At 40.8% G+C, this 142677-nt stretch overlaps 11 protein-coding genes across 20 annotated transcripts in view; 3 read left to right on the top strand and 8 right to left on the bottom strand.

Annotated features, from left to right (window-relative positions):
* The window catches only part of LOC117474091 (pentraxin fusion protein-like), a 3832-nt gene extending 191 nt beyond the window's left edge, over positions 1-3641 (bottom strand). Inside the window, exons 1-3 of one of the 2 annotated variants that reach the window (XM_034120107.1) lie at positions 3534-3641; positions 3342-3420; positions 1-2343 (exon numbers count right to left, since the gene is read on the bottom strand). The exon at positions 1-2343 is cut by the window's left edge and continues 191 nt beyond it. In XM_034120107.1, coding sequence (XP_033975998.1) covers positions 1733-2343; positions 3342-3420; positions 3534-3536 — 693 coding nt within the window. In that variant the 5' untranslated portion in view covers positions 3537-3641 and the 3' untranslated portion in view covers positions 1-1732. The remainder of the gene's footprint in view (positions 2344-3341; positions 3421-3533) is intronic. The other variant, XM_034120108.1, reaches the window with a different exon arrangement.
* A 1046-nt stretch (positions 3642-4687) lies between these two features.
* On the bottom strand, positions 4688-10892 carry stub1 (STIP1 homology and U-Box containing protein 1). 2 transcript variants are annotated; one of them, XM_034119718.1, is made up of 8 exons: positions 10753-10892; positions 9713-9942; positions 9067-9265; positions 8534-8699; positions 8374-8449; positions 8214-8270; positions 7291-7407; positions 4688-6596 (listed from the first exon to the last, which is right to left on the bottom strand). In XM_034119718.1, the coding sequence occupies exons 2-8, from the start codon at positions 9824-9826 to the stop codon at positions 6471-6473; spliced, it is 855 nt and encodes a 284-aa protein (XP_033975609.1). In that variant the 5' UTR covers positions 9827-9942; positions 10753-10892; the 3' UTR covers positions 4688-6470. The 2 variants fall into 2 exon arrangements, with proteins under 2 accessions (XP_033975609.1, XP_033975610.1); XM_034119719.1 differs by lacking the exon at positions 4688-6596 and adding an exon at positions 6929-7195 and having other exon boundaries at positions 7278-7407.
* A 17742-nt stretch (positions 10893-28634) lies between these two features.
* Positions 28635-34027, top strand: metrn (meteorin, glial cell differentiation regulator). Its single transcript, XM_034120040.1, is given in 5 exon segments — positions 28635-28957; positions 29621-29884; positions 29886-30055; positions 31569-31628; positions 32242-34027. Coding segments are annotated over 5 exon segments (915 nt in total). The 5' UTR covers positions 28635-28850; the 3' UTR covers positions 32556-34027.
* Positions 34028-43225: 9198 nt separating this feature from the next.
* ccdc78 (coiled-coil domain containing 78) lies at positions 43226-48692 on the bottom strand. Its single transcript, XM_034119968.1, has 15 exons — positions 48293-48692; positions 47918-48046; positions 47744-47830; positions 47197-47553; positions 46605-46643; positions 46258-46346; positions 45945-46023; positions 45715-45840; positions 45427-45623; positions 44626-44815; positions 44128-44171; positions 43971-44037; positions 43762-43862; positions 43615-43679; positions 43226-43337 (listed from the first exon to the last, which is right to left on the bottom strand). Exons 1-15 carry the CDS (start codon positions 48353-48355, stop codon positions 43249-43251), a joined length of 1722 nt encoding a protein of 573 aa, XP_033975859.1. The 5' UTR covers positions 48356-48692; the 3' UTR covers positions 43226-43248.
* A 1280-nt stretch (positions 48693-49972) lies between these two features.
* ift140 (intraflagellar transport 140 homolog (Chlamydomonas)) lies at positions 49973-75589 on the bottom strand. 2 transcript variants are annotated; one of them, XM_034119843.1, is made up of 30 exons: positions 75472-75589; positions 74857-75020; positions 74510-74731; positions 74232-74353; positions 73964-74094; positions 73332-73507; positions 73159-73250; positions 72972-73078; positions 72712-72851; positions 72409-72612; positions 72242-72314; positions 72010-72101; positions 71755-71882; positions 71490-71607; positions 71238-71359; positions 71015-71150; positions 69597-69728; positions 68094-68314; positions 56648-56825; positions 55966-56156; positions 55406-55501; positions 55168-55300; positions 54485-54628; positions 54188-54316; positions 53488-53670; positions 53191-53394; positions 52497-52709; positions 51845-52011; positions 51619-51760; positions 50774-50953 (listed from the first exon to the last, which is right to left on the bottom strand). In XM_034119843.1, the coding sequence occupies exons 2-30, from the start codon at positions 75001-75003 to the stop codon at positions 50774-50776; spliced, it is 4323 nt and encodes a 1440-aa protein (XP_033975734.1). In that variant the 5' UTR covers positions 75004-75020; positions 75472-75589. The 2 variants fall into 2 exon arrangements, with proteins under 2 accessions (XP_033975735.1, XP_033975734.1); XM_034119844.1 differs by lacking the exon at positions 75472-75589 and having other exon boundaries at positions 49973-50953; positions 74857-75003.
* Positions 57750-65072, top strand: tmem204 (transmembrane protein 204). The gene is made up of 3 exons (XM_034119845.1): positions 57750-58864; positions 59552-59707; positions 63978-65072. Exons 1-3 carry the CDS (start codon positions 58588-58590, stop codon positions 64220-64222), a joined length of 678 nt encoding a protein of 225 aa, XP_033975736.1. The 5' UTR covers positions 57750-58587; the 3' UTR covers positions 64223-65072.
* Positions 75590-76401: 812 nt separating the features above from the next.
* On the bottom strand, positions 76402-86027 carry telo2 (TEL2, telomere maintenance 2, homolog (S. cerevisiae)). Its single transcript, XM_034120178.1, is given in 22 exon segments — positions 76402-77030; positions 78013-78128; positions 78263-78327; positions 78918-79017; positions 79106-79197; positions 79292-79462; positions 79783-79854; positions 79949-80065; positions 80254-80345; positions 80440-80525; positions 80610-80702; positions 81243-81328; positions 81411-81547; positions 82204-82345; positions 82642-82710; positions 82790-82892; positions 82976-83100; positions 83102-83124; positions 83668-83736; positions 83845-84122; positions 84970-85342; positions 85921-86027. Coding segments are annotated over 21 exon segments (2499 nt in total). The 5' UTR covers positions 85311-85342; positions 85921-86027; the 3' UTR covers positions 76402-76908.
* A 960-nt stretch (positions 86028-86987) lies between these two features.
* Positions 86988-119026, bottom strand: rab11fip3 (RAB11 family interacting protein 3 (class II)). Of its 5 annotated transcripts, none has more exons than XM_034119357.1 (14): positions 116157-119026; positions 109571-109664; positions 105487-105557; positions 103072-103244; positions 99326-99523; positions 96349-96486; positions 95405-95440; positions 95158-95251; positions 94369-94613; positions 93682-93763; positions 93429-93566; positions 91331-91486; positions 91053-91193; positions 86988-90436 (listed from the first exon to the last, which is right to left on the bottom strand). In XM_034119357.1, exons 1-14 carry the CDS (start codon positions 117774-117776, stop codon positions 90323-90325), a joined length of 3300 nt encoding a protein of 1099 aa, XP_033975248.1. In that variant the 5' UTR covers positions 117777-119026; the 3' UTR covers positions 86988-90322. The 5 variants fall into 5 exon arrangements, with proteins under 5 accessions (XP_033975248.1, XP_033975245.1, XP_033975244.1 ...); XM_034119354.1 differs by lacking the exon at positions 96349-96486 and having other exon boundaries at positions 116157-117178; positions 118151-118222; XM_034119353.1 differs by lacking the exon at positions 96349-96486.
* A 1245-nt stretch (positions 119027-120271) lies between these two features.
* On the bottom strand, positions 120272-124374 carry decr2 (2,4-dienoyl CoA reductase 2, peroxisomal). 3 transcript variants are annotated; one of them, XM_034119351.1, is made up of 10 exons: positions 124302-124374; positions 123608-123709; positions 123430-123498; positions 122773-122824; positions 122545-122680; positions 122171-122295; positions 121832-121925; positions 121657-121761; positions 120809-120997; positions 120272-120583 (listed from the first exon to the last, which is right to left on the bottom strand). In XM_034119351.1, exons 2-10 carry the CDS (start codon positions 123706-123708, stop codon positions 120549-120551), a joined length of 906 nt encoding a protein of 301 aa, XP_033975242.1. In that variant the 5' UTR covers position 123709; positions 124302-124374; the 3' UTR covers positions 120272-120548. The 3 variants fall into 3 exon arrangements, with proteins under 3 accessions (XP_033975242.1, XP_033975243.1, XP_033975240.1); XM_034119352.1 differs by having other exon boundaries at positions 120748-120997; positions 124180-124357; XM_034119349.1 differs by having other exon boundaries at positions 124180-124357.
* Positions 124375-127318: 2944 nt separating this feature from the next.
* Positions 127319-131782, bottom strand: LOC117473327 (retinol dehydrogenase 13-like). The gene is given in 8 exon segments (XM_034118871.1): positions 127319-127805; positions 128425-128526; positions 128648-128860; positions 128960-129064; positions 129321-129476; positions 129568-129613; positions 129615-129687; positions 131614-131782. Coding segments are annotated over 8 exon segments (1068 nt in total). The 5' UTR covers positions 131679-131782; the 3' UTR covers positions 127319-127497.
* A 3680-nt stretch (positions 131783-135462) lies between these two features.
* The window catches only part of si:ch211-183d21.3 (serine/threonine-protein kinase SBK1), a 13257-nt gene continuing 6042 nt past the window's right edge, over positions 135463-142677 (top strand). Inside the window, exon 1 of the mRNA XM_034119064.1 lies at positions 135463-135963. Coding sequence (XP_033974955.1) covers positions 135926-135963 — 38 coding nt within the window. The 5' untranslated portion in view covers positions 135463-135925. The remainder of the gene's footprint in view (positions 135964-142677) is intronic.

The raw sequence follows: 142677 nt of genomic DNA, 5'->3' as shown, positions 1-142677 counted from the left end.
GTAAATCATTAAGAAATAACGCATCTCAGTGTTTTAATACCCACTTCCTATTTTCATCAATATCATTGGACAAACACAATTGTACTATCTGAATGCATGACGACAGGTTTTATTTGGGGTTTTAGTTGTATTAATTACTGTATGATTTGAATTGAACCTGTATTTTTGGCCTTATAGTTTTCTATTAAAAACGCATTAAAGGTTTTTGGAAAAATAGTTTTAAATACTTTATAGCAGCAGATCGTAATCCGTTATTGGTGGACTTCGGTTCATAACTATATCACATTAGCAGATGCATGATAACGTTTCACTTGACACACGTTTGTGTTTGATGTGAACTAGTGCAGAGTGCCACCCTATGGATGCAACTGGCACGTCAACATTTAAAGCTCCATATTTAGAGGTTGGTCTTTCAAAGGATGAAGCTTGGAGACACAAAGAAGACTAAAAAAAATAAAATGCTAATTTTTGAAACAAGGATCTTAAACTGAGGTACCGTTTGGAAAAAGCCCTCTGATGTACATTTTAATAAAAATACTTTAATTCACCACAAATATTTTTTATTTTTTGCTAGTGCATTTTGTTGTCTAAAATAATGACAGATTACTGCATAGGAGGTTTCTCAGTCAATGTACTGAAACACTACTCCTTTCTACGTTCTTAACTAGTCATCAAGCGCATGGGAGGGGGATGAACGACTTGGCCCCTGGGCACAGACATGAAAAAGGCCCCAACACCTCTCCGACATAGGAGCCAGACACACAGGAGTTATAGTTGTTTAGCCTTTTTGTTATTTTGTGTCTGTTTTGTGATCGTTTTAATTTATTTTTGTTTGTGGCTGTGCACTTTGCAGTCATCTTGTGTCCCTTTGTACTGTTTTTTGCATCTGTGTTTGGTTCTATGTAGTTTTTTTGTCACTGTGTTTAGTCATTTTACATCTGTTTGTAGTTGTTTTGCAATTTTTGTTGTTGTTTGTGTCTCTTTTTTACAGGGTTGTCTCTCCGTGGTTTGTTTTGCCCTTTTGGGGCGTCCCTTCGCCTGGTCCCTTGTGTCTCTTTGCAGCGGTTTAAACAGTCTCTCTGTGGTTGTTATATGTATCTTCACGGTTATTTTGAGGACACTTCGGGCTCCTGGTCTTTTGCACGGTATGCCTTTCAAATAATCCATTAATGATCAACAATTCCTTAAAGGTGGGGTAGGTAATTTTGGAGAAACCAGCTGGAGTGCGCTAGAATTTGAAAATACACAGCCGGAAAAAATCTGCCACTTCCTTACAGAGCCCCTCCTCCAACACACACGAACGCGCACATGACCAATGAGGGCACGAGATAAGTTTGTGCACAGATGGAAGGCTGACAGGCAGGTAGGCCATCCAGTTATTTTAGTCGGGCCGGCTAAAATGATTGGTCATGCTTTTTACAGTACTATGGCTTCCACAGATGATATTTTTTTATGGATTTTTTGTCAAAGCACTTAAGATATCTATTGCTATCGGGATGTTAAGAGCATTCCATGGAATATAACAAAAAGTGTATCTCGAGCCGGTTTCTCAAACTTACCTACCCCACCTTTAATGTCAAATTAAACTGAGAATTGTTGTGTTTTTGGAAGCTCAGTTAAAGGGCTCTAACATGAAACAGTACTGAATCTAAGAAAGAAAACCACACATCAGTATCAGTCCAACACAGATCTCTAAAGCCTCCTTCCTCTCTGCCCCCGACTCCACGTCCAGTCAGTCATCATCCACCACCATCACGTTCCCGTTCAGCTCGTACTCCATGGTGCCCCAGTCGAAGACGTTTCCCTTGGGGACCCTGTGTCCGTAATGCCAGGCCTGGATCATGCTCCTGGAGAGCACAAAGTCCCACATGTTCAGATCCGTCATCTCGCCAACGAAGCTCTGCCCGGCCTCCAGACCCCCCAGGTGTTTGTCTGGATCCTGCCCCAGGAGGATGGAGCCTTTGGGACGGATGCTGTGCCCGGGTTTGTAGACCTGGTAAGTGCTGCGTTTCCCATCCACCCAGCAGGCAGAGAGGCCGGTGCGAGAGTCCCAGGTGAGGCAGAGGCTTGTGCGGAAGGTGGTGATGGGCGGCAGGTGGAAGAAGATGCCGTCGCCGCTCATATAGAAGGAGACGCGCCCGTCGCTCTCACGCCACACGTTCAGCTCGTCGTAGTCGGCGGTGCGGTAGGCGAACAGGATGATCTGGCGGTCCTCAGGCAGCTCCGTGGCCACCCGCATGCAGAGGGTGAAGGCCCTCAGCCCCATCTCCTTCTGAGGGATCAGGGACACGAAGCTGAAGTCGGTCTCGTAAGGGAACACCAGGACTTTGTCGCTCAGACCCACTGGCAACACAAACAGGGAAGATACAGTCAGTGAGACACAGAGAGAGATATAGTCAGGGTGGGAGGGTTACTATAAAAATGTATTCCAGTACAATTAGGCTTATAAATATCACATGTTTATCTCACTGCTCGGCTCTTCATATAGTCATTTTTTACTATGTTATGAAGCAAGGGCCCCCTTTATAAATCACAGTTTTGCAATCAACTATTATCAAAATGTAAATATGTTCATTTTTTAATGTAGTCCCTCATATAATTACCAATATGTATACTGTATATGTTGTAATTTTATTTAAACACATACTTTTAATCATTATTTGGTTGTCTTTTATAATTATTATTCATTTAAGTAGGCTAGTTTTCCTTACTCAATTTTTTATTTTCTTTCTTTCTTTTTATTCACTTAAAACAAATGGTTTCAGTTTTAAAGCTTCAACATGGCATGTTTCTTTATTTTATATCTCCGGTAATGGAATGAATGTTGTTTATTGAGCAAAGTACATTTATGGACAAACCTTGATAACAAATAAAGATAAATTAGAAAAATTACTAGTTACTTGTAAAAAATGTTTATCACTGACTTTATCTAAGTATAACAAGTTAAAAGTAATGTAACCTGATTCATTTCTGTTACTTTTGATAAACTCAATATCAAATGGAATTCTAAAAAATCTGAGAAAATAAATGTCAATAAGACGGCTTTAACTTAAGTGCATTATGTAAAGAAAGAACAACTAAGTGTCTAGTGTTTCAATGTCTATGCTTCTTAATACATGGCTCTTTATTTTACATGTTTTGTAACATTTTGATTCTGCTAGTAATCCACATGTGTGTACCAGTAATCTGATTAGTGTTAGGGAATACAGTTAAAAAAATGTTTGTATTCTAATTACAAAATCGTGTTACAAGTATGACGTTACTCCCCAGAGCCTGGCTGTGGCATACATCTAGAGGTTAAATTACTTTTTTTTTTAAATGACATCCTGTTAATTTCATACCTTGTGTGGCAGAGGGGAGCATCATAGACCATCCAAAGACACCAACAACAACCAGAGCAAACCTCACAGTGTTGACCTTCTTAAAAAAGAACAAAAACAAAACACATTATCCAGAATTAAGACCTATTCATCCCTGAACACACACATCACACCAGAGACCAAATTATATGAAAAGGAAACAGCTTTTCTCACCATCTTGATGTTGTTGTGTTGTCTCGATGTTGCTAACTCTGTCTGCTCTGAAAAGCTCTGTCCTCTTCCCTCCTGACACGGGCCGTGACATCAGCATCAGACGGATACTCTTGACAATAGGCCTGGTGTGTGTGAGGGCTGTGTGTCCGTCTACATGTGACTGAAACACACACCCTCACATATGTGTTTGTGTCCACATCACATGGTAGACGTACACAGTGTTCTCACACACTGAGAACAATGTTTTATAGAGGATCTGTGGCAGACATTTCTGCAGGTGTTGTAGTCGTTCTTAAGGGGTCATTATGACATATTTGTCCCTTTTTTGTTAGTCGTTTCAACTATGCAGATACTTTTTTACTTTGAAATGACAGTGTTTTGAGATCTGTCTGGGATGATTGCCAATTGAAATGAACAGGATTGACATTTGGTTTGTGATTATCAAAAAACTGAAAAATAACAATTAACTTCCAGCTAAATCTGAATAATTCACTGCCTTTCTACTGAAGAAATAGTCAGTTAAAAACATAATTCCCATCTATTTGACAGCCAGGACATGAGAGGCTTATTCTTGAGCATGCTTGGCTTTAAATATAACCATTCGTCAAACTCAATGTCATATCAAATTAACAAAATTAGATCCAATAAACATACATACCTTTAAAGTTTTGAGTGATAAGAAATAAAAATGTTTTGACCATGAAAATAAATACTTTCTTTTACTTATTCAATGACATTTAGCATCAGACTGATACTGAAATATCTGCAAATCAGCCTGGATGATTAATCAGTTCAGCTCTGATATAAATGTCAAGTGTGCTTTCATTAAGATCTATCATAAAGTTTGTTTCAGAGAAAAAAAAAGGTAACATAAATAGGTATGAGGGGGCTAGACAGTTGCGGGCAGGAAGAGAAAAATGCTTGCGTCAACACAAAAGTCGACTCAAAGACAAAGGGACATTTTGTCTACAAGAAATGACATAGGCCTACTCAAAATAGAGATCAAGTCAAAAAACTAATATTAACTTCACCAAATGTGTATTTATTGCAGGGCTTGTGTCGCTGATCATGTTTTGCTTTGTAGTACAGCTGCAATAATACTCTTTGTAGCAGCAAAATTGTGGAATCTGTACGGAGTCAGAAAAACAACAAACTCAAAGTTCACGGTTTAATGGGGGCAAATGAAAACTGAACCAGGCATTTATGTTATCAACATATCTACATTTAATACAGTTTCTCAAGCTCTAGGATTTCTCAAGAAAAAGAAAAAAAAATAACCCTATTTTGTCAAGAAATAAAATCTGAGATACACAAGCAAATTATTTACACTACCTGCACCCCGACATGAACCACAGACCGGATTCACCACGGACGCACATTCGGCGGGAAAATAACCTGTGAACTGATGAAATGAAAATTTTACAGAAAGAAAACCAGCACCGACAAACTTGGACTGAGGTAAGGATGAGAAAAGATGGTCGAAACTCTTCCAGCATTTTAAACACGGACGTTGTTACATCGATACTAGCAAACCTCAAATCCCTGCAACAACACACAACTTTGTCCCACACTGGTGATTGGTTTACAGAAGATGTTGCAACCATGAGAAATAACCATACAGTCTATGGAAATAACACGAACAGCAAAACGGTGAGACCAATGAAAACCATCCTCTTGCCTTTGCAAAGGAAAATAAAAAATCACGTCATGCTTGATGTGAGCGTCCACGGTCATTCCAGGCAAACAGCACGAGCCAAACACAACGTCCAAGCACAATTTTTTGTTTCTATGAACAACACACACAGCACAGACCGTCCTCCGAAGCAGGTTTTTCAACAGCTAATGTCATCTATCAATATTCAAACATTTTCAATTAATATCCAGCAATGTGAAAACTTTTTTTTTTGTATACAGCGGTCATCTCCGTTGGTTTTCAGCATCCAGTTCAAGGCCGCTTTTCATGAAATCCTTGTATTGTCCCGATAAAAAACACTTTGAATTACTGTAGGTCAAGCCTAAACCTAAAGAGTACATTATGCATACATTCAACGTATTTAAATTGTCTGTAATGGGGTGTGATTGATATGCTAAGAACAAAAACTAACCATCCTCTTAAGAGTCTTACAGTATGGAGACATGAGTAGGCATGTTTGGAGCACCACCTGCAGGTGGAGAAGAGACTTGATTCCCTACATGACTAGTTTTCAATTCTCATCATGTGAAACTTGCATACACCTTCATGGAGAAAAGGATTTTGGCATTTCAGGTCCCACTTTAGCAAATGTACATTAAGAAGTGGGCAAATGCTCCAATGTATATGAAAAACTAAAGTAAACGCCAAATACAAGGCCTATGTCTTAATGTCCACCATGTGTAATATATTAATATTGGTGGTGTGTGTGAAACACTGGAGTGCAAATGCTGATGCTTTCCAAGGATTGTGGCACTCAGAGAAAGAGAGAGGGAGGGAGCGAGAGAGACCTGAGAGTGTGGCCCCTTTTTTGAGAGAAAAGAAGGGAGTCAGGCTGGAGAAATACAGCATGACAGAAGGGAAGAGGAAGGAGGAGAGAAGGAAGAGGAAGGAGGAGAGGAGGAAAAGGAAGGAAGGTAGAAGGTAAAGAAAGAGCAGAATGAGATGAGGGGGGGGTCTTAAAGGGAGCAGCAGAGCCTCAGAAAGTATGAGCGGGGAGTTTTACAGCAAAGATCAAATGTGGGGGGGGGGGGGGGTAAGAGGCAGACCGAGATACATGGCTCCCATCTGGTAGTCCATAATGTGGTGTTTCCCCGCTTGTGTAAAAGTACATAATCCAGACAGGGGGGGGGGGGGGGGGGGTTGGGGTGTCTGTCTTCTGTAGTCTGGTGTTGTCCAGGCTTTGTGTTGAGTATGGGGAGTATGGATTGAGAGATGGGAGGGGATGGTGGTGGGGGGGGGTCCCTTTAGTAGTCCTCCACCCAGCCGTTCTCCTGGATAAAGGCATCGATCACCTCCTTCATGGCCAGGTTTGGGATCAGCTGGTCCTGGGTCAGGGGGCTCCTGGTGACCGGGTCGAAGTGACCCACCCGCTGCACAGAGAGCAGGTTATACGCTAGTGTTAGCTACTGCTAGGTTATATAGCTAATTCATGCAAATAAGACCGTTTTTGGGCACATCTACAACAAAAAGTGTCATTTCATTTTAGCATTACCAAGTCACACATCTACATTTATAGAGCTCTTTTCAGACAAGAGGTGTAGCTCAAAGTGCTTTTTAAAAAATGTCAAATGTAACACATACAAGTACTTGATCAAATAAATAAATGGAAGAATAAGTCAAAAAGGGTTTTCAGCTGTTGTTTACAAATGTGTACAGAGGCCACTTCTGAACATATGTGGTCTGAATTCCCCTGTTGAAATTGAATGTGTTCCTTTTAGAACTTATTACTAAATCAGTGGTCATAAAAGAAACTTGAACTACCGCCTTGTGGTTGTCTGCCTCCAGCAACCCGTGAAGTTGCAGTTTACAGCCATTTCAGTGTGAAAGGGTGTCATCACTTCATCGTTTTATTCTCAGCGACATTTGTGTGAAATTGTCATAAGCACATGGATGTGTGAGGTCACAGTGACCTTGAGCTTTGACTACCAAAAGGAAATCAGTTAATTCTGGAGCCTAAGTGGACATTTCTGCCAAATTTAAAGAACATCTCTTCAAAATGTTTTCTGAGGTAACGTCAGACGGACAGAAAACCCTAAAACATAATGCAGCTGACGAAGGTTTTACCTGTAGGTGCTCTTCAATGTCCTTGCGATCATAAGTGATCCCACTGGGTGTGATGCAGGGTTCCCTCATCAGCTCAAAGCTGATCTTCCCACACAGGTAATCTGGGATCTCCCGCTTCTGAAGGGACGACAAAACGCAGCAAGAGTCACACTGATGTAACGCTAAGAGATATATGGATATAATATCAGAAGAGCTGCCAACACTTCCCCAGTCCAAGGAAATATGATATGAAAGCATCAATGAGCTGACTAATGATATCATGAAATTGTGAAATGAAGGTAGTAAATAACACACTTCTTTCGTCAGGGTTTAATAAACCTTCACAACTTCTAACACAAAGAAGCTAATCGCCCTGTTGGCAGTCCACGCGGTGTCATTTCTCCTGACAATTACATGACAACTCCCTCAGTTCAGGCAACAACTATCCATAGCCAGGATAATTAAACACCACAAGCCCTTGCAAACAAATAGTGATGGTAACCATAGAAACAGCTCAGGCTGGGGAAAGTACATAACTGTCTGTCTGGAGTAAAGGTGAATTATTTTCACAGATGCAATCGCAACCACTAATGGTAGCAGATCATTTGAATACACAACACAGGAGCAATGCAAAAAGAATGTCCCAAAAAAACAACAAATCTGAAATGCGGCATCATAATGTGCTCATGTCTATTTCTCTTGTTGCTATGTCAACGATCAAAGGTGGTGGGATGTAGGTGTTTACCGTTAGCAGAGATGCATTTGTGTGGGTGAATGTGATCAGCGTCTATTTGTTAGACCTGTAATGGATGATGGTGACCTATTCAAGATGTTTTTTTTTGCTTCTTGCCCAATGCATGCTGTGGACATGGTAAGCGACCGAATGAATGAACACCATTATTACATGCTCATAGTTGTAATGATTCATTTATTTCCATACTCACTTTTCTTTTCTCGTCCACTTGAGAGAAGAGCTCCTCCATGTCCATTAGATACTTGTCCTAAGTAGGCCACAGCAAATATATTCATGAATATTCAATTGGGATTGTTTATATGTTCATTTAAAAGCATGAAAACTGATAAAGTCTAAGACATAGAACGTACATTTTTTGTTGAAATCTTGGCAATATCGCCTCCATTTTGATTGTCGTCCTGTTTCTCTTTGTATTCTTCAAGTTCTCTGAAGAAGAAAAAAGTTTATTCGATATCATTATCTTCATCAAAAGATTACTATGACGCACGGCACGCTGGATAATTGTCTCACCTTTCTTTATCAGCGATTATGAGTTTGGTCAGATAGGCATGTAGCTCGTTCTCCTGGTTGATGCGCTTCTCCTCGATGTTATTCCAACGTTTCTTCTTCGCAATGCGCAAGGCGCTGGGAATGTCATCTCCGAAATTCAGCCTCTGTTCTTTTGCCAGGTTATAAGCTGTAGAAACATTAGAACATTAACATCTGTTTACCATTCAAGTTTCTCTTTCACTTTTATTTCCTACATTTCTTCTTCCTTTGACAACACATCAAAGAGTTAGGTATAATAAAAAATGTTTTATCTTTTATTCTGTATTATTATACAATGACAAAGCATACTGTAAGACATCCCTGCAAGATTTGCTGTGCCCATAACATTCCTCAGAGTACAACTGATATACTAAACCAGTTTTAAAAGAGAGAAACACGTTGACTTATGGATATACAAGGAAATACATGAGGAACATTGTGCAATACATGATCTTCACACTACCGCAAAACATGATGAAACAAAGGTTTCACCATCTTATTGTAGTTTCTCTGACCTTTCTGCAGGTTGCCGATGGCCTCGTCGTAGTTCTCCAGCTCCAGGTGACACTGGCCCAGGAAGAAGTGAGCCTTCACTGACTGGCTGTCCAGCTCCAGCGCATGCTTACAGTCAGCCAGAGCCTTGTCATGCTGCTGCAGCTTCACATGGCACAGAGCCCTGTTGGTGTAGTACACTGCCACCGATGGATTACGGTTCTGGGAGAAACCAGACAAATACACATGCACTTTAACATCATAGCAATGTCAGATTCAAGATTCAAAGGTTTTATTGTCATAGGCACAGCAGCTAAAGTGTAGTTATCGCAATGACAACCTTAAGTCCCATGCTTCTCCAACAATGCAACAAAATATATATAGGTCATGAAACAAAAAATAGTGCAAGAAGAAACAGAGTAGAAATAAAAATAGTGCAAGATTATGTTGAAAGACCAATGTGCAAGTAATGCACGAGAAGTGAACTATGTACAAATAAAATACAATAAGTTTAATGTTGCAAGTGACCAAGTAAAGGTCTATATACATGTAAAATATAATCACATAAACAAGAACATAATGTAAAATTAGATACTGTAGACAAGGGCAATATAATTTTAATATGTTTGAGTTATTTAGACATAATTCCAGCATTAGCATGACACTCACAATAGCCTTGCTGTAACACGTAGCAGCCTCCTGGTACTTGCGGCAGAGGAATAGCCGGTTCCCCTGCTCCTTCAGCTCCTGCGCGGTTGAACTCTTCTCCGGGCTGCCGGCCATCTTCTCCACCGGCTCCGCGGGGCCCGCCTCGCCCTGCTTCCCTATCCTGTTCCCCGTGTCTCCGGCTGGCTAGCTGACGGGTTCAAGAAAGCCCTGTATCTCCTGGGTCTCACAAACTGAGAGGAGAGACACACAATGCACGTGAAGCTAAGTCAACATTCACGTTGTGTGTTAGGCTAACACTCACTGCAACGCACCTGCAATGCGCGTCTTGGGGAGAATTAGGTGCAGTCAGTCTTTGATGCCACCCAGAAAAAGGCATTTGTTTAATTCGCTGACTGTGCACATAAAAATGACAGCGAGGTGGCTGGACTGCCAGCGAATTAACTATTCATGTGAAGAACGTCCGTGGTGACTACATGAGAAGCAGAGCTAGCTAAATATTAAAGACTCACTGCCTTTAATGCAAGGCTGCTGCACTGTAACGTTACACCACTGCTACACAATGGTAGTAAGATGTTGTAAACAAATACATAGTTAACGTTTGGCCCACTAACAGAGGGATGCATGTGTTGCAGAAGCAAATCATATAAACAGTGACAATGTCGTTAAGTTTAGTTAACAGCGAACAAGAGTTCGGTGCTTAGCTAGATATTAGCTGGTTAGCTTTGTTAGCATAGTGAGGTATGTTGTCGATTATACGACAATCGTTTTTCTAGCGAAAGGATCGTTCTTCCTACGCAGCTGTATTACCTTCAGTGACACAATTAATCACAAGCTGATTGGAATATATGTATGACGGGCCTAAAAAAGGCATATTAGCATTTATCTTACGTTCACATCATAGCCCCAAAGCAACCTGAGAAAAGAGAAATATGCTAACCTAATGCTAGGTTAGCTTGTTTGCTACACAGCCTTTTTCCCTTCTATCTGTGCTACTTCAGAGTTAGAGGTTGTCTCTGAGAATCGCGGTTAACACTCCTTACCTTGTAGAAGCAATCTCACATCCAGGTAAAACCGATTTTATATGATTTGATAGCTTTATCGATATATTTTTTCCCATACGAGCTGTCATGACAGGTTGTTGTTATGCTGACGTCAAGCGCTTACGCGAAGTCGACGGAAGCCGAAAGGGTTGTTTTTCTCTCAAAGCAAACCACTGCCTACCAGAATATTTATGTTCATAAAAAACTGAGTCATAATACAATTAATTAAATGTCATTGATTGAGCCTTAAATGCGGAGATAGTGCTTTGTATGAAAATATTTGTATTTAACGATGTGATCAACTAGAAAAAGAGAGAATACGGCTTTAACAGAAAGCAACGCAACACACAGTAATCACCAGCAGATGGCGGTCTATAATCAGAGTTTCATCTAAACAGAGATAGATAGATAGATAGATAGATAGATAGATAGATAGATAGATAAATAAATAAATAAATAAATAGACAGACAGATAGACAGATAGTTCGTTAGGAAGATAGATAGATACATACATAGACGCACATACACAATGTGTAGTCAACTTAGAGCTAACTCTGACTAAAGTTGTGATTCTCAGTAAGTATAGATAATTTGCAAACATATTGAATATTCTATCTCTCAGATATGATTTTATTTCTGCCTAAACTCTGACACTTCCTGACAATGGTCTATTCATTTGTATGAGGCAGATTATGATCAATCATTCTGTATAAATTATCAGGGAGATCCCACCCACAGAGAAATTCACCCACACACAGATCCATATATGACCTTTATGAACCTTTATAAAGTGAAGAACATTCAAGTTTAGCCATGGAGGAATTAGCAGGGCTGTGGCTGTGGACGGGGTCACTTTCATCCGGGCCGGTTGGGTCTCTGGAAGGCTCAGCGCAGAGATCAGTGTGTGAAGATTAAGGCACATCCCCTGAGCAAACACACTGATAAATGTGTGAAGGGGGCCGTTGAGCCGCAGACCCACCAGCGCAGTGTGTCCCCAGCTGTGTTTACCCATCTCCACCAGTCGGTCCCCTGATCCCCCAGAACACCCAGCTACCCAGCCCCAATATCTGTAAAAGTGGGGCTTTAGACCAGAGACTGACTGCTGCAAGATTAGATTCAGAGATGTGAAACTGTTATCAGTGACACAAATAATTACTCAGCGCTCAATAAATGACATACAATCACTTTCCCCTTTATACTCAAATTGTGCTGCCTTTATCTAATTATGATAAGATAAGATAAGATAAATCTGTGGGCAAAATCAGCAATTACAAACGAATATCTGGGTCAAATAAAAAGTGTTCCCTCATTGAGATACATGTGGTGGATAAAATATTAGTAACACCTCAACACCCTCATAAGTTAGTATTTATTTTAGTATGGCAAGGTGTACCTTATGATCTAGAAACTAAATGAAGTGTGTGATATGTCTTAATTCTGAGTGACAATTCTACTAAAGTCATTTTTAGCAGATACAATCATGCAAGACTCATTTGAGCAATACATGTGTTGGTATCTTTGCTTTACTCACAACAATCATCAAAGAGCATAATAATAACCTTTGTCACTTAATTGTATTTAAATTACTGCTCTGTGTGCTCCCAATACGTTTATACAAGTAATGTTAAAATGTGCTTAGTAAATACCAAAATGTCTTTACAGTACCCGTCTTCTCTTGCTCTGAGTTCATGTGGTTATTACTGTATTCAGTCCTCTTATAAAAGGAAGGAAGAAGGAAAAAAAACACTTGAAAGTCTGACTTCCATCAGAGCATTTGTTCATTATATGAAAAAGTTACACAAAGATATACAGTTTTACTAAATTATCCAACAAAATAATGTGCCATACACACGCCATAGCAGAAGCTGGGAGTTATTGGAGAGACTAGGTGATTGTTTGCAAAGATTTCAAACAAAACAGGAACTCCACATTGTGATGGGGCATGTGAATGCAGTTTGAAGTGCTCATTGCTTACATTTAAACTCACAAGCTCTCTGCACACGCCTCCTGTCCAACATCCCAACCGCCATCCTCTGCCCCCCTCAAAACTGATGCCCACTGCACCAGCTGGCGTAGCCTCCAGTCACCTTGGCAACAACACCAGGAAGTTGCCCGGCTCCTCTGGCACAGCTGAAAAGCAGCCACTTCCTGATTGATTCTGGTCTTTCTTTCTGCCTGTGTAGTCGTTTTCCCATTTGGCAGTGGTCTCCGCCATTCAGCGCCAACGCGTCTGAAAAGAGAAAAAGGGTGAACACACTCTCCGTGGCGTTAAGGGAAACCTCAGGTTCAAATGGGTAAAACAAAAGCTGTGTTTATCCACAATGGTGGCCCTTTGTTTGGTGGGTTTGCTCATTTTGGGAAGGGGAAAGGCTCATAGACTTGTTCAAGTGGGTCTGAATGCAACCTGTACACAAAAGTAAAAGAATAGTTTCACAGTCTCAACTGAAAGAAAATGGAAATGTAGGAAATTATTGTTTCTATTTGCGCCTCATTTGATAAACCAGCTTAATGAAGGGAAGGTCGCCGTTGCATTTTGATTATTGGATTCAGAAGTGTGCTTATATTGTCATACTGTCAGAATACATCTTTTATGTTGCTTTTTTTTCAGTTAGTAATATAAAATACAAACAAAACGCCTGCCAAGAAACTCTGTAATTAGCCGTCACACTGCAACCTCAAAGAAAGGACACATGCCCACCTGTCAATCACCACAACGTCCATCTTTACATTCACTTATCCCTTTAATTAACTCTTGTGCCAAAGCACAGACACAAACACAAACTCAAATCAAGTAATCGAAGCTGCTTTGTACTCATACAGTGGGCACACTTATTACATTACATGTCATTTGTTAGACGCTTTTATCCAAAGCGACTTACTTACATTGAGTACTGTGGACAATCCCCACAGGAGCAATTTGGGGTGAAGTGTCTTGCCCAGGGACACAACGACATGCTGACTGCAGTGGGACCCGAACTTGCTATCCCCTAATTCGAAGTCCATCACACTATCCACTGAGCCACAGCCTCCCTACTTATATGTATTAAAAGTAAAAAGTTATTACATTTTCTATGTGCCTTAAGTTACAGTTCACTTTTTGAAAAGGAACATTGATGGGAGTGAACGAAGATTTAAGGATGTGTTTTTTGGTGGAATATTTTTCATTTACAAATCAAAGTTTACTTGAAATGTCAGTCCAACAGGGTAAATCTACTTTAATCTGTAAATTAAAACTTAAAAAAACTAACTAACTATTTTTTTTTCTCAAACGTTTTTTTTCAATATGAATTGCTTTAGATCTCCATATTTCAATGTTCATTACACAAGTTTACTCCTTAATATCTCACAATGGTCTCTAATATACTCCAAAAAGTGCACAGAAAGGCAACCTGTGTGTATTTAATGTGTAACTTGTAATCACTTTAGTCCGTCATTGGTTAAAAGTGTTTGGTAATCATTTATAATGAACAACTGACATTATGTGTGCATGCTTTAACTCAAAACCACTGGTCGCTAAAGCTAACACCTTAGGTTAGGAGTTAAATGAGGGATATCCTGATGCTAGCCCAAAGGCAAGTAAAGAGAAAGCCCAGAGATACCCAGGGGTCAAAGGTCACCCACACACCTCTGCAGCCCTGATTAAGCTTCCTGACAAAGGGAGGGGGTGGAATAACTCATCTAATTCAGAATGTGCACACAAACAGGGAGCTAACAAAATGTGGGTTGTTAAGGAGAGTTGAATCTCTGCTGCAAAGAGGGAACTAGGATTTGAAGATGCCAAAAATCATGCAAAGAATAAAACGATTTTAGAAGATGTTGTACCCTGCAATAAAACAAATTGCAGATGTGCATTAAGCAACGTTGTGCATTAGATACATTTACTTTTAATCACACATTTCCAAATAACCTTCGTGTATTTTTTTTTTAGCATCAGTTGGCTTTAGACCTCAAAATGGAGGCTTAAGTAAACTGAAACCAAAGAGTTTGTTTTTCAAACTTGCAATGTTAGTCCAAAAATCTTTTACACCCTGGGGGGTTGACAGCACACTGCATCTCAAAACACACACCCACACACCCCATGGATTGATGTGTGGCGGCTGGGGGTGGAGGCGGCTGCTGAGTAGCTTGTATAAGTGGCGGGGGAGAAGTTTTACAAAATAGTTTTTGGAGGGAAATCTAAACTCTTGAGCCTCAGCAATTGAGGGGATGAAGAGGGAACACCATCTTCTCCTCCTCCAATTCAGTGCATTTATATTCAAGTTAACGATTAATACAACTAACAACTTCCTCCAGATGGAAACAATATTTGTTTACCGATTGTTATTAATTGCAGGGTGCAAAACACAAGATTGAGTTGTTTACATTATAATGAGCTTTGTTTTTAGCTGTGTCCCATCACATTATCAATACAAAAGCAATTGTTCTGAGCTCATGCAAGTCAGTAGTGATGACTAATCAGTGGGTCTTTCACTTAGAAAATCAATGGGACTCTTCACAGGGGTGAGCCCAGCCAGCAGGGGCACCAAGGAGTGAGTAACTTCCCTGCATGTCCCCCTCCCATCCCCCTGTCCTCGCTGCCACTCCCCACCGTAACTCTCTGAATGTCCCCTTAGGTCATGCTCTCCAGGGTCACCAAACCCCACCCTGCACCAACCCCCACCCCACAACACAATCCAAAGGAGCTAAGGCAGACATAATGAGCTATGGGCTAATTGTGAGTATGTGTGTGTGTGTGATGGCCAGACAGAGGTTTGTTTTGGGGGGTGGTGCGTTTCTGTGTGTGAGTGTGTGTGTGTGTGGGGGGGGGGGGGGGAATCTTGCACAGTCCTTCAGGGCAGCTCAGGAAAAGGCGAGTGTTGACTGACAGGTCTTTGGAAAAGACTTTCAGAGGAGTCAGACATGCAAGGACACATCTATAGTGACACACACAGTCACACACTCTACTATGAAACCAATGCTCTCCATAGCCTACAGTTATAAACATTACATGTTGCATACAGAGTCAGGGTATATGTTTCAATATTATTGACCTGCACCAAGAAGGTTATGTTTCCTGTTCTTTTTTTTTAAAACGTTTGTTTGTTTGTCAGCACGATTACGAAACAACTACAGGCCCGATTTTCATGAAACTTAGTGGCATGGTGTAGCATTAGCCAGGGAAAGGCCGATTACATTTTGGAGCTGATCTGAATCACAAAGTGCACACATGCAATAGTTTTACTTCCATAGAAAAGGTCTTGGCGGAGGTCTGCAACTGCTTCTCTATTTTTCTGTTATTTGGGATTTCTTTTAAACCAAAATATTTGTTTTACTCGTCCAGTTTAGATGGTTTTTCACTTGAAATCATGAAAGCAATCAGTGGACTTATACGTATTCATGTCGATTTCAAATGAACTCTGACAAACTTTGTCACTCAAATTCGATCTCTTGAATCATTGCCAACCATCTTGATTGTGATGACATAAGTCAAACAGTGAAAGAGAACTGAGAGCTAACATTAGCTGATAGTTAGCAACTGTAGTAGAGAAGTTTATCTACTGGGTGTTTATCTTCTGTCCGGCTTGGATGGGACCTTTCACTGATGCGCATCAGATCGAAACGTTACAACTTCTACCGGTCACAACACATCGGGGGGAGGGATGTTGACACATTCTAACGAGGAAATGACTGGAAAAAACTTGAATATTCTTAGCTTGTGTGCTATTCGTTACCTTGCCAGCTACAATAGTTCACCAGCTAATAGCCTGCATACACGTGCAGATAGGGTTCAAAATCCTCAGGTTGAAGCTCTGTATGAATGTGTGTTCTCATGTGTGTGTCTACGTGCATGTGTATAGAGAGTGAAAGTATGTGTGAGTGCAGGCAGTCATGCATATGTGTGCATGCATGAATGTGTCAGGCAGTTCAGCTCTGTCTGCAATGCTCTAGTTATTCAGCAAGTGACCTTTCCTCCTTTCTACCCCCCTCGTCTGCAAATACTCTGCAGGACAACATAGTTAACATTAGCTACAAATAATAGAAGTTATGCCGTCCCACACGGTGGATCGAAACTTTTACTTTTATTCTACTTGTACTGTGTATTCTTATGAGGAAATGACTGGAACTAGAATATTCTTGGCTAGCTTGCCATTCGTCCATCCAATAGTGCTCCAGATAGCCTCGCCTTGGATGTATTACAGAGAAACATATTCCCTCAGTCCAACGAAAGTTGCTCATTGAACGTGCACAACAAAAAAGTTTACAAAGGAAACCTTTTTCCTCTGTCAAGGTTCTTTATTGTCAATCTGACATAGTTAGAGTAATTATGTAGTTGAAAATCTTATGTCACAGGCTTCTCCAACAATGCAACATAATAACATTGGACCTTTTGGATTATGAGCTTTCTTTGTGTTTACCTATGAAACAGCACTATGACTATATATGTGTTTTATTGAACATCTATGGAGTAAACACTATTCCTCTCTGTTTCTCATTAGACTGTTTCAACATCAGTAGATACCAAGGTTGGCAGCCAGCTTAAGTTTTGTCCGTCTCTATCGCCTGAATAGAACAAAAACTAGTCTCTTTACTCTCGCCGCAACAATCCAGCTATTTGTTGTCATGTAAAGTTGCTGAAAGCAGCTTTTCTTGATCCTAGAAGTGTGTAGTCGGCAGATCCCAAATTGGACGGTAATCAGATCAGTGCGAGGAGTTTGACAAATGACCAATGACAAGCACTGGACCCTGGAGGATGGGAGGGGTTGCAAGGGGTCGAGGCTGGGGGTCAGAGGTTGGCTTTTCAAAATCGCTCAATCGAAGGGCCATTAAATCCCATCTTTGTGTGATTTCTCAGTGAAGCGCGGTGGTTCCATCAAATGCCCCCGATCTATGCACTAATGCGCCCAGTAAACGCTATGTCCTGAGCTCCGGCGGTGCATATTTAGTTGGAGGCCGACGCAATACCGTCACCCCGAAATGATGTGCAATCAGTGGAGGAATGTGTATCTCCCTGGTTGATGCAAAAAGCTGGAAAAGAGTAGTGTGAATTGTTTGAGGCAACTTTCAGGAAAGAAAACCATATATAAATAATTGTCATCTGTTTGCATCTTTTATTTATCTAATATATCATATTCCATTGACTTGTATATAGACTCTTCTGGCACTATTTCAATTTTTTTTGTATTTACATTTTTGCACATCTCAACAAATTCTCTTGCACTATTTGACCCGTTCTATGTCCTATATATTCATGTTGCACTGTTGGAGGAGCCTGTGACTTGAGTTGCCATATCTACACTGTAGCTAATGTGCACATGACAATAAAGCCTTGAATCTTGAATTTAGAAGTCTTCAGAAATCCTGCATACTCTAACGTAAAGACAGTTTAAGTTCTGAACCGTGTGTATTTGTCCCCTTAAAGCTTTTTCTAATGTTATAATTTGTTGAAATGTGTTTCTTTTCCTCCCACTCAGAATTAAATCTACAAACTAAATCTTCTCTAAATCCAACTATTCTCTGATCATTTCGTGAAAGTGCCTGCAATGGAGCTCTTTATCGTTAACATGAATGAGAAGGGCTTTGTGATCCAATTTCTTTCTGTAATTCCTCAATGTGTCTTATCTCATGTGTAAAGTATGTCGTCTCTGGGGCGTCCTGTCTCTGGCTTTGTTTTCTTACGCCTGCCGTCCAAATTTCCATCACAAACATCTCGCCCTGTATGACCCTTTGCTTTCTGTCTGTGGAGAGGCCCCGATTAGCCTGCATACATGAGCAGATAGGGCCCGAAATCCTTACGTTGGAGCTATGTATAAATGTGTGTTCTCATGTGTGTGCGTCTACGTGTATATAAAGGAAATGTGTGTGTGCAGGCAGTTGTGCATGTGTGTGGCAACTCAGCACCGTCTGCAATGCTCTAGTTATTCAGCCATTCCTTTTCCTCTCTACCTCGTCTGCAGCTCTCCGCAGGGCGACACAGTTCACTTCAGAAACCTCTATTGAAAAGTCAGAGGACAGACTCCTTTTTGTCTCTCCTCTTTTCCCCCATTATTTCAGCTTCCTCCGTTCATCAGTCGTAGGTCAGATGAGGAAAATGAAGCCAAACAACCACTGTGAGATAAATATTTACCGCCTCTGGTATGCTTTGCAGATTTTCTAATATCCTCAAAACAGATAAACAAGAGGCACTTAATCCAAACATGTTTACAATGTGGATTAAACACAATTATTGCTATTTTTTTCCCCTTAAATTCAATTTGTGAGATTAAAGCACATTGCTTCATTAAAATAAAACCTGTAGAAAACAATGTTAAAGTGAAGAAAACCGCCCAAAACCCACCTGTTGTGTACATTCAAATCCACCTGTTATAATGACAACATGCAGCCTTACACACCCCGAGGGAGAAAGATGATACCCCTGAAGAAAGAGGTGTGTGTGTGTTTGTGTTGGAGAAGTTGGGGGTTGGGGGTTTACTTAATTTTGGCGGTCCCCTCAAGGGTTTCCCCCCAACAATAGCTACCTCATTTGCAACAGATGCATACGTTTTTTAACAGACAGGTTCCATTGATGAGCCGGAGGACACTGAAGTGCAGGTGCTCAGAGAGAAAATTGGAGGGCAGCTCGTGTGCGACGGTATTAACAAAAAGAGAGGAAAATGACTTCAAAAAGGGGTTCAGGGACGAGCTGCAGGTCACCAGGAGTCTGAATGGAGTCGGTGAAAGATGGTGGGAGATACAAGACGCTCTGGATTCAGATTTGGTGTGCAATTATGGCCCCTATTCAGAGATTTTAATTGTCATCTGGGGGCTGAAATGTAAAGGTTGTTGGATTACTGCTAAGTCTTGAGGAATGATCTCTTAATCGTTTCTTATCCTTACACTCATTTAAACCCTTAATCCTGTTACTTTTCACATTGTCACACTTTTTTTTTCCGATCATGCTATATAATTTTATTTGTAACACACAAATTATTAACCGCAGCCTAAAAAGGCCCTTGGGAAAGCTTTATTTTTTATGGTTTTTTTTAAAGGTAAAGCTCAGCTCAATCTTTGGTTACTAACTTCCCAGTCTGCAGCTTTGAAACCAAGTCACATTATTCATTTTATCACTTGTAACTTAATACCTCGAGGCGACGTCAAGTGTAATTCTGACCAACGGCCGGATTTCAACCCTCCTCAGGAACAGCTGCACCTGTTAAGCTCGGTATTATTTCTATGATATGATGTGAAATGTGATAGGTAAAAATGTAATCTTATCAGCCTCATTATTCTGCTGACTGAGCAGGGGGGGCAGCGGAGGTTTTTTTTAGGAGGAACAGGGAGGTTTTTGTGCACGGGGAAATAGCCGAGGGGGTCAGAGTATTGGCATGTGTCTATTGTCTGAGCAGGCCATTGTATAGAGGGGGAGGGGAGGGGGGGGGGGGGGGGGGGGGGGGGGGGGGGTTTAAAGTTTAAAGTCTCTATGTGTGTCTGTGTAGGCAGGCTAATTATATTCTGCACAGCCAAGGATGACCTAGCCTGGCCAAACTTAATTCACTGAGCAGGATGCAGTGCAGAGGAGGAGGAGGTCAGTTAGTCAGGCAGCAAAAACAAAACTGACCATCCATTCTTTTCAGTTTGTTGCATTGAGTTTCTGATTGAACTCTTACTTATTGTGATGTGTCTGAGTGTTTTAAAGTGAAACAAGAAAGATATGATGATGTATTATTAATAAGTTAAAGCTTTTTTTAATACATTTTATCATAGAATGTTATAAGAAAGTGAGTAAATGAGATGTTTTGCGGTGTAAAGGCAACATTTGTGAACACAGAAATATGAGGATTTATCAGATTGCTGTAGTAGTAGTCACACACTTCTATTTTGAGGGGCAATATTAAAGGAATGGTTCAACATTTCAGTAGAAAGACAGGCATACTTGCTTAATAAGAATATCAATACCACTCTTATAGTGCGTGGGAGTGCGGTTGTGTTTCAATGGGAAGGTTGTGGGTTTGATTGTGTGGGAATGTTAGCTTCTTTGAGTAAGTGGCATCCTCTGTATGAATGGGGGGTGAATGAGTGAATGATGACTTCTAAAAGTGCTTTGAGGAGTGGTAAAGACTGGATAAAGCGCTATATAAATACAGCCCATTTACTTTTGATCATATCTGTCCTCATATTTATTTGTATTATTGATATGAATCTGCAGCCAATAGGTGGTTAGCTTAATTTAGAATCAAAACTAAACTGGTTAAGATATCTGGGCTGCTAGTTTAAGCTTAATATTTACCACCCAAATATAAGAGTGGCCTCTAACTACTTATCTTATTCTTAAAAAAAACAATATATATAACATTTTATTTACCAAAATGTCAAATTATTCCAGAAATATTTTCCTCTCAAATAGTTATTTCTTTAAACGTATAATTTTAAGTCTGTTTACAACAAATATTTTAAACAATTTCCCAGAAATGTATATTTGAACTCTAAGTAACTTAATGACAGGAGAAGATGATACTTATGAAATGACTTAGTAAAGCAATGATCTAATATGAAACAAATATTCATCATAGGCGAAAGAGAGTTCTAGTACCCATCTTAAGGATCAGATGACTTTAGGTCACAGTATTTGACAGGAGACCACCCTGTTTTCTGCATAACTGATGTTGACAACTGTCAGAAGTGGACTATGAGCAAGCAATCAATCACATCAGAAGTATAATGGTCATTTGAATGAAACGCTCCACAGCATCAAGTATGAAAAGTCAACAGCAATGCGTCTTGACCGCCAAAAATTATGCAACTGACTTGACCGCCAAAATATATCCCCTTTGTATTCTTGACCATTGTATCCAGATATGGGTATTCAAATGTGGATGTGGTGGAGAGGGACAACATCTGTCTTCCCTGTGGACATATGTAAAACACTTTACCTATTGTCAATTTTGGAGGGATCCAGCTTCTTGTTAAGTTTCCCTCCAAATTGATTCAGCCAATTAGGAGTAGTGTTGGGGGTTGGGGCGCAGGCAGCAATACAGGCAGCGGTGAACCTCTGTCTGACCCCCAGCTGGGCTCCAACAACACTGCTTATCAAACTCACCAGGCCTAAAGCATCACTATAGCACCACTGGGATGCTGATTATATTACTCTAATCTGGATTCCAAATAATGAGATTGGGAGACGCTCTCTTAATTGCAGCTAATGAGCGCCATAAATGTGGAGTGAAAGGGGTCGGACATCCTCTAAAGACTGACGACTAAAGGGGGTTTCCCTCCAAAAAAAGAAGGCAGGCGAACCCATTCACAGACCTGATTTTGCAAATAAATACGGAAAGCTACCACACACACTGCCCTGCTCTAATGAGGGAAATACAGCATCTAAAAAGGGATATGACATGCTTGCTTCAATCTGGCTACAATCAAGAGCTGCGGTACTGAATGCAAATGCTTTGTAGTCTAAATTTACCCTCAAACCTCACGTACCGCAGGAAACTTCCTGTGCATTCAGCGGCCGCTCTGAATGTGTTTTCATTTGCCGTTTTTCCTCCCTGGCTGCTGCTCGCAATAAAGCACTGACTGCCAAATGTAGAGTCCTCTTGAGTTAGCACTGGAGACATTGTGTGAAGAACCACTTAAAAGGAGTCTGGCCTGTTTACCCTTCAGCTAAACTATTCCCTTGTGTGCTTTTGAACAGTGAGGAATGTGAGAATCAACGCAGAGGACATGAAGGTTGTCTGCAGTGTTGACGCCGTGTGAAGTCAGTTCAATGACACTAACATTATCTGCTTACACTACAGATAAGGGACTGGATCTATCTCTTTGTCAAGATAGGGAGACAATCATTATTAGGTTTTAAGGACAACCAATTTCACTTGCAGATGTAGAAGAGCTGTGGGGATCTAGTGACTGATCATTTTCTTAAGGAGCCAGAAAAGCCTAACGGGATGTTAGAAGTCAGCAGATGTTTCTGGAGAAGTTATTTGGCAGCGATATTGCTATGAGGGTTACTGTTAGTTTGATCTCTCCGCCGTTTTAATCAGCACTTCAAGCTGCAAAGCTAAACAATTTCAGGGTTGAATCACACCAGAGTTTAGCTCCATTTAGGAACATGCAAACAGTGGGGGAAAGCAGGGAAAGGCTGCACACGTAAAACTCCTGCATTTAGAATCTTACTTAAGTAAAAATCTGAAGTGTAAATTGCTTAATTAACTTATTATATCAACAGTTAAAGTACTCATTAACATACAGAAAACTGCCCCCTGTGGGTGTTTTATTTAGACCTTTAATACCGATGCATATCATTAACTAGCTTTTCAAATGTAGGAACAAGTAGAACATGTCCCTAATGTATTTAGATTACACCTTTACAGACAACCAGTTTCAAAACTGCAGTCAAACTTGGTTATTGTGTTTTTTTAAAGTCAATACTTCTATTCAACACAATGGATGATACAAGTTGTTGTATTGATGTGACAACAAGTATATCCGTGATAAGAACAACTGATCCCAAATAGACAACCCCAAAGTTAAAAAGTCATAAGTCACAGAGAGCTTCCTGAATTGGGACACAATAGATGGAGGGATCCATTTAGGACACCTGCGGTCTCTTCCCTCCATTTCTGCTAATGAAAGGTCCCCAGGGCACCCAGCTGTGACCTCTGACCCCAGACACTATAATTAGGTTACGGTATATCTGGAGCTGCTGAATGCAAAAAAAAGTGCAATCCCAAATATGTGGAGCTATAAAGAAGATTTAACGGTACATCTTCAAAATGTTTTTAAAAGATGAATTTGTCACAAAGAGACACAAAGAAAAAGGAAATGTGTGAGAAATCGCTGCAGAAAATGTGAAAACTGAGACTTAAACCCAGCAGCCACAAACAAACCTCTTGTGATTTGTGTGACTATATCACAAGATAACTCAACTTGTGCAAAAGTTACTTGAGATCCCGATGGAGGAGATAAAAGCACACAAGGGCCGTATAAGAGTATTTAGACAGTGAAGCTAAGTGATCTATTACATGTTTAGAAAAGCGTTTAGAGGGCATTCTCAGGGTGTCTCTGCGCGCCTCCAGCTGCGTTTGCTATCAACCCTCTCTGACACTGTTTATCTGGTATAGGGCCTTCTTGTATTCAGTTTCCCACTGGGCTTTACACTAACACACACACACACACACATACGGTCACACAAACCGACATGAGAGGCACAAAGAGAAATGTACTGTCATACAAACAAACAAACACATACACAATCGGGATCCTGAGAAAGTGCAATGAGAGAGCAGGTGTCAGTTTTCACATGCGGCTCTCATGGGGGCTCGGAGGGTAAATATCAGCACAAGTCTTTCCGAGCTCCTCCTATAGCATCGCTTCTTCTCACAGACGCTGACCGCAGACCAGGAGTCCTTCGCCTGCATGGAGAGCTGGGAAAACGTCAGCTTCACCGCTCTCACTGACTCATCACAACACAAAACTCCAGTGAAGTATGGGAACGTGCTAAAACAGCCTCTTTCTATGCATACTATGAATATACAGCTAAAACGTTGACTTCCTGTACAAAATATGCATCACTTTTAATTTGACAAAAGAAATACACTTTATGAGCCAGCTTCCCTTTAAATGTAGATCATTTAAAAAGGGAATAATAGTTTTAAGGTGACAAAATCCACATGCTTGTGCTACATTTTGTGTACAGAAATGATCAAAGTACTGTATATATGCTTTTAGCTTGATATCTAAATACACACATCCAGCAAGTGTATTTTAAAACACGGGACTCTCTCTATATTCCGGCACTCAGGATATTAAAGTGTCTGTAATTGAACCCTAAAATACCGTAAATACCCCTTTTTCACAGCCACTTACACATTATTTTTCATGACTAACATCAAGCTAACCAGGAAAAATGCAAGACGCAGCACAATCCTAGGGCGAGATGGAAAGGGGTATTTTCTGTGACCGTGAACGTCGGCTGATTGTCAGAGTGTCCTGACAAGCTCTTAGATCTCATTACCAGCAGATAGATGACTCTGTGCAGGAAAACAAACAGCAGCCATGTCAGATCAACCAGATTAGCATCGAGGTGCCATGGGAAGCTGCTGAAAAGTCTGGGAACGAAGACAACTTGTCAACTCCGATAAGGTCAGGAGTTTTTAGCCGACACGTTCAGATTCAGATATATGAATACAACCTGTAGACCCATCAGCCCTCTATCTAATGCAGCTTGTGTCATATCAAGGATGTGTTCAATCCCTGTTATGATTTCTAGGTATCAGCAATGTTGAACTTTTGTTAAGACAAACATTTGAAATTCAAAGGATTCAGAACCAATGTTTAAAATCATTGGTTGTTTCTACTGTAGCAAGGAAAAAGTACTTGTAGCATGATTTCACAAAACTCAAAACGTGCTTTAAAAAGTGGGGTTTCAGCCCTGCACTTTGTAAAAAAGATGAAATATAAAGTTTCGCATTACTAGGAAGCTAACTGCATGTTTGTTTAGGATTCAACATTAAATGTCTTTGCATTATAATGAATCTGATTGACCCTCTTTCAATTAGCACTTTGGTCTGGGTTGCTTACACGTCGTTCCCCTTAATATATAAAATCTCAGCATAGTATGAAAACTATAGGATCTTTGATAATAGCTTCTGTGTCCGAGACAGCGAGAACAGGTATCGTAAATGCCAGCGACACCACACTGTCACTACATCGTCCCCATGTTTGCCGGCACACAGAAACCCTCAGAGGAATACAGTACACCCGAGTAAATACACACAGCACTAACACGTGCATGCAAACTCTCGTATGCGTACAGCAGCTCTGTTTGAAGACGCTCTCATTGGCGGGACGGTGAAAATAAAGCGGACACCGAGAACGGAAACTCTGCGGGAATCTGGTTCAGTGGTTACAGTACGAGGACAACAAGACAGTGTTTCTTTAGAGAGAAAGATGGCATTGTTGTGGATGCAGAACGGAAACCACCAGGTCTGATGGTTCTCACCCTTACACTGGAATGTAATAGTAACTTAGACATCGAGAAGCTAGCTGTTCCCCCCCATGTCCAGTATATTTCCTAAACTAAGCTAATTAGCAAGTTGGTTGCAGCACAAACATGAGAGCAGAATCCATTTTCTAATCGAACTTTCTGGAAAAGCAGATGTGAAAAATGTTTTTAGATTCTCAATTTCTCAAATAAAGTAGAAATATCACAGTCTAAAAAGTAATATAATGAAAAAGTACTGTAATAATCCAAATTAAAAAGGTACTTATATGCAGAATAGATCTGTATAAAGTGCAATATCATATGCATATGAAAGTATAATGTTTTTATCGTGAATTACATGTAAGAAGCCACTTTGTATACAACTGGGTTAAATAGTAGTATACTGTAGCATTGTGTTATATCATTTAAGCATATCACTTTTTGTGTAGTATACTGGAGTCAAATGTACAATATTTCCCACTGAAATGTACTGGAGTTGAAATATGAAGTAGGATCAAATTAAAGTAAAGAACCTCACAATTGCATCTAACGTCAATACTTGAGTAAATGTACTACTAATGAATGTTTAAACTTAAATTCACTTTTTTCAACTTTCCATCCCAGACCCTGTGACTCTTTTGGTGATGAAAACTCTCAGTAAGTAAGAGTGGGAATAAGATTTCACGATGTGATGAAAAAAAAGTTGTTAACCACATCAAAAGAGTTAGATCTCAGTACGGTATGTTTGAACTGTTCCGGGACAAAAGATGGAGATTAAAGTGACACATCAATGCATTATACACACACGCCACATGAAAGCACTGAATATGATGGTGGCTGGATAAGACTGAGGGTCGTACTAGGGTCACAAAGCGTGTGTGCTTTTGTTTTAATGGACATCTGTATGAATGCATGCACACTGATGTGACAAAGTGTGTACATCTGACTGTCCTCTCTGAATACACTGAGCACACGTGGATGATATGACATATTGATGATGTCCATAACTAAGTGTATGCACTAATGTATTCATTTTTCCTTCTCTTTGACTGAGCCACCCCCATCGCTCTGCACTTTAAACTCTGCTGCTTTGAAATGCCCTGCAGAAAACAAAGCTCCGTCCGGCTGCAGACAATAAAGCAGCTGGATTTCTGCACATGTGCCTTTGTGTGGGTCTGAGGCCTTGTCATAACTCCATCGCAGGGGCCTAGACTTTCATCACGCACACATGATAACTCACACACGTACATGGAAAGTCACTGGCTCGGAGAGACGAATGGCGGTGATGGCACAAAAGAATATTTGATTTGGTTATAAATACCACAACATGAAAGAGGAGCACAGCAGGGTAAAGGGCAGAGGCCACGACAACCAGAGAAGTCATATCTTCGCCATCATCACCATCATACATAGTGCGTCTGAAAATCAGGTTAGCATTATCGAACTGTGACCAGCGCGTTACGTCTCCTCTTTTTCATTTGATTTAATCTCATGGAGATAATAGAATCTTTACCATTTCAGAGGCCTTTGGAATGGCTGGTATTGTTCAAAACTAAAAAGTCTGGCAGAATAAAGCACATTAAGTATGCCACAGATACAATTTAGTGGACTTGGGGATATAAAAAAGGCAATTCATTATAATTACCAAAAGGATTTTCTTTGTGTTTATAAGTCTATGACTTCATTAGAAAGTGGGTATGAAAGTAAATCTATAGAATATTATGAGAACTTAGAATTATTTTCTAAAAAACCTGCATTTATATGGTGTAATTAAAGCCCCCCTTGCACAAAAGTGCGTTTTTCTTATTGTGACTCACTTGGACATACATTTGACAAGAAATAGAGTTAAACCCTAACACTGTTTTCGCATGGCGTTCCTCTGCACCTACCCCAAATATCAGATTAACTGCAATAAAGCTGTATAACAACTCACCTCTGACTGGCAGAGAACTTGCGCAACAGCTATTTGCACAATTATAATGTATATTCAATCCAATCTCTTTTCTATTGTGAATTTGTAAATACTTGCCGTTTGTGTCAATTGGTATTCTTACTAAATATACTTGCTGCTAATGTTAATTTTAACATGTGTATCTTATTGTATCTTTAAAAACTCATGTAATGCTTGACACGGATGCTGGAACAAAAAAAGATCCCAATTTGGGATAAATAAAGTATCTATCTATCTATCTAACTAACACAGACATCTGTAAATATGGTATTGGGAAGCCAATCGTGGTTCCAATATGAAACTTATACAAGTGTGGTATCCGTTTTTTGTTTTGTTTTATGGGAAAGAGACTTGAAAGGTGATAAAGAGGGGATGACACACAGTCAAGGGCTACAGATCTGATTCAAACTGAGGCTGATAGTAAACATAAAATTACTACTTGTAACACTTTTGAAATTATAAATATTTCTGTATTTAGCTTTTTATGGACTAATATATGCCATTTAAGTACTCTTTACTAAGAATTCAAAAGTGTTTTATTTGGAAAAACATATAATATAAAACATTATTCAATGACTAGCAGTTTCACTTAAAACCCAAAATGAAGGGGGGCTTTAAATCATTCTGGACAACATATTGATCTATTAAGGCAAGGCTAATTCCACTATAATTTTAAATGTTAACACCTGTATATAAATCCGATATTTAATTAAAAACAGATAGGCCTACAACTATTAATCCGGTAATTTAATATTATATTAATGAAGAATAAATAAATAAAACCAACTGACAGTCTATGTAAACCCACTCAGCATGTGAGTTAATGAGTATTTTATGCAGACATGTCTAACACAATAGTGAATTGAGAGTTTACCCTCACACACTGCGTCTCATTCTGCAGGTCAGACGTCCCTCCCCCTCCGCTGCGTGAGTTTCACTCCTCGGGCTCTGATTGGTCCGTGAAGTTTTTCCGAGGATGAATAACTCCAGAGCTCCGAGTCCCCTGACGCACAGCAGCCGGAGAGTTCAGAGAGACAGTTAGAGTATTCTCCTATCTTACACATCAGGGTAAGAGGATACTAAACTATGGAGCTTATCACAAATAGAGTCAGATTTGTTTTATAGAGGAGTTTTGCTTGCAGAGATTTCAGTTTTGGAATATTTTTTTCCGACTTTTTCTTTTTTTTAACTCTGCATCACCCACCGTGAAACATGCCTGCTTTCGGAGTTTGGATTAACGCAATTTGGATTTTACTTTTCGCCGGTTGTGACTTGGCTTGTTCAAGTTATTCTGAAGACCAGTGCAGCTGGAGAGGAAGGCAAGTATCTTTATATCTTACGAGAGCTCTTCCTGGATGATGTTGACAAATGCCGCCGAGAGATGCTACAGGTGTCCCGCTGGCAAAGGACAACATTTGTTTGGATGCAACATGTTGAGACTTGCCTTTAGGGCGCAGTGAAATGTTTCTCTCTGCTGCGCTCGCGCCTCCGGGCTGTCTGCAGGAGGCATGGGGGGTGCATGGGGGGTGCAGACAGGCAGGAGACTGCAGGATTACAGCTGAGACTGGAGGAAAATAACATGTGGTGCATGCACTTGTTGAAGGGTAGTTTCATTATAAATATATTGTTAAAAATTCCTGCAGAGGACTTTTAGTTTTTATAGTTTTATAGTTTGGCCCTTAAGATGCAATGACTGGCCCCTGGTACCACATAATGCCTGTAGGCGGCGCCTTCATGGGAATGTCTTCATCCACAGAAGTTCTACTAAAAAAATAGTCATATTATTTGTAGTCGTTGCTATGAAAAGTTAGGAGTTTATTTTTCTAATCTTTCTTTTTCAACCTGCACAGTCCATCTTGCAGTTATTTCAGGAAACTATGCCCTGCTGATGCTGATGTAAGGGACTCATGTTTAAGTCCTAACTCTTGCCTGAATATAAACTTTATCTAACCTTTCCTCCTTTCTATTTTCTCTCCTCACAGTGGTTTGTCCCAGCAGCAGGGCAGCGTGGAGCAGATCTTCCTCCACTGCTCTGAGGGCACCCTGGACTGGCTGTACCCCAAAGGGGCCCTGCGCCTCAGCCTGTCCCCCCGCCTGCCCTCTGTGGCGGTGGGACCCGGCGGCAGCAGCTCGGGCCTCATCACGGCCTGCGTCAAGCCCTCGGAGCATTTCCACGGAGCCCAGCTCTACCTGGAGAGGGACGGGGTCCTGGAGCTCCTGATCAGCGACCGGCTGGAGTCCTCCCCCCCCACCGAGGGTCCGCTGCTTCAGCCGCCTGCCCGGGGAGAGGGTGGCTCTCTTCCTGCAGGCCACACCTCACCAGGACATCAGCAGGAGGATCGCATCCTTCAGATACGAGCTGAGAGGAGACTGGACCGCCCGCCTGTCACTGGACAACAACCCCATCAGCAGTGAAGGTGAGGCAGTGAGGCAGCCATGTTGGATTGAGTGTGAGGTCAAATAGGGAGACACAATGACCCGTTTATACTTGAATTTGTCCTTATCTAGACAATAAATTGGTATCAGAGGAACCATTTCATCTCTTAAAAACAATAACTACCAACTATAGGATGAAAAAAGTAAAAATAAATCAATTTTTATATTTCCTTTCAGTTCACCTAATTTCTACCTTGAAGCGGTAATCTATAAATAATCTAATTTCTGTCTCTTTTTGTCATATGAAATAAACAAAAACTCCTAAAAACCCACACACTGTGGTCAGAGTTCTTCCTGAAAAGTTTTGAGGGATGTACGGTTTTATTCAACCCACCAGTGATGATATTACACTCCATAAAATCCTCCCTGTGGATGATTCATAATTCATAGCAGGCCTCTGTGGGCTGGTTGGACTTTCCGCAGCCTTGCAGAGTGCAGAGGGGAGGAAGTGGCCAAACTTTACCCAGAGGCGTGCGGGTTTGGAGTAGGAGAAGGGGAGCCGTGGAGTGGGGAGGAGGGGGACAAAAGCTCAGTATGTGGGGCTTTCTCCAGAGTCCACAGCACTTTGAATGGGTGCCGCATGAGTATTCTGGGATTACTGCCGTCTCCTAGGAGACAGGGAGGCCTCTGCCCAGCTGAGATGCTCCCCTCTTTTGTTGAGCTGCCTCTCTGTGGGGAGACTTGTCTGTAGGAGTTTACTCCCCCCTCTCACACTCCCACACACACACACACACACTGATTAGGCTTGGATGGGGGTTTGCTGTGGACTAGAGAGGAAGGAATCTCATTTATCAAGAGGTTTTCACTAAGGAGGAGAATATGTGGGGTGGGCAAGGGGGCCTCCAAAGAACCACAAGGAGAACTTTAAAAAATGCCAGGACTTTTTTTCATTCTACCCACAGTTTAGTCCATGCAGACGGACAGAGCTTTGATGGTTTTAATTTTTTTTGTGGCCATCTGCCAAACTTGTTAGGACTTAAAGTTAGGGGAACTATATTTATAAAAAAAAAAAAAAAAAAAAAAAAATGTCCTTCCAGTTTTTAAGAGAAGCCTTGGAAGAAAGAAGGGAGAGTATTTTGTGGGAAGTGACCCCCTTAAAAGATCTTTGAAGTCCGCCCCCACTCCCTCTCTTTTTGGCCCCTGTCTACATGGCTTTGATGAGGTGTGACTGTAGACACCCTGAAAGGCTTTAAGGGGGGAAGTTTCATCTAGCCATTAAATTGTTTGGGGTGGAAAAGCCTCGCACCTTAAAGCTCCACTGGTCCTCCTCCGCCAACTGTAAAAGTAGCAGCTGTCTGTTACAGAGCGACGGTGGTCACTCCTTTGTTGCTCGTCTTTGCAGAGTTTTATCTCACATTCCTGTGCATGTGATCTGGACATGTCTTTGATTTCCAGAAGCTTGCTTTAATTACAAGCATGTATGTGTTTTATAGCAGTTTACAGTGTTATGCAAGGTCACCAACTGACTTCTTCCTTCCCTTGTTTTCTCTCCAGAGGCCTGCAGACCCTGCAACAACACTGAGATTCTGATGGCCGTTTGCACCAGTGACTTTGGTGAGTAACATGATGTAACAAGCTGCTAATATGACAGGAAACCAGAAATGAAATGTCATTGTCACTCAGAAATCCACCCTTCCAATTCAGCCTAGATTAACAAATTAAACCGGACCTCCACAAAGTCGTGGCGGCAAATCCGAAGAACATAATAATTTCTAATCAGGATCTATAAATGGGTCGAATCGGTTTAAAAAGGCAGAGAACCCCGGTGCCTCCAAATCCTCTCCTCTCAAAAGTGCAAAGGTTAAAGGTGAAACAGCAGCTCTCTGCAACCCCCAACACGCACATACGCAGGAACCCCTACTGGAGGCACTGTAGTGGACTAATCCTGACATCTCCCCCCCCAGAGAAGGAGTAGTGGACTAATCTGCAGGCCTCTTATTGAGCTGTTATGGCACTGAGGAGAATTTCAGCTGGCAATAAAAGTTAGGATTAGGGAGGAGGTTTGGTCCTTAGTAGTATTTAGCCATCAGTTGGTGGTCAACAAAGAATCACCCCGGTAGGACGATATAACGCTCAACATGAAATATTTTATCAAAGTGAACAAAAAACACATTCCGTGTTGTGAAATATTCATAGAAATTAACCTGAATATCCTGTTTATCCACAGTCGTGCGAGGCAACATCCGTTCAGTGGTGGAAGACGATAACCTACGAGCGGCGGTGATCAAAGTCAGCGCCACCCGGGTGTTTCGTCAGAAATACGCCCTGTTCACCGGCAACAGTCGCCTCAGCAGCCGCGGGGAAGTCAGGACGCTGCTGCAGTGCGGCGTCAAACCGGGGCCCGGCAGCTTCCTGTTCACCGGACGGGTCCACTTCGGGGAGGCCTGGTTGGGCTGCGCTCCCCGATACAAGGACTTCCAGAGGGCTTACATGGCAGCCAAAGCAGCCCAGCAGATACCCTGTGAACTGCCGGTAGACTGAGTGTAACAACTCACCAGCAGCTTGTCTACCACTCAGAGTTGAGGCCGTTCTGAAAGCCAGGCCAAACTCAGCCCTGCTCCATGTTTTGGAAGAAGCCATGGTGCGCCCCATGCAGCCATGGCGCCACCAACGTCTTCCTAAAGGACTGAGGAGTGAAATGGACTTTTCCCAACACCATTTCAGTGCAATATGCAGTCACCGGGTCAGGAATACCCTGTTCAAGTGACATGAGGGATGTGGTTGAAATGAACTCATACGCATTTGGTATTGAAAAGTGATGCCATTATGCAGGTTCAGAGAAAATCTATTGAAAAGCTTTCCATTCGAGATAAAATAAGTTGAGCCATTAAATCAGGCCCATCGAGAGACCTTGCGTTGAACTCAGGAACATTTATTTACATTTCTATAGAAAGCTTACTGCCTATTAGTTAGTATCCTAGTGAGGATACACTCTAGGCACCTTTATTTTCAGCCATGTCTGGCCATGGGAAAGTTAGGTTTTGCTGGGGTCATCCTCAGTGTTACAACTATTAAGGAGATTATAAAAGAGTCCTCACAAAATGTATATTTGCACTGATAAAGGGAAGGGAATTATCTGGAAAGTGTGATGCTGCAAGCACTGAAAACCAAATAAAAAGCAACTATATGTAGCATAGCGAAGTGGAGCAATTGAGAATTTAATATATGTACAGATGATGAAGGCACATACAGTACCTGAGCATGCTTCACAGCTTAAACTAGAGCTGAGAGCACTTTCATATTCAGCCAACTCTGAGATTCTGCCTTTGTGATGAGATACAGGCTTTGTTACAGAAACATAACAGTACATTTCAGTAGCCATGCAATATTTCTGCTGAATTGAACCAATTGGACTGCATTTCATTATAAAAATAATATTTTAAACACATGTTTAAGTGGAGTTGCAGCAGTGTTGCCAAAGCCTTTATAAGTTGTGTTGTTATCAAGTCATTCCCTGCTCTCTGCTGATGAACCACATAACGAAATTCACCTTTATATACTGTAATAAGCACAACAGCCATTTATAACCGCAGTCCAGCGTTATGATATAAACCTGTTGCTATGGATTAAAAAGAACAACTGCTTTTGGTAACAAACACAAGTCATAACAATGGCTAGCTCAAGAGAAATGCAAAAATGTGCATTTAATGTATACAATTCTATTCTGTTAAATGTTTTATATCTAATGTGCACTATATCAACAAGGGGAGAGGTTCATACCAAATTACCGTAATGTGCTAAAGCGGTATGTCTTATAAGCGTAAACACTGCCATTTTCGCTGTTTATTTGTTATGTAAATGTCTGTTAATAGCAATATGATTGTAAATATGTTAATAAGAAATTCTAGAAGCATCGGCATTGAAAAAAAGCCAGTGGAAAAAACAACATTGTGATATTATTGTGGATTATTTTTGTGTTTGTCTGTGTTAATAAAATATACTGTGAGAAAACACTCAAGTATTTATTTTCTTTTCTCAAATGTTCACTTTGAAGTCTTCCTTTGGTCATTTTATGATCCACATCTATTATGCAGCCGGATCATTAATTTATCAGCGCTCTAAAGCTCTCACGGAAAACATCAATACAGTTTAACCTACACTATAGTATCTGGGTCCAAAGGTTTGTAGCATGGTAAACTTTTCTCAGACATAAGTCACTTCAAGTACCCATGAATCAAATCCTTGAAAGCTCAGAACAAACGGCGTGCCCGAGAGAGCGAGAGGCCTTGAAGGCGGGGAGATTTAGGGAGCGTTCACAACCTTGAGGGCGTTTGGACGGGGAAGGAGGTAGAGTACAGCGTTAGGAATTCTGTTGTCCTCAGACTCCCATTTTCAGGATTCAGGAAGCAATAAATTGCCATTAAGGGAGCGGCGTGGCAGACTCGCCTCGGCTGAGGTGCCACACAGTCGCTCGCATTGTCCTGACCACGTGTACGCGAGAACACAATCAAACCAAATCTCTTTTCCACGCCACATAACACATGCAGCTCCAGCAAAAATCTGGTTCCTAACTCAACTAGGATTTCTCCTGCAGCATCACAGACCATGGACATTTCCCTGAACAGATGAGGAGCTGCATAGTGGATAACACATCCATATTATTTTATGATAAAATCACCACCTGTTTCTCCTCCTTGCAAAATTCTGTATTAAACATGTACACGCACACACCTCAATAAAATCTCAAATATATTGCATCCAGTAAATCCAGTTGAAAAAGAGCAGCTGAAGAATTTACATGGTGTTTTGGTTCAATGTGTAAAAAGGAGAATCACAAAAGCTCGACATGCCTTCCATGTCTGGCTGGCTATCTCCCATAGAAAACCTGACACTGCTTTGCCACCGCATCAGTAGTTCATGTGAGGGAACCTCCAACATCCCCAGCTATTTACTGCCTCAGTGCTCCTTTAAAACATACCGTAGCTGGGGGGCCTCGAGCTGCTCAGCCCTGCAAACACACACACACACACACACACACACACACCCACCCACACACACCTCTACCCCCTCCTCACCAGTACATCTGAGGTTACTGCTGCAGGGCTGATAAGCCAAAAACAAAGAGCACTCAAATTATACTCCAACAACTAATACATCATGTCACATTTGGACAAAGCTCAACTTCCTGCATTGTTGTCGCTTCTTTGTGACCCCTGCTTGAACCCCTAAAACTGCAGTATTAATGTCAGGGTGTCCACGTTGACACAGTGTTGCAGAGTTTAGTTTTAGTATTGCTACATAAAGCTGTCTAATTGTAAATAAAACGTTGTGAATAAAAATAGTCTATAGAGTTTTTTTCAAGACGTTTTTCCGTATTTATTTACACTTGCCCACAACGCACGTAAAGTTAGTGCACGGGATACTTCACACCTTCAATGGTTGCCATATTGGCAATGTGTTGGAAGGAGAAAAAAATGGGACTCGATGAAGTTGCAGCCGTTGCTCTAATAAAAAAGCGATACAATTACAACAATTGTCAAGTGGGCCAACATACAAATGTCAAATGTTGGCATCATGCTTTGTCCAGTTGCAATTTGCCCTTAAAAATAAATCGACAAAGAAGCCAGTAAATGTTGCAATCGTAATTTCTGATAAGTGCACAATAGCCGTGTTCAATTTGAAACATCCCTACTCTTTCAAAGGTCACGCACCAGACTAGTGAGTTATGAACAGAGTGTCTTACATGGAAGTGTACTAAGGGAGGTATCAAAATACCACAACAATGATGATTGCATACACTTTGATGCTCATAGATTTCATAAGTTCTGCAGGCTGCTACAGAAACACAATAACACCCCCCTCCCCCGTCCACCCCACTGCTGGCGTTATTCTCTCCTGTTGTGTTATTGAGGTGAGGTACGGACACAGCGGGGCGGGAAGCACTCAGGAAAGGGGAATCTGAAGCAATGGGAGAGAGAGTGTTGGGTGTGGACTTCCGTCAGCCCCTGGGGGAGTTTGGGGGAAGCGGCCGGAGACAAAGCTCCAGAGATGAGAGCACGGACAGGGGCAAAGTGCTCCTGGACCCTCCCTCATATCAAAGCCAAACAACACCGCACCCAGCGCACAGGTCCTGTTTATGCAGCAGGAACTCTCTCTGTTATGCAGCTTTATTGAGGTCTACAAATCCTACCGGCAAACCCCTGATACTGAGGGATAATAAACCTTCTACTTGTGTCTGGTATTAGCTTCATCTACATGCATTATTTTTGCAATACTCCTAATGCATCCTTCGATTGTGGACATACATTCTTGACCTCAGAACAGTGGTTGACACAATCTCATTTGCCTTATAAGTATTGTGGTTGACACAATCTCAACACAAGACCCAATATTGTTTTTGGAGCTTTCCCATCATATGATGTTCTTTAGTGGATGGAGGTTTCATAGCTGAGGTTGTTGACATTTCTGAGCACTGCAAGGACTGAAAGGTCAAGAATTTCCAGAACAAAATAAAGTAGTAGGGAAACTATTCTGTAAACCAGGGTTTTTCCGTCGTCTCGGTTTTTTCCGGCATGTACAAATACATTTCACAATGTTCAAGATGACATTTCTGTTTGTAGAATAGCAAAAACAAACATCTTCACTTCAGGAACTTCACTGATTTTGCTTCAGCTTCTCTTTAACGATTTATATCCACGGACATTGTAAGAATAATCTCTTAAAGCTTTTTTATTACCGTCTTATAGCCTGATCTGTCTGAGTGCTCAATAAACTCTTCGTCACCTGGATCTCTCTTTTCACGGCTTCATCCTCTAATCTTTCCCACAGCTCGGTCCACAGCTGCTGTTGTGGATCCAAAACAGTGGTTGCCACACACTTGACGCACAGTGTGTGCACAAACTAGATTAGTAAGAAGTTGGACACAAACAGCTGTGGATTTAGCCAGGCTATATTTTCCACGTAAACAAGTAATTTTGCCATACTGATAATCTATCCCAATGCAACCGAACATTAGGCAGTGTTCTGTCCACCTCTTCCTGTGACTCAGTGTCTGTGCATCCTGCTGCCTCTCAGCACCAGCTGACAGTGGAGCATGGAGTCCATGACCACACTTTGGCATCCCAGAATCCCAGCTGACAATATCTGGTTCCCATAACACCCTTGCACAGCTGGGAGTGATGATTCCCGAATGGAAACTGTGGATGTTCTCATCTGGGAAATTGCTAATTTGCCTTATAAGTATTTCCATGAAGCCAGGAAAATGCAAAACTGCAGCCAAACAAAAATGGAGATTGCTGAAATCAGTGCAACAGTTTGTATAAGGCACTAACTGGGATTGGTGTTTCTATAATGAACAGTTTGCAAAGACTGATGATTAGCTTCTATTCACTGAGCTGAGTGAGGGCAGGAGAGAATTACGTGGTCAGCTTCAAAGTTGAGTGTGCAGTTTGGGTAGGTGGAGAGGTCAAGGCAGAATAGAGAACAAGTGCAGAGCGGTGCAAGAGCATGTTTATCTGGCATGTTATCCCTCTGAAGTACTGAAAGGAGGAGAGCCAGGAGCCCCCTTTGTTCCTCAAGAGCCTGCAGATGGCTGTAATCCCTTCCAAAATGCGCACTGAAAATCAATCAAGACAGGGTGGACATGGTGTATGAAAGTGGAGGCGGGCGACACTTTTTCTCAGGGAGGGGGTCCTGCAAAGAAACTTGGGTCAAACAAGCGTCTTTGCTGCTTCCCGCCAAAATAAAGTATTGTAGGAAAGACAGAGGAGATGAATTGCGACCCCCTTCAAGGAAGGCCTGCTCGCTACCCCTCAGTTTGAGAAGAACACAGCTGCCGTCTCCTCACCGTATCCTGGGGCTGACATGGTCTGCAGGGGGCACAACCACAAACCCTCCAAACACTGACATCATACTCTAATAAGGCTACTTGGAGACTTTCACTGAGGCAGGGTGAGGGGGAACAGGCTCACAGAGTAGAAACGAGATGCATGGGTAGATAGGTGCTGATGTTTAACAGGTGTGTTTACCATGTTGGCTGACATGTTATCTTCTGGCACTGAATTCAAACGTATAGCAGAGGCTGGTAATGGCGCTCAAAAGTGAAGAGATCACCAAAGTTACTACAGTTCATCCAGAGTGCAACATCAATGCAACTTTTTTTGAGCAGTTGATCCAATAGTTGTAGAAAGAAGTCATTAAAAAACGAAAAATGTGAGCCTCATGGGGTAAAGGTCAGAGGATGACCTTATGTAGGGTTATCCTATCCCAAATGTCTGTACAAAATTAAGTTTGTCAACAGACATTTGATTACTGGACCCACCAACAGAAACGTCCATAAAGCTGCCAGCATTCTAACATTTTTAAATATGTAGCACCACCTATATGAACATTTCCTAAAGATAACCAAGTTTCCTAGAGTTAACCATTTGCTAGAATCCTCATAAACACAACTCTTTCTACAATGACTCAAAACTCCTTTCTCATTTCCCCATGTGGATGACGTCAGCCCTCAAAACCCCAGACTGAGAGTCTACCCACTAAAAGAAGCACACCTGTCTTTGGACCTGCTCTTATAACTCCGACAATTCACCACACGGATTATGGTTTTCTGACTAAACCTGTCTGAGGGTCTGCACAAAGAGGAGAAACCTCCTTGACAGAGCAGTTCAGTTCTTCTCTCCCTACCTACCACCCACCTCTGTTTCTCTCGTGTAATCCTGCAAAACTGCCTCCCAGTTTGCACCCATTTTTTTTGTTTTGCCTGCTATCTGTCTGCTCAGAGAAACCGTGTTCTTGGGTTTCCTCCTCTGAGACACTTTGCACTGTGCCCATTGTTCCACTTGTTTATCTGGGAAACAGGTAGGCTGGAACGAAACTGCCACTCACAGAGGTTTTGTTAGGTTACTAGTATCAACTTGCATTTCTCAGCCTCAGGGCAGGATTTGTCAACAGATACGCCCGGTGCGCAGTGTTGTGAAATGTGTGAAAACATGATATTTAATAGCGCTCGTCTGTGAATTGTATTCAGGTGTTCATTTATCAGTATCATTTAATATGGAAGTTACACAATAAACTGGTATTGATTAGTGTCCTGTTCTTTCTTCCTCTCCAACTGCTACGAAAATAATAATTCTCCCCATAATTCATCTGAAAAATCAACATTAAAAAGCATGATGTTTTGTCTTCTCATCAGGGATAAAGAACATGTGGCATTGGTAACCTTTTACTCTCTGCTCAACAAGTGTTACAGCTGCATTGGATTCGGCTCTATTATTATTTTCGGTTTACACCCTGAAATAAGCTGTACTGTACGCTAACTTTGGTTAGTTCGATAAAGTGTAGTTGTTGGATGCCTATTCCACATCCAGACAATAAAGTGTAGATCAAAATGAGCATTTATTTTGTTTATTTGTGTCCACCTGATGAATGTGAATCCAATGGTCACTCTTCTTTTAGCTCAGATTTGGTCTCCAACTCCAGGAAGGTAATATTTGTATTTTTAGCTGCTAAATGCTCCACTATGTTTACCAGCTAGTTGCAAACTTTTTCCATTTGTAGAAAATACTGTCTTTCCAGAAGTCTTAGTTATAACAATGATGTCCAGCCACAGACGTCACTAGTACCAGCAGTTTTTACAGTCAATAAAATGCCCGTGAAATGCCATTAAAATGTGATTTTGCACCCCATTAAATGATATTGTATTGGTTATCCCCAGAAGTCTTGGCAGAAAACTAAAACTGTCCATGGCTAGATTACATTAGCGGTAAAAACACAATCACATGCTATTTCTGCAATTTTGGTGAACTGACATTTCAACAGCGTGAGAGAGTTCGAGGTTGTTTTTTCTTTTTTAACATGTTTCTCACATGTTACGATTTGACATAGCAATGCTAAGTGCCTGCTAAGAGCATTTTTCACGTCGGCTTGAGTGAGCGGAGAAAGAAGCAGAAATCTGGTGAAGCCATTTATGCAGCCGACGTGCTGACAGTCAGGCGGCGTGTTTACACTCCAACAAAGTGCCCTCGCACACTGTGCACCAGCCCAGCCGCTGAGGCCTGTCTGATGTGTCAGAAGCTCACAAACCTTCTCTCCCTTCCCTCTACGCTCATTCCTGGGGAACATGTGCGCTGGAATTCTCCCCCAATTAAGACAGGGATTAGCCAGGTCCGCTGTGGGAACCGACCGACTGTGGGAAACAGAGGCTCTGTCCCTCTCTCTTCCCTCACCGACACTCAGCCTCATTCTCACTCGCTCTTGTTCATCAAGCTGCCTCCCTCCCCTGTATTTCTCCCCCTGTTACTGTAACTCTTCCTCCTCCCATTTCTCACCCTATTTTCTGTAATTCCTCAACATTTTATTCCTTCCAATTTGTCTTTCTGTTCAAGCCACACTTTCAAAAATCCATTTCCTATTGTTTGCCCTCTCATATTTCTAATTATGCACTGACCCCTTTATTTTTTTCATTCTTTTTCACCCTCTTTCTCAGCCACCCAGAATCTCCATAGCTTTCAGTCCTGATTCTTCAAGGTTTTCTGAAGTGCACAGTTCTTCAGTGCTCCCCTCTCCTGCCCCTTCCCTCCTCCCTCTTAATGCCTCTCTAGCCTCCATACTGAAAGCTTGTCTGGGGGGGGGGGGGAAGCTGGGGACTCTCGCATGAATAGTCTGAGACTGTCAGACTGAAAAGAGGGGGTCGAAAAGACAGCTCATCAGAAAATAAAAGACAGGTGTCTCAGAAAACAGACAGTCATGTAGGCCATTTTTTGCATTACTCAATTTAAATTCAACATAAAACATGAATAAAAACACTAATCCCATCACTTTGAATGTGCAAAAAGCTTAAAATCAATCAAAATTCATTCTAGTTTCACAGGAGAATTCAAGAAACCATTGAACTCGAATGAGCAATAACTAAACAACCATGGGAACATCCTGGTTGCGGTTCGTGCTCAATTTTCCATTGTCACATTTCTTTCTCATGATCTTGCAATACTCTCACTATCACACCGGATTCCTCTCCCACTGCGTCCACATTCCTCCTATTTATTGTCACCTTTTCTTCCTCACTTGTTCCCACTCTGCCTCTACTTTCCTTACGTTCCCATAAATCCTTTCCCTGTGCACTCCTCCACACAAGGCTTGTCCGTTCCAATTACCGCAGGGCCGTCCAGCCCCCCGGCTCACACACAGCTCGCTCTCATTAAGCCTGTATCAATTAGGCATTAACCTCCTAAAACAAAGGGCCTCTTGACGAGCGGCCCATCGCAGGCCATGTGAGGAACTTCCTCTGCATCGCTCCACCCTGCTTCCCATCCTCAGAACCACACATTCATCCAACCTCTTTCCCACTGTGCTGCTCACAAAACACAATCTGGGCCCAAAGCATCGACTACAACAGAGTAGAGAATAAGCATCAAACACTTAGTTGTAGAGTAAATGTTGAATAGGTCAGGGTCTTCACATCTAGTTATTTGATTCCACATGACAACATGGGTCATTTTTATAGACTGAAATAACTATTAGATTATAACGATTTTTGCAGAATATAATTTATTTTGCCAATTTCAGACAATGTGTAACTGTTGAGAAACAATCTCAGTGGTAAAGATGGTAGCCGAGTGCAGGACATGATTTACAACAATGGCATAACCTGATTTAATATTGCATTGTAATGCACCAGTCCTGAAATAAATGATATTTTTGTGAAGCTTGAAATGCTCAGTTTTGATGAGTCAGAAAGATGTCAATTTTTCTCGAAATGTATGAGCAAGTAAAAAGGCATTACACAGAAGGAACAAAATGTCCAAGACAACATTTAATGACCGTTAATCAAATCATTTATAGTAACATATGTTGTAGGATTAACAAGTAACATCTTATCACTCAATTTCTACTTCTCATGAACAGATTTGGGTGCAGTTTCTGTGACAAATGTCATTATAATTGTCTACAATGTTGCTGAGGAAATGAGGATCTCCCTGTCATTAAGTTTTCTTTTAATTAGATTTAAAACTAATCTCGTCGCAAGTCTTTTTTTGTTTTTACTGAACTCTGACCATGCGTTTCATAAATTCACAGCAGCACCGTCAACCCTTGCTATTAAATGGGACTTTTTTTAACGATTTAAACAATATCCTTGACTTTTTTATATTCTAAACTTTGTGGCAAAATCATGATTTGAATTAAAAGTGCTTTTGTTCCACATTTATGATACCAAATGAATCTTATGTAATCATTATCAAAATCTGTATTTACATCAGAAACACATGTGGTAAGTAAAACATTGTTCACAGCCAAAGAAGTGAACTTTTTCAAAAGTCTGGAAGAAAACTTGGCTCTTGGCCTCGGGACCAGCTGTGGTGCCGCAGACTTCAACATCTACTCATGTAACCATTTTTAAAACGTATCCACTACTTTTCTTGCTTTATTTTTAACTCAGAGTAAACTTTGTGCGAGTTTGCAGAGGCCGCTGCAGGCGCATCGTGTCTCTGTCTTTGTTGGCGGAGCAGCAAAGAACAACCTGGTTTTGATTTTCCCACAGATCTGCCGCAGTGAGGAGTGGTCCCCAGCACCCAGCGCTTTGGCACAGTGACTATGTTGGCACAGGCCCAAGCTGAACACCCCCCACCCCTTTTCCCAGGGCCCTGAGAGTGTAATACATTACCACCGAACTCCCACTTCCCATTCCTCTCAAACTTTCACACCCCTGCTCCCTCACTCCCACGGCTGGCATGCCCCCTGAAAAGGGGATTGGGGTGACATGCGTATGACTCTTTTCCATCTCCTCAACTTTTCCCAGCATCCCCCAGAGTATTTTAACTTAAAGTGTTTATGTCTTCCCATATAAAACTCAACATAAATCTTACAGACACTTCTTTTTTTTTTGTAACCAAAACTTTTTCCAAAGTACAGGGCTTTTAATATTTTAAAGTTATGCCAGCTATGCCAGGAAACCCAGCTACCGAACACACCGGAAAAAAATGCAGACCCTTTCACTGTTAAAGGGGTTTAAAGGGAATAGATGTCTATTCAAACCGACCCCGAGGTTATAAATATGAACCCTCATTCTGGAAAAAGCCTGGATTGTTTGCTCCATAGTTCTCAGAGCGGCATTGAGAGGGAAGTATTCACAGGCGTGTATGTGTCTGGGTAACATGTAATGACATTATTCTCACCAGGGTGACCCCTCATTGTCACCGCGCTTTCTTCTCCCGAGCTCGTGAAATTGACATAAGCTTTACAAACATTCCACGCATTTTTTTCTCAAGGCCGGATTTCTTTGGGGGCCTTTCATAGAGAAAAAAGCACCAGAATGAGCAGCACCCCCTAGTGATGGGGTCAACACGCACCATACATGCTCACTGGTCTAAACAAGGGGTTCTGTTAGATTGATTAATTATATCCACTAAAAAAGGATTAAAAAGTGTTTTAATTTCAATAAAACCAGGTTATAATCACTAGTTTGTGTATGATTTCACTTAAAATGTGTGTTTATCATTTCCTGTAGGAGTTATACTTAAAATAAAAAAGTCATTTTAAGTTATATCGCAGTATATGTTCAGATTGTGTGTCCAGTTTTCTTAATGGAGAGTTGTATTAGCACTTTGGGAACGCCCGGCCTCCTGTATGCCATGCAGTCTGCAGAGGTGTGAGATCTCCTCCCTATACCTGCAGGCAGTGGTAAAGCTCACTATAATGATCTTCCAGAAGTGAACATTTAAAAAGATTACACATTGAGTAACTTTCTGACCTTCCTAGGTGATTGTCAATATAGTCCTGCAGCTCTGACACCTGCGCCTCAGCAACTGTAACCCTGGTGATGAGAAGGGCTCGGTCTTTCTCAAAGCTCACCTATAGAAAGAAAGATATACAAACCACTTTCAGTATGAAAAAACGTTTATTCCTTCAAACCAAAGTGAGGTTATAAAATAGTTTTAGGGGTGAGAGAGCTTTGTTTACCAGTGTAGAGTCTGAGATCTCCTTCAGCTGCTTCCTTAAGTCCGACCAGGATTCCTCGCATGCCAATCTGATAAAGTTCAATTTTTCATACTTTTTTTATGACATGACCACAGCTGACCACATTTGTCATTTGGTAAAATGCTAAAACGACACTCACTCATGACAAGTCAAATTCTGAACGGACATTTTGAGGGCAACCACCTGCAACAGAAACAAGGTGAACGTATTGAATCAACAAGAACACGTCAATGTATGTAAAAAGAGCTGAGCTGCGATTACTTGCTACTAAAAAGTGAAAACTGTTGTGCTTATTTGAAAGTCATTTAATTACATTATAATAACTTTTTTCCCCTAAATGTCAAACAGTTTTCTTTAAAACATCTAAAATAAACACTGACTGCAGTAGATGCTCAGACAGTCACTGTGACAACCACCCAGTTAGGATTTAATTACCCATCAATCAGTGCTCTGACATGAACTGCGGTCCTCCTCTGCAGCATTGAACTTTTTTGTTGCCGTAGGATACACACTTTATTGTGCAGTTCATCGCTCAAAAACAAACAATGTGCTTTATATGGAAAGTTTAGACACAAAGAAGAATCCCCCAGACCAAATACAAGCATTCACCAGACATAACAAAAGCAGATCAAGCCACTTCAAAGCGGCCATGTTTCTTTAGAGCTACCTGCAGCTGAGCCTCCAGCCTCGCCTCGTCCTGACGGCGCTGCTGGAGCTCCCTCTCTGTTTCCTCTCTGAGCTCAGAGGGCTCCAGGCTGAAGGGGGCTTCTGGAGGTCCAGGGTCAAGACCGCTCTCTGGCTGGGCCAAGATCTGCTCCCTCTGAACCCTGAAGATCACAATGTTTCAAAGTGTCCAGTTACTCATGATGGATTCACTTGGAATGTGCTATTAATGGCAGTGTTGGTACTCGTTCTCTTCTGGTTTATCAAAGCTAAATCAGTGGAGTTGCAGTTATGGATTTTTTAATTAATTTTGAAATAGTGCCCGAGTCTTTTGAAATTGTGTTTGCTTTTGATGCAACGGCACTGCTTTAAATCAAATTTGGCAAAATGATACTTGAGAGGTCTAATGATTAGGTTGAGCAATTCAAATATATACTAAAAGGCATTTTAATTTTTAAGTATTGCTGAAAATGTTTATCTCAGCCTGGGGTCAGACATCCTAAGATTAGATGTTGATGTAGAGGGTATACAGATGACTATACAAATACATTTAAGTACAATTCTGCTACAAACAAAGTTTCCTTTAATTTTAGATATTTAATCTGTAGGTTTTTGTTTAAGGAAAATCACAACTTGTATATATGCAACTTTTTAAAAAGGGTCACGAGTAGACATGACTTTGCATTTAAGGATGATATGCAAAAAAAAGGTTGGGTAAAGTTAAACGCAGGACATAAAATATGGTTTTCCGTGTCCAAACGACAGGAAAGCACACCTGTACGCAATAAGGAGACCATGATGGGTCTTGGTGATCTTCTGAAGTCTCTTCTTATAGGAGCGAGCAGCGGAGGCCAGCTGTTCCTCCCTCGCTCTGTAGGAGGAACGGACATCCTGAAGCATGCTGTCAACGTGTGCCCTCAACTTAGAAGCCTCTGGTGGGCTTTTACCTTCTCCTAGTCCATCAATGTACTCCTAAATTAAAGACATGTAAATGGATGTTATGTTAAGCCCTTAAAGTCCAGTAATACTTTGCAAAGAGGCTTTTGTGAGGACTGAAACTCACAGATAAGTCCTGTAAATACCACACGAGTCTTGAACGATATTCCTCATTCAGCTCTTTGACTTGAAGCTGCAGCTTTGAGTTTTCCTCTTCCGCCTCATTCACTTGGCTCTGAGAGCACATCAGGGCCTTGGGTAGAAATAACAACAAGTAAACATTCATTCAGAGGGTGGTTAACAGGGATAATATCTATAATCATTTGAGAAATGTTCTGGAAATCCGTTCACGCTCACAGCACTCCTCTCAGACAGTTCCTGCTGGCGGTTACGGATCGCTCTCTTGTCCTCCTGATGCTCTTTACCCATTTCCACCCTGATGACCAAACACAGGCTCAACAACAAGAGAGTAGCAAACCAAAATCCACAGACAGCCACATCACAGGGGGAGACCACATCACACACACAGCAAACAAACCCACAGTGCAGGACACAAATCAAAGGATGAACAAACATCCTGAGATGGGTTTGGCTGTTTGGTGACTGGAAATGTAAAGATATTGATGTCTAATCCAAATTGAACTTGTGCACTATCAAATGACATACTCACACTTTCTCCTCCAGTTTCTTCTGTTGCTCCTCGTAGCTGTTTTTCATTTTCTCCAGCATTTCTTTGATCTCATCTTGGTTTCCAAGTAGCTTTGGGAGAGCATATTACATTACATTACATTACATGTCACTTGTTAGACGCTTTTATCCAAAGCGACTTACATACAATCAATACTGTGGGCAATCCCCACAGGAACAACCAAAGATCAGCGCACTAACCACTGAGCCACAACCTCCCACAGGCAATGAACAGGCAAAGGAGGTTATTAGTTTACTGATGTCCATAAAACATATGTGTTGGACATTGTTCCCAAGATTGAGGTATGTGTTTTGTATGAAAATACTTACAGTGTTTTGCTCCTTGTCCAAAGCTCCCAGATTCTCTAGCTGTTAAAACAGTGATGTTTACAATCGGAATCAACCAATGGCAAGTAAAACATTTCAAATAAAAGATTACCTTTATCCCAAAATGTTATTTTCTTTAAGTGAAAAGAAAATGTATTTTATAAACATGATCTTTTTCCCAATTTCTTGCACGACCAATGCTTTTTTCTCTGAGTAGAACATGTCAACTGATGTGGAAAATACAAGTATTATATGTCCAATGGTAGAGTAAATCCTATTGCACTGGTTGCATGTATTTTAGAGAAATGTGAGAAAGATGATACATGGACGAAAGATGCCCTGCTTATTTTAGAGTCCAGGGCAAACATCATTTTCTTAAGGAAAGCTGGTTGGGATTAACGATATCTGTGTTCAAATCTGAGAGGTTTAAACAACACCATTCCTATTTTGTTGTCGGCCAGTACAACAAAAGCCCCTAAAGTTCCTGTTATTGTAGTGACATGAACTCAGGAAGTAATCTAGAAAATAAAAGTGCGTTTAACCAATTATATTTCCATCTGAAGGGCTGTGAGGAATAATGAACATACTGTCTCACCTTGACTCTGTTATGTGACATGCTGCTGATCAAGGCCCTCACCCGGTCCAGCTCACAATGCAGCCCCCGGGTGGAGGTCTCCACGCTCTGCTGCTGCTCCTCCAGCTGCAGACGGAGGGCGTCTTGGGCCTGGGCCAGAGCCAGCAGCTCAGCACTCAGCTTCTCACCCTGGTTCTGCTCTTTATCATGGGCATCAGCCAGAGCCAAGTAACTGTTCTTCAGGGCAGTATACTCCTCCGTCAGGTCTTGGCCACTCTTCTCTCCCACTTTTAGACAAGCCTCAGCAGACTGGAGTGCCCTGGATAAGTTGTCTCGCTCCATCTCAAGCTCCGTTATTGCACTGGCTTGATTCAATAGCTAAGAAGTGGAAATACAGTGCATCACAGTGTCAGTGGTTGTATATGTGGGTATGAACTTCATACCCACACATACAATTTATCAGGGTTGAATTGGGTTAACTCTTCATATTATGAAGAGTTAACCCAATTCAACCCTGATAAATCCCAACTTTTTAGGCAAATACATTCTTCTTCTAGCAAACCCTCACCTTGTTTTTCAGCTCAAACTTCTCTTCTTCAAACTGCTCCCTCATCTTGTTTGTCTGCATTTTCTCATCCACAAGCTCCTTAGATATCTGGAACATGGGAACACAATTGATTCTGTTTCTATAATGAACATATACATTGAACTTGCACTTACTGAATATGCTCATGAACTCTACCTTGAGTTTGTCCTCCTCACTTTGGATCAATCTGCAGGACAGATCTGTGTTGGAGCTGGCCAGGTAGCCCAGTCTGCACTCCAGGTAGCCCACTTTGGTGAAAAGGCGTTCATTTTCTCTCAGCTGCTGCTAAAGTAAAGTGAACAGAAACACTTGTTCTACAATGATATGAGAAAGGCCTATTTTCCACATAAGATTTCCATTGTTTTCAATATTTTGCAGCTTCATATCAAGGACAATTAGCATGTTAGCATAGCACCACCTGACTTTGTGGCCTGAGTCCATTTCACCCATTAAGCCAAATTAGCTTACTTCAGTATCCAATTTCCTAGACAAAACGGGCCTGAAATAACTCAGTGTAGTGTTTGTACTTACGTTTTCTTCTGTTAAAGCTTGAAGTTGCTCATTTGAACTTAGCTGGTGGTCCTGTTTGTCCATCTGTATTCACTATCCACGGCTAATTAAGCTAATTTACTCACTGTATCCACCAACACTAAGTTGCCATGGCCTCAACAACACACAACACTGTTTTTGTTTTATGTGTTGCCTATCTTTATATTTGAGGACACGAAACATCACCATAAGAACTGTAGAAATGACAGTGAAAAATAAATACATTTCCAGTGTATTTTACTTTCACCACTAACTTCAACAGTTGGATGAAAAGGCTTAACATAGGCCTACAGCTATCTTACGGTACTTTTGCCCGTATTTTATCACAAAAAACGTAATGTAAAGGAACGTTCAGCAGCTGCATTATAGTATGAGATAGGTGATAAAGTAATTTATTGTTTCAGCCTGGAGAAGAACAAGCATCTCTCCTTTATAAAGCATTTGAGACACTGCTTCTGAAACACTGAACAACAGCGGCTGAAAGTTGGTAGATGTCATTGCAGCGCCATCTTGTGCCAACAGTTGGAAAAGTACCACATTAGGAGCCAAATATATCACTGCGAGAAACTTTAAATACTGGGCGTCATTTGCGCTGGGGACGCTGGAGACACTTTTTGAAAGTGTAAATTATAAATGTTATTTTTCAAGACATAAAAAAAGACGGAGATTATTAGCTTCCTCGATAATTGTCCCATTCCTACGAAAATAATCTGTAGCCTGACACTGTAAATCCTGTCTATAGGCCTACAGGATACGTTTTATATAAGAATGTTTTTTTAAAGTAATGTATACAATTCTTATTTTTATCACTTTCTTTTTTTAGTTTATAATTTTCTTAATTCATTTGTTCATTTTTTTTGGCAGAGGGAGGGGAGAACAGGTGCATGTTGCGAAAATTATTGTTACAGTTGATGAAGGGTGGGTTGTCTAAAGTCAAAGATGAATCTTGATTGGGCCAAATTTGACCTCGAGTCACCCAAAACAATTCTGCTGGGTCTCCCCAGACCCGAACACCAAATTATACACTTTTGTTTTTTAGAGACCTTCAGATTTGGCAAAAATTGTCAAAATCTGTTTTGTAGTGTTTATATAGCTGTTGTGGAGGATATCATGAAGCCTTGTTCCAATAAAAAAAACTAGAGGGTAGTTATTATATAATTTTAACTTGAAACTGGGCACGGGAGACCCGAACACAACATAAGGGTTAAATGAAAATTGAAAGTGAAAATACATGTATAAATACATGTGTGTTCTGTTTTATTCTCAATTTATATATTTTTATTTATACATTTATTTCGACATTTATTTATTTATTCCTGTATTTATTTCGACATTTATTTCTTCCGTTTTTCTTTACATTTATTTATTCCTGTATTTATGCATTGATTTATTTTGTACTTATGTCATGCTCTGTCCTCAATACCTGTGTGCTCGTTGTGTGCATAAAGGTACAAATTCACTCAAAATCACATCACAGCAAAACCTATAGTTGGGCGTTCGTTGTTTTAAAAACACATTGGTGGTTCAGAGGTCCTATGCATTGGTTTTTCATGCAGGTGCTCGAGGTTCAACACCCAGGGGAGGGACATTATATAAATACCTCTACAGCTATAAAACCTTCCAAGACAAACTGGGCAAATTCATTCTTAAAAAGTATTTTTATTAAAGTAACAGAACAATGCATTGTAATGTTTAACACATTGGGTTCACATGTGCTAAGTAGAATTTGTTACAAGTTATCAAAAATAGCTGAAAAATGCTTTACAGAGATATGCCACTGAGAGAATACTTACAATTAATGCATTGATTTAACAAAAAAAAACATTTTTACCAAATGCATGAAAACCACATGATCAGAACCAGGATTAAAACTCTAGAAAATCACACATTCAATGCAAAACTTAGATATAAAATTAAGCAATTAAGCTCAAAGGTATAACCTGTTTTTTTTCAATTCTGCAGCTCTAAAATTAAGGATTCCAGGATTGAAAGCCGACTGGATTTTCACAGATAACAGGCTGGATTACTTGTGTTAAACATTTTGAATAGTGAACATTCTGTAGAATTTGGTATATCTTGTGTATATCTTGTTCTATCTATTTTAACATGAGCATAAATAAATCAAAGCTTTACAATTATAGTCTCTAGTGTTGATGCCTTCAACTTGTCCTCAGTCACACTAGGGATTTTCAGTCACACTGTATTGCAGGTCAAAACATATTCTTTTGAGGTAGAAGACATTCTCTCAGGTCAGCTCTCGTAATGAGTGTGGAAGTGTTTTTAATAATCTCATGTGCTCTTGGTGTAGCGTCCAAACTGCACAGTTGTTCCCGGTCTGAGACTCTTGCATATTCATGCATTTGAACATGCAGATTCTTCATACACATGAATAAAGAATCCAAAAATATGAAAATAAATATATTATATTGTTTTACAAAATAGAAAATGATCAATGAGACCTATTTAAGATACATTTAAGTCCTCCTCCACTTCATCGTCCTCCTTTGCAATGGGTCTGTTGTCGCCATGGTCCATGAGTACACCCATCTCTTTCTGCAGGGACTCCAGGCTGGCCGGGCTGACGTAGTACCTGACGTTCTGAGAGGGCAACAGCCTCTGGAGCTCCTCCAGCTTACGGTAGGCCTGGAGAAGAAACATGGAAAGAGGATAAAGAGCTGACTGTTTATTTTAGGAGTTTTTAGAATGTGAAACCTCAGGGTATATGCAGGAATCCTGAAGTCAAGTTTAATACCTTTTAAGACCTTTTTTAAGACCCTTTCCATACATTTTAAGACCTCATCGTCACTTGGAGTTTTAACCGGTTACATTGGCGACACACTTTACCTCACATTGACTATATACAGTATTGATTGTCCTTCCTCCTTATCTTCCAACCATTTGGACGCTAACTTGCATTTCCCCATAACGATGTTGTTTAACAACCGGCGTAAACGGACCTTCGCACGCTATCAAGCAGCGAGCGTGCGATGTCCTGTTCAGATGACGTCAAATCCAACGGGATGCCATAAATAAACTACACAGAATCACACTACACACCTACGCAATGATTACATTCAGGCAGACTGTAGAATACAACCTCTTTGGACAATTTATATACTTATTGAAAACAAGCTACAAAATGTAATACCTTGGAAAATGCCGTTTAATACTTTATCAACTTTTAATACTTTTTAAGACCCCGCGGACACCCTGAACCATACATCTAAAAAAGGTAGCATTTCCTATGACAGGTTGCTGATATTTTCTTTAACCAACATGTCATTTCACCGAATAAAAAAGCGTGTTACCATTTGGAAGTTGCCTTGCTGACAGTGGTGCTCCACCAAGAAACCATATGCATCTCCAATCCTGACAGCAGGGTCCAACTCCGGCTCCTCCAGCAGCGCTTCACACAACTGCACCGCCTCACCAGGATCCTCCACATACAACCTGCAGACAAAAGACCAAACTCAGATTAAGATCAACACAAATAACTTGTATACAAAAGAGAACAAGTATGAGTTGTGTTCTTACATTCGTGCGTGGACAAACTTCTTGATGAGTGTGATTCTGTGCTGCAGGTCAGCCAGTCTCACTTCCTGTTGTCCCGCTGAAGGGTCTTTTGCTTTTGAGACGCACTTGAAGGCCTCAGTCAGAGCATCTAGAGCCTTTTCATAGTTCTGGTAATCATCAATCTCAACCTTGATGATGATAAAAAAGAGGAAACTTGTTTAATTTCTATTTCAAATTAATATAATTTGCCTCAAAGCAACCTTATAATTGTATGTATTTTTAATCTGACTATACTTAAAGCTCTTATAATCAATTATTGTAAAAAAAAAAGACCACTAACAAACAAACAAACACTTTAGTCTATTTTCCAGGAAATCATTTCAACAAAAATATAACTGCAGCAAATATATAATATACACTTTTTGAAAGCTTGTCATTTTCCTTGAGCATTCTCAATTAAAGTGGTAACTAAGAAAATCTATCACAGTATCTCATCTGTAGAATTGTATAACCTACTGTTTATCTAAGGCAACATTTTACCTGTAGAACATGCTTGTTATTTAAGAATGCTGACTTGAATTGAGCAGCTTAAAAATGCTTAATGTCAATTTGTTCCCAGGAAAGTACCAATTAACATAACATGGACGGATGTTCTTATGAGGTTTAGCTCTACCTGAGCACAGGCTTCATAGAAGCCAGCCAGCAGGTCCGGTGCCCTGCCTTTAGTGTAGAAACCAATGATTGTCTTCAAGATATCTGGATTTTTCCGCCAGTCCAGAGACTGGAGGTAGTTGGCGGCCATGATGAAAAGCTCCTTCTGACGACAAACATTGGCGAAGAATATAATTTTCTCTGTGTCGCCTGATTTGAGAAGTGCCCTCATCGCCTGTTTGGAAAAAATACAATCAAACATTATATAGGTACAAATATTTCATATGTTAAACAGAAAGGTTTGGATGTTTTGAATTCACTGCTTAATCTTGCAGTCAGACAACAACAATAGTTGATGCTGTACTGATAGAGATTTTCTAGCGTGGGCCTTACTTTGAGGTGGCTAAAACACAATTTGCTAACATCCACTTAAACAGCATTACGTTGCTTTGATCCTGAACCGCAACTACTGTCTGCTTCACAAAACTGGGGATGTGTCGACTGCCATCTACTGTGATTAAAAGACTGACTATGGATAAGTTCCTCACACAACCCCACATCATCTAAACTATCCCTTCAAATCGCATGTTATGCACATTTCGATTATGCTACATTAGGTTGACAGAACAGATCAAAGTATTCCTCTTGCCAAGATACAAACACGTTGTAAGCTTGCAGAGAATCCCTATAGTGTTTCCTTCACACCACAGTGTTACCTTGAGCTTGTTTCCCGCCTGTGTGTATTTCTTGGTGGCCAGGTGGTAATTCCCCTGCCGCATGCAGCAGTCCGCTATCCTCTCCAGCAGCTCCTTTCGAGCCTCTTCAGATAAATCCTTTGAGTCGGTGACCGTCATCCTCTCTGCCAGCTCCTCTGTGATGGTCAGGCTCTGGGTCACACACAGCTCCAGGGCCTGGTGGTACTTTGGTCACACACAAAGGAAAAGACACATATGAGCACACACATATAAACTGATATTTCCATGTGTAAAAGATCATGTGTTACAAACAAACACCTTCTTTGCTGCTACCAGTAACTCCACAGCCTTCTCATACTGGGAGTGCGTGATGAAGAAGTCGGAGCAGCGTGCCAGGAGGGCGGGGTCGGAGTACTCGTTCAGATCCTCAGCGATCAGCTGGAGGGCAGAGAACTGCTGGGTGGCAAAGGCCAGCTCCAGAGCTTTAGAAACATAACCAGCCTGCAGTGGAGAAATTACAAAAAAACATGCTACTGTTAGAAAGTGTTCCCCTGGCCCCTATCTAGAATTAGAAAGTGGAAAAAGTAATTAAAATAGTATTTAAATATATGTATTGTGAAATACCACACTTATGTAGGACACTACGTGTGAACATCTTCAACCAATAGAAATCCTCCTAAGTCAATTACTTACAATAAGTCAATTATATTTTTGCATTACAAGTTTTCTGAAATTGTATGTTTAAATATGCAAATTAGGCATTATGTTTTACTAACTTTTAGGGAATTTGGGAGAAATATGCTGACAAAATAAGAAAGATTGTAGTGAATTAAGCAGCTAAATGTTATTTGGTTTATATTTGTTTCCATTAGTCTTAAAGTAAAATATCCCTAACTCAAAATGGACCCATCACATGAAAAACCTATGCCTTGTTACTGCCCCCTGGTGGAATGATTTAGAATGCATCAACCTGAACGTAACCTCTGTCATTCAGAAATTAAATAAATGTATGAGGGACCTTGTGGTAGAGTGCGACGGCTCGGTCCATGTGGGTTTCTTTCTCCTCGTAGTAACAGGCCGCCTCCATCATGTCCTCCGCGTTACTGAGCAGAGCCAAATTCATCAGCTGGTCATCCAGACTGTTCTCCTGTGTACACACGATACACACACGTCAACAACCAACCAAGAGTAAGACAGAAAACACAACAAGATCAATGAATGAAAAAAACATGCTTAAGAAATAGAGAATAAACAGCATTGCTGCCAGTAAACATCAAGATAAATGTGGAGAAAACTGCGCAGTGGAGAGCTTTACCTTACAAAGTCGGATGGCGTTGTTGTAGGCCTGGGCTCGTGTGTAGAAGTGGACGGCCTGTTTGATGTCTTCATGGCCCTCGTAGTGTCTGGCCAGGTGATAGGACGCTGCCCTGTCCCCTGTGTCATTGGCTATCTCAGATGCCTGGTGTAACAAATAAATACTTTCGAAAATTATGAAATTATATGAAATGAAAGGGTCCACAGTTATGAAATTGACTGAATATGAAAGTGAAATACTTATTTTTCTGGCAAGCTTTTCACAACAACCGTAAAGCAATTGTTTATTTCATGTTGAATCTCATGGCTCGATGCTTCAGTTTGTGTGTTCTGTGTTATTATATATTTGTTGTCATTTGCGTTTAGTTTGTAAAACATTTTCTTTTTCCATGAGTAAAAAAGTTTTTTCTCTCATGCACGTGTTCTTTTTTTACCCATTTTTATGTATTTTAATTATGGAGCATAATAAACTAAAAGTGCTGCTTACTATGTCAATACAATTGCTGTGTTTCCTACTGCAATACATACCTTTGGGTCAAGACCAAATAATCCCACTTAAATTACAAAATAAAGAGCATCTATATTTGAAAGCAAGCTAGTTTGTTGTGTTTAATTCCAAAAATAAGTTAAATGTAATTATTTGATTTAATACAATATTACAAATGTTATAGAAACTTATGTCACCTTCTGAATGTTGCCCATGTAGCAGTGGACTCGAACCAGAGAGAGGTAATCCTGAGCTCTCTCATAGAAACGCAGCGCTGAGTCCATGTCTGACTGGCTCTCCAGGTACTGAGCCCACCACTTATAGATGTTCCTGAAGAGAAAACATGATTAGTGTATGTATGCATATAGTATGAAAATCACGTGACATCATCTTCAGATAAAAATGTTTTTTTATCAAGAGAAGCTCTGGACTTACTTGTCTTTCATTTTGTTAACATAGATCTCTAGAGACGATGTGTCATCCTGGAGCATTCTGGGAACTTCGACCCTGTGTGTGTCTGATTTCTCATAACTGTAACAAAAAGGTTAGAATAGAATAGGGAGGGATGAAACCCTCTTGTAATGGTCACACATGCAGAGCACACAGCACACACAGTGACATATGTTCTCTGCTTTTAACCCATCCTGGTACCAGGAGTCTAGTACTAGGAGCAGTGGGCAGCTATTGTACAGCGCCCGGGGAGCAATGGGAGTGAGGGGGGAAGGGGGATGTCCGGTGCCTTGCTCAAGGGCACCACGGCAGGGCAGGAGGTGCACTGGGAGCTCTCCAAGTAGCAGTCCACACTCCATATTTTAGGTCTGGTCGGGGACTTGAACCGGCGACCCTACAGTTCCCAGTCCAAGCCCCTACTGACTGAGCCACTGCCGGAAAGTTGGCAGTTAGCAGTTGGCAGTCACACTATGTTTCCATTGTAAATTTGACCATTTTTTTTATACTGTATCTCTGACACAAAACCACATCAGATTGTAACTTACTATGTGAGGGCCAGCGTCTTATTGCCTATAGACTCCAGGTATTTGGCATGGTTGTAGTAGGTGGTGCGCAGATGGATGCGATCGTGGCTCTCTGCTGTTTCCAAAGCCAGCTTCCATTGGCCAGAAGCCTGGTAGAAATTGTTCAGCAGGTCATAGCGCTGACAGCACTTGAACAACTTTTCGGCATCTTCCTATTGGAGCACAGGAAGAGATGATGGAAAGATAAATGCTTTTGGTGCGGAAAGTCCCGTAGTCTGTGTGGTGCCCTGCTTAGGCCTAAAAAGAGGACGTGAGCTAAAGGATGTGGCATTATATGTTGGGGTTATTTATGAAGAATAGAAAAGTAAGATTTTAAGTAAAAAGATTGTCTCTCCACTTTTATTATCTTGTATATCATTATTGCATCGTCCTGCTTATCTGTTTTTGAATGTATGTTGTGTTTGTCTGAAGTTAAATGACAGAAGAAAGAATGGCTGAATAAAAGAAAGAAGAATATGTCACTAAATAAACATTTCATGTCATATTTTGAAGCTACAAAAGCTGTAATGTAAAATTAAAGAAGATTCTACAGCCAAAAAAGTAAGGTACTCCATAAATATGGCACAGAGAATAGGCACACAAGCCACTCGATTAGCCTGTTTGAGTCTTTGTACATTTACACATGAATACTTGGACATCTTACCAGCATGCCGAGCTGAATGGCTAACATAGCCACTTGTGCTTCTGGCTCAGGCTCCGTCTCCACCTCTCTCAGTGCTTTTGCTGCCCTGGCATTTCCCATATTCCCAAGACACACGCGTGCCACATCCAGCCGGCGGGTTTTCACACACATCCGCGCCATGTTTTCCCACACCGCTTCACTACAGGGAAAAGAGAAATGGCTCGAATGTAAGCGCAATGTGTAGATCCCTGCAGTGGCATTGTGTTATTTGACAGATACGCATATTTACAGTTTATTTTTATATTTTAAGAACCAAACCCTTAGTATGCAAGGAGAAATTGTGACAAATCTGTCCAAAAATGTACCTGTAAATCCATTACTGTAGTATTATTTCAACATCTTTCACGATTATAAGAAAGGATCACCAAATACATTTTGCACACAAATATGGAGATACTAACATGTGTGCAGGATTTTTAACACAAAGCGAGAGGTGTCCTTTTCTATGTCTGTCTTTCCTTTATTTCCTTTTGTCTTGCTGACGTAAATCGGCCCCCTTTTCTCTTGCTTCAATTCCAAATGTCAGATTCCACAGCCATCTGGTCTCTATTTGCGTCCACCTCCCTCCTCATAGCTTTAGCTGATACAGATGTGGGCTGTTTATTAAAGTCAGGCAACAGGAAATACTCCAAATCTTTAGGGGCCCTACTATAAGCGGGGGGGGGCAGGGGGGAATGGAGGCCAAGTGGAGAAAAAGAAAGCAAGAGCAGCGACTGCTAGCCAAAGTGTTACTCTATATGGTCACAGAAAACCAAGCCTGAAAATTAAGCGTGAGATAGTTTAAAATGCTGAGAAAAACAGAGTTAGCTGCACACTGGGCGGCAAGATCTAGAGAGCCAGAAAAGGAAAGACAAGAGAAGGAACAGGTCTACATTTGGCCCCTCTTCCCATCCTCTTTTCCTCTCAGGAAACACATCCTGTTGCTGGCTGAGTGTGGCGGCCAATGTGTTTGTTGCACACGAGAGAGAGAGGACTTTAGCGAACGCCCCCTGGGCTCCAGACAAAAGAATACACAACAGTGACGTCTAAGAGGGGGTCTTTTGGACATTCTCTCACACAAACACGCTGACACACACACACACACACACACATTTCAAGTGATCATGCAGGAGGGAGCTGCCTGTTTAAAGCTTGCTATGGTTGCAGACTGATGTCTCGGACTATGACGAACGGCAACTCCCCCACATTTCAACCGTGACCTCAAGGATTTGCAGAGAACTAGTGAGTGAGGGGAGAGAAAGAAAGACAGAAAACAGTAGAAGGAGGTGGGTTTAAGGACTTCTGGTTCAAGTCAGGCAGTGGGGGGCTCTTTTAGTGGAGAGACAGTCTTGGTATGTCTCAGTAAAGCAACTGACAAGTCGGCTCCAAACTGCTTTTTACATCTGTACTCTTCTGAAGGAAAAGTGAAGTGGCTGAAGGGAAAACCATATCTACTGCCTACACAGAGAAGCCAGCTGCACACACAGAAGACCAACCAGTGCAATAGGAAACGCACTGAAGAAGGACAAGGAGCAACGGGATCCAAGAGTCAAGCTGCAGCCAGTCGGAGCCACGGGAATGGACCTAGGTGACAGTTGGATTAACCCCCGCGTACCCGCAGTGCTTTCTGAGGAGGAGGGCTGAGGATCTGCTGCGATGGCAACCAACCCCTGAATGAGGATGAATGGAGATGTTCTTTAGCTAAGCCTCAAGACAAGACTCTTGCCGATTGTGTGAGCTGGGACAACACTCGCTGACAGCTGGAGCAGGAGGAGGAGGTGGTGGCGGCGGAGGAGGAGGAGGAGGAGGAGAGGACTGCTGGTGCTTCTGCCCCAGAGGAGAGGCAAGAAAGCGGGCAGGACAGCGCGGAGGATCAGGAGGGACCCGAGGGAGGGGGAGAGGTGGCGGGCGTCGGGCGGCGCATGGCCGTTCAGAGGCTGGTGGCGGCAGCCGTGGCGGTAGCCCTGCTATCCCTGGTGCTAAATAATGTGGCAGCCTTCACCCCCAGCTGGGTGCTGCAGGCCCTGGAGGACGGACGCAAGCGCAGTGTGGGACTCTGGAGGATGTGCCCGACCGGAGGGGAGAGGGGCCGCGAGGATCTGCAGCCTGCCGCCAGGAGAAGCCAGCGGAGGCAGTGCGAAGGCCTGGGATGGGGCTCCGACTACTCAGGCTACCAGGAGTCCCGCAGCACGGTCAAATGTAAGTTTGCAAGATAGTTTTGATTTCAAGTTCAACATAAGAGTGCTAGATACGCCTGCAAACGGATCTCTTTCTCATCATGGTTGACTTGTTGATTGGTATATCCAAGATGAGAAAGGTCTAAACGGCAACAAATGCACAACTAGGGTTTTTTTCGTCCTATTAGCAGAAGTGACTTTTGTTTCACTGTGAGAAATAAATTATGCAACAGATCAACTTGTCATGTACAACATCCATGAATCCTACCTAAGTGCTTTGCTTTAAGTCATGTCAGTCTGATGTATTACTGTAAACAGAAACAGATGGCAACAAGCCAAGAATTCTAAGTATGTCGATTTTTTTGAAAGCCAATTGGATCATTTGGTTTTGTACATTTCCTGAAATGCTTTGAATACAAACCCTATATGTTTGAGTTTTCAGCCAGAGTTGGTGTTACTACATTTCGCTCCATTGAGAAATGTTCATTCAAGGAAATACAGTCTAGGAAGGTATTTTCTGGGCACAATGGGCAACACTGCCTACTACCGTCAGACAAAGAAAGGCCTCACCATTCATGATAACACCGTGAAGTCACATTACTTCAAATGCGAAAATCAAGACCTCTTGTCTTTGTCTTGCATAATCCGATCCATGCATTTAGATCACAGTGCAAAGTAAATGACACAGCCTGTCTTTTTGTCCCTGAAGTGCAGTTTGACATGATGCGAGCATGCAACCTGATGGCGACGGTGGCCCTGACTGTCGGCCAGCTGATCTTCCTCCTGGGCCTGATGGAGCTGCCCTTCATCACACAGGAATCCCAGTGGTGGGAGGAGGCCATTGCTGCACTCTTCCAGCTAGCCAGTGAGTACCAGCGTTACTACACCTTCTTTATATAGCAGAAAGACAAGCAGAGAAGACACTTTTCTGATCTAAATGCAAAAGTATTCTTCTGTCCTACAAGCTATGCACATCATTTATCTAGATGACGAAGGGCAAAGGTCACATGTTCTCTGGTAGAGTGCCAGAAACAGGTGATAAAATCACAGGAGGGGCAAGACTGGCTCAAACACTGAAGATTAGTTTCTGCTGCCAAATACTACAGGATGACATTGTTTAAAAAAATAAGACTCAAGCAAAAAGGAAGGAACCTTTCTCCTTTTGAGCTAAATTTGAACAAAATAATGTAATAATGGGGCTAGAACACGTTTTTTTACGAGATGAAAGTCAAAATCCATGGGAAAATGTAGATGATGTGGGTAAAATGTGACAAACTTCAACTTCATATAAAATGACTGCAATACGATCCATCATTATTTTCCTTTAAACACAGAAATATATTAATAACTAACCAAATACCAGAGATTGCGGACCTCCAACAAGCTCATACCCTATCTTCCAAAAAGAATCAGTGTGTCGGCCCAGTGAACCAGATCCACTCCAAAATGTAGTGGGTCCGTCATTGGCCTATGCGACAAACTTCCACCAAGGGTCATGGAAATTGTGCCATTAGATTTCCCATAATCCTGCTGACCAATAGGAAAACAAACCTACAAATCGAAAACCTGTCAACAAACCTCTTTGGCAAAGGAATCAACAGACCAGCTAAAATAAGAAAAAACAAGATAGGAGGAACTAGAAAAAAAAACGATGGCCATCCTGGTGATTCATTAGTACATAGGGACATAACTTAGCGCAGTCATGGTAACAACCCCCCCCCCTTCCACCATCCTTCCCACTGTGCCACACAAAGAGCTGGCTGTACCAGAGCTCGTGCTGAGGAAGTGTGTTGTTTTGTGTTCAGCGGACCCTCAGCCGGTTGGTATCATTGTGGCAGAAGCGGCATGAAGGGGTTTACTCGGGGTCTAAATTTAGTCCTAGTCCAGAGTCCATGGGCCAGAGCTGCAGCGAGCCGGGGAGCGACTGTCGGGCGCCAGGATATCCCTGCTCAGGACGAGGAAATGTCTGTGACTACCTGTTATGCAAACCCCCGAGCTGAAGAAGGAAAAAGCGGGGAGGGGGAATGCACGGGAAAGACAGTTTCGACAGGGACTGTGTGTTTGTGTGCGCACTGGCAGGATTCTGTGCATGCAGGTCTGTGTGTGTGTGTGTGTGTGTGTGTGTTGGTAGAGAATTGTCCAACAGCAGGGTGGGAATTGACTCTGTCTAGATAAGCTTTTATGTCTCTGTTTACTAAATGTCCAAAAGCAGCAACAAATAAAGAATCTCCTCTCTATCTATTGTCTCAGGGAGGAGGGCTTTTATCTGAAGACCTTGGCAGAGGATTGAGACCCACCCAACATTACAGTATTTTCCAATATTAGACAACAGCACCAGCCAAACATCAGTCACCAGGAACTCATCTCACCAAAGCATCATTAACACAGACAATGGCAAAATAAACATAAATCATTAACACCAACATGGGTGGTGGACATTAATGGCTCTTTTGATCATACGGCCAGAATCATGACCTCATCATAACATCACACATGTTCGCATTCGTGACAAATCTAAACGTTCATAAACAGTACCACACCTATTTCCCTGACGTCTAAAAATAGTAATGCTCTCTGGAAAAATGGCACCTTCAAATGATCTTGACTGATCTGTAATTACAGCTTTTCCACAGAGAATGCTAAAAGCACCACTTTTTAAGTGATGTGTTTATTATTTCTTGGCAATAAGTTATTCAGTTTTAACAAATAAGACCAAACGACTAAAGAAATCAAAGGAGACTTCTTCATTTTAAGAGGTCAACCATCAGACTAGCATTGCCATTAGACAACAGACACCAGTAGCATGGCTAATACCAATGCTAGCTTCTCAAATCTGCTGTTTCCTTTGTCCCATAGCCTTTCTTTGTATTTGCCTGAAAGTAGGGTTTTGGACTGTTGCTCAGACGAACAATTAGTTGTCTTAAAAAAAGAAAGGAATATTTTGAAAAGTGAAGGCTTCAAAAATACATTGATAAGGGCTTTCCTTCACTACATTTATTCAAGGACAGCAATCAGTAATCCATTCCCTCTTCCTAATTTGGACTCCCCCACAGAGTCAGTGAATGGGCTTCAGCTCCGACTGAATGGAGATATTTTTACCCATCACTCCCTTTCTGAGGAATGTTTTCATTTTCAGACGTGCCAAAATGCTCAGCTATTGCAAGCAGGCTGTGGAACAACAATATCCAATTCCATTAGTAGTAGTACAGTAGTAGAACCTTTATTTAGCCAGGAAAATCAATTAAGAACAAATTCTTATTCAGTGATATCTCAGCGTATTTGGCAGGTCTCGGCTGAAAGCTCAATATTGGTTGTTTGAGCCCGGGAGGCGGCTCTGGAATGTGTTTTCTGAATGGCCGAAGCTCTAACATATCAAAAGTCAAGACTGCAGGTCATTTGGCACATTATCGTTACTCTTGGTTTTTAAGGAATTCCAACTGTGGGGTTTAATTCCCCATAAATATGTGGCTCAGGAGATTCCTGCTAATAATGGAGTGATAGTTTAAGCAAGACATTCAGGCAGGCTATTCGCTCAATCAATTCTGTACCTTTTAAATAATTACACCTACTATCAGGAAGGAAAACAAACCAAGAAATACATTTCCAAGACCAGGCCTTAAGATAAGACTGTGACAGATCATGTCAAATTTCCAGCGAATATATCAACCTCCAAGCTTAGGGTGTGGAGAAGAGGGAAGGAAGGAAGGATGGAAAGGGGAAGAAGGGGAAGGAAGTTTGGGAGATAAGTCGGTGCCAAAAAAGAGTTTCACACAGCCCAGGCTGCCTGGAACCTGGACAGGAGATTATTCATTTTCTTGGATAAGGAGCCAGACTGGTTAAACATGAATAGCTTGAGCAAACATTTGCGTACGCCCGGCAGTAGACACGCAATGATACACAGACACAATTATTCACATCCTCATTTAAAACAATGACAGTCAGCTGACGTTAGAGTTAGAGAAAGAAATACAAATAAATTCCCCCCATGGTTCCTATTGACTGATTCAGGAAACTGACTGATTCATATCCTTAAGGACCAACATCCACATTTCCAGTGATTATTTTTAGTCCCTGTATTTATATCTCTGTGTACAGTATGGGGCAAGACATTTATCACTGTTGGACTATTTAATGGCTCCAGAACACATCCAAGGAATACCGAAGCATTGGTCATTGTGGGCTTTTCATACACAAAGAATGAGGAAAGGTGTGGAGACAGTGAATTTTTAATTTTTTAATTTTTTATTTAACCTTTATTTAACCAGATAAAAGCTGTTATTAAAGAAATCGGGAGATAAAACGTCTCAAAGGCTTTTCCGCTCAGATATTCACGCTCTGATATTTTTACGCTACTCAGAACTTTGATCTCCACATCTCAGAAGTTGTTCCTAGGAGGAAGCCGTGTGTTTCTAAATTCAAAGACCTCACACAGAGCTCCCGCTGAACCGAGAATACAAGGTTAAGGGATGGAAATCTCCTTACTGTATGAACATGTGGAGTTTCTCAAAGAGTGACTGTACCTTTAAGAAGATACACTACGGGTACATAGGGTTTTAAAGAAAAGATTCATAGTTATCAACATGAGACTTCTGTAGTTTATTACAGATATTAAGACTGTTTGTTTTATGAAATTGTATTTCTTAATATGGAAATGAAGCTTTATTTCATGCTTACTTTAAGTGAAAATAGGTGAAATCCATAGCCACACATACAAGGGGAAGTAAGAAAGACACGTAATGTGTATCTAGTATGTTTTCTTATTACTAGTCTGAAAGAAATGTTATTGAAGCCAAACTCCCAATCTCTCAAAATCAACTAGTACATTCAAAAGTCTGATTTTCAGAGAGATATAAAACTAGATATTATAATATCTTCTCCTTGCTCTGCCTGACTGAATGTGTGCTTGTGATTGGCTCAAAAGTAACCCAAGATTTGCCAAAGGTTAGGATAGGTTTCGCAAATCTATGTTGACCTTCCACAGGACCCATTTTCTTTTCCTGTGACCAGTTTTAGCCACACAAGCAGCCGAACATTCAGAAATAACTTACTGGAATTTCCCATTCTTTTTACTTATTTTTCTTCCAATGAGTGCTATTCCGCTGACTGAGGCCTATTCTCTTGGTCTTCCTTTTCAGGTTTTGTGCTGGTGATTGGACTCGTGACCTTCTACAGGATCGGGCCGTACACACACCTGTCGTACTCCTGCTACCTGGACATAGCCGCTTGCCTGCTGGCCACGTTGGCTGCGGCCATGCTCATCTGGAACATTTTACATCGCCGCGATGACTGCCTCGCTCCTCGAGTTATAATCATCAGTCGCTCACTGGCCTCACCTTTCCACCCGCGCCTAGACAATGACTACGTGGAGTCGCCTTGTTGAAAAAATAAGAGGATATAGACTACACCGACTAGACTGTGCTCACGTTTCACTACAGCTAGGAGACTCCAATGTCACTCTCAAGAGAAAAGGACTTTCCTGTGATTCGGCAACAGCTGGACTAACTTTTACCTGCACATTTTAAGCTCTATATTTCATAACTATCAGACTTTTTTGCTGCTTGGTGCACGAAATTCATAGATATAACCCAAAGATTGCCCTAAAACTTCCAGACATATTCAAAATGGTCTGTTGTTTCATTTATTCGTGCTTGGGTGAGCTAATTTGCAGCTAAATATGGAATTTGGATAAGGACGGTGTTATATGAAACATCCTGCTTATGAACAGATCAAGCTGGAACTTGACCTGTTGCGTTATGTGTGCACTTAAATGGCTTCAAGCATAGTTATTAATTGGAAAGTATGAAATATATTAGAAATGCAATAACAGAATACCTCATAATTGCTTTCATCCATTTTAGACTTATTTTACTATTAATTATATATGTTGCAAGTAGGTTAAGTAACAAGGTAAAAGCCAGAAGAGTCTACACCATTTTAAAACAGCCAATGAGAGGTGATGAACACAGATCTGACTCTTCCTTAATGTCATTAACACATCAAATCAATAAATACAAAATTAAATAAATAGATATATGACCTGCCAATGAATGTATTTGAATTGGATTGTTAAAGCAGTATTTCTTTTATTAATGTTATTAATGGTATGTTTGGGCAATGCATTTCGAAATGACAAAAGGATTCAAATACAATTTTCATTTCCATACGAAACTCTGCTTGCTTGTGGTACATATTGTGTAATTAAATTAATATAATATAGCTGTATAATGAAATAGTGTTGTCATTACTATTATTATTATTATTATTATTATTATTATTATTATTATTATTATTATTGTGAGCATATTATATTTTGAAAATAACCCAAACATAGGGGCACACTTAAATAAGGTAAATATTATATAAATGGAATAAATGTATTGCCAATATTCAAAGGCAGTGGTTGTTGTTTTTGTTGTTGTTGCTGCTGTTAAGGTGTCCAACACCACACCTGACAAATGGACAACACAGAACTTCAATTCTTTGAAATTTGAAAATGACAGATATAACAGGTATAACTTTAAACTTCAGTAAGAGACTAAGATGTATGATCTTTTTTAGATTTAGGTTCACATACTAACTTACATACGGTATATTGTGTTAGGTGTATCATTTTAAATTGAAATTCTATTGTTTGCTTCAGGAAGCAGGAATAGTTTCAAGGGGCCCTATGATGCTCATGCTCAGGTTCACATTAGTATTTAGTGCCTCTACTGTGACATGTCTCCATGCTTTAATGTAGGGCTGCTCGATTATGGCAAAAATCATAATCTGGATTATTTGGGTCAATAATTGATATCACGATTATCAAAAACGATTTACTTTGAAAACATCCATTTATTTAAAAAACAAATGTGAACAGTATGTTTTTAACAGTTGATTACCCTGAACTTTAAGTATAATTCAACTGAAAAACCAATAAAAAAAAAAATAATAATAAAAAAATAATAATTATAATAATAAAAAAATAATCGTTTTATTTCTATTACGTTGTTTTCGTAATCGTTGCAAGCCAAAATCGCAATTGCGATTAAAATACGATGAATTGAGCAGCCCTACTTTAATGTTCAAAAAGCTCTTTATTTCTCTCCTGCCTGTGCTGCAGCTCCTCTTTTCACCCTCTGTCTGAAACCAGAACCCAGTCTGCTCTGATTGGTTAGCTGGCCTGCTCTGTTGTGATTGGTCACCCGCTTAGAGATCTCCCGCCCCTTAGCCCATAAAGTTCAATGTGTTGGAGCGCTAGCGAATAGAAGCGCAAGTGTTATAGTGATGTCACTATGTTATATAAGCAAACAAAGGAGTCTAATGGAGGCGTTTCAGGCAGGGGGGGGGGTGTTGGAGATAACACAGTGATTTTAGCCATAGCAGATCATTTACATTAACAACAACCTATACAACACCCTACAGGAAAGGGAAACCCCCAGAAAGCATACTAGGGCCCCTTTAATCGAAGAACGAAGCACTAACAACCAAAAAGAAATGTTGTGAATGACATTCTTCCCTTTGATAAATGGCATACAGTGAGAGCATGGGGTTCACATGTACAGCGGGTTATGATGAATAACATCATCCATCAGTCTGAGCTTCACCCCTGAACACTTCCTTGGGTGATTTTGTTTAAGGCAGAAAGGGGGGAGTTTTGCCAATAGCCAAAGCAGTGTCAAAAAGACAGTAAGAGAAGGCTTGCACTCATTGTGGGCTGATAACCCTGCAGCATGTCACCTAGAGTCAAGGACAACATGAATGAGAGGAAGCAGCTCAGTCTGGACGGAATAAAGACATTCCAACCTGTATCTGCTGTGGGAGGCAAAGGGACTCTCATACTGTAAATATTTGCTTTGGATGAGGAGAATTGTCATAGCTTTTCTCATTCAGGACATCCAGGGATGAGGCTGAGCAAAGCGCCAGATTAAATATGCTCTCTATATTAGAACCTGTATCAGTTCAAAGATCACGGAGACAAGTCCCAGAAGGTACAGGTTACTTTAGCAGGAAATGCATATTCCTGTGGGTGGAGATATGCGGGAATCAAACACAATGTCGAAAAAAAGCAGCAGTAAAAATAGCCATCAATGAGGAACTTGGTAAAGCTGTCATCATGCCTATTAAACTCTTTTGAATATCCGGCGAGCGGGATATGCTATGTTCCTATTTGTTTGTTTTAATGTGAAGTGCGAAAGGAACGCTATAACAACATTTAGACCGAGTGTCCTGAATCACGTATTCTGCTAGAGATGATATCAGATCTCTGCTGGAATCACGTAAACCTTACCCCAACACCCACGCACGCACACACACATACAGGACAAGACGTGCACATCCTTTTAGTGACCTGAGTCAATGTTTGCGAGAATGGAAAGGGCACTCCTTTTGTACCAAATTGGTTGGGAGACTGTGTGCGTGTGTGTGTGTGTGTGTGTGTGTGTGTGTGTGTGTGTGTGTGTGTGTGTGTGTGTGTGTGTGTGTGTGTGTTTAGAAAAGTACATCCCCTCCACACACTAACAGAAACAGTCACATACACATTGAAGAGTTCCTTCCCCAAGCACAGACACAGAAAAAGTCCTTAACCTGTGTTTTAAATAATATTTAATTTCCCTACATACACCAATAAAAGTGATGCTTTGGTGGATCTGATGTGATAGTTGCATCATGGTATGATACACCCAAAGACAAACGCACTTTTATATATTTGATATCTCTTTATATATTTATTTGATACTGGATTTTGCTTTTACAGTATTTTAAATGGTCCACGTTTTCCAAAAACATAAACAATTGGTCACCATTTATTTTAATTCACCTGTGAAGTGCCTGTTTTGTTAATATTACGTAAGGATAAAAAAAAAACTTTAAAGAAAAATAGGTAGCACGACGTATTTCTCGCTATCTTACCCTCTCCCTCGGCTCCGTATTTACTTATTTTGAACCACAATGACCCTCATTTGTACGTTTTGCTCCATGTCCACCTCCAAAGACATAGGTGCTGAATGAAATAAGGGGTGAGGAAAAGCAAGAGGCAACAATTCAAGCAATTAGGTAGAGCTCTCCTACTGCAAACCATTGTGGAGCATTGTGAAAATAGTCAAGGCCGTAGCAACAATGCTATCCCCGTGGCCTTTATTTAGCCCCTGAACTTGAGCTTCTGTGGAGAGGAATGCTGGGAGAAGTGTTGACAGCGATCGAACAGAGGCATGCCATCCTGCACGTCTCCTCTCTGTGAGCTGACTCTTGTAATGATGGTATGAATGCCTCACCTCTTGATGAGCTTTATGGACTTGAAGGCTTCGTCCATGTCTCCGATGGTCAGGTAGAAGCTGAAGTTGAGCATGGCGTCGCGGGTCGCCTTCTCGCAGTTCTCCAGGCCCACAAAGTCTCTGAGAGCTCGTCTGGACACCATGGTGGGGAGCTGGCTCTTCTGTGGAGGAGCTGGTGCTGTGGCTGAAATCTCTGCAGACCCTGGGTCCTTCTCACCGTGCTGACGAAGGGTAGACCAGGTAGGAAAATATTTGATCAACATGTGAATCACAGCTAGTTAATGAATGCAGCATGGGGTACGATCAAGTTGCCTCATTCACCAAACAGTTTTAAGAACAAAAGTCTTCATATAAAATGAAAAGTGGACTAAAATTCAACAAAGAGAAGTGTGTCCTACTTGTCCAGGTTATATTGCATGGATGCTATTGAAATTATCATAGAATTTTCAATAAAGAAACTCTTAAGTTTTTTCACAAACTACAAAAACCTTGAAAAAAAAGAGATGTGTCCTACATGTATGATGAAATAATAAAACTCTGCATTGATTTGGAGTCATATGGTCACATAATATGGATGCTATTGAAAGAAAATCAAGGGTTTTTAATTAAAAAACTACAGATTTTCTGATTAAAATATTCGTTTAAAATAGACCTAAATTGACTTAATCCAAATTAAAGAGGTGTGTCTTACTTGTTTAGGGTAGTTATACAATGCTGCATTGATTTGGAGTCACTGGACATGATAGCTATACAACAAAAAACTTTTCTATAAAAAGCAGAACTAATTATATTAAATTAAAAAAGCACTAGAATCTAATAATAAAGATGTGTCTTGAGAGCATATATGCTGCCAGCAGAACTCTCAACAAATCTGCATTAACAAAACACCCAAACCCAAGTCCACCTGCAAACTGCTAACTATGCATTTACACTCAGGACTGTCAGGAATCTGACCTGGAATCTTCTTAGGACCTTTCTCAAAAACACATTTAATATATTGGTGAATGAGGCCCATGAAAGGTCAAACCCTTTAATCCTGGGGGAAATGGGTAATGGAACGGATAAGAAGCAGAGGCAACCAGACAACAACGAAGCATCACAGAACAAATCTATTCATCAAGACAAGGTGGAGGGAACTGGACTCAGCTGAATGACATCTAGATACTTCAGGGATGCACTTGTGCTGCTGAGAGAGCCAATACTTCAATGTTGGTAAACTGCAGCAGAAGGCATACACAACCACAGCTGCTGGGAGTCAGGAACACTGAAGCTTTCTGAACGGACTGTGGGGGACAGACACTTACTTCTGGTAAAAAGACACCCCCCCTCCGAAATAATAGCTGGGGGTGTGTAAGACCAAACACATACAGAGTATAACATAAGAAATAGTGATGATGCAAACAGAGACACAAGAAATGTGTTCAGGAAAACATATTGAAAACACTTGCTGTAACCAGTATGAGAAAGACCCCCCACTGAAGAGGCAGAACACTGCGTCCTCACCTTGCAGCTGAAATAATAATAAGGCACATCCAGAGCGAGGAGCGCCTGCAGGCCGGAGGGTTTGGGGTAGCAGTCCTGCAGGAGGATCCCGTGCTCCTGCGTGCAGAAGAGCGTCACCACCGACACGTCCATCTGAGCAGAAAGAAGAATGAACTGAAAAGAAATGTTCTAACAACTTTAAATTCACTTTGATTTCAATTAATTCAGTAGGCAGTGTGTAGTTTGTCAGAGCCAGTATTTTGTTTTTATAAAAAAGGCCACCTTATAGAGAGGCGATGTCCCTCCCTTTCCGGGGGACCTCCATGGGACCTTATTTCGGAAAAATGATGTATTGAAGTCAATGGCGAGAGAAAAGTGATCTTTTGATCCCGTTTGAATTGTGCCACGAATTACACATATGATGTTTGTCAATCTTAAAAAAAAATGTTACAAGTCAAACAAATAAAAAAAGTGTCGTAAAACTGTGAAGTAACACTTTTTTTTGTGTGAAACCGCTCAATGAACTACATCTCCCGTCTCGCACCACACACCAAGACGGCCGTCACGTTGGCACATTTCACTTCTTTCTTTCAGAATGAGGCGGAAAGTATTAAAAGAGGTGAAAATCACTCCAAGTCTGGGCATGTTGAGAGCTGTACATACACACAAGGGGAGTTAGTCGGTTCATAAGAGCCAGCATGCGGGACCGGGATTCTGGGATTTGTAGTCTTTCTAGTTGCGTATTTTTCATAGTCTTACATTTCAACAGTTTTACGACAAACTGTGACTTTTTTGACACGGAAATTATTTTTTAAGATTGACAAACATCATATGTGTAATTCGTGGCACAATTCAAACGGGATCGAATGATACGTTTTCTCTCTCCATTGACTTCAATACATAATGTTTCCGAAATAAGGTCCCATGGTGGTCACCGGAAAGGGAGGGACTTCGCCTCTCTATTGTGACGTCTGTAGTCAACACAGTCTAAAAGACTACAATTCCCACGGCGCCTCCTCTAAAGAGACATAGATGGGTAGAAAGACGCCGCCGAGGCAGTTTTTAACTGTTCAACTACCGTTTAAAAAGAAAGCAAGAAAGTTGTTTATTAGTTTATTTGAGTTTTGCCTCTTTTGTTTGATTTGTTTTGACTATGGTAAAGGCCTGTTTTCTTTGTTACATGTGTAAAAAGTTTGTTATTATATTTTGAGCAAACCCATTGCAAAATATCATCACACCATCGGAAGCCAAGCAACTCATCAACTGTGAGTGACACAAATATAAAGGCAAGAAAGCGGGTTAGAAATGTCTGTTCAAGGCGTCTATTGGCGTGAAAGAAAATAAGAAAGGAAGCCACGACACAGTTCATGCAGAGAATTTAGTGTGCAGTATTTTAGTGCACGATTTCAAACACAACCAAGGTTAGGAGCAGTCTTTACCGAATCCAGGAAACTAGTTGACGAAGATTCACAGCTGATCGGCACTGTCTCACAAACAAAGAGTCGAGGTTCACTCTCATCCCAGAAGTGAGACACAGGGCAGCGGCCGCTGAGCTCTGTTCCCTGAAACTGCTGCCTGAAACACAGCATATACGTTCATTATGAGGCATTAGAACATTCCACACAGGCAGAAATACAGTCCATAGATTTCAACGTCAGCTACCTCTCGCTCTCTTCTGTCTGTAATAAACCGCTGGATGGTCGGCCAACGAAGAAGTCAAAGTTTGTCACAGTGTCCATCTCAACGTCATAAAAGTACACTTTGTGATCCGGTCGCCCGTTTAGCTGAGAGGAAGAGTAACAACAGCTGAAGTTAGGAGAAATATTCATATGAAATCTTGAGATACTTAAATATTAAGCTCTCCAAATCATATTTAAATAAGAAGGGGAATGTATGTATGTAGTAAATATTCACCTGAGAGATTAGGATGCTGACTTGGCTGCCGCTGGCGTTACATTTGACCGACCTCAGGGCCCCCAGATTGGATATTTGGTCAGCCAGGTTCTTAGCACTGCTGTGAGCTTTGGCATCTCTGTAAAGACATACAGAAAACTGCTGTTGTTGGACAAAAAGTAACTTGGAATAAAGAAAATATCAACAAACACACTTTTGCAATACAGAAGTTAGAATGCTTTTATTTTTCAATTGAAGGTAACCATAATCCACATTAACATCATACCTTCGAGAGAGGTCAAATACTCTAATGTGTGCGGTGTCTGTGCCCACCACCAGGTAAGACTGACACACACTGAGCAGCACGGGGTTGCCCTCTGCCTTGGAGAAGGTCAGCAGTTGCTTCACGGTGCCCTAAAGAAAAGAGAGGAGAACGTAATCCAACAAATGATTACATCTATAGTGATAGATACCACTCGCTGTGTGTATAAACTCATACATTCTATTCTATTTCTTTTCTTTATAAGTTGAGACAACAGACCTGTGGTGTTCGAATCTGGACTCTGTTTGGTTCCACAGTGTAGAGGTTCTCACCATGTGCAGCTACGACAGGGGAGTCACAAGGAAACGATCCTGGGAAAAAAGATAGGCGAAGAAGGAAAGTTTAGAGAAAACCACAAGGTTTAAATAAAGGCAGCTGCTGAATTTCTAAAATGTCAAATGTATAGAATGTTATTTGGTCTGTTCGGGGGCCTTTTGCTTAAGTGTTTTACCTGTATTGCGAAGAGCTGTTCCTGAAAGCTCATACACAGTCACCTGCTTGCCACTCCATACTGTTACTGTATCCTGTTGGTATGACAACACACATCAAGTTACCACAATATAATTAAAACCTTTTAAAGTACAGAAATATTCAATTCTGCACTTTCTTTCCACACACCTTAGTCACACAGACTCCCTTGATGTGCATGTCGGACTGCAGAGGGAGGTGCCCTCCTGAGCTGAACTGAGTGATGTTGAGCTGCGTCGGGGTGAGCTGCACTGCTGCCACCTGCTGGCTGAAGTGTGCAGACATCACATGCTCACACAGGATCAGCACTGTAGTCGAATTGTTGGCCGCCAGCAGATTCAGGTTCGAGCCCCACTGAAATGGAAGGTCTGAATTAACTTTCCCATCATATTACAGAATTGTACATAACTTTCCATTTATTACAATGTGTAAAAATGTTGGTCCACACAGTACCTGAAGCTGAAGGACATTTCCTTCTATTTCTGTAGGTGTCTGTAGCTTCCACAAGGCCTTGGTGTCACCTCTTCCAGCGGGCTGCAGCACCATCTTCCACATGGCTATGCGTCCATGGCTGGTACCAGCTGCTAAGATTTCTGAAGATATACAAATACAATGAGGTTAGATACAAATACACAAACCAGTTGTAACATTTTGTTAATCAAGGGCCGGGGACTGATTATGTGTGTCACCATGGGAATATATTTAACAGTTACCTTTTCCTGTACAGTATGAAACACAGTTGATCATCTCTCCTCTCTCAAACCCCAGAGTCTCCTCGAGAGCCAAAACATAGTTGTCGTCTCCGTCCAGGTCCCACAGCCTAAAGAAAAGACAGTTATTCAAGTTTAAAGAAGAGATTTAAAGTGTGTGTGTGTGTACAAACCATATTTGTTCACTGACCTGATAACCTGTTCTCCTGTTGCTGTGATGAGGAGACCGTTCTCTGTCCAGACAATATCCACATTCTGCCCACTCTTGCTGCTCAACTTCACCTGTCAGGAAAAAAAACATGTTAACAAACTAAACTGACCTGAAGATAAAACAAAATTACATATTTGGTGATGTTTGTATACCTTCATAAATTCCTGGGCCCCTCCCTCAGGCCCAAGCGTGTACTGTGACAGCATCATGGTCTCTGTGATCACAGCGAGCACCTCTCGTTTCTCCAGGAAGAGCAGTTTCTTGATTGAACCATCGACACTGAGAAGTGTGCTTGTTTTACAGTTCTCATCCACACTGTGGACTTTACCTATACACAAGGGACACAGGGTTAAAGATTAAGAAAGTAACATATTTGTAGCCCAAACAGTATTATCTGTTTGAATGAATTGACAGCTTTGTAGATCAATAACAGTATTCTGTGATGCATTACTTTTCATAATTTAAATTCATTGAAATCCTTCTAAACAGGGCTTGATATTTTTGTTAACAGTAAAACAGCAAATGATCTTAGTATGGTTTAACATGAAAAAGTATATTGAAAAGCCCTCTGGAATCTCCTTAGATGTTCTTTTAGTCAATAATGTTAAGAAGTATTCCCCCCAAACATTTTTAACTCAGCACAGTGCTACAAAGAACAAACCAGCCTGGCATGACACACCCTTAAGGAGGTTGAGAAAGGCCATTTAAAAACATTGATTATCACCAATAGATATTGTAAAAAATATTTAAGCATTACCATTATGATGCTGCACAAATCTCTTACCATCTGCAGTGCTGACGTAAAATGCGAGCCCCTCCTGTGGGCCCATCTTGAGAGGAGCTCCCTTCCAGCTGAACTTGTCCAGAGCCCTCTCATCTCCACTCACTGACGCCCGGGCCAGCATTGCCACATCGCTGTAACATGAGTTAGGACCCACAATCAGCAACACATCATTCAGATCAAGAGAGCATATTGATATGACAATGTTTTCAATATTATCTCCCCGCCAAGAAGAATAACCAACTTTGAGCTTTGAATCCAGTTTACTTACTCCCCAGGTGAAGCCGGTCTGAAGATGCAGCAAGTGATAGGTTTCTTGTATTCATGCTTCACAAGATGATTTCCTTGAAGTCTCCCTCTAGCATCTACCTTCCATACTGCAAGCGCTCCAGTCTGTGTTTGATAATAATAATAATCACACTTAAGTTAAGTGGTTTTAAAAGAAGGAATGTGAAGTTTAAATCATTTCAAATGGCATCTGTGCACAAAATGCATGTTTATAATGCATGGGAATCAGGCCTACCAGCATATTCACTGCAATACACTCACCTCATCACCAGTTACTAAGCGGCTGCCGGAGCTGCTCCACTCCAGCAGTGTGATGCAGGCTGCATGTGTGCTTGGAAGGACAGTTTGATCTCCAGAGGAGTGTGTCAGCAGCACCACCTCTCCATTCTCCCAGCCTAGTGCCAGCAGAGGCTTTGTGGGATGCCAGCGCATCACTGTGGGCGGGTGAAGACGTTCTAAATGGCATTTCTCCACAAACTCTCCCTGCAAGGATGAAGTATGTCGAACGTTGTCAAGTATTCTGTAATTGATCATATTCACACACAGGGACTCATATAGGATATTACAAAGTGGTAATCTGTGTCAGTGTTCATCTGCAAAGTGTTTACCTGCTGCAGGTAGAGGTCTACATTGCCTCCATTGGTGGAGCTGCTCGAGGCAACAGCCAGAACAGAAAGGGACGAGTGCCATGTCAACTGAGAGGGCACTTCACTGCCTTCAGGGGCATCGATACGGTGGTCAAAATACACCGCCATGTCCCCTCTGCTCCTCCCTGGATAAGAGAGAAGAAACAAGGGAAGCCAGGTCACTCCTACAATATTATACATGGTTATTATTCATGGTGCATTCTTTGATTTCACATCTTTGTATCTGTTTTGTGGCTTAATGTCGATGTTCAAGCTACTTAGCTGACTGGCTAATTCGTGTTGTAAATCTGGGTAATTACTAGTTATCTCTTAAAAGTAACGTTACCTTCATTATAATTCCACTTTATATGTAACGGTAATCGACTGGACTATGACTAAAACACCAATTGGAATAGATACATAACGCCGTACACTTTTAGCTATGGATTCTTTTCATTTACCAGCGTTATGTGACTAATGAGTAAGTTAGCTTCAGCTGCTAACATTAGCTTAGCTAGCCAAAGTTAGCACTCCTGTCCAGCCCTCGCTATTATAGAATGAAATTCAACGATTTGTTACAATTATCGGAAGACCAACCTTACTGCCGTTTGCTTCAGGTAACAGTCGATGTAGTTGTTTAATCTCAAAACAACTTAAACAGACCGTCTGTCACTTGGTGTTGTTGTGTAGCCTCCTGTGTGAGCAAGAAGCGTCTCTTCCAGTTGCCCCTGACAACCTCGAAGGCGGGACGGGAGGAGGAGTTTACGGGAAAAAACGAAGAAACCCGAGTCAGTGTCGAAGGTTAGGGGCAGTAGTAGGTAGTAGGCATCCTTGTTCTAATCTCATACAAATATTCCATTTAATGTTGTTCCCTCTGCCTCTGGTCAGCTAATGTAGAGGGATTTTAAAATATGTTATTGAAACAATCAGCAGCTTATTTTACCACCATTATGTACATAGTTTGCTCATTTCTTATTCCTTTATTTCACTTGTACCATTGTGTCAAGTACATGTTTTCACTTCCCTATGTCGTCTATGTATTATGTATGTTGCACTGCTTGGACTTTTTTTATTGGCAACAACTACTCTGTAGCTATTGTGCCTATGAAAAAAAATGCTTCAAATTGAATGTTAAGATAACTCTACTGATGCAATGAGCACAAAAATGAATTCAGTCTAAATTGAACAGTCATGTATAGTCATTATGTATCCAGATCCTTTCAAGGTGAGCAACCTGCAAAAAAGATTGATTTGATTTGATGTTGTTGGTTTTGAGATGTGGTGTAAATCATTCATAAATAATTATATTGCTGTGCCAGGTATGGGTATTTCACATCCTAACTCTACATGGAATGTAATTGTTTTATTTGATTAACGTTTGGTATTAACTGTTCACTACTGCCCAGGGAAAATGAATTATAACATATCTTTTGTAGTAGCTACATCTGTATTTACTACAAAAATAATCACACTAATCAATGCCAATCTTTGTACTAAACATCAAGTCAAGGAAATTGAGAATACAACTATAAACAACGGTTTATTTAAAAAAAAAAGTCATTGTTTGGGAACATACACACATTTGTCACAGGGTGAAGTAGTAGTATTTCCATTATTTTTGTATATTCACAGGATGTCCTTTGCAAACAAACAACCAGAGTACAGGGACATGCCAGTACAGGAAAGAGGTGGAGAAGGATATCCTCATAACTTGTATTGGTGGACACAAATGGCATCCTATTCTCCATTCAATCAATATTTTATCTGGTTCATAAATGATACACTATGTTCATCTAAACAATGTAGTGTGTACATGATTTAGTTATGAACAAAAAATTTACTTTGGAAAAGGTCTGCCCTCTCTCTGTGTGTTGCCTTTGCCTGTGTGTTCCAGGACAGTGTCTGCAAATATCCGGAGCATCACTTCCATTGACCTCAGTCCTCCGGGTGAAGATGAGACGGAGGTACAGTGAAGCCCCCCCCCAAGCATCAGAGACACATTCAGTGTTTCATTGTTCATTGTTAGTGCTGCGATCATGTCTCCATGCCCAGTGCTTGTTGATCTTGTAGCTGTTTCTTCAGGCTCTTATCCAGCAGGACCAAACTCTGTATGGCCAGATTTCTGCAGTCTTCATCAGGGTCTCCCTCAGCCACATCTGTGGAAATTAACAAAGGGATAGTTTGTGGGGTTGTATAAGGTACTTATTCATAGTCAGTCTATGACCTACAATAGCAATGTACTGCTGTGGACGGGGGCATTCTTTTAGCGTCACAGTAAAATCAATATCAGTTGATTTGACCACTTTACCTTGCCTTGAGACAGGCCTTTCAATCGGGGAACTGAAATCATTATCTTTGCTCTCTACCAGACTCCTTTGGTTAGTTTGGATTCATAAAAGTCACACAATGACACAAGAAAACAAAGCAACTATTTTGTTAAGTAAGAGGGGAAATAACAGCTGTATGGTTAACAGTATGGAAAGTAAGTACCCCATACAACCCCACCTTAAAAAAAAAATCTGAATTATTCCTCTAACAGCACGAAAATATTATCAACATCTTTAGCTCAAAGACCACCTAGATCTTTCGGAATGATAATAAAAGCAAAATCGTTGATATGCATATAATCCTGGCATTTTCTTTTGCACAATTAACAATCGTACGTGGGAGGACAAACTGTGTCAATTGTCATTCAGCTGCAATGTGAAACTACTTTAATCCTCAGAGGGATAAAGAAACATCAAACTGCTGCTGGGCCAATCACGTCATGGACGGTCCTGCAGTACAGGACATCCTTGTTCCTCTTCTGTTTCCCAGAAATGCTCAGTCCAGCTGTACGTGTGTTTGTTTGTGTGTATGTGTGTGTGTGTGTCATTGAAAGGACATCCCTGACAGAATTACACTACGCAGGTGCAGCCTCAGACATTCGCTCATTTACAAGAATCATGCATTTGAACTGAAGGCTATTCTATTTTTAGTAAATATAAACAGTGTATTGCTTTATTCATGTGCAATTTTAGAATTAAATCCACAAGTATAAAAATAACAGTCCTATAACTATAAGGGAGATTTCAATAGATGGACTGTATGTCAAAGTTTGAAGACTAACTTTTGTCCCCGGCAGTGTTTTCTATTTACCTGCAAGCCAGGTTCTGGTCTCAAACAGCTGCTCGTTCAGGTCCACCAGCAGGTTCTGACTGGGCATGCTCAGAAACACGGAGCAAACAGCGAAGAGGACGCCTCGTCTCACCATCCTGCAACAGACACATTTCCAGTTTAGTAGCCATACATGAATACTACACTACAGTGCCGTAAATAAACACAAATAGATTCCTCCGACTTTTTTTATCAATGAACTGTCTGAAACACTTATATGCATCATACGTACTGGTCAGCGTGGTAGCGCACCGCCCACACAAAGTCCAATAAAGCACGACCCATCTGTGCAGCTACCTGCAACAACAAAAAACAACACAATAAAAGTCAGAGCTGGGAAAATTGATATTCAAAAATGTATAGGCTAAGTGTGACATTGTGATTTGTTGTGTCAAGCCCTAATTCTGGTCTTAAAATGTACAGAAATACAACTTTTCCGCCTGCTCATAAATCATTTGACTAATTTATTTTTTTATAATCAAATACATATTGAAATGCAGTTCAAGGGTGCTGTTGAGATTTAAAAAAAAAAAGCTTAACATTCAATCAATCAATCAATCAATCAATCAATCAATCAATCAATGTTTATTTATATAGCCCAATATCACAAATGTTACATTTGTCTCAGTGGACTTCACAGTTTGTACAGAATATCAGTATGACAATACGACACCCTCTGCCCTTAGACCCTCACATCGTACAAGGAAAAACTTCCAGAGAAAAACCCCACAGTTTAAAGGGGAAAATGGGAGAAACCTCAGGGAGAGCAACAGAGGAGGGATCCCTCTCCCAGGACGGACAGACGTGCAATAGATGCCGTGTGTCAATCGAAGAGATAATACATTTAAATTATATCACATATAAAATGGACAAATGGATAATATTACCGGTGCATTTACTGCCAGGTGCATGAAGAGGCCCAGGGTGTGGATCAACCTGCCCAGTACAAGATGGTCGCCGCCCAACAGGTCAAAGGTCACCTGAGGCCTGGCAGGAAGGTATTACACTCCAGTTTAATTGTACAGAAATCACTACGAGTTTTGAGCTTTAATCTTGACATAAATAATATACTTACTTGTCATAGTTGCTGAGAAGAGGAAAGAAGAAATGTCCGGCAACCGGGGCGTAGCGGTTAGGTGTGGCCTTAGCTGGAGGTTGTGTGGCCCCCTGCAGAAAAATAAAAAATGAATATTAAGTTATTGAAGGAGTAAACTTCACTGAAAAAACAAAAAAAGGTGAAACATTGGTCCACTTTTACTACCTTAGTGAGACGTTTTGTCTTGTTTTGAATCCGCCTCTCTACCACCTGTCTCCAGTGGACAGGGTTGTCACCGGGGTACGGGGTCAGATCAGTGCAGGAAGAAACACCTACAGAAGGACTTCTCTCTTCACTGATTGGCTTAGAAAGCTCCTGTGCTGCCAGGGCAAGGACCTGAGAGAGCAAAACAAAAACCGAGATATGAAAAACTAAAAGTTCAAATCAATCTAGAGTTGCAAAAATGAGTCGATCGACAGAAAGAATATTTTTGTAATTTAATAAAATGCAAACAATTGTGTTTTAGACTTTCAAATATTGGTATTTTTTTTTCTTGTATATCACTTTACTTTTTGGGGGCATTTTATACACCATTATTGATCTGGAAAATAATCTGCAGATTCTTTAATTATAATAAATCATCTTAAATTGCAGCCCTAAATGAATCACTGTTTTGTTATTCCAGGCACACCCACAAATGAAAAGTGTAGACGTACCTCCAAGATATCGAGCCGCTGGCGAAGACCGTAGTTCATGGAGTAAAACTCTGTGGTCAAATACTGAGTCACCTATCCCAGAACGCAAAAATACAATAAAATAAAATGTAAAAAAGCAGAATAGATGCTTGATATGGCGATAAAGCTGAGTGGCAATGATTATTACAGGGATGCAGTCGGTGACCGTGAGCGCCACCATGGTCGTCTGTCTGAGACTCAGGAAGCCACGTATGCTGTATTTATCCTCCGTGTGAAGAAGCACTTTAGTCAGCTGGACACTGATCTGAAAAAACATATAACCAATCACAAAACATAGTGTCAAAGTCATCTATGTAAGAGTACATTTTCAGGAAAAAAGTTGTATTTATGGTACAGATATAGGACTCGTCTTTAAAAGGAAAGTGATTGCTCTGATTTCTTATTAAAATGTACAGTCATTTTAGTCATTTTTGTTGTGTGTTCCTATCATACCTCTCTGGCTGCAAAGACGTTCTTCCTCACCAAACCCTCAGCGACCCTCAAACTGAGCTCCACGCGCACCGAGTCCTCAGAGGAAATTAAAGCTGGAGGGGTTAACCGATAAGAAAAAGTGGAAGCAAATTAGATTTTAAAATACAAGGTGATCTATGAGATGGAATTGAATCTCTGGAGCCATACTTTCCAGACAGTCTCGTAGATAGCGCGGCGATTCTTTAGTCATTTCCTGATCCGCAGACATATCGTACGGAGAGAACTCGTCGTCGCTGCACCAGGGAAAGACTCAAAGTTACGAAAAAAACGTCTCACAATAAATACATAAAGTATATCAGAGAAGAGATCATATTTACCTGTCCAGGTCGGAGCCGGGGTCAGATTTGGACTTATTTTGAGATGATGCATTCTGGGTAGTTTTTTCACTGGTCTCTTGAGGAGAGGTGACTCTGTGGATGATAGACCTTCTCTTAAATACAATCAATGCCTACAAATACATATATAAGGAACAAGTCTTATGAGATATGACCCTTTGTTTTTGAGTACAGTGTGCCCTCTTGGAAGATCATTTTCTCAAATGCTCTTTTAAACTTAGTAATAAAAGAAAAAACTGTTTATAATTGCTACTTAGATTGTTATTGCCAAGCGCACAACAATAACAGAGAAGCAGCTGTTGGCATGGAAATGTGTGGTTAATTAAAAAAGATCTGAGGCTTCCTTCACCAGGCTCATTAAATATGTAAAAAAGAAAAAACACAACATAAAAAAGACATTAAAAAGTGCTTAACTACCAAACAGTAATGTTTAGTTCATAATATTTAAGTGGTTCTTTCAAATCTTACACAAAACTGATATCCAGAGGGCTGAATGAAAGCACAGTGCATAAAAGTGTATGATCCGCTAAGGAGTATAAATAAGATTGCACCTTGTGTTTTTATCGCAGATATTCTGACTAAGATGCGTAACAGTTATTAGAAAAAGACCCTTACCCGTTCTCAGGCTCCTCCTCTGGCTCCTCTCCAGAGATGGGAGTCATCAGAGAAAGCAGCTCCAGAGTTTCCTCGTCCTGATCGTACTACAACACACAAAATACAAACTCAGACACACGTCTCAATCAGATGATCAATACAATATTTGAGGGCTTTTATCAACTGTACCTCAAACTTCAGCTTGGTGTTGTTGAGGTCCATGCGGGCGCTCAGGCACTCCCCCACCACCATGCCCATGTGTCTGATCCGCACCACGCTGCTGTCCAGGTGGCTCTGCATGCCTCCCAGCATGCACTGCAGCAACTCTGAGACACAGCAGAGAGAGCAGAGCTGAAGGCCACACGCTTTATACTCCTCTAAATTGATATTGTCTTATTGAGGCATGGGACAAGTTCAAATCACAATTATCTTAGCCAAAATAATCCACAATATTATCTAAATAATCATCAAAATATGTTTTATACTCTCACACTTCAAATGCAAGCAAACATACTAGAATAATTTTACATTGCAATAAATTGGGAAGCAAATATTTTTAATTACATCACAGATTCCTTTTTAGTGGACATTATTATAAGAGAAAAACAAAAAAATGTAGCTATGTTATTCTACACTCTGGGTGCAAATAGCATTGTTGACTATAATCACAAAAAGCATCAGCATAAGTTAATCATAAACCCCCTGCATAAATAAAGGGCACATTAAAAAAGGATACATTCTGTGGGTTTGTTCTTTCTCACATGATAATTCTTGTAATTTTAAAACAGGCTCTATTTTTCTCTACTCTGATAGCAAGCTAGAAAGATTTTTCAAATGACTGAAGTGTGGATATTAAAGATTGTCCTGATAATGAAAACTCAAGAGCATTAAAGATTGGGATAAAAAATATGTGGAGCCATTCTCATTTCTCATTTGACTGTTGGTGTACTGAGTGCTTTGAGGCTTTGAACACTGCTTGTACCTGAGCGTAGCTCCTGCAGCTCGGCGTCTCTCAGCAGATTCACACTCAGCAGTAAGGCCTTACTGACATACAGCTGCTGCTCCAGAGGTGTGTGCTTCACTGCACTGGGGTTAGCCCAGGCCTGGGACAGAGCCCGCAGCACCTGAGAACGAACACACACACACACACACACACACACACACACACACACACACACACACACACACACACACACACACACACACACACACACACACACACACACACACACACACACACACACACACACACACACACACACACACACACACACACACACACACACACACACACACACACACACACACACACACACACACACACACACACACACACACACACACACACACACATACATCAGAATCATCAATAAATATTATGTTTTGTCCATTTGGGTGCTAAATATCCTGATGCACTCACCTGGAGGAGCAGTGGCCTCCGCTCCCTGTCGGCTGCGAGGTAACCCAGGACAGTTCTCAAAACCTGAGTCTAGGGAGAAACAAAAAATCTTCATTAGTTAATCGTAAAGTTATCATTTTTACTGTCTGGCTGCAAGGTATCTTCTTACCTCATACTTGTACTGCAGTAACAGGAGTTTGTGAGTGACCACATACTGGGCCTTTTTATTGGTTAACACTAGATTCCCAATAATCCTGCCAAAGGCTTCAGGCCTGAAGAAAAGAGGTGGAAACTGGGGTCATGAAGGGAAAATAGAAAACTCAACTGCAGGCTGTATAAGCTGTAAGCTGTTTACCCTCTGACGGCCTGCACCAGCCCGGTGAGCACGCTCTCCATCCATCGCTGAGGAACGTTCTGCAGCAGCTTCCAGCAGACCCTCTGCCACACCATGTCGGAGCGCGTGCACACAGACAGCCGGGGGGGCCATCACCGCAAACACAGGACCTGGAGGGAGGAAGTAAACATGCAAGAGGTAGATACATTTTAGTCTGTGTCACAATAAACAATTCTCATTAGTTCCTAGAGAGGGTAAATGGTAAATTCAGTTTTATGGATGACAGTTATGCCTATCAGACGTAATCTATATTATCTAGAGAAATTCAAAGCTTTTGGATTCATAAAACACTATGAAATCAACAAATAAACCAATAACCATAAATCAATGCCCTCTTTGGTCTTTAGTATGTCAAAAATACTATAATAATTTCTCAGATCTCAAGGTGACATCTACTACAAACCAAATATTTTAAAAATAAACATAAATGTAATACAAAACCATCTTAAATTAATGTAAAAAATCTACAACAATGTTTTGGCATTTTTTTCTTGATACATGACACATCATTTATTATCACAATTGTGGGAGATTATGTATGTCATTATTTTTTATTTAAAAAGAAAAAGATCTTTGGAGTTGAATTTGTATTTGCTGGCACATATTATAACCACTATTCAATTTAGTTTCAGCTAAATGTACAGTGAACTCACCACTGTGGCCCTGGACACACACTTTTCCAAGTGTCTGAGCCACGAAGATCAAGGAGCAGTCTGTGCCATCTGTTCAAAATAGAAATGGTGAGAAATTATCATTTTGATATGCTAAAAATAAATCTTCGACATAAATCCATCACATGCTCTTATTATAGGTAAGAGACGTTCCCTCACCTTTCAGTGCTTGGCAGGTCCTCTCCAGTGCAGTGAGCATCTCTGAGGCCAGCAGGGTGAAGTACTGCTGAGGACAGAAACAGGGCTTGTTCTTCAGATGTAACCGGTTGGCGGTGAGGTCCGGCAGCGCCACGATCCGAGCCAGCAGAGTCTCCCTGAGCTGGGGGGAGTCGGAGGGGGCCGTCTGCAGACAGGAAGACCAGAGCAGCGCGGCGAGGCGGCCGCTCAGAAGGAAGCGCTCGGTGATGCTGATCAACAGGTCCAGGCTAGTGCTGGCTCTGTGCAGAGACAATAAAGAGAAATTATTAGTTAATGGTTAACATGATGTCATCTTCTCTTTTGTCCGTTATTGAGGAAGTCCCATTGAAATCTGGGCTTTCTTTTTCAAGAGAGACCTGTGTACAAAATCATTTTGAAATACTGTTTAAGCATGGACAGAGGATTAGGGAGTATACATTTTCAAAGTTAAGCAAAGTGCAGTACAAGTGTGATTGCAAATACATAGATACATTCTTTTAAAATGTCAAAGTGAACTAGGAAACGGCTCGTCAAATTTTTCCTGAGCTCTTTTGATTTGGAGGCAGCATGATAATTCCAATTTCAGTGTGATCAAGATGTACAGTTGATGTTAAACTGTCCTGTGACCTAAAAAAGATAGCTAATAAATGTTTTGTAGTAGAGCTTATAAATAAAGAAAATAGATTGCTGCTTTATTCTATGTGTTAAGGAGCACAATCACAGTTTCATATAACCTGCAATGGTGAATAAGAAATGTATTACCTATGAAGAAGTGCAGGACACTGGGATTCACAGTTAAAAGGCTTTTATTAAAATATGTTATAATATTGTATTACTCCACCTCTTGTGTACTATTAACTATGTTTATTTGTATGTATTGTCTCTGTCTTTTATGTATTGTCTTGTTTTCTGTGTCATTTATTTTGTATGTTAATGATAATGTAAAGCACTATGAACTGATATAAATAAACGTACCTTACCTTTAAGGTTAAGGGAGAAAAATGAATGTATACAATATCACAATTTACAACATTGAACAGAATTGTAGACAATTGTAGTTTAATGGTCTTTTTACTAGCATAGAATAAATTCTGCAGCACTACCCACTTCAGCTCTGATATTCCCTCCATCAGCACCAGCAGGGCCTGCTCGGGGGGGCCTCTGAGGAACAGGCCGTCCCACAGGTCAGTGCGCTGGGCGGCTGAGAGGCCGAGCAGCCAGTCAGTCTGGATGTTGCTGAGCAGGAACTGAATGGTGCGGGTGAAGTGAGCTCTGCTGAACTCTGCTCTCTGATCCGGGGTGCTTCTGCTCTCTGGCCCTTCATCCAGGAAAGAGTGGAGGGTTTGAAGAGAGCTGATAATGTCTTCGGGTTCTGTGGATGTAGAGAGGGTCCGGAAACACTGGGCCACGGCCACACGAACCTCAGTGTGCGGGGCAAGGGAGTCCATCTTGAAAATGGGAAGAAGGCTGGTTTTACCTGCTAAATAAAAACATGAGAAATAGGTTATTCACACCGAAACAACTGAGAACAGGTATTCCAAAAAATAAGTATGAAACTAACTCAAAACAATTCACCGTTGTAGATATAAATAAGTAACTAAGAGTCTATTTTGCAAATGTGTATTTAGCTGAAGACAATATCTAGTTATATTGTTTATTATGTAATTCTTGCTTTTGTTCAAATTGTACATAACAGTACAATCCAAATATATAAATGTATGTATAGATGTCCTAATATGTATAGAGCTTTGGCAATACTGTATGTCATTATGATCATGCCAATACAACTATTTGAATTAAATTGAATATCAAAGTATCAAACCAACACTTTGTGGATGTTAAGCCTTAACGCAGAATAATCAAGTGAATTGTGTTTTATGGTAACTCTCCTTTTAACGTTAACCATGTAGTTAACGGTCATTTAGCGTAATTTAGCGACTAATTTATGTTCACAAAGTACCGTTAACTATCAATGTCAATATTTAAACACACAACAATTTACGTTATAACTGAATGAATGTTAGCTTCAACAGTTTTCCTGACAACATTGATACGTACCTGGGCATTTGTATTAAACGATCAACAACATAATTCAACAAATAGTATATGGTGGATATCATTTAAAGTCTCTGACATTAAAACGTAATTTTTTATGTTAAATGTTCTGTTCCTACATGAGCATCCCGCCGTGTTCGCTCTGTGTGCTCCATCAAAATACGTCCGTAGTGAGCAGGGAGGAGAAGAAAGGTTCCGGGACCGTCTGACCCGTGAGGCATTCAAGAAAGCAACGGTTTTTGTAATAGTTCTAGATGTTGTGCCCCATTAAATGTAAGACGTTATACATAAAGTAAGGAATAATATTTTCTTCAAAAGACTGTACACAATTACATGTCATGTCTTTTGTTTAAGAATAACACAACATTGAGTGATACAGTAAATAATCCCCTCACATTGAAGAGGTGATTTCAGAATCTGAAATAAAGGGTTCAGGTTTTCCTAACAGTCACATGAGTGGAATGCGAATTACAAAAGTTAAAACTATTACTTTATGAGCAATCTGTACAGGGTCCATGCAGTACATGTCTACAACCTGCAGGTGGCGCTGATAGGTTGGAGACTGGAGGGCCTATCTATGGAGCTTTAACATGAATGGTGAAATCATAAATATGGCCGAAAATGAAGAGCAGAATAAATCTAATTTATAGAAAAATGTAGTTTTTTATGGAACTGAATATAGTTATATTATATTAAAATAATTTGTAATACCATCCGGACATACTAATCATAAATTACTTCACTTACATTGCTGTGGATTAATTGTGAGGTATATATATACACAATATATAACTACCATGGACATACTAATAATGCTTAAGTGAGATCTATGATTAAGTGTTGAAATGCAAGAATAGTATAAATACGAATATTACAGTATTTATGCTAGAGTAAATCAGAGTTGAAAAGTTGAATTATTGCACAAAAAAGATTTACTGTTAAGTTAAATGAAGTGTTAATAGTATGTTTGTTAAAATCAAACCCATATTGTGCTGCCAGTATCGGTACAGTACAGTACAGTACATGCAAACACAGTCTAATGTAAACACATGCAAGAAATGAGACAACAGTTTAATTTTATTCCATTTATTTTTCTAATCTTACTTTCACTGCTTACCTTTAAATTGTTCTCTTTTTTTACAATGACTGAAATGATATTCCCCCAGTAACAATTAGGATTAGATCATTTGGGGATATTGAAAAAATAATATACAGCTGTAACCAATACTGTTATAATTTATACATTTATCTTTGAAAATAGGAATAAATGTAACTTTTACAATTTCTCTTTTCTACAATATTCTTCCCATGTCGCATAATGGCAAGCCATGCACTACTCCAGTAGTGATGTTTGTGCCTTGAGCAGACTTTCTTTGGACACTGGAAGTGAGCGTGAGAGATAGAGAGAAAAAGTTCACAAAAAAATGACAATTCATATTTACAGTTTAGGTTTTCATCATTATAATTTAACAGACTGAGAGTCACATGGTCAGTGCTTTCCCCAGGGCTCATCGTCAGGTTAGTTTAGAGGCAGAGTTTGAGACACAGAGGCACAGTGTTTAGACTAGCAGGCCAGTTTTCCTTTCCTTTCAGAGTGTGTTAATTTATTAGAACAGTTACCGAAAGATCACGGACCCTGATGGATAAAATAATCAGTTAACGTTGAATCTGTCTTTGGTCATTCGGAGTAAATTTGGTGGTTAAAGTGCAGTCACCTTCAGCTCTGCTCAAAGGGAATGTTTTGTGAGCTCTGTGTTTACTTATTCTGTTGCCTCAAACTATCTGTCAGACACTAAAATAAGAAGCAGGGAGATAACCAAGTGAAGCATCACCTGCTGCATTCAAGTGTCTTCCCAAAGAAGGAGGAATTAGCATAAATAATGAAGAATTAAATCAGTTGGGGTTATTAGGAGGTCTCATAATTAGATGTTTCAGTCAAAACAAAAGGGTCTGAATCAGAGATATACAATACAAATCTGTGTTTCCATGCAGGACCTGACTCCATCTGGGAAGACAACAGTAGAAACTGCAGAACGTCTGAAATCACAACCCTGAGGAGGCCGCGGCGGCGTCAGCGTTATGGAAGAGCGCCGCGACCTCGACCAACGACCACTCTGCGTTTTGCACACGATGGCAAACGCTTCCTCTGAATCCAGCAAATGTCTCCCAAAGATTCATTCAATCTCTCCCCTTGTGAATTCAAAAAAAAAAAATGTACAAAGATATATATTCAGCGGAACAGATCACAGAGTGCGAGTTTGTGTCAATTGATGAATAAATATCTGCATGTGATTTCAAAACGAGAAGGAAAAAAAAAAAAAAGAGATACTGTACACGCTACATGCTAGAGAAGAATACAGGCAGCTGTCTCTCAGCATAAGACAAGAAGAAATGTTCTTCCCACTATAAAAATACCTAGAATCTAGAATGAGTGTAGAAAAACTTTACATGTACAAGTCATTTACATCCAAGGCCATTTTTCCATGGAGTGGCAGGTGAAGTAGAGCGGTGAGAGGTGAGAAAATAGGACTTCTTCTGAGCATATTGGTGAAGAATGCCATGCCGTTTGAACAAAACACATCAACCGGCTTCCTTTAAACCAGAAATCCTTCAAGATGTCTGTCCAAAACCAATGGCTGCGTAGTACCGATAAGCACGGCCTCAGTCCAGAATCAGTCCGTACGGATTGGAAAAGGCAGATGATGCTCCGGCAGAGGAAATAAAGAGCATGTTTGTTCCATCTGCCCTCCACCAATGTCCACTTCTTGCCAAGCGTTATTGCTACCAAAGTCTGCCGTGTCTCTCCAGGTCTGAATAACGATATAACTGACCAAAAAACCAGCAGAAAAAAAAGCTCATCTGAACTCCTGACGGCTGAAAAAATACAATATGTAACTGAAATGAAACCTTTTAAGACATGGCTGCGAAATGTAGTATTCTTGAATTGATTTGATATGACATTTAAATGAAATGGATTTCACTATCATACAGTCTTCAAAACTATCGCAACTATCACAATAGACATTTCTTTTTATATATATATATATCAACAAAACAATAATGAAATCAAAACAAAACTTAGTGCAAAGTACAACCATTTGATTATTCACATACAACTTGTCAAATGTCAGCATTTTTCAGTCATCAATAACTTTTTTTGACTGACATTAAATCACTTGTGCAGCAAAAAATTAAGGTTGGTTACCTGGATTAACTTGCTCCCCATTACTTTCACTCAGCAAGAGAACACTGGGGTCAGGTGGGCTGTACTAAAAAAAAAAAACAAAGAACTACAAATCCCAGAATCACTCTTCAGTTTCCCTTCATGCGTAGTTCAAGTGTTTACGTGTCAGTATTAGCAGGTTATATTTGTCAGTTACAGTACCCATTCACTTAGTGACTTATTGAATATTTGTGCCAGAGGGAGTGATGGGAAATGTAGTCTTTTTTTCCAACACTTGAGGTTTCCAGCCCACCTGAGCTCCGGGACCCTGTTTCATCGTAAAACAACAAATTGAAGCAAATCATAAACAACCCAGTTCCTTCATTTGGGACATCGAAGCTTATATTACTCGCTAGTGTCACCAAGCTTTTTCAAAAACCTTTAAGCAACACTGCGCAAAATAAATGTCAAACACCTCACACACTCACACACACACACAAAGAACCCTCAGGGCATTTCTGATCCTCGACGCCTAGAAACGTCCCTCACTTGGGTCCGATGGAAAGGACAGTTAGAGGACAGAATTAAGGAAGCACCGCAAGCTTTAAACACGTTAAAGACAAATCAAAAGGGGAACTGCCGCTCCGATCTCCCGCCCAGCTTCATACGGCTTTCTCTCTTGTGAATAAAACACAATTCAGCCCGGTTCAGGGGATCGAAGCCTCTTACTTACCACCATCTCAGTAACACTTCACTGACTGAACTGAGGCATGTGATAATGGATACTTGGATCACCTTTCATTTAAGGCCTTTCGGTACCTGTCTGATTGAGTTTTAGCTCCATCAAACATTGACACTTTGAAGATTCTCTACTTTTTAACAGTAAGACTCGGGTCCCTCTAGCCAAATACATGGAGGTCACCAGAACCCAAGTGTATTCAGGAGGGCTAACACACACACGCACACTCTCACACACTCACACTCACAAATAAGCACAGACTTAAGGGATATGGAACTGAAAACTGCTTGATTTTCACCGTCAGACTTCTTAGAAATCCTTCTTAGATCCTTCTCTTTAAGGGGGGGGGGGGGGGCGGGGGGATGAGTCGAGTGCGTCGTTGTTTTCCTACCAAAATGGTGTCTGAGTATTTTTACATCCTCTCTTGGTAGCTTTCTTCAAGTCTCCGGTTGTGTTTGACAGCCTGAGGAGTCACTGTGCGCGGCCGTCTGGCTGCTTGGAGTCTATTTGACCTCGAGGATGGAGGGGTTGCACTCCATGATGGCCACGATGATTTTGTCAATGTAGTCCTGGAGTCTGTAGTTGATCTCTTCCTGTTTGTGGACCGCCTCCATCAACTACAGGCAGAGAGGCAGAAGTCAGAGGAGAAAAAAGTGAAAACACGGAATAAAACGTGCCCATATCCAGTGGTGGATTGCACTAAGGATATTTACTCAATAGTACTAAAGTACTATTTTGACATAACCTGATATATTTGATCCATTTTGTGATACTCTATGGACTTACTTCACTACACTTCAGAGGTAAATATTGTAATTTTTACTGCACGGCAATGATTTACCCACTTTTACATGTAAAAATAAACATGCTATGCTTCAAAGTATTTAAAATAGTCTCAACTTGACCGGACTAGAAGAATACAACTCTCTAAAATGCAATATTTGGTGGTAAAAACTGAATATTACTGCTCTATAATACTTCGAAAGGAGACTTTTAGGACAATGAATATTTCAACTTTTGATACTTTAAGCACTTTTTTGATGACAATACTTGTATTATTGTAACTTGTAGTTCAATATTTAAAATCTGGACTTTTCTTGTTAATGGAGTTTTTTCCAAACACTATTTTACCTCAGTAATGTATCGGTACTTATTCTCCAACTGCCTATAAATAAAAAGGGGAACCAACAAGGAATATGTTTTGCATCTCCCTTGCTGTGCTCTGAAACTCACCTCTACACGGGACACGTTGTTGATCTCAGCTGCCAGCGAGTCGGAGAAAGACGCCGACATCAAGTTCTTGGCTCCCTGGATGCTGAGGTTGATGATCTGTCCGTTCAGCTCGTCGTTCTGCTCCTTCAGGCTGCGGTTGTCCTGGAGAGGATGACACAAACGTAACACATCGTAAAATCAGCATCCTAAATCATTCTTCCATTTCCAAAACAGACTGGTCAAAGTGATAGAATGAGAACAACATGGATACTCAGGGTTTCTCAGAATGTGCGTGCTACCTGTTTGAGTCGTTTGATCTCCTGCTCCAGCTCGGCCTCTCGGGTGCGGGTCTGGTACTCCTGCAGCCCGGCCCCGGGTGTGCGTCCTCTCTTTGCTTCGGCCTCCAGCTTGTAGAGCTGTAGATGCTCCAGCTGCTTACGCAAGTCCTCAATCAGCTGAGGTACGAACAAATCAAGACACATCAGTTATTAAAGTTGATAGAAATATAACAGAATGAGGCAAAAACACACTTTATCATTTAGACAGGAACATTTGACACATGAGAGTAAAGCTTTAAACAGTATAGAGGGCTGCAGACAAGACATATTTGATGTCTACCACAGAAGTTAGCATCGCCATGGTTTCCGTTATTATTTATTATTCAGGGTTCTTACACCTTTTCCAAAGTCAAATTCAAGCACTTTTCAAGCATTTTCAAGGTGCATTTTCAAGCATCTTACAGCCGTTGTAAATTACATATTTATATACACATACTTATACTCAAATGATTATTTCCCTACCTCACATTAAATCAGATGTTCTTTATGCTATAAACAACCAAATGTGTGTTTCATAATAGCATTCTACATGAGGATGAAAAATTAAAAATGTTAGAAAAGAAAACTAAGTTTAATATTTCAAAATGAGTGACCCATCTATACGTAGACTGGGCATCCCATATAACCTGGCTGAGCCAATATAAAACAATCAGCCAAATAACTTTTCAATATATTATTGATTACTATTTTTGAGGTACTTTTAGGTTGGCAGTAAACACAAGTCAGAGGTAAATGGTGTACTTTGACTCCACTACATGCATTTAATACCTTTAGTTACTTTACAGATGTGGATGAATGATGTGAAATATAATCAAGTGTTAAATCAGACTTTAGTTCCACCTGGAGTAAATTCACAAGCTACTCTGCAGTATACAAAGTCATTCAAACTAGCTGCAACTTTACCAGCTTTGAGAACACTTTCATGATCAATCATTATAAAACATATCATATACAATTATTAGGGATGCTCCGATCGCCAATTTTGGAGCCGATTGCCGGAATCAGTATCGGCCGATACCGATATCGCTCTCTTTTCCTCTCTTCTCTTGTCATGTATTTTACATGCAACGATAGCCTAATCTAAAATGCTCTACTATGGCGTACCTTTCGTGTGGTGTGTGGCTCGTCAGCGCAGACTCTCGCATCGTTATTGTTGCACACTTTGCAGGAGGCTACTCTTGGGCTTCGCTTGACCCTCGTCTTAGCCATGGCTTGTATTTGTCTTCTGCTAGCCAACGCTCGTTGAAACGGCAACCTCCTGGCATACTGTCATCTATCACTCTCATCAGAATGCCCAGGTCACACACGTAACAAAAACACTTGCCGGTCACGCGCATTGCGCGGGAAGGCCGGAGCGGAGCTGTTTTATGTAAAAGCGAGGCAATTAAGCGCGCTCAGACTTCTTTATTTTCTTTTAATCTAAAAAGCGAAGTAAAGCATTTACAATTTCAAGCACTTTATCCCAAATTCAAGCACCATTCCCAAAATTCAAGCACTTTTCAAACCTTGAAAACACCTCGTACAATTTCAAGCATTTTCAAGGATTTCCAGCACCCGTACGCACCCTGTTATTGCAGCATATTCTTTTTTTTGTATAGATGGACTTGTAATTTGATTTTCATCATTTGTTTAATGTCTCTGACAACCTGTTTAGTCATTCAGTCACATGGTTAACAACTGACTTCTCTGAGAAAAATAAAAGCTTAAAAATAAAACAAGTGTGACAGACTCACATATTTTGTGTTGCCGTGTTCTAAATATTTTAGGAAGGTGTTAACTCAAGACCTTTTTTCAGGCATCTAACCAAAACCTATTCTTGGAGACAGGGGAGCTGTGAAACAAAAATGCGAACTCGTATCAAGGTTTAAGGACACTTCAGAGGGAAATGTTGTACGTTTTACTGCACTGCAATGATTTACCTACTCATTACATGTAAAAATACACATGCTTCAAAGTATTACAAATTGTCTCAACTTGACAAGACTAGGAGAATACAATTATTTTAAATGCTGCAGAGCTCTGTTGACCGTTTGTTTTGCACACAGAGAAAGCGCCCCACCTCCTGCGTGTTCTCCTTCTCTTTCTGGCTCTGGTGGCGCTCGTGGCTCAGCTTGTCGGCCATCTTCCTCCGGGACTCCGTCTCCTCCTGCAGACGGTCGCACAGCGCCTCTGACTCATCCTGCAGCTTCCTCTTCTCCTGGCAACCACAAACACAGAAATAAATGTGAGGAGGATGAGCAGTGTTCAGACACATGATTAATGAAATCAGAAAAAGCAAAAACACCCAGGAGATGAGATATGTGTTCTCTCACCTCCTCTAGTCTCTCGATGTTCGCTCTGAGACAGGGAACGCACGACCTCAGCTCGCTGTTCTCCTCGTCCAGCTGCTGCAGCCTGAGACACACACACACAATCCTCATCAGAGACCAAAAGCACAGCCATGAAACAACAACACATCCTGTTTGATTATTGTAAACAACACTACTATAGCAGATTAGTGCCAGAGGGTGGCAGTGTAGAGCCACGGTTCATCCAAGAAACAACCAGAAAACGTTTGGCGTTACATGATCAAATATGTTTTTAGAACGCCATTAAACCTCATACAGCAAACGCAACAAAGGTACAACCTTAAAACGACTGAGGGTATCAAAAACGAAATGTTTTGTTTGCAATATCATGTTGAAATGATCACTAAGTATCAAAAACATATAACGTTTTTTTGTACTGAATATCACATAGATATTAACAGCTTTCTGTTTTATAGTTTACTTCGAACAGCATTATATGAATTACATAAATTATATTCATGATTATTATAAAATTGTGTTTCATAAACCAGGTAGTATGTGCAGACCTCAAACAGAATAACAATCAATCTGTAGATTTTTGATGCTGGCGCCAAACCTTAATGTCCTTTTCAACAATATATAATGAGTCATTATCTTGATGTTGAATGTTAAATGCTATTCACGTTAACCCGTCTTCTCTCCCCCGCTCACCTGGCCTGCAGGTTCTCCAGCTCCACTCCTCTCTCCCTCTCCAGCTTGATCAGCGCCTCCTTGTGGCGCCGGGTCTCCTGCTGAACCTGCTCGTCCGCGTAGACCTCCTGCTCCTTCAGCTGCTCCTCCAAAGCGTTGGCCCGGTGCACGAGGTGGAGGTTCTCCTGCCGCAGCCGAGTGTGCTGCTCCCCCGAAGCCTCCGACTCCTTCTCCAGCTCCGCCACTCGACGCTCCAGGAGCAACACCTGGAATAGGCACATTTTTAAAAAGGTTAGTGACTAACATTGAAATGTATTGTAAAAGCATGTGTTTAAAGGGGCCTTATTCTGATCATTTTCAGGCTCTGTTGTGATTGGTCAACCGCTAAGAGATGTCCCACTCTTTAGCCTATCACGTACAATGTGTTGGAGCGCTAGCCAATAGAAGTGCAAGTGTTACATAGTGTTGTCACTGTGTTCTGGATGTAAACAAAGGAGTCCAATAGAGTAGTTTCAGGGAGGGGGGAGTGTGTGGGAGAAAACAAGTGAACTTTGAGATTTTAGACTTTACAGACCATTTACATGAATAAAAAAAAAACCTAAATAACAAACTACAGGAGAGGAAAGATACCAAAAAAAAAAATAATAAGGTCCCTTTAACTGACAGTAGGAAATGCTTCTTGTATCTGGAACAGCGACTGTAACAGGTGAAAGCTGTGGCTGCGCACAGGTAAAAAATAAGTAACAGGAGAATTGTGAAAAAGCAAACGTTGCGGAAAAATATTATCCGGTAACTTCCTCCACAGCTCACCTTGTCTGTGATGTCGTTATCTGCGAGCTCCAGGATGTCCCGCGTCAGGTCGCTCACAGTGTCCAGAGTCATCGAGCTGTTTTGGAGGAGATGTCTGCACGAGGAACGGAGAAAACGTAAATCCATAGAGCCAGTTCACATTTCATACACTGCTTTGTTTCTGTGTGCCAAACATAACTATCTATTACAATGATTGTAGAAATATGAACACCCTGCCCACTGAAATTAGAGCAACCATTTGGCTTACCTTGCTACTTTCTTGCTGGACAGCCTCTTGCCAGCGCTGGACGGGGAAACAGAACAACAGGAAAAATAGTCAGGAAGAGAAAAAGGATAAAAGGAAAGAGACGCCATCTCCTGGTATCTAACCCCCCCGACCCTCTATTTGCTAACCCCACAGAAAACAAAAAGGCACGATGATGTGGATATTTACTTAAAAATCACTTGTTTCACAGCAATCCCACACAAACACATGTATTAACAATGTCTATCAAGTGCTGATTAAGGATCAGTTCTGACCTGTGACGGCAGTACAGAAACTTAAACCTGGTTTAATAGATTTTTTAAAAAGGAAATGCCGAAGTTCTGAATCATGCCATTAAGTAGCTGAACCAACAAATAGGATTTCAGTATTAGTACGTTTCTGTAACACAGCTACAGGTCAGCAATCCTGGATCAGCTGTTCCGATAAAAACAAGTTATTTGAAAAGCTTTGCTCCATTTCCAGCAGTCATTCTGCAACGACTCAAATGAAACATGATGACATGATATGGAGAGAAGAACATACTGAAACAGACGCCACTCACCTGTAATACCTGGGGTCATTATTTTGTAATAACGCAATACATTTATAAGCTTGTTTTGAGATGAGCAATATGTATTTTATGCATGAGTGACAAACCAAAATAGTAACAATGGACTACCATCATCCAAAAAAATGAATCGGAGCGACTGAAAAATCGATTTTCCATCATTAAACACTAAATGTTGAATGTTCACACGCACTGCAAATCACACAAGAGGGCGCAGATGAAAAAACACTGTGTGAAAAGTGCAATCTGTAACATAACACACCATGTTGTTGCCAGCATGCACACACTATGAGAACATGCATGACACTGCGTTTAAATCATCACCGCAAACACATTCACAGAGCCTGCAGTCGGCGTGGGGCCGTGAATGACGGGTTACCTAGTCATCTCTAGGAAATTGAGGCGAGTGGAGAGGTCCTCCAGGCGACTTATTTGTTTGTGACACTGGCTACAGAAAAAGTCCAGCGCCTCCTCCCTGAGGAAGCTCTGAAAGCAGTCAGGTAAGGCAGCGGTGGCACTGGAAAGAGGAAACAAGGGGGAGGAAGAGGAGGAGGAAGTGGTGAGTGAGGTGGTGAGTGAGGTGGGACAGGAACACCTTTGAGGGGGTGCAGGAGGAGATGGTGAAATCCACAGGAGAATTGAAAGGAGTAAAGTGGGAGGGAGACGTGAAACAGACTGCAGTGTGGCTGTGTTTCTTTGTGATAGGAGACAAAACGTTATCATTGTGTTGCTTTTCTTCAGTGTGCTGTTTTTTGTCATTTTCCTCATTTTGACCTTGGCCTGTTTGCAGACAGCCAACAGAATGGTTACAATCAAGCTAACAACTTAAGCTCTCGAGCAAACCAAGGCAACACGCAGCCGATTATTTCATTGTTCCCTCCTCACATCACCTCCGCCGGCTGATTGTCCATTCAGGCAAAGAGTCAGGCATTCATTATGCAACACGCTGGCACAGCTTCCTGTTTATGTAGGCAGAACAACGTGGCGGGGCAGACTTCTCAAGTGTTTGCCACTTGATGGTCGTACGCGCTGTTGTTCCCTGACCGTGTGAAGGATGACTTTGTTGCCTACAGCCATTTCTGTTGAACAGAAGTCAAAGCGCTGTGATATGTAGATACATGTGGGGGTGTGTGTGTGTGTGTGTGTGTGTGTGTGTGTGTGTGTGTGTGTGTGTGTAGGCAGCGTCGGTACATGCGCCATCAGTGAGCACGATTGGCCCAAAACACAGTGACGCATTCACAGTGAGTGGGTGAAGTTTGTGGGAAGCATGATTTTCTTTTTTAGCCTAACCACCAACAACAACGTGTACGCCATGTGATCTTTCACAGGCAGTATGTAATTCAATGATGGCTTTCATTTCATATCATTTCGATTTTAACTATCATTTAAGGTAAAAAATATGCAATAACATACCAAGCAAGTTAAAAAATCCATTAAGACTATGTTGTACCTGTAATATTACTAATATTAATTAACTCTAATAATTAATCTTCGAATATATTGCCCTTGTTATACTTACTTTTCTGTATATTCAAATAAATAGTACATTATTTAATTATATTTATAGTCCTTAATAGTTATATTTAATAATGAATACTTACTATAAAATATTAGAATATTTTGTGTATATTTATTTATATTTTTCAAATGTTATACACCTTCTAACAATAGTTTTGTATAACTGTGTTTATGTTTGAACCATTATACACCAACCTATTTGGCAATATACCAGATTCAGATGACTACTTATAAGCAAGTTTTTAAAAAGGAGTATTTCCATTTTGTCAATGAGCTACAAAAACTAGGCTCAGAACATTAAGAGCATCCCGGTAATTCAGATCACGGAAATATCACCCAAGAGGGAATTACTCATTATCTCGCTTTAGTCTCTGGTGAAAACTGAGGAGGAGGATTGGAAAAAGATGACAAGGGGAAAGTCTACAACAGGGGCTTCAACAAAAAGGACAGGTGCCATAGTGAGTGTATGTGTGTGTAGAAATGTGGCTGTATTTTGGTGTTTCCCAGACACTGTCCTGCAGCCCAGTTTGTTAGAAATTCCTCTTGGTGTCTGAACCCAGCCCAACAAAACAGACACCTCCTGTGCGTCCTACATGTCTTGTTCACCGTGTAAAACATGTACTCTCAGGATCACACAACAAGGGCAAAAGGAGACACAGTTTTAGGATTTGGCCCCACATTTTCAACAACATTGCACTGATGGAATGAACTTTGTATACACTTCATTTATCTTCGCCCTTCACGAGAAAAGGAGCCCGATAAGCAAGTCTCCAGAAAGCTCTTATCAACATTTGTCCTCAGTGTCTTTGTTAAAAGAGAAACATTTTCTCCAAAGAACGTAAATAAGGACATTTAAACCAGAGCTGAGAATGTAACGGCGTCACACCTCGTATCAGGCAGCAGGGCTGAGTCAAAGAAAGTCTGAGTTTAATCATCTTCAGGCTGCCAACACTTTAAAATGCAGAGCTCCAGACTGCGACCAAAATCGTTGCATACCCGATCCATTTTTGGAGAGTTAAAAATGTCTCGTAATTATCGTTGGGGACCCGGTGCAATTCAGACACTCTCGATTCCAACAACGCCTCCAAAATCTCAACAGTCAACTTAATGAGTGAACAAGTTTTAGGCACGTAGGGAGGGCCGTGCTCACTTCGTAGCCACTAACTTGCAAGACCCAATTTGTGCCTCTGAGAAGAAAACCTTGCTTTTCCGTTCACAGCTACTGTAATGTGTAAATGGATCACTTGTCCACACGAGCCTGTTTTTTCTTTGGTTTGGTTTTGAGACAATATACGGTGTACGTAGAGCTCTACCAAACAATCAATTTAGCTGTTAACGTGTTTCAAAAGTAAAGCGGTCTATGGTTGATCAAAAAATATAATGTAAAGTTTTTTTTTTCATACAGCAGTTGTGGGAGCAGTGAAAAGATCTCATCACTACACTGTAGATAAAGAGAACTGAATAAACCAACCTTCACATCTTGAAAAAGTACAACCTAAACTCATTTTAAACAGCAGAGGTCTGTACAGTTTAAGCATCGGCGTAGAGGTTTAGGAAACAATCCATTTGCTGTTAATGTTTTTAAAAATCAAACAGTCTATGGCTAAATATTTAAAAAAGGAAAATGAGAAGAGAGAGTAAAGGACAACCAGATGAACTGACTCAGACTCCACTGATAAAGAGCTCAGTCAAACTTCCCCCCAAAAAAAAAAACGAATTGACTTGTACAGCCAACTGACATGGTCACCTGTGCTACCTGTGCGTAGTCTAATACCTCATATAAGAAAGTTTAAACATGTCCGTAAAGAGGTACTCTGGTTTAGTTGTGTAGGTCATACCTGGGAGAGAGCAGTGAGGAGCCATTGTTCTGTGAAGGTGTCTTCTCGAGAGGGGAGACTCCCTCCCCCTCCCTCCCCTCCACGCTGCTCTCCAGTAACTCCGAGGTGTTACTTTCCCCAAAGTCCTCGAAGTGCTCCTCCTCTCCCCCGATGACAGACACCAGCGAATGGTTGTGCAGCTCCGAGTTCAGGGAGAACCTGAGGGGGCACAGAAGAAAGGATTACTGTGTTAGCGTGCGTGTGATCCGATGTGTACACAACAACGGCACGGTTAAGTTTAGGCCGTGGCCAAAAATAGAGGGAAGTGTGTCAAGTTTAGACGGGATAAAAATGGACGTCTGACTGGATATAGACAGACACATTAGCCATTAGGCAAAACAAACAAGCCCCGTCTTTTGAGTTGAGAAAAACGACATGATGCCATAATATTTGAGCAATAGTACAGGTTGTGTGTGCTTGGACCCAATAGTTGGGATATAACTAGAGCCTTTAGTAAATCTCAAACAAGTACGATTACTTCACCCAGAAAGAGCGGCAGTCTGAAGTTCAACGATCACTTCAAAGGTAATCTGTTAATTCACATTAATCCCAAAGTCTGCTTCGGGTTGAAACAAAATCTCTCCTGGCTGGTAAATGCAAAACCACGAGGGAAGAACTTGAGACGTGAGACGAACATTAAATGTGAGTCTGACTTAAAGGTAGGGTAGGTAAGAATAGAGAAACCAGCTCGAGTAAACTAGAATTTGAAAGAACACAACCGAAAAAAATCTGCCCCTTCCTTCAGACTTCCTTACAGAGCCCCTCCTCCAACACACACGAACGCGCACATGACCAATGAGGGCACGAGATAAGTTTGTGCACGAGATGGAAGGCTGACAGGCAGGTAGGCCATCCAGTTATTTTAGCCGGGCCGGCTCAGATGATTGGTCGTGCTTTTTACAGCGCCACGGCTTCCTCAGATGATATTTTTTAATGTATTTATTGTCAAAGCATTTCATATATTCATTGCTATCGGGATGTTAAGAGCATTCCATGGAATATAACAAAAAGTGTTTCTGAAGTGAATTACCTACCCCACCTTTAAGAGATTTTATTAACATCGCTGATAAAAACAGGTTGTGACTTTGGCCGGTTATCTAACACAACTGAGGAAAACTCTTCTGGGTGGATCTGGAAGTCTTTGCCTGGAATTGTGAGGTTTAAGTTAATAAAGTCCTTTGTATTTGTTTAACAGGAAAGCTGGAAAGATGGCCTTTCCTGTTGTTTAACAGGATACGTTAGATGTCTTAAGCAAACACAGGACGAGGAAGTCTAAATCAGCAGAAAAGCTTGCCCTTTCATGACACAACGACAAAGATCCTTTTCATTGTTTACAAGACGAAAAAGTGGTCAGATCAAAGCTAAAACATCACCTTCAAAACCTAAAACCATGTAGTCTTACACAAAAAAAGAAGTCAGACTCTTATAAAGACAATTTTCCCTTCTAATTTGCTTTCACCAGACATCAATGCAGTTTTAATTTCTTCTGCAAACACTATGCTCCACTAGGAAAAACACAACCAACTTTGGAGACTTACCCTTCTTCCGGGCTCTTACAACATGGCCCCATATTGAGGTCCCTTGCAAAGGGGGGCGGCGAGGAGAGAGAAGGCATCTTTAAAGACCCTCCGCTGCTCTGGCGTGAAAGCCGTGGAGCAACTGGAGTCAACACCCCCGACAACCAAAGTGGAATTCTGAAGTTTCACAGGCTACACTGATTTAAAACAAAACCACGACTCTCCAGCTGGGAGGAAACAAAAAAAAAAAAAAAAGGGTCTGCTTTTGTAAAACGGCTTAGTCCGTGTTCCTAATGAGCTGCCAATCTGTGCCACATGACTGCATCGTCTGTGCCACCCGAAGGAGGCGGTACCAGGGAGGGTTGATCGCGAGTGGGCTAATCAGATTTTAGGCTAAGCAACGGCCAACAGACAGTCCGCTGACCTTCTAAGGGCCAAATGTGTGTGGGGGAGGTTAATCCTGTTACAGTCTTAATCCCCCGTCCAGTGCATACAGTATAATCCAACTCTGAATATGGCGAGAGCTAGCTAACACATGGCAAAAAATCAAGTTTAGGTATTGATCCTTTTGTTGCATTTACTAGCTATTAAAACCACTCACAGTAGCAAATTGTTTGTTTGCAAAACCCTGTAAAAAAAGGTTTATGCATTAAAAAAAATGCCAAGGATGTGAGTCAGCAATGAGTCATCACAATTTGATGTACACAAACAGACTGCCTAAATGAGAGAATACAAAAAAGGTCACAGGGTCATACAGTGTTCCCGTAAGCAGAGGTCGATGGAGAGACTGACATTATCCAGGGCCACAGACAGAGAAAAAGGCAAAACAACACAAAAAAAGAGCCGACTCAACACTTCCTGGAATTCAAGGCTCAATCATGGAATAGGAAGTCCAAACACATCCCTGTCAGGGAGAACACTCAGAGCCGTCACCAAGCCGGACAGACGGGTCACAGAGTCAGCAGATAACGGCCTCAGCGCTCTGCACTTCCTCACTCCTGTTGGACACTCCAGCAACAAGGGGTTCCAGATATATACACATCATCTACAGTAACTACCCATCGTAGACAATAGGAGAGAAGGAATCAAGATGATAGAAATCAGGGTTTGATGTGCACCTTCATATGTATCAAATCTCTTGCTCATCCTACTTGTCTGATGCAAATAATGGATCACAGAAGCACATTTTGTTTCTGTGTTGCTACTCTGTTTAATATGGTATGATTAAATGGAAAAGAGCCCAACAAAGGCCATTATTATTCAGACTATTTATTAATAGACAAAAGCCTCATGACACAGGCAGCTCATTAGCAAGAGATTTGAAATGCAGTACTATTTTGACTGCTTTGAGTGGACACTGCTGGTTTTAAGTCAGGCTGTGAGGTGCAAATAGCTAATATTATTATTATTATTATTATTATTAATAGCCAACACTTATCATAAACAAATAATTTGAGAAGAATCCAAATCCAGTCCAATTACACAAAGCCAAAGAATGCGAGATAAATACAAAATGTGACAAGAAATCTTAGAAAATGCTTAGGTTTAGTTTTATTTCCCTCAGTGTGACTGGAAGTGTCTGCTTAGATTTGAGAGAGAATCTCAGTCCTATTCAGCCTTCACAAAATGATGATCCTCTCAGACACACTGAATGGTGGCTTTTGCTGTTTTCAAGGTCTTTGGCGCTCACACTGTGCTCATTTCAAGTTATCTCTGAATAGGCTGTTCCTGTTCAGACAGACAGAAAACATCAACAGTCAATGTCCCCGCTGATTATGCTGCCTGGGTGAGTGTGGCCTCAAACTTTCCCTGACAATACATTGGTAGAAAGTCGAACATGGAGATATTTATCCTACTCTTCTTGTATATATATACACTCAAAAGGTTTAATCTGCCCTTCGGTTGAACCAAAGTGAGCCAAAGTGATCCAGCACCATATGATCTGTGTGAAAGTTCAGCGCAGGGCAACTCCAGAGCCAACCCCTAGCTGGAGATTTGACACATTTACGATAAGGTTCTGCAGCCAGCAGTGATTACACACAGCATTATGACTTTGATCTCAAGACAAGGGGATTACAATTGTATCGCAGAAGTCATTCAGGGACGCAACTCGCCTTCTTAGCGTTTAACACAAAGATGTGTAGACATATATATGTAGTGTAAATGGCTGAAGATTAAGATTTGACCGACCTATTTCCACTATCTTCCGGGTCGTGCAGCGTGGCCTCGATGCCGCTGTCCGTCTCCACTTCCTCGTGCATCTCGGGGGGCACCAGGGCCCCCGTGTCCTCATCGGTGAAGGTCTCACACTCGCTGTAAGTGCTCTCGGAGCCCAGGTACGCACTGTCCGTCACCTCATTTTGCTGAAGAACAAAGAATAAACACATTACAGTATGCCCATTAAGCAGTAAACAGACAAAACAACACTGATCTCTATTTCACCATGGCAACAACCGGGCATTAAAAGAGAGTATTTTAAAAAATAAATAAAAAACACAGCGATAGAAATCCTCGCTTTGCTGCAGCAATATTGCAGATAAACAATTAGTGCTGCAATCATCATTACAATTATAAACAAGCTGAGTAATTACTTCTGGTTCTGGCTTTTAAATGTCAGCAGCAATCAGGATTATGTGCAAAGGCAGATAGCACACCTATGGGTTGATACAGTTTAAAAAACAGCCATTTCAAAGATGATCTATTTTGAATGTTCAGGTCTACTCAGTAGGTATCGATGGCAATTACGCCCAAACGAATCACAGAGCGAGAACACACTTCAGAGACGCTCTGCTGTGATTCAGATGGCTGTTCCAAGCAAAAAGAAAACCTGCTGCATAAACACCTATGAGCAACAAGTTCAAACTAAATGAGTAAGCAACAAAATACTACACTGCGGCATGCCAAGAAGAACATCTGAAGCTATTAGCAACAAGAGACACTTGATCAGGTATCAGAGCTGTGAAGCAGCAATAAAGCCGAGACAGGTGAGTCATGTTAGAAAACATAACGTACCATTATAAATGCAGCGTTGGGAGAAGCAGGGCCCAGAGGGCTATCCACCATGCTCAGAACCATTCTCTCAAAGGAAGAGAAGCCAGCCTGCCATGAGAGCTAATAACTACTAATGCTTCTTCACTCTCAGAGAGGGAGAGAAGAAAATACTGTAACACCTCGTTCAGCTCCACTGGGTGGTCAGAGGGGAGGAGACAGAGGCAAAGTCCAAAGAGTGGCAGAAGTCAGCTGTAACGCTCAACCAGCCGACTTTCTACGCTTTCAAATGACACACGGTCAGCTGAATAATCTCTTCTGGCTCCCGTGAGCTTCCCTTCCTGGCCCGGTGTGACAGTGTAAATCATTAAGTCATGTTCTTTAATGTTGCAGAGTGCACAGTTAAAGAGTGTAAGATGTCACAACAACCAAAGTCATAACTTCTGGACTGTGTGCCAATAGAAAAACTAACATCGGTAGGTTAATAACCTGGATCCCTGTAAACAATTACTGCCGTTTTATGTTGCTATTTATGAATCCAAAAGGGAAATGTAGCAGCAGCAGAACATATTTAGTAGCAGGAAAAAGGGGGTGGAGGACGGGGCGTTGCTTTCCTCTGATGCCAGGCTCAGGCGGAACAGCCTCACCTTGCCTGTTTTGAAAGCAAACAGGGTGAGAACAGCGCGGCCATTGAGAGAGGAACCCTTTTCTGCCAGAAACTGGAGGGGAAAAAACAAGGCCGGGGACACAGGTGTGGCGTCTACTTCAAGCGTAAACACAAACCACCTCAAAAGCTCTGGGCACAGGTTCCAGTAAACAGCAAGGACGCTTCGTAAATCACTGCGCTTTACTCATTGTTAGTGTTCATTTTCAGGTAAACAACTTCAAGTAATTCAAATCATGTTCATTTCACCCTATCCCTTATAGTTCAAGATACAAATGGAAATGTTCTTATTTAACAACAACCTTCACTGTGTTCTTGAGCCTTTGAGCGGTCATTTAATCAAATCAGGCTTTGTGTAGGTGTCAGACAGATGGCTGCTTCTTTCAAAGAATGATCATTTTATGAACTCATAAACTGGATTAAAGTGCTGGGAACCCATTCACACTCCGACTTTGACTCATGGGCCTGCACTTCTAAACCCTACCAAGAGAGGGAGCTGATAGGGCGCCATGTTCAGCCATGAAAACAACAGTCCTCGTCCAGCAGTGCTCTCAGTGAACACAATAGCAGGAACACTTAAATTCTGCAGAGCCCAGCAACAATGATGGTTAAATATACAAGTTCCAGGGAGAGAGGAATTCCAGATATGTTAACCGCCACTGTAAAAACACCAAGTCCACATACACACATGTAAAAAAAACTCTGGCACATTCCAGCTAATTCAATATTTGTCAAGGAATACTCAAAAAGCCAGCCAGAAGCTATTCAGTGTCAGCCAAACCAGAGTGGTAATGATAGCCCAGTGGATTTCAGTGGGAAGAGTGAGAGTGCACGGGGAGTTCAGCCTGCGAGCGTCACACTGCGCTGCTGTGTGCAACAACTGGGAGCACAGACTGGACCACATGCACGGCTACAGAGGGGGGGGGGGGGGGAGCTTCCTGTGCGGTGCTCACCTCGTCGTATTCCTCCTGACAGCCCACCGCTCCGTCGCCCGGACTGTAGTTGTAGATCTGTGGCTCCGGACCTGTGGATATGAGAGGAAGAAGGATGGTTTAATGTGCGCAGAGTCAACACATTAAGTCAAACAGGAAAGGAGGCTCCACTTAAACAGGACTGGTGTGTATAGTGTCAATATAAAATGTGCAAACAACACAGGCATCATGAAGAAAGAAGGTTTTCACAGCAGGTTCATGCTAGCGCTAACACACTGAGAGCTTTGCTTCTTATCTACTGTATAACATATATGTGTTTATGCTTGACAATTCATATGCAGTCTGCAATGTAATAACCATTTGTGTTGTGAATGGATACATAAGCAATTACATGCAAAGGAGACTGTAAGATTTTTTCAGAGATACACATAATGATAACAATCCAACTCTATGCCTAACAGGATTTTATTGTACATTTAAAAGTCTGCTAATATCATAAAGAAGATCTATGATTAGACTTCACCCTGATCAAAATAACCTGATACATCTGCTACAGTATAGTACTTATATACTGTTAAATATAATGCAATTATCACTGAATGTTTTATATATTAATTCAAATAAAATATTTTAACATTATAATGTATCCTTTAATTTGTAGTTATTTAAAATGAACTTTTCTTACCCACAAAAAGGGAAAGAAAAGTATTGTGGGAATGCATTATAAAAGCCATTAAGAACATGCTGTTGTTTTTTCTCAGGTGAAGTCATCTCTTGGTGTTTATTTTGCAAAGTAATACATTTGACTGAACTCTGAACAGAATAAATGGTTCAAACCTTTGTTTGTCAAACTGATATCCCTGCCTGTAGTGTGTTTGCTCAGCACATTGTAGAGTGCATGTCCTAGTTGCCCTACACTGGCATATTTACAGTCAGCAATCTGAGCGTACTGTGACAGTAAACGTTATGTAACTTTTAAACTCGCATTTCAAAAGGCGAGGAATATCATGTAATAGGTATATGTGGGGAAATAAAGCAATACAAAAGGACAAGAGGCAACCCATATCCAATGTAAGTGTGTCAATACAGGCCTCTGTTGGGAGCACCTGTAGACAAACAGTGTAACCTGAGGCGGAGCGGCAAGATGGAGCCACTGCGGCTCCTGTGTCTAGTAAAGAGAGCTGCGAGTAGCACCCTGCGGAGAGAAAGGAGCACAAACCGTGTTCAGGAGCTGCCAGCAGACCCCAGGGTTTTGTGCCCCCTGGTCTCAGAAACCCGTTGCTCTTCGAGACTCGTACACATCGCAGGCCATTTAAGTGCAGTGAGTCTGCAAAACGCTAGCTTCTGTTTTAGCAACACAACAGCAGCTTCTTGGCACGATGTCAAAATATCAGGAATATTTCCAAGACCAACTTTTGTTGTTGCAGACATGCCACAGCCACTACAGGGAGCAAGGCATTTCCATGGCCTGCAGGCTTCTCTTAATATTAAAAAGGAACCGGTGCCAGTAAATAGTTGTGCAGGAATGAAATTGGTGGAATGAAGGGCTGCAACCAATGATTATTCTCATTGATTATTCTAGCCTTGCCAGAGTATCTAGTATATTCTTTCTAGATTCGTAGATAAATAGTATTGTCAAAAAAATATCATAAAAATATGTTAATGCAGTTTCTCGGAGTGCAAGGCAAAGTCTTTAAATGTCCTTTTGCATCAGTCCGAAAAACAAAAATATATTCACGTTAATTTGATATAAAACATAGAAAAGCAGGAAATCTCAATATTTGAGAAACTGAAAAGAGCATTTTCTGACATTTTTGGTCAACGATTTATCGAAACAGTTGGGGATTATTTATCCGTCAGTCGATTAAAGGATAAATTGGCCCATCTTTGAAGATTTGGCCAAGGTCAGGGTCCTTGAACACAACACAAGCTAACGTGTCATCACGTGGTGTATGTCTCGTCTGACAGATGTGTAGTTCTGACGGAGAGCACCAGAACGTCACTACGGCACTTCCAAAAATTGCAGTACCCATAAGGAGCCGTACACATGCCGCAGTTTTTGCGTGGCTGTGTCTTTAGTTGTAAGCCCAGTGGCGATCTGTTCATCTGACATACTGATCATACAGTCAATAACTTTGTTGTTATTAGCATCTGGTTAGCTAGCTATGCTAATGAATATAAGAAGCTTTTTCTACAACCAGTGAGGTAAAGAAACATCTTTATATGATCATTATAGTTATACAAATATAAGAGAATAAAGTAAACCGGTATAAAATACTATATGACAGTAAAAAAAAGTTGTTATTAATAAACAAGAATACAGTTTGAAAGGGGAGTGATTTGTAAAATATCCATAAAGAAAATCTGTTTACAGTTCTGTTTCATATGGGTGTTGAGAGATGTATCCATAGATCTCCTAATTTTTGCTCTCAAAGTGCACCAAATAGATGCTTTTAACTTAACGGCCCTCGGAGGATGTTGAAAAAATGTAAATGGCCCTTGAGAGGAAAAAGGTTCCCCACCCCTGATTTAGCAGAGTGCAATCTAGCTAATATTAAAACGTGATGACCATTTAGGAACTGGACAGAGCACAGATGGGGAAGAAACTGTGGTAGGGAACATAACATTGGTCTGAAAAAAACAAAAAAATGCCTTTACAAGAATAGTGGAATTCTTTCAGCAGTGTGTGAACGACCTGGGAAGTTACAGTTCAGGTTTGATCTTCACACACTAATGGGAAACTGTGAGGAAGTAACTGATGCATTCTCCACATGGCTGATTACACAGAGAAATACTAAAGGGAGGGAGCTCAGAGAGGAGGACAGTGAGTAACGGGAACATTGTCAATGATCCCCTGTTGTATTCTCACTCATTACATCATGGTTACATGATATGCGAGTTAGCAAAACAAGGCAACAAAAACAGATTCAGGGACACACGACTACAATGAGGAGGAGTTTATATAATGTGTTTTAAAAAAAGGCACATTATTTCCTATTTCCGCAACAATGTGTTTTTGTAGATGTTTATACCTGTCTGAGTGCTCTGTCTTAACAACAAAGCTTTGTGAGTAGTGACACGGGTGAAACAGAGAGGCCAGAGCAGAGAGAGAGGACAGTGAATTATTTAGCTGAATAGGACTCTCTACCCAAACCCCATCTCTCTGCCACTCCCGCTCTGAAACCTCGCCAACGAGCCCATGGTGTCCGTGCATCTCATGCTTTCCAGCGCATTACTTATTAATGACAAGAGTAACCGGAGCTGTGCAACCCAGAAGGCTTTGGGAAAGAAGGCCACCAATCAATATGCGGGGTGGATCCAGGCAAACGGGGCACTATCGCTGTTAGGTCAACACAACCTGTGCATCGTGTCAACACCACCGGCGTGTGCTGTAAACTGCTGGTAGTGATGTCACTTTGGGGTTTCTAAATCCATAACATAACTGTGAAGAAGGGCTAATAAAGTGTTCCCATTTAAGGAGGAAATACAATATCATTACAAGATTAGTTTTAAAGCGTATAAAGTGGAACAGGAGTGCAGCAAAGCGATTTAAGACAGAATAACAGTAGTTTGAGTCCACAGAATTTGGGTCAGTCTTCTGCCTTTCCTTTTAAAATCCTTCAGCTAAGCGATGGATGTGAACATACTGTATTGACAACATGATTTGAGCGCCATGGGGAATGCGGAGAGAATTAGCCAGATGCTGGAGACTAAATGTAGGTTGTAAGTATTTGCTGCCTGGGCAGGTTTTTAGTTTTACAGCAGAATTGCGTTAACGGCAGGTTAGCCAATATAAAAGTAGAAAATAAATGTTCTAACACACACACACACACACACACACCGCGTACTACAAACAGATAGAATACCAGCATCAGGACGCAGAGGTTCACCATGTAGCAACGTTTTTTGATTTGTGATGAATGTGTTAACATATCCAATAAAAGCATTCGTTACACGTGACATTTCTATGTCAGCATATTTTGAGTAGGTAGGTTTTTCAGATCATTCAATGTAGAACACAGAGTCTTCCACAGCAGGCCAAAAGGTGCACAACAAGAGAACACAAGATAACCAGTTTGAAGGGAAAACAAATCTCATAACTCACCTCCATTGCTGATTGCAGTGATTCCCCGGTGGAAGTCTTCAAAGCTGATCACTCCCAGACCACTGGGATCCAGAAACTTGGTCAGATCCTTCACCTGAAACATTAAAGAAACACGACATTTAAAACTTCAATTCCATCATGGCAGCAGCTGCAGAAAATCCTTAACCCATAGCTTTATCATATGTTCCACTTGGATGCTTCAAGTTTATGTCATAGATTATGTAAAGGGAAGTTTTCAGCCCATGGGATACAATGATATAAGTGCACTGTTAGCACATTGACTTCAATAAAACAGCACATGCAGGAGAAACAGCCAGAACTGGATCTGATTTGTTCCACGTACATCTACTAAGAACTCTTTCTTGAGGTCATTTCAGTAACATGACAGGTTTACTGCAGAGTTACAGTACGTGAGCTGCAAAGATTTTTGATTACAGAAGCAAAAAGTCGACAATAAACACAACTTCTGAACGTCGAGTGAGTTTAACAGGGTACAGGTTTGCAAAGGGTACAGCTTTTATTATCTTTGAACATGCAAACAGTTACTGAAAGCTTTGCAGTTTACCACCATCTGAAGTAATACAATTAAAGATAGCTTATGGAAGCAAGTAAGTAGGACATTTATTACACTACATGCATGAACATTATATAATGTAAAGCAATAAAGCCTTGTGTGCACAGAAACTTAGCTGCACTCTGGTTTAATGCTTATGTAACTGCACCTGTATATTCTTCAGTCTGTAACCTGGCAACAGGCGGATGTGCGCTTAAGTAACAACAGGAACTCAGATCATTGATAAAACACAAGTGTGCCTTGAATCAACTATTTATTTTTAATAAAAAATGGACTCCTACTGTAAGTGAAATTAAATCTGATCTGAGCCTTCACCTGTGTGTTGGCAGATTGCCCTATTTACAAAGACCTGGGAACTAAATATGCGCTTTGTTCTTTGCAGAATTATTGGTGGCGCCAAGCAATCGAAACCGATTTAAACAAATAACAGACCGAGTCAAATGTCATCCATCAAGAAATTATGCTAACCCACTATTACAGCATAATTTAAGGGGTGTATGACTGACTTGGAAGGAGCCTGGGAGTATGTCGGGCGAGGTTTCTGTGGTTTCAGCTCACATTATTCCTCGAAGAAGCTTAGCACACAACGAGAACACGGTCTTTTCACCGAGATTTTCAGTGTGTGTGCGGCCTCTCTCCTACACTTTTATGTATCGGTTACACATGAAAACAAGCTGATCTGCTTAGCAACGCTGAGCTCCAACTCAGAGAGGCTGAGAAGGCTGAAACTCCTAATAAACTGACTCCAAAAACCCCTGTGGCTTATGATCTTGGTTTGGTTAATTAAGGCCAGCTGTACTTCGAGAGAGAGGAGGGGAGTGGCTGAACTATCCGAGTGGATGTTCACACTGAAATGTTAAGTTTAACATCTGCATTCAAGACGCATGGTACTTCTTTCTCTGCAATTCTGAACCTACAGTAGATTTGCTCCAGAAGATACTGTAAGCTGAAGAAGGGTGGGTGAAGAAATGACTTCTTTAAAAAAGGATTGAACTTGTGAAAAGAAGTGTGTGGCCGCGCTCAACGGTGGGCGTTAGCTTTTAGTTTCGTGTCACAATGGAGAATCAGAGTTGACTGAAAATAATGTTCCATGAAGCTGTTCAGAAACACCTCTGCTGGGTGAGGTGAGAAAACTGAGGTGTGATGAGTGTCAGAAACTGTCATAATTCAGTTGAAATATTATTAGATTTAGCATCTGCAGTAAAATAGTGAGCCAGTGTTGGATAACATACAACTAAAACGGCTTAAAGTAACTGACAGACAAGCTACCAGAGCACTGTAAACCTACTATAATATGGAAGCAATTCATGGCCTACATCAGAGTTGTTAAGCCTGTGCAGCAGTGCCAGGCCCCTCAGGTCTTGTGAGCAGAGCGTAGTGGCTATTCCTAGGTCTAACCTAAAAAACTAGAGGTGATAGTAATTCCAGTAAAGTTTTATTTCAGCCCCAGGACTCTGGTAAAGCCTCTCCACAGATGTTAAGCTGGCAAACTGAAAGCCTCTCGCCTCTACTTGAGAGAAGAAAAGATTTGCTAAAGACAGCCTCTTTGAAGTATGCCATCCATTTATCACGTAATTGGTTAACCACTTGATTTATCTTCTGTTAAAAAGGAGTACAAAAATCTGACTGTAGAACCACAACTATTTGGGTCTTGTAATACGATCCTTGGTCGCCATTATTCAAACGTTTTTAGCAAACAGAAACAAAACATTTTAGCAGATTATTGATAATGTTTACTGCAAACCCTAATATAAAAAAAAGGGGTGAGTGCAAATTGACCAATTTAACTTATTAATGCATTAGTTTAATGTTGTTGACCTGCCTTATTTGTTTTCTTTTTACTTAATAAAAACTGGTACTTTCTGGATGAGTATTTATTTGAATACTGTATTAAAAGATTTCTTATCCGTCTCTTTGATTTCTTAAATGTAATTCACGGTATTTTAATTGATAATGTCTTATGTAATAATTGTAATTGTTACACCTAACAAGCACAGCCCAGAGAGACAGTGGAAAGACAGATACAAACTAAAGGCAACTCTGTCAGTTCCACTGCTCAGCGGTGCAGAGAAGGCACTGTGGTTTTTCTGTTTCCTCTATTTGTGTCTAATCAGTGCCGGGGCACGCCTGACCGCCTCCACACAGACCGTCGTTGTGCATAACCCCATGAGAAGAATACCCGTTGGTAAGAGTCTTTCCTGGAGGGGACTTCGCAATAGTTCCTACACAAAACTCTGATAACCGTGATCATAAGCCTAGTGGGCTGGCAAAAGATGATGAAAAAAAAAAAAAGCAGAATGATCTTAGGATATAAAACATTGACACACATAACAGACAAAAGTGAACTCAAGAGAGGGGACGATTCAGGGCATGGGACATTCCATTGTGGATTAGAGGGGCAGAACATAAAAGCAGCGGGTGAGGGGAACGAGGCTGGCCAAAGTGGGGTCGGGAGTGTCGTTTGACAAGAGAGACACGACCACAATGCAGTTCAGTACGGCTATTGTGCAGAATTAGGGTCAAAACCAGTGAGTGAATCCTATCAGTGGTGGCTAGGAAAATCTTTTCAATAGTTGAATTCACAGATTTGGCACATGCCTGCAGGACAGTTCATGTTTGAGGGCATTTCTTTCTGGTATTCATCAAAAAGTAGATCAGTACCTGATTAGTAGGCCAGCATTCACTCCTCATAAGTGTTCCTAAAACATATCACTGCTGTACACAATATAGTTTTATGGCACTGACTGGATATCTAAAGGTTGACATTCTTATAGTAAGTCTATGTCAAAGTGGTTTTCCTGAAAAAGATGTTTCACCAAGAAGAAGTGGTAAAGGCTACGCTTTTAAGGCATGTTTTAAGTTAAATGTGTTTAAAATTAGAGATGCAACATTAACAATTAGTCGACTTAACAAGAAGTCAATTAAAAGAAAATCACATACCGTTTTGAGAATAAATAATCGTTAAAGTACATTTTGATGCAAAAATTGCAGAAAATGACATCAAAAACCTCAGAAATGTAGTTTTTTGCACAGGATGAAAAGAAGGGAACTGAGAACTGAACCCTGAGGGACACCAGGAGAGACTAGATCAGTGGAGTATTGGCAGTTTTATAGATGGGCATTTTTTAATATTTTATAGACCAAACAACAAATCTAGAAAATAATCTGCGGATTAATTGTTTATGAAAGTAATCGTTAGTTGCAGCCCCATTATCAACAGACTATATTGTCTTCTTATGATTCTATGTGACAGGATGCTCATATTAAATCCACACACAAAGCAGAATGTGTCTTTGTCCATGGTCACAATCATATCCTGGAATTATTCTGGATAAAATATTTGCATGTTTAGCAGACAAGCGCCAGCTGAACATCCATGCAAATACCTCATGAATACCTTCCTGCTGTGCCTGACAGGTTGCTGGGATATGTGCAGTGTGGTACACAATAAAACACACCAACACAAAACAACCAAACTCTGACCATTTAAATATGAAAACCTCCTGTGTATATGCTCACCAGAAAAGAAAATGTAATAAGAAAATCACAACTAAACCAAGCGTTGTTAATCACACAATAAATCCTGCTAAGAAAACTCCCAGTGACATCTTAAGTGCAGCTCTTGACACCAGTTCCACTTGGCTTACATCCCAATGGGCAATTTGAAACTTTTATCGTTTTTAAGCGAACTTATGGATGTCCTTATAAATTAGTGACCTATTGCCCTTTGGTTTTCACAACCACACAGCTAAAATACCTGTTTTACCACCATGGTGCAAGAGTATAATTTCACTAATCTGATCCAGGCTTGAAAGTTATTGAAACCACTTTAAATTCCAGATAAAATACAAGGGCATAGCTTATTCAAATATGAAAAGCATATAAATATTGCAAGCTGATATGAAAAGATTAAACCATTTTCTAGCTCAGCAAAGAAACAAACCTCACTCTTAATTCAGCTGCATGTCGGCCTTGTTAGATCAGACCTGACTTTCCCACTGGTCCTTGAGTTCAGCTAATGAATACCAAATCCACTGAAATGTTACATCCATTATATAACATTCCACACATTCTGAAGATAAGACTGTCTCCTGCATGCCTACTTATTGTAAATGAAAAAGGCAAACACGCCAAAGCCTATGTCTCCGTCTCTGATCACGGAAGGACAGAAATCTGAGAGGAGTTTCTTGCAAGGGCACAAATTAGCGCTTGCGAACCAGATAGCCAACACATTTAAAAAAGACGCACAAGTAATCAATCTGTACAATCTGGTTGGCAGTCCAAGGAAAACCTTTTAAGAGACAAAGATCCAAAGGAAACAGCTGGAACCTAGATAGTTGGGAGGAGAGACGGGGAGAACTCAGAAACCAAACACTATGAAATGACAGTAACACAGACCACACCTATGAGAGATGTCATGTAAATGTCTCATGGTCAAAACTGCCTAGCAAAACAACAGGTGGATTTCATTTACATTAGACTAACAAACGTTCCACTCTTGTCCCTCAAAACAAGGTCATGGGCAGTTGTACCTAAACCATGGAGTCCCTCTGACTCAGGAAAATACATTTTACTCTTAATCCTTCAAATTGTCTGCATGGGGAGCCACAGATACCTACGGCTAGACACGGGACAGATCAGGGGCAACAGAGGCGCTTTGAACTGGGGGAAAAGGGATTAAAAAGCATTAGTGAGCCGGCAATACACTTTGTGTGTGGAGTACCAACTAGTTCCCATCCTAACCCAAAAGCCATGTTCAAAGTTCAGCCAAAAGAAGTCAAATTAAGCTGGTTAATATGTTCAGAATTAAATAGGTTGCCTGAATCAGCCCCATATAAGACTAACAAAACATGTTCAAATGGATAAAAAATGCTATAAGTGACACTATTATTCTTATTGCTTCATGAACAAATAGAAATTAGTTGAAAAGATATCCCATACATGCTCATCAGGGCACACTTGATAGATAAGGTAATTTCCTGCTACCATTTACATCTGCGTTTGCATCCGCCCTTTAACTGTTATTTACAAATGGTGTGATCACATGCTGAAGCTCAGTGCAGTTCTTGTAAACATCCAGACAGACAAGCATGTCTGACAGGAAAAGAAACTGACGTCATTTTTTTTTACCCCAGAGCATGAGACTACCATGCTCAAAAGACCAATATAATACAGTATGGCAATAATGTTACATACATACATACATGATTCACTAAGTACAATTATCAATCTCAATCATCACGTGACACCATCTGATTCAAAAGGTTTCATGTTTAGGAGTTGTTCCTTGTCCCTTCCCTTGCAAGTAACAGTGAAACTATTTCACAAAAGCAACACATGGGTGAGGGTGATGGGTGGAGAGAGGCTCATCCGCCATTTCTCTAGAGATTATCCCCAATCCACAGGATATGCAAATGTGGCGATGACGGTTTGTCATTTGACATATGGAGAAGTGACGGGCCGGAGAGAATTAATTACAGCCAATATGCTTGACATACTTATCTGCATGATAACCCAAATCCGGACTCTTGAAAACTGGCCAACTATAGATGACAAACTAATCCAGGCATTGTTTTAATAACATGACGCAGTATTAACCAAATCTATAACACCAAATTATAGGAGCTGCTTTCTTTTGTAGGAAGCATGCAAGCACAAAACAGGGGGTTCAAAATCACACAGAGTTTTAGAAACAACATACTCAAATGCCTTTATACAATGTTATATAAAGTTGTACCACCTTCAATCACTTTACGTATTAAAACAAAGAGATTAACATCCTAAAGGACTGGAAACACTCGTAGCAAATTGACTTCGGCCAGACGGATTTCAGATGATTGAATTAAGCAGGCTTTTTGCAGGAAGCTCTCAGAGGTTAAGTAGAAAATCAATTATAAATCATTTACGTATATGACGCTTTATATGGTTTTGCACAGAACTTCCCTCAGCATGCATTACCCAGTAGCTGCAGGCTGGAGGCAAACAAGTCAACAGAAAAGGAAGGCATCTCACCTGATCGGCCCCATAGGCAGCAGCAAACTCCATAAACTCCTCAATACGAACAAATCCATCGCCATCTTGGTCTAAAGCATCGAACACAGCTTTTAGTGGGGAGACATCTTCCTCCCTCGTACTCTCAGCTGAGACCATTGGCAGTGAGTCACCTCCCACCATCTTAGAGAGAGATAATGTCTCCACAGTTTGCTCACTAGTCCATCCTGCCTCAGGAGAAGAATTGTGTAAGTCCTGAACTGAAAAATCAAAAGAAGCCATGTCGTGACAATCTGATCCTTCAAGCTGGTTATTGTCCGTAAACATCTCCTCTTCCTTCTCTTTAGTTGTTGTATCGGAAATACTTCCAATTTGTACATCCTCCTGAGGTTTCAAGTCCCAAATGTCTTCGTCGTGGACCTCCTCAGCAGTCAGGCACAGATCCAAAGCCATTGCCTCGTTCCCCTGATTTTTGGCTTCAGAACAAATATTCTCATCCATTAAATCCTTCGATTCATTTTCCACATGGCAGCTCTCACTGGTGGATTCACCCTGGATGAAGGCATCTTCAGCCGCAGGCACCGTCAGTGACGGAGGTTCAGCCGACAGACCCAGAGCAAATGAGTCATTCTCACCTTCTTGGTCTGAAGTCACATTTCTATTTACGGTAGCTCCTGCATGTTCCACCTCCGACTCCTCTGTTGATAAATCTAATGGCGCACCTGTGCAGATAACAGAGGCAGGACTGGCGGGGCACAGGCTGAGACTGCCGTCACAATCTGGAACCTCTGAATCCAACAAAGGCAGAGATCCTTCCAAACTCTCCAGCGGTGTGCTGTTGACGTGGTCATGTGGGAGGCAGTTCTCAAGTGCACCTATGCTGCAGGTAACAGGTAGATCAGTCACTTGATCAGGGAATAAACTTTTGTCTCCGGTTTCAGGTGACAAAGTCTCCCTGCTCGGTGAGGGAGGGAGTCCTGCCTGCTCCTCCTGTGACAGGTCGTCCTCACTGACACCCTGTGGGTTCAACTCACCCGAGGACTCTGCAGGGGGACAAGAGTTTTCATATGAGAGGAGATCTACCAACAAAAATGGATCTCCTGTGTTGGAAATTCTCGATGGAGAGCCCGGTACACTGAGACTTATTAGCCCAGCTTCACTACTAAGGGAATTTGAGCTCTCAAGAGGGGCTTCCTGCGTCAAAGTCAATTCCTCATGGGCTGTGTTTTTTCCAACCACATCAGTGAGTTTAGGAGAAAATAACCATGACAAAGTGTAGTCACTTAGTTCATCAGGTGGCTCAGTTTTTTCTGTGAAGGACAATTCCTCTATACAAGAACCATGGAGAGAAGCTTTGGAAATATTGGACTGATCTCCCTCAAACTGCAAATCTCCACAGGAAAAAGCAGAGATATTTATGAGGTTGTCCAACCCTGCCGGCTTGTCCTGGTAAATGTGTTCTTCTTCACTTTGTTGTGATGTTTGATCGCCGTTTAAGAAATCCAAACCTGTCTGGCCACCCTTGTTTTGACAGAGCACACCTCCATTGTCTGATTCCAGAGAGTGAAATCCGAGAGGAAATGGCAGTTCTGACTCCCACTGTGTGTGCCCCAAAGGGCCAGACAGGACTGTCGCTTCCATTGATAAAGCTGATCCACTTTACAAACGTCACAAAAGCTGGTGAATTATCTCACTGTCCAGATCCAGCTCTTCAACTTTAATGCCATGTTTTTAAATGGCATTACACATCTCAGATATGATATGAAAGTATATAAAGCATTGTCTACCTCATTAAAACAATGCAGGAAGGCTTTGTATTTTTTTTTTTAGAATGTAGAGTGGTAGGGGTAATTGCAATAAGAGGTTCAGAAAGGCAACGGATTAACACATAGTATATTGTGTTTTAACTTCAGCAATTGCCATCCACATCTTGACAACACTGTTACCCAAATTTATAATAAATTCATACTAAGTTACTGTCTTACCCTTACTGATTTTAATGAGTTTTGACCTACTATGTGACTCTCTGTCATGGCAGGTCCTCTCCTGGTTGTTTCCAAATGTCTCCGCTTCACACCATCCAACGCCAACATGCTTCACATCGGCCTGCAAGCTGGCATATCACAGCAATAACTCTTCAGAAATTAACTAACAAAAACGACTGACAACATATCCAACCGTGAGCCAATTTGAACAAATACAGATTAACACGTTCAGTCAACAGTTTGTCAACATTAGCTCAAACTAGCCGATTATCCTATCTTCTGCATCGCAAGCTAATTTGCTCAGGAGTCGAAAGAGCAGCGATGTGTTTCTGTAAACTAAACAAACCTCAAGTTAAAACCTCAAATCTCTCATTAGAAAGCGGTAAACTAAATATAACACCGACAGTGAGAACTACCAATGAATTTATGCTAGCAACTAACGTTAACTCCTCCTTCGAGCATCCCACTTCTGCCGTGCCATTGGCCAGAGAAGATGCTAACTGACTAGCTAGCGAAATTAGCCTATTAGCTAGCAGACACGAAAAGCAGTCTATCTCCTACCTCTCCGTGTTATATTACACCAAATGGTAGCTAGGATATTCCACTGTTTTAATAGGAAGCTAAAGACACTGTTGCCTTTGTTATAGTCCAATATTATGTCTTCATTTCGATACCGTTTTCCAGCGGCAAATCCACCTGTGTCAGGCCAGACGAGTGACGAGACGAAACCGATGATTCCACCTCAAATTCTCCTGTGATATCCGTCTCCAAAACACATCAGCCACTGCGTCCCATTTTGAGGTCAACAACGGAACAAAAAGGGGTTGAAATAGGACTAAAAAGCTCCATCATTTGGCAGTCAGTCCTCCGATGTTGATCACAGAAAACGGAAAGCTCTCGCATCAGCATCAGCAGTGTCCCATCCTCCTCCTCCTACTCCTCCAGCCGCATACACACCACTGACGTTTCACGCAAGCGTACAAAACACCCCGCAGTATCTGGTTTCATAGCAGCTATCAAATGGTGCCTTATGATTTGTTTTTGCACAATACCCAAGGGTTTTATTCTAGTCATCTTCCTGCACACATATGCATACATTGTGGGCAAGCATCTCTGCACCACATAGGTTAAAGTTCAGGGTGAGCAAGAGGAGCTTTCAGGGACTTCAGGATGGTAGAAGTTTCAGTCTGTGAAATATAATCAACATTTAATAAGACTTTAGTCACACCTGGAGACTAAAATTCAAAGGCTACCCTGCAGCATACACATTTATTAAAACTACCTGCCTCTTTACCAGCTTGATAAACACATCAATAATTGTTGTCAAAATATATAACATTATTCTGATATGGGTCAATTTGCATAATGACTACTTCTATTTTTGGTACTTTAAGTATATGTGGATGCTAATACTTTTGTTCTTTTACTTGAGTAACATTATGAATGCAGGACTTTTACTTATGACAGGAAGGAAATCCCACACTCTGGTTTTTCTACTTTTAGTTAAGTACAAGATCTGAGAACTTATCCCACCTCTGCTTGTAAGCATAAACTATTCAGTAAAATAATTACATTTACATTTAAAACAATATGTAATAGTTGGCAGACCTCAAGTGGAGAGATGTGTTTTGGTCATGTTAAGTGGTTGCAAATGTAATGTTTTGGCGCCCCCATCTGACTTACAGAAGTATTTGTTGTCTTCAGGTGTGCAATTGCTGTATCCTATTTTAGTCATAAAATAAAATGTTTCAGTCTGAGGAACACCAGAACAAACTATATTCAATTATAATTAAAATATGAATATTATAACATCCACATTTTCACAAGAGAAAAGTCATAACAAAAAAATAAGGGAACAGTACCACCAATGTCATATTTTCCTTAATCAACTTGTGGCACCTTAGATTTGGTAGGTAGGGAACCACTTATATAATTTATATTCGCCCTATTAATATAAATAAACAAGGGAAAAAATATCAAAGTGTCACTTAATAACGAGATATAAAGTAAAAAAACAAGTACAAATTCATAGCATCAATAAAATAGGTAAGATTAAGTAAAGCGTGTCCTTATGCCAGTCAAACAGAAAAGAAGGCAAGATGGAGACAGTAGTTGTACATTACTAAAAACAAACAAAAGTATTTGCCATAGTAAACTGTAATTATTAATGTTTTATTTATAAATGAAATGTATTACAAAAATCACATTAAACGGCATTTGATAAACATGACTATACATGAAATGCATGATGACGCTACACAGCATTGTAATTGGTAAAAAACCCGGAATTGTTATATAATTGAACTATTAAGATTATAAAATATAGCATTTCGTATATCTTTGTGTTAAACTCTACCAGCAATACATACTTAAAGCAAATACTGTACATGGCCAACAGATGGCCCCTAAATTAGTATTTTTTCAGCATTCACTTGTCTCTTTTCTTTTCAGATGACCAATAACCTGAAAAAAAGAAAGAAAATAAAAACAAGTGGATTAAATAGGGGTTACACTGCTGTATTCCTGTCATCAGAATTGATATCAGAGATGTGATACAATGCACAGAACATTCACATTTCCAGTCACACAGTCTCTCCACATGGAGAGCTGCACCTCCTCCTACACACCTGGGTCAGGAGGAGGACAGAGTATCCCCTGTTCAGAGTTTAGCAGATTTAGAGGCTATACCCATCAGCATGGAGACGTCGTTAGCGGAAGTCAGCCACGCTCCGCCGTCAGCCACCATGATGGCCCCCGTCACGTAGGAGGAGGCCCGGCTGGCCAGGAAGAGAGCGCAGTGGGCCATCTCTGTCTTGTTGCCCGCTCGCTGCAGAGGAATGGACTGAAACGCACCAGCAGCCTCGCCTCTGGGGCCACCTGAGGCATTAAGAGAAAAAGAAATACAAGCTCAGTTACATTGAAATACTGCTTCCGTTTATTGTTATTTTATAAAAGACTGCCAATTAATCCTCCAAGTTAAAAGTGCCATACAAATATTATAAATATAAATACCTATTCCACAAGTTTAATCATTTAACAAACATATGTGCTGATCCTAGCTACCAACTGATCATTTATTTTATGAATAATATCTATTTAAATGCCACTTATTTTACAAAATACCAGTGTTGTTAGGGTCAGGGTTAAAAAAGATAACTAGTACTATTATTATTACTATATTCTAGTGTGATTCTTTTGAGAATTTAAATGATAAGCATAAACTTTGAATTTGATGCATTGTTTGTGTCTAGGAATATAGCATGTAGTTGGCCAATAAATAAAAAAACATGATATAATGGATCAATCTTGTAGGAAATAGTAGAAAAAAAAAGCAACATTTTTAAGCCAAGGCCATTAATTTAAAAGTTTGATGTAACACAATTGATGTTTTTATGCTGTAATGGCCATGGGATCAAATCAAAGTGTGGTTTACATGGGTTTTTATGGGGACCATTTTTCCTTAAGCGTGAGACACAAGTGTTAATGGATTACCCATAAATCAGCTGTTTTTTGTCGATATAGCGTTAAATCTTTACCCAGTCTGCGGAAGCCCTCTGTGCCAGAGACAGGACCGGGAGCCACGGTGTTGACTCTCACCCCACTGGGGCCCCACTCCACCGCCAGGTGCTTGGTCATGGCATCTTGGGGACAAGATTCAGTCATTAGATTCAAATTGTAATATGATTTTATAACATTTAAAAAAGTTCTTACCATTTGCAGCCTTAGCAGAGCCAGCATGCACCTGAAGGGCCTGCCCCCTGTATCCAAGTGTTGCAGAGATGTTCACGATGCAACCACCATGATCCTTCACACAAAAATGATGGGAGTGTCAAAAACAATGCCATGGGTAAATTATGAAAATGAGCTTCAGACAGCAGAAGCATTTAAACACAAGGTAATCAATAATCTCTGATCTATACTGTCCTTTATTGGTGACCAAATTGAATTGCAATGAGTGAATCTTATTGAAATGATCAATAACACTTAACTAAGACTAGTGTGTCCTTAACTGAGACATATTGTGTCCCATAGATAGAAAGAATACTGTACCTGCAGCCACTTCTCATAAACCACCTTGCTGGTGTTGAATGTGCCCATAGTGTCTATCTCCAACACTGTCTTGAAGGCATTGAAGGAGAGTGACGAAGCCGGGCAGAGGAAGTTTCCAGCAGCATCTGTCAACAATAGCAACCATGACTTTAACCAAAGCCATTAAAGCTAGTGACGTAATAGTTTGTAAAGGAGATTAGGGTGCAAAGATAGAAGACAAAGATACACAGAATCTGAAAAGTTGATGATTAAACCAAAAACTTTCTTAGTTGTTTAAAGGTCATTTGCACATATTCACCATTTAGACAACTTTAAATGTATTGGCAACACAAACTAGGTGATCATTTCCAGACATGTTTTAAAGTGTTACATACTGTTAACGAGGATGTCAATGCGACCCAACTCTTTCAGGGTCTCCTCCACAGCAGCTGCGATGCTCTCAGGCTGCCTCACATCGATACACAGAGGGAGGCAGCGGCGTCCAGATGCTGCAGACAGCTTCGTAGCTGCCTAGAGTGACACAAAATCAGATTGTATAAGGCCAATACATTTAGTTATAATTTGAGATACAGAATTTATGGAAAATAAGTTAGAGGAATCACCTCTTTGAGCTTGTCCAAGTTCCTACTCGCAATCACTGTGTCACAGCCATGTCTGAAAGAAAAGAAGAAAGAAGAAAACACAAGTTTTTTTCACAAGTATGTAATGCTTGAATAGATTCAGCTGAAGGGAAGACAGGGGGATTCATTTAGGATGAAATAGTTAACAGAGTGAAGGACAGAAGTACTGGAAGTGAATGCAAGGTAAAAAGAAAAGGCCAAAAGCACACAAAAAATAACAATAATTGATAAATGTTAGTGTCAAGAGCAGAAGTTTCATTTGATGTTAATCTGGCTGCTTGTAAAATAGACAACAGGTAAAGTTACAAAGTGTTCCTCTAATTTAGCAAGAGAGACTTTTACCACATGAGTAGAGTATTGTCAACTTTGTCACACAAGCATAATTATGAATGTCAGGCTGTGAGATAACACAACCAGAAGGTTTAAAGTACATACAGTCTATCTCAGTCACACATTTTGCCGTTGATAAATAGTGACAACATATTGCTGAGAGAGCATTTATTCCTTAACATGGATTTATTCTAATATAACACATGCGTTCATAAGACCTGTGCATGTATGAATTAGATAAATTGGACTTTAAATATTTGTGATGTTCTTGAACTGGGCATGTTATGGCAAAACAATACGTTTTCTCACCTCATGAAGATTTCAGCTATCCTCAGTCCAATTCCAGATCCACCACCTGTGATAAAAGCCACCTGATCTCTGGAAAATAAGGGGGAAACCATCATAGATAATGTAATTAGAACAGCAACAAACATGTCAACAACTAGCTCACCTTGGCCAGTCAATGGACAATTATTTTCATACGTACTTTAACAAATCTGGACTGTAGATGTGTGTGTATGAAGTCAGGCAGTCATCTGATCCAACATCTTCAGGGAGCATTTCTCCTTTTTTCTGTGGCTCTGCCATGCTGATAGATAATGCATATAAATGTTTAGCAATTACATTGACATTAATCACAAAGCAGTATAAGACTGGGCTGTAAATGCATAACTTCCTCTTAAACTTCTGATTCGAAGTACTTGTGTTCACATTCTGTCATTTTCTACTAAATAAACAACAGTGGCAGCAACTGTCCAGAAGACATGTAACACATCCTGTGACAATACTTACTCATATTTAACAAGTGAGTCAAGGCAGTTACATAAAAAAGGTTATGGTGGCAGTTATCACAACGATGCACTTCAAGGCTTTAGCAACTGACTGAATCAACTTCACGCACAAAGTATCATAATGTAATGGTTGTATCTTATTTTGTCTATCCCTGTAAACATATCAAGTTACTTTAATGCTTTCTACATCTGCAGAGTGCAAACAGTTTTAAAATGTAAGGACTGCGCAGTGAAGTTTAGTTGAAGCTAGCTGCTGCTGTAGTTTTACCTTTTGAAAAAAACCAAGCTAGTTTGTTAGCGCTGAGACCGTCCAACTCCTTTCAAAGAAACACGACCTCCACACGAAGCAAGACGTTTCTCTGACGAGCCACCTTCACATTTATTATTCACCTTAGGTGTTTCTTTGCAGGGGACACTGTTTGTACCTTGGACGCTAACTTTTGCCTCTTTAGCCAGGCATTCTGGGAAATGAAGTCCGGTAGGGGTATGTTCAAGAGCACAAATATCTCACTGTCCAACTGTTGATTCAGACAAAGTTAATATAGGAAGAATGTCAGTGCTGGATAGTAACTAAACATATTTTCTTAAATACTGTACTTAAGTACAATTTGAGACAGTTGTTTTTTAATGCAGTATTTCCATTTCCTGCTACTAAATACTAGATCTGAGCACAAAAGATCTGAGGCAAATAATACCCTTATTACTTTCTTTGGAGAATCTAATCATAACAGATCATGTATTATTATAGGTTGAAATATCAACTCGATGATATAATAATTTCTTTCAAATGGGCTGTTGTGCAGAATGAGTTCTTTTTTTAGTTGCTAATTCTTTCATACCTTATTTGAAATGACATTTGAATACAGGACTTTTAATTGTAAAACAGTATTTCTTCACTGTGGTATAACTAATTGTACTTAAAAGTAAACAATTTGAGTTATTTGTCCACTTTGTGAAGGATACACACATAAAACAGGGTTAGAAAATAGTATAAGTAGACGTTAGAGGTCAGAGTTGATTTATTTAATTCTAGAAAGTATATCTGACAGCACCATGCTCTAGGGAGTGTACAGTCTCTAACAATCTGGACAGCTTAGAAGAGCCCAGTGATTGTGTTGCTCGTCTACAATAACCATCATCCTCTGGGAAGGCACCAGCGCGAGCCTCCACTGGTAAACCAACACTGAAATAAACGATCCAGGGTTTACAGTTTCAGGGAAAATGATGATCGGTGTGCATTAGAGCAGAGAGTGTCCCGTATTGATCTGTACTTTGGGATTCACTGTTGGAAAAAGCCCTATGCAATGGATCTCTCAAATACTTTTGGGATGGGTATTCTGCACTGAGAGGTCTGAGACGATTAGAAAATGAGATGAGTGCTTTTGTAACTTGATTTGTTTTTTAAGAGGCAAGAGTAAACAAGAGCAAAAGCAAAACAAAAAGTTAATTAAATTAGTTTAGTGCTAATTCATTTTATACCAGAGAAAGGTTAAGCAGTGTGGCTTTACCTCAAATGACCTTATAGTGTTCGACTTCTTACTGTACCTACCGTTACTGTATATGTTTGAATGTGTTCGCTTTTTCTACAATATCAATATTTTTAGTCAAGTATAATACATTACACAAACAATTCCAGAAGAAGTATTTAGCATTTTCTGATTTTTGTGAATATTATAATAAAAAAAATGGTACTGTATGGGAAGTGATTTGCAGTCCAATGCAGTACAATGCAATCTGCAATGAATAACCATTAACACGTTTAAAGCCGATCATATTTGTACGCCCCCATCGCCATCAATGGGACTACGGTGGAGAGAATCAGCAGCTTCAGGTTCCTCGGTGTCCACATCACTGAGGACCTGACATGGACTCTTCACACCATCACCATCACCAAAAAAAGCTCGACAGCGGCTCTTCTTCCTCCGCAGGCTGAGGAGTTTCAACATGGACTCCAGGATACTCTGCAACTTCTACAGGTGCACCATAGAGAGTATCCTGACTGGCTGCATGCCTGCATCACGGCCTGGTACGGCAGCTGCACCACCATCAACCATAAGGCTTTACAGAGGGTGGTGAAAACTGTACAGAACATCACCAGGACGGAGCTGCCATCCATGGAGGACCTTTACTCCCAGCGGCTCAGGAAGAAATCCCTCCGGATTATAAAAGACCCCCATCACCCCAGCCACAAACTGTTCAGTCTGCTACCGTCTGGCAGGCGTTACCGCAGCATCCGGACAAAAACCACCAGATTCAGAGACAGTTTCATCCCACAGGCAATAAGACTGTTAAACACCTGAACTGTTGAAACAACATCCATAACATTCATCTGCTACTTAGTAATTATTTATCTATTTATCTAATATATCATTCCAATAGCTTGCATATAGACTCTTATTTACTTCCACTATATTTTTCTTTTTATCTGTATTATTGTGTTGCACTGTTGGAGAAGCCTGTGACCTAAGATTTTCGACATAACTAGTCTGTAGCTATGTTCGTATGACAAATAAAGAACCTTGAACCTTGATATTTCTATTATGGATTACAAAAAGTAATCTACAAACTGGCTTCCTTATCAGGTTTACATACATTCAATCAAAGGCTTTCAATATAAAGAAAACATTTACACACTTGAACAAATCTGCACACCTAGATACATGATGAGCAGTGTTGTTTGCATGATCTGTAAGACAAATGACAAAAACATAAAACTACCGTCTGTATTTAGACTCTAGCAGCCAGATGGCGCTATTTGTCATTATTTTCTGCTTCAATCCACAATAATAACCATTTGCAACTCTCTCAATGTGAACCTGCAGTAAATATGTATAATAATGCCTTCTGCTGTAAATACATGTGGTTCAAATGACTGACTGGGACTTGACTCACTCATTTTCCTTATGTCTGTGTGAGATACTGTCTGTGCTTATGTATAATGTGATTTCAGGGATGAATTCTCCAGGAGGCATAACACTAAAGTATTGTGTAAAAGTAGCCCTTAAATAAGTAGAAAAGTCAAAGAAACAAAGTGACTCACTAATGTTCATTACATGGCAATATCTGTTTGAAGATTGCCAACATTAGCCTCTATAGGCTACGGGTCATATCAGACCAAATGAGGCGGAAGAAGCAAACCCCTGAGTATATTAAAGAGTGTGTTTGTTTAAGACATTTTCATTTGCAGGGTAATGAAAGTGCTAATATATGACATAGTGTCACTTTATTGGAGTACACTGTGCACAATTGTACATAAACTTCTTATGTTCATATCAATGTGCTGATTTTTTATGTTTTATTTATTTAATTTCAAAATAAATGAACTGTCACAAAACCCAATGTCCCCCAGGATAAATAAAGTATTTTCATTCTGATTGATTGATTTAAAAAAAGAAGTCAGAGTCCACTTTCAAAGGCTGCCATGTTTTAAAGAAAATATCCTGATGCAGGAACATGAAGGCTTGTACAAAACAATACATTTACAGAGACAAGCAGACACTCAGACTCAGACAGAGAGTTGTTTCAGCGCGCCTGGCACAGCTCAAGCCATAAAAGGTCCATTATCCCCTGAAGGTCCAGAGGCCAGCTACAGGCCCTCAGCTCCCACATCTGCGCTCTGTCCGCTCGGCTGTGTGAGGGCCGGCTGGGCAGCTCTGCTCTGGACCTCTGTCGGGGGCTTCAGTTGTCCTTCTTCCTCCAGACCCACCAGCCTGCTGCTGACCTCCCACAGCCTGAGAGCCACGTCCTCGTCCAGAGCCTGAGGCCACGGCTCCTTTTCTGTCATTACATCGTAGTACGCCCCCGTCACCCCCTCCACCTCCTCGGACACGGCCAGGTAGATGCTGGGCTGGGCCCCCAGCTCTGGGCTCTTCACCAACAGCGTGAAAAAAGGACCTGTAGGGGGGTTCAAAATGAAAATGTTTTATTTGTATTTATACATACAGTTAGAGCATAGTTGTTGACATTACAATATTAAATCCAAAGCACATCCAACAATGCAACATAGAGAATACCTAAGATATAAAAACATGTTAGTGCAATAATAAAATGCAGGAATGAGTAAAGTATGAAAATATAGGATGGAACAAGTACTAGAATACTGTACTGTAAAACAAAACACTGTAGACTAATGATGTGTATATGTATAAATATGTAATACATGAACAGATACCTTTGTTACTGAAGTACCATATCTCAAGATGGTTAATGGAGTTTTTTAAGTGGTATTGCAACCTTTACTTCAACAAAGAATCTAAATACTTAATCCAACACTGACTTTAAACCGTGGAAATAATTTAAAATCAAATAACATCTACACTTGGTTGTCAGTAGGACACTTTTTATAGTAGCAATGCAGTCTGTTAAAGTGTATTTATGCATACAGAGTAGATAAGAATAGACTAATGCCATGTAACAGAGTTCATACAGTCCAAGGTAATTTGTGCATTTGCATTAGATTAACATTTATTGATTTCTCTAAACTCAGACTCCAATAAGGAAGCAGGATACTCACTGAGCACAGTGGTGGAAAACTGTGATTGGTGCAGATTGGTGTGCCTCCCGAGCTCCGTGGCAACAACGCCCGGGTGCACAGCATTCACTGTGACTCCTGTGCCTGTTACACACACACACACACATTGTTTTAAAAATACATATCCAATGGCCAATTACAAAGAAGAACACAGTCCCTACTCCCTCCCACACATGCCCACATAGGCAGCAGCCAGTGGACTCGCCTTGTAATCGCTTGGCGAGCTCTCTGGTGAACAGAACATTGGCAAGCTTGCTCTGACAGTACGCCTGCTTGGTATCAAACTTCTTTTTCTCCCAGTGCAAGTCCTCGAAGTCCATCTTTCCAACGATGTGGGCGAGGGAGGCCAGGTTGATCACTCTGCTGGGGGCGGACTCTTTCAACTTATCCAGCAGAAGATTTGTCAACAAGAAGTGGCCTGGAGGAAGACAGGTGGTGATCGAGTTCAGATATTTACATTCAAAAAAGCTTACATTCGGAGAGTTTAGAAAAACTCAGTCTGATTTAAATGAGGTACCTAGGTGGTTAACTCCAAACTGCAGGTCGAATCCATCTTCTGTCTTCCCTTCTGGACATCTCATGACCCCTGCATTGTTTATCAGAACATCCACACGCTGCTCCTCTGCAAGACAATAACATAGATTTTAAGATGTTAGGATGTTATTAGGATCCCCATTATCTGATGTAAAGCCACTCTTCCTGGTTTCCACACAAAACTTGACAACAGACATAAATCACTTACTGATAAAAAACAGCCATATGATCTTAAAATGGTATAACTATAACTTACAATCATATTAAATAAGCTTTTATGGTGTGCTTCATCTCTATAACTGAACACATAACTGTAGTGACAGTGACTTGTTTTGTTTCCTCACTTTGTTTGATTTTCTCTGCAAACTGTCTTATGGATTTCATTGAGGCCAGGTCGAGTTGGCAAGCATAAACGTGAGGATTCAGGGTATTCCCTCGTATTTCCTTGGCAGCTGTCTCGCACTTTTCCATGTCCCGACATCCCATAATGATCCGACCCCCTGATGATACCAGAATGGAGAAAGAAGCATGTCATTGTGAGCAAAATAACAACTGAAGATTGTATGACCAAATCAGATATTTGCTCCACACCTCTCTTTGCCAGGTCCCGGGCGGTTTCTTTCCCGATGCCGGTGTTTTGCTCCCGTTATCACCACAGTCTTCCCATTTAAGGTAGCTTTACTAGTACACCGGCCTCCAGTCATATGTTCCCTATAAGAATAATTAGTTTAGGGCCATTGCATTTAAACAAGCCTCCTATTTCAGCATAAAACACAGGACATCTCAGTTCTGTCTCTCTTGCTTCCTAATGAGCCTGGACTCAACTTTGTCTATCTTGTCTACCTTACCTGTCTGTTTACATATTATAACAGCCGCCAATTGATCAGCCCAATGCTTTCACTCAGGAAAATCTTTATACAGCAGGATAGAGAGCTCCTTTTATAAGCTTTGTCAGATGGGAAATGATAAAATATTGTACCGGAGGCTGAAATTAACATTTATTGAGGAAAATCATACTCAAGTTATATCCAGTACAGTCACCTCAAGGGGCCCAGTACAGCTCAGGGTTTACTGTGCAACTGATTTGTGCTATTTAAATGGTTTGGGAATATGCAGCACTTAATCACAATATTAACTGATGCAATAAGGGCCGTAGCTAAGTGTAAAATGTATGCATGACTCCTAATCATAAACATAAGGGAAACAACCCCTGCGGATTGACTATGGCTGTGTAGTGTTTTTAAAGTGGGCCAAGCTTTATTGCAGTTACCTGTGTCAAAATCTAAGTTAAAGGTCCCATGTCATGGCCATTTCTACTGATCATAATTCCATTGTTGAGGTATACTAAAATAGATTTATATTGTGCAATTTTCCAAAATCACATTGGTTTCTCATACAACATCTCTGTATAGTATGTGTATTCACTCTCTGTCCTAAACGGCTTGTTGGAGCTCCTGCCCCCCCCCCCCCTCCCTCCCTGTGAGCCCAGTGGCCGTCTGCGAGACAGCGAGTCCCAGCCTCGCCGCGTCCCGCCGTCTCAGGGAGGAGAAATCGGCGGAGTTGCAGCTGAGAAAAGATTGACAGTGTGTGTGTAACGTAACGGCTCCACGGATTGGGCCATTTGGACCAATGGGTCCATTTGGGTATGGGCACGTCACTGTACCCAGGAAGAAAACAATGGAAAAAGAGAAATCTCCAACGAGGCGTTCTGGGACAGCATAGACAGGTCTTTTCTGTGCTAGAGTTTTACTCGCTACAGGGTGTACTTTGAGGGTTTGTGACTCTGCAGACCGTTTACATGCATAAAAACCTTCATAACACACAAGGGGACGGGTAATAACCGTAAAAGCATGACATGGGACCTTTAAGGTCCTTTTTTCAGTGTTGTGGTACATATTGGATATGTTGAATTGGTTGCACAACAAACTTGGGGACAACCAGCCTATTAATACTGTTCAAATTGCATAAAGATGGGGCCAACCAGCTGAACTATATCCAAGAAAACCCCTCATAGGTTTATTCTGCCATGAATCCAGTTGTGTGACTGAAACACACAATGTTTTTGTTTTCATCACAGTCTTGAACTTTTGACCTCACCTTCAAAAAAAGGTGTTTGTTCCTTGACTTGAACTGAATGAACTATTGAGGCTCATAACTTCATGTAAACCACTGTAAGTGAGATAACACAGAAAAACAAAGAATTCCCCAGCGTTCACACAATCCTTATTAACTGTGGATGAGTGAGCAGAATGTCATTAACACCTTTACATCTACTCAATCCAATACATCCACCCTGTTATAAAAGCTGCCTTTATGAAGAAGATATATGTATATAACTGGGCTGTTCTTTGTGAAAATGTTGTGTACTGGTTTGTATATAACAGCTTAAGTGTTAATCACTCATAATGGGAGGAAATAACATACTACTTAAGCATACTTAAAACCTAAACCAATGAAGCTAACTTCAACCCAGTACAACAAAAAGTAGGTTTTGAACCAACTAGACATTATATTAAGTAAATATATTGTTAACTAAGTCTGAATGTAAAGCTAACACTGTATTCAGCAGCAAATGTGACACATGCAGTGTGAAATGTACAGTTACATCATGATACAGAGACAGTCATTTGTACTCACTTCAGTAAAACAGCAACTCCAAACACTGTCCCAAAGACAGAAACTGGTAAAATATATTTGTTCATGACTACCGAATATCTCTGAATGCTAAATATAACATTAAAATATGTTTTAACGCCGTTTCAATAGCTGGTTTTACAACAACACTGCACACTAGCACAAGGTTACATGCGCATGTTTTTAGCGTCATCAACTGGTGCCAACCAACAGCGAGGAGCAAATACCAAGTGGAATTGTGGGAAATGTAGTCCCAATTGAATTAAACACATAAAACAAGCAATAAAATAAATGTTAGTGTGTTTTTTACTAAATTGTTCCATGAAAATGTATTCAGGATGAGGGGTACAAGGGGTACTGTTAAAATGAAGGTGTTTTTAATCGATATAACTGATGTATGTATTGATTTCTGTTCATTTCAAAACAAATCTGTACAATTACTTTTAGTGGTTGCTTTAACATATTATATTTATGAGAGCTCTGGGAATATAAACTCCCTATTGTGCATATACTATTATTTTTTTATCATTAAAAACGTACATTTGCATCACTCAATTGCATTTATATGTGTTACATTTGGATGAGAATTTCACTGTGACTGTCGCAATTGGGATTATGAAATTCAAAATTAAATGGAGGGTTATTGAAGGATTTAGACAGATAAGAGGGGGACCATATGACTCAGTGGGTGGTGTGACTGTAAATAGCTGTTTTTTCTGTTATTGAATAGTGAAAACAGATGTACAATCAATTATGTTGTGACTACAGTCGGAAAGTTATTTCTGTCTTTGGGGATATAAGGGAGACTGAAAGAGTGAAAAAGCTCAATTACGAGCTAAAGTAGGAGACGGAGAGGGGCAGCTGAGGAGGGTCAAACACCAATGTGTGAGGTGTTGGAGCAGGAGCTTTAGTGCTCTGTACGCCAGCAGCAATAATATTTACAATTTTTAACTTTTCCTGGTACGCCATATGTTCGCTAAAGTTAAATAAATCTCTCTTTTGTTCAAAGTTTAGGTACCTGCTGTTGGGAGCAAATGTTGCTAAATTCTCCAGAGATTTAGTTGAATTCAGTTCTTTGCACAAAGTGTTGTTGTTGGAAAATTTCACAAATAAGATAGGGGAAAGTGTTTTAAGTAAATACTGCTTGTTTACTTTTAGACAACTCCCTTCACACTTTTCCGTATGCTTAAATAAGACAAATAAGACTTGAATACTTTCAGACACTTTCATTTGGGTTTGTGGCATGTCCTGGCAGTTTGGGCCATACATTCTTTGCAGTAAAATGATGTTCATTGGATTTTCTCGTCAAGTGAAGAACCTTGAATTTCTTTTTAACAAGATATATTCTTTAGTTTTGTTATAGATAGCCCTAACCCAAAAAACAGAGCACTGTCCCCAACCCCTCTGTTTATAGGGCAGCTAGAACACAAAGTTTCCTCCGTATGAAGATGAATTTGAGAGCAGTGAAATAACAAGGCCACCCCTTTACAACAAGAAACTTGAGGTGACACAAAAAAAGTAAAAACTAGGACATGAGCGTGGTGTCTGAAGTGCAGAGAGGAGGAGCAGCTCTGCTCTATTTGTTCCCAGCTCAGAGGTGTGTGTCCCCCTAGTGTGTTTGACCCCCGATGCTCTCTGCTGTCAGCCCACGGTGCTCGACCTTCTGTGTGATTTATGAGATGACCCCGAGGAAACTCTCTGCCTGTTGGCCCGTTCTGCAGTGTGTGAGACACCTGAATGTTTCAAAGAGGTGATGAAAACTAAGCTATTCAATATCCACCCATTTCCATTTCATTATCTTTTTTTTCAGAGGCTTCATTCTCCCTATCTTCCTGATACTAGGCTTATTCTGGAAACAGTTCACTCTTTTTTACAGCCTCAGCCAGGGGCAAATTGTGAGACAATAGGCCCCCGGGCACAGGCATGTTGAATGCCCACCCACGTAGAAGCAGTAGTCATTTTGTGAATGTTTGTTGTCTCTTTTTTACTATTTGTGGTGTGTTGTGATCTCTTTACAGTAAAGTTGTGTCCCTTGTTGTGACACATTTTTGGTAATTTTTAGATAATTTTAAAATAATTGTTCATGTCTTTTTTGGATCATTTTGTATTTGAATGTATTTATTTAAGAAGAGACAATGCACATTAATTAACATGAGCACTTGAGTCCATCATGTAAATGTTCCAGATTTAGCCACAGAGGCTAATTTGTGATCAAGTTATTTCTCTTAGTGGTAATGATGTGATTACTTTCGGCCATTTTGAGTCTCATCCCGGCCGGTATGTGTTTCTTTGAGTGACATTTTGTGGGTGAAGGCCAAGGGGGGCCCTGGGGGACAATATGGTTCCCTGGACCTGTGCCCGTCAGACCTGTTCAGTAATCGAGACATGATCTCATGAGCCTGACATGCATCTCTTTAAAGTAAATCTGGGCTGGCAGAAAAGAGAAAAACAGAACAAGTATACAATCCATTAATATAGGGAATAAAAAGCTGCTCCTCTGCATGTATTATGTGACTGACATTTGATAGCCTGAGGCCAAAATAAGATGAAGAAACTTCTTATCTCTTCAGAGGATCTAAATGAGCATTACCCATAAACCCTTCTGATCAGTGGAGTTTAATGATGGAGCATTAAGGTTATCCCTGTTATGTCGATGCTGTTTTCTCAGTCCAATCTGTTCTGCTTGGCAAACTTTGTCTGGCATGAGGCCTGTTGTTAAACATGTACAGTATACGGGTGGCTGCCAGGGCGCTGAATTAATTGAAAGTCTTGCCTGGCTCTTACCTAATAAGGACAGTTGGCAAAGTCACAGTGCGAAGTAGCCTAGCCCATAAGCTGTTGAATTATGCAAGGGTGGAGCAGCTTGCTCCTTCAAATCATGAATCAAAAGTAAAGAAAAAAAACTCATGGAGGCATTGAGGATGGTTGTGTGAAGGCAGAGGTGGGAAAAGTACTCAGATCTTGTACTGAAGGAAAAGTAGAAATACCACAGTGTCGGAATACTCTATAGAATCAAAATATACTTATAGGTGTTTGATAAATGAAGTGGAGTAAAAGTATACAATTTACCTCTAATTTGTAGTGGGGTGGAAGCAGTTGTGAAAAGTCGCAAAGTACAATTTTAAGGTACTGTACTCTGCTTTTACCCGACTACAATTAAAAGGTAAATCGTGTACTTTTACTCTTACTTTGCAGATTTGGATTAATGATGTGAAATATAATCAACACATAAATAAGTCTTTAGTTACACCTGGAGTAAATTCACAAGATACCGTGTAGTATACAAAGTTATTTAAATTAGCTGTATTTTCGCTAGCTTTGATAACACTTTAATGCATCAATAATTATAATCAAAATATATAATATATATTATTCTGTAATGGGCCAATCTGCATAAGGAGTACTTTTACTTACTGTAGCCTACTTTAAGTCTATTTTGAACCTAATCGTTTTGTACTTTTACTTGTAACAGAGTATTCCTACGTTCTGGTATTTCTACTTTCACCTCAGTATAAGATCTGACCTTAACCCAAGTACAAAGTAGCAAAAATTGAAAAACTCCAGTAAATTAAAAGACCTTCAAAATCCTATTTACAAGTACTTGAGTAAATTAGTAACTTTACAACACTGGGAGCAGGCACTAGGACCCAGGACACGTGCGCGTATTAGTTAGCCAGAGGGTGGAGACGGTGAACAATGAGGGAGCTGACTGGTAGGACCAGCAGAGGATCCGAGACCCCCCCCCCACACCCAACACCACCCCACCCTCACCATACTCAACCTCAGAGTCCCGCTGGACTGACGGACACAGCAGGCTGACCCGCAGACAGTGAGAGACACCGTTTTTGGAGAGAGTGGGAACATTGGTCCATGCTGATGCTGCAGAGCGCAGAGGTGTTGCATGCGTGGATGTGCGTGAATGGGTTTGCCTCCGCGTGTGTGGTGCTGAACTGGGTCATGCGGACCACTGGAGGAGCGAGAGATAAACACTCCTCCTCCTCCCGCTGCTTGGCAGGTTGAGATGGTGGGCGCTCAGAGGAGGGATCCCAGCCTGTCTCCTCATCTCTGCCTCCAGCGTCAGATGAGTTAATCCGCCTCCGATAGAAAAAGTAAAAAAAAGAGCATCTCCAGAAGCAGGACGGGCATCTTCTCTCTTCTTCTTGGGCGGGCAGCAGAAGGCACTGAAGAAATCTGAGTCAAGCTGTTTTTTTCAATGGACCTGCGTGTTTTTAAGCACCTTTAGTCTACCTGATCGATAAAAGAGAGGCTTCGTCCGTCAGTTTCCTGCAGAGCCCGGTGGAGCAGAGCAGCTCTGATGCAGGACCATGGAGGAGAGAGACAGGTCGCCAGCAGGTGAGTGTGTAACACCTAGATGCACCCTGAGGTGTATGCAAGTCTGAAAGAAACTGATATATGTAAAAAAAAAAAAAACCTGAGTCAAAACAGGGGTGAACATCTGTGTGTTTTTTTTCCTCTTCAATGCACACATTCTTTGCCTTTTATGTAGTTTTTTTATTTAAATAGCTTCAATTTAACACGTCATTCTGATTATTGTGTTCTGAACCCACTCTCATGGACAATATTTATACTTTATACATTCACCTTTATAGTGTATAGCCCATAAAGCATCAATGCCAGCAGCTTTATTTACAATCATCATTAACTCTTTTAATGGTTGAGCTTATTAAGCGATTTAATGTGCATGTACTCGTAAAACAAGCACCTTTTTGCTTTCCCCATGCTTTTCTGATACGGTCATGTGCTAGATGGATGCGAGGACATCAGTGGGAATCCACTTAATGGCCCTTTATACTTTGCCCGGGGCAGACAGGTGATATCTCTCATCGTTAATGCTGTCTAATGCATTTAAATGAGCAGATGACTTGATAGAGCAGCCCTCGTAAAAGCAAAGTCTGGAGGATGGTAATGGACTCTAAATGAAAGGGAGGTAGCCTAATACACAGGGCTTTTTCAGAAACATTGTTTTGATGGAGAGAGGCAGCAGTGATGGCTGAGAGCTTTAAAGGAGAAGTTTATCCCAAAATCACATCCAATTCAGAGTCAAAGTTGCTTTTATAAAAGGTATGTGTAGCTTATAATGGCTCCAAACAATGTACAAACTGTAAACATACGGAATGCTTTCAGTTTGAAATACTGTTCTAACATCAGCAATCAGACGAAGCATTCATTTCCTCCTGAATGGACATGAAAATGGTAGAAAATGCTGCACTGATAACACAGCAGTATTCTGAAAACAAATATGCCTCAGGATCTGACTTCAACTTCATCTTCACCAAATCTTCCTTGTGAAATCCTCCATCTTGAAATAAACAAAGACATTCTGGCACTCAAAACAAATGTCCCAAACATGGTCTGCAGAAATAGCTAACCACAGCTAACACATGAAAGGACTACGATCTTATGGATTTATATGGAAACAGGAGATCCCAGACAATGTCCCAATCCAACAGCTGGCACACACACACACACACACACACACACACACACACACACACACACACACACACACACACACACCACACACACACACACACACACGCACACACACGCACACACACACACACGCACACACACACACACACACACACACACACACACACACACACACACACACACACACACACACCGATTAACCCATTGGTGCATCTCACACAGACTCTAACCTCTAAATAATGCATGGTTTCACAAAAATGATGGGGAAATGGGGTCCAAACAGCATCTTACACAATCAGTCTGATAAAGAGAAATCAGACTAAATCACAGTCTGGCAATAGCTGAGCTGCTATATGAAAACATGGCTGCTCAGAGAACAGAAAGGAGGCAAACACATGTAGAGGACTTGTTTTTAATTCTCATTTTCAAAAGTCTGTGCCCTGCTGGTTGGAAATAAAGAACCACATAATATCTGCTTCCTAACCTGCCATTATGTTAGTGAGAAAACAGCTGCGTAATGACACCCCTGCCAGTCACAATGTACATAATGTGCACATGCATTTGTGAGTGGGTGTGTGTGAGCATTAATGTGTGTTATGCATCATTTGCAGCCATGCTTGTATATACTTTACATTTTATATTTTCCCTAAGATGGTTATTTACCACTGTTTTATTGTTTGGGTAGTCCATATTTTGCAGCAATTTGCAAACAAAGCATAACTGGATTTGAAAGAGGGAGAGACAGAGAGGTTAATTGCAGCCTCAGCAATCACCATTAGTGCATTGATTGTGGTTAGAGGCTATGGTATATGAGCCGGATGCAAATCACCATAAAGTGTTAGTGTGCCTTGAAGTGGAGGGTGAAATGGTCTGAAAAAACAAAACATGAGCAGTGTCCTCCTTAGCGAGGCTCTTACATCATTTTGCCACGCCCCCTTTTAGACCCCATTTTTTTCTTCCGGAGCTCATAATAGAGTCACATTTCCCCATGTATTTGACATCAAAGGGACATGGTCTTCAGCATGTGCTACAAAGGGAGGGATGCTCCAATTTAGTCTCACTGGATTTCCCCAATCCTGTTCTTTCACTCTCCCTTTTTCTCTCACTTTCTTGTCACACGAAGCCTCCCTTTTAAACTTGAGGCTACTGGATTGTGAGAGAGGGGGTTACAGTACAAGACGTTCCCTTAGTCTTTATTGCAGTGATGTTTCACTGTGGAATGATTCCTATTCAGGACATGATTACAGTGATGGCAATGTTGACTATGTTTATGATGAAATTTGAAATCTAATGCTCTAGTTTGTAATCCTGAAGCCTTAATCCCATATTACATTTTGATTTATTGAGAACCAGAATTTATTTATTCATCCCACAAAAAGGACAAAGACGGAAACACTATTATAAAAAAGGCATGCACTAGTATTTAAAATACAAATTATTACAATTTACATAAAGACACGTTCAGGTAGATAAGTAGCAGCAGTATTAATACTATACTTAAATAAATGTAGCATTGTCTAATGAGGTGCAGTATATAGTACAATTATTATTCTGTGGTGAGATGTCTCTTTTTTTATCAGTGTGCCCATTTTCTTCTTTGTGAGGCTTTTGTGGACACTGCACTGTACTAGAACTGAGTGTCCTTCACTTCCTGTAGCACATTTCCACTCTCAGTCATTGTTTGGATCCCTTTAACCTTGGGATATCCCTTCCCGAAGTGGAGGTCATCCCAGCAGGAGGCGGGTAGCAGCCAGTGCTCCTGCCAGCGGGCTGCAGATCCATTGGATGTGTGACATACAGTAGCCAGAGAGAGTGAGGCATGATGGGAAAAGCAGCGAAGAGCAGAGAAGGGGTTACACAGCACTCGAGCCCCAGCGGGGGGTCCTCCATATGGGCAGCCGGGCAAAGCTGAGAGCATGTGATTTGTTAAAGTGAGTGTCCGTGGCCCGGGCCCCTGGTTCGTCTATCACAGCACAACAGGGGGTGTTCCTTCAGCCGTGTGCTAACCCTACTAACTGACCAACTGATGTTCTGTGTGAGGAGGGTCATCCAGTTTGTCTCACCTGAGCGTCCCGACTGCAACTGGCTTTCACAAGGTAGCGCTTTTTTGTTTTTATTCAGATGAGAAATGGTTTGATATGGTTTGGTCTGTGTTTGTTTGTTTTGAAAAAATAAGCAGGGATGAAGTATTAATTGGTACTATCTCATTTAAGGCAAATGTTGTTAATTCATTTCTTGGTGTCATGAAATCTTGAATGTAATGTAATTCTACCCTCACTCATCCTGTTAAAAAAATACAATTACACAAAAAAGAAATTTAAAAAAATTGTTTGATATGAGTCATTTTTTCAATTCTGTATCCCATCCACAACTAAAATACATCCATGTGTTGTTTTTTCTCAATCAGTGAGAGAAAACACATCAGTCACATCCTATTTCATTCACTTTTTTCACGTTGACCCCTTGGCATGGCACGCTGGGCATTCTTACAGTAAATTGGACACAGGAGATCAGTCTTCACACATAATGACTCTTCTGCCGAGAGCAAAGCAACTAGTCCATTAGTAATGGGGAGAAGTAGCAACATGAGGCGAGCTCTGCAATCTATTTATTTCTTTCATTAGTCCCTCATTTGCTTTTTCTGGAACAGATAAGAGAAAGGGAGGAGAGGCTGGACTAAAAAGGGCAAAGCGGCTGATATGCTTTGTGTAGAAATTGTAAAATATGTGTTCAAGTTGAAGGTGGAACATCCACTCTATTGTCCAGATGTTATTATTTTTCCACAACATAATTTAGCTAATTTCCTATAATCTGTATTCATGTTAGAGCTCTGTGAAGTCTTAATGGGTTAATCAGCATGTCACAGTTCATTGCAGCTGTATAACTCAAGGTTTACCCTGGGAAAAACTGCCTGAATACACACTTATTGTCAAGACTCACGTGACAATACTTCAGATATTTGTCCATTTGCAATCTCAGCTTCCCATGTTAATGCATTTTTAATGTAGAGACAGTTATTCTCTGGAGAACAAATAGCCCTGTCATTGAAGACAACATTGAATGCATTAAATATGCAACCATGCCAAGCATCTGCTCTATAGCATGCTACAGCTTTGTGAGGCTGCACTTAGACAAAGCTGTGATTCATGCTAAATGCTAGTACGTTTACTGTACATGCACATACTGTAATGACAAAGCTAACACGCTGATGTTTAGCAGTTATCACTTTTCCAAGACTCCCATCTTAGTTTGGCATGTTAGCACAAATCAACTGAAGCTGATGGGAATTACACTATTTTAAGTCAGAAACCTAAATATTGGACAAATTGAAAGTCTCACTTTATACTGAAAACATGGATGTGTGCACCATATTTTATGCCAATCCACCCAGTAGTTGTTTTTACCTTTTGTGCACGAAGAAAAGTCTGGAATCACCAAAGTAAGTCTATTAACGGAAATTATCTCGTCACAAATATTTTAATGGTTTCTAATAGCCAAAAGTTTCCATCTTAGAGTTGTTGAGTTATTTCAGCCTCTGGACTAAAAAGGTGGACTCATTTATTTGTCACGGTCTGTTTATTGAATTTGGTTTTCTGACACTAAAATATCAGAGCTTTTTTGATCACAATTAAAACACAAAACACCCAAATATTGAAGTTACAAGGTCTGACCAAAAACAGTTAAAGAGGAATAAGTGAGAAGCCCAGGGATCTGTTTGGAAAATGTTCACAGATCTTCTACAATGAGTGGGACTGGCTCAAAGCCAAAGCAGTTTCTTTCTTTTAAGCCAAGTCTTTATCTGCATTTGAAGCGTGTTGCTGTTACCTTGTCTTTGGCTGCCTTAGAGGACAGTGGAGGAGCAGAGGGCAGCGTGGGAGATCAGTGGGGCATGTGTGGTCGAGCACGAATGCTGAGTCGTGCTGAGGCTCACAGCTGCTCCCTCTCAGAGGTGGGAACACAAAGGGCCTTTGATAGAGTGTCACTGTGCGACAGATACACCAGTCCCCCCCCCCCCTCACAAACACTTAAAGAGACCACATAACTTCATCCCCGCACCTCAGGGGCACTACGCTGCAGTTTCTGGTTCCCATTCACAGCGTCATCATCACAACCGACCACTCATCACATTTCAAGACTCTTAATCCAGTTCTGCAGAGGAAGTGATTGCAAGGCATCCTGCGCTGTGTGTGTGTGTGTGTGTGTGTGTGTGTGTGTGTGTGTGTGTGTGTGTGTGTGTGTGTGTGTGTGTGTGTGTGTGTGTGTGTGTGTGTGTGTGTGTGTGTGTGTGGGGGGGTGTGTGTGTGTGTGTGTGTGTGTGTGTGTGTGTGTGTGTGTGTGTGTGTGTGTGTGTGTGTGTGTGTGTGTAGGGGGGGGTTGCTTTTGTCTTTGTGGGAGCTGCAGTAATGTGATTAAGATCCAGCACTCCAGTCACTCTTGAAGTTTCAAACTGAAACGTTGATTTTAATTAAATGTATTTTGGCAACACATTTCACATAACTGTATTAGGTTAGTTGAAAGCAATAATATTAAGTTGAACCTAATTGTTTTGTATTTAAACTTAATATTATTGCTTTTTAAATAACCTAATACAGTTATGTGAAATCTGTTGACATAAAACATTTATTTAAAGTCAACGTTTCAGTTATAGGCATAGGAAACGTGCTTCCAGGAAATGTGCTTCCAGTCCGTCCCTCTGTCCTGTTTAAATGTTTAATCTCCAAACATTGACCACAAACTCATCCTGATAATGATCCAATTGTGTGTTGACTCGCTGGAGGCTACACAGTGGGCACGCTGAGATTGAGTAGGCTACAATATTCATAGTCCTTTACATAAGCATCTCCCTGGCCGTGATAACATCAAGTTATCTCGAGAAACATGCACTTCCTATTTCCAGTGGATAAAGTAGTGATGAGCCAAGAACAGAGGGCTAAAAATGGTTGCATCCTATTTTCGTTTTCTCCGTCTATAGCTCTATCTATCACCCTCGTCCAACAGTATAGCTGAGGAACTCGACAAGTTCAGAAAATAACCATGTTTTATGATCTATTCCACACATTAGTTACCGTACATTAATTCAGCCTTTTTCTACCAAAAAACGCTCCTGCCAGTCAACATGTTTGTGTTGCTCTTGTCTGAAGCAGTGATGCTGAGAAACGGGCTACAGGGAGATAAGAACAAAGCATTTTCCTTTGAATGATGGATGAAAAAGGCCATCAGTGAAATTGTTTGTGCTGATTTGATGCCTATTAGTGTGCGTATGGGTGTGCGTGCTTTGCATGATTGGATGATTGCATTTGATTGTGTGTGTGTGGGGATTGACGAGAGACAATGGGTAAGATCATTAGTGTGATGCACTTCATTTCCTCAAAATGGTCCATTTCGTTTGTTTAATATCTTTTTTTCATTTGCTCAATCACCGCAAATGAAGCTTACCTGCACAGTCACTGATCTCTGATTTTTAATTTGTTGTCAGTTGGTTAATTTGGTGCCAGTCTGACTCCATCTGAGCTTGCAATTAAAGCAGCTGTATTTCCCCCCCTCCTAGGATCAGTTTGACCTATTTGAAACTTGGCACTTTTGAAAGATCAGCGATAACTTTACTTTTGCAGT

The sequence above is a fragment of the Trematomus bernacchii genome, unplaced genomic scaffold (assembly GCF_902827165.1).
Source record: "Trematomus bernacchii unplaced genomic scaffold, fTreBer1.1, whole genome shotgun sequence".
NCBI lineage: Eukaryota > Metazoa > Chordata > Actinopteri > Perciformes > Nototheniidae > Trematomus > Trematomus bernacchii.
The sequence above is the reverse complement of the archived record's forward strand: the minus strand, read 5'-3'. Positions and strand labels throughout refer to the sequence as shown.

Excerpts from the sequence above, each read along its gene's own strand:
- stub1 (XM_034119718.1), bottom strand. The coding sequence starts at position 9,826 with ATGGCCGGCAGCCCGGAGAAGAGTTCAACCGCGCAGGAGCTGAAGGAG. Across the intron at positions 8,450-8,533 it reads ATAATCGCTGATAAAGAAAG|AGAACTTGAAGAATACAAAG; the intron begins GTGAGACAATTA and ends TTTCTTCTTCAG. Across the intron at positions 8,271-8,373 it reads CCAAGATTTCAACAAAAAAT|GACAAGTATCTAATGGACAT; the intron begins GTACGTTCTATG and ends TGGCCTACTTAG.
- ccdc78 (XM_034119968.1), bottom strand. The coding sequence starts at position 48,355 with ATGGACAAACAGGACCACCAGCTAAGTTCAAATGAGCAACTTCAAGCT. Across the intron at positions 48,047-48,292 it reads AAGCTTTAACAGAAGAAAAC|CAGCAGCTGAGAGAAAATGA; the intron begins GTAAGTACAAAC and ends ACTTTACTTTAG. Across the intron at positions 46,644-47,196 it reads TGTCACATAACAGAGTCAAG|CTAGAGAATCTGGGAGCTTT; the intron begins GTGAGACAGTAT and ends CTGTTTTAACAG.
- tmem204 (XM_034119845.1), top strand. The coding sequence starts at position 58,588 with ATGGCCGTTCAGAGGCTGGTGGCGGCAGCCGTGGCGGTAGCCCTGCTA. Across the intron at positions 58,865-59,551 it reads GTCCCGCAGCACGGTCAAAT|TGCAGTTTGACATGATGCGA; the intron begins GTAAGTTTGCAA and ends TTGTCCCTGAAG. Across the intron at positions 59,708-63,977 it reads TGCACTCTTCCAGCTAGCCA|GTTTTGTGCTGGTGATTGGA; the intron begins GTGAGTACCAGC and ends CTTCCTTTTCAG.
- ift140 (XM_034119843.1), bottom strand. The coding sequence starts at position 75,003 with ATGGCGGTGTATTTTGACCACCGTATCGATGCCCCTGAAGGCAGTGAA. Across the intron at positions 74,732-74,856 it reads TAGACCTCTACCTGCAGCAG|GGAGAGTTTGTGGAGAAATG; the intron begins GTAAACACTTTG and ends TCATCCTTGCAG. Across the intron at positions 51,761-51,844 it reads AAGTTTGTCCACGCACGAAT|GTTGTATGTGGAGGATCCTG; the intron begins GTAAGAACACAA and ends TTTTGTCTGCAG.
- rab11fip3 (XM_034119357.1), bottom strand. The coding sequence starts at position 117,776 with ATGGAAGCGACAGTCCTGTCTGGCCCTTTGGGGCACACACAGTGGGAG. Across the intron at positions 96,487-99,325 it reads TCCTCACTGCTCTCTCCCAG|TGCCACCGCTGCCTTACCTG; the intron begins GTATGACCTACA and ends TCCTCTTTCCAG. Across the intron at positions 93,764-94,368 it reads CTGGAGAACCTGCAGGCCAG|GCTGCAGCAGCTGGACGAGG; the intron begins GTGAGCGGGGGA and ends TGTGTGTCTCAG.
- decr2 (XM_034119351.1), bottom strand. The coding sequence starts at position 123,708 with ATGGCAGAGCCACAGAAAAAAGGAGAAATGCTCCCTGAAGATGTTGGA. Across the intron at positions 123,499-123,607 it reads TACAGTCCAGATTTGTTAAA|AGATCAGGTGGCTTTTATCA; the intron begins GTACGTATGAAA and ends CTTATTTTCCAG. Across the intron at positions 122,296-122,544 it reads CATTGACATCCTCGTTAACA|ATGCTGCTGGAAACTTCCTC; the intron begins GTATGTAACACT and ends TATTGTTGACAG.